Here is a 144,179-nt window from a genome sequence, read left to right as displayed (position 1 = left end):
TTGGAGCTGCCCATTCTGAAAACTGCACTGGTTGTATCACTCCCAGTTTCTCTAATCTGTCCAGCTCAGCATCTACTTATCCCGCATTGTATAAGGTGCTGGGCTGACCTTCATGAACCTTGGTGTTACCTCTGGATCTACGTGAATTTTTGCTTGTAGCCCCTCAATTTTCCCAAGTTCGTACTTGAAAACTGAGACATATTTTGGTAGTAGCTCTGACAGCCCATTAGTTCTCAGAAGATTTTGATCCATTCCAACTTAATTTCTTTCAGCCAGTTTCACCCATGGAGACTAGGTCCCTCACCTGCTACCATCATCAAGGGTAATTTCACTGTTTGACCTCCATCATGTACTGTGACTTTACATATGCCCTGACTTGTATGCCTTCTCCTGTTCAAGTTTTCAATTTGGCACCAGTTTCTTCTAAATTCAGCTTACGTTCCCTATGATTCAGGTATTATAAAGCTTGCTTAACAATCACCATAATGGCTGCACCGGTATCCATCTCCATTCTGATAAGGTCCTCATTCACTCGGATGGTTACATAGATAGGTTTCGTTCTTCCTACCTTTATATTATATCACAAATAAGTATCAGAATCTATTACTTTGAGCTTTTCAATGCTGTTGATCCCATTGGATTTTTTCTTTTGTCTGAAAGTCTACCTGATTCTATCTTTACAATGTCTCATGAGGTGTCCATCTCAATGACAGAAGAACATTCTATCTTTTTAAACATTGGGCTGGTGAGCAGGGGGCGGGGCCCGCTTGCCGACACACAAAATGATGCGGGATGATGTCGGGGGAAACCGACCTATTTAAATCCCGCCCTATTTAAATCTTCGGGAAGGCGGGGGCACAGCCAAATCAGCTGTCCGCCCGTTGACCTGTCAATGGCCAATTGAGGCCATTGACAGGATCATTAAAACAAGGCTGGCGGGCAGGCCAGGAGCACTGGCAGGCGATAGAAAAAATATGAAACCTTATCCACTGGCGGGATGAGGTTTCATGTAGGGTTTAAAAAACTTTAATAAAGTTTTAGTGAAATTTATTAACATATCCCATCTCATGTGACATTGTCACAGGAGGGGGCCATGTTAAGGATTTTTTTTCTATTTTTAATGTTTTTAAAACTGTCAGCGATCTCCCTGCGGCAGCACTTAGCCTCAGGGAGATGTGCGTTCTATCGCGCGAATGCGCAGAAGAGCGCACTCTCGCATTTGGGGAATCCCCCCGACCCGCACAGGGAGTGCAAAGCGCTTCCCGCTGGCCGTCACACTGGGCGGGCCTTAATTGGCCAGCCCACTTAAAATGGCGGTGGGGCCCGCTTCTCTGGCAGGGATCGGCTCCCCGCCCACTGGAGATTGGATCAGGCCCACCCACCCGACAGGCAGAAAATTCTGCCCTGTGATTCATTACAAAGTTGTCTGCCTCCAACTCTGTTACCATTATGCCATGTTTTTGCTGCTAATTTATCTGCTTTCATTTGTCTGCTAGTGGTGGCTGCTTCCTGCTTCTGAGTAAAGCTTTGCACTTCCACGTTCTTTTTGACTGAGGCTCCCCACCCAAAGTGGAGGAAGGCACCATTTTGCGCTCCCTGATTGGCTTTTGAGTCTTGCACTGCACCTTCCATAGTCAGAGCAATTTCCAATGCCTTCCGAAAATCCAAGTTTGTTTCAGACAGTAATCTCTTCTGAATCACATCTTCATCTATACCGCACACAAAACAATCTCTAAGCATATCACTGTTAGATGTACCAATCTTGCAATTTTTTTTCAATTCATTCATGGGCTTTGTGGCCCATCCCTAGTTGCCCTTGAGAAAGTGGTGGTGAGTTGCCTTCTTAAACCGCTACAGTCCATGTGGTGTAGGTACACCCACAGTGCTGTTAGGAAGGGAGATCCAGGATTTTGACCCAGCGACAGTGAAGGAACCGTGAAATATTTCCAAGTCAGGATGGTGGGTGACTTGGAGGGGAACATCCAGGTGGTGGTGTTCCCATCTATCTGCTGCCCTTGTCCTTCTAGTTGGTAGTGGTCATGGGTTTGGAAGGTACTGTCTAAGGAGCCTTGGTGAATTCCTGCAGTGCATCTTGTAGATGGTACACACTGCTGCTGCTGTGCGTCGGTGGTGCATGGAGTGAATGTTTGTGGATCTGGTGCCAATCAAGTGGACTGCTTTGTCCTGGATGGTGTCCAGCTTCTTCAGTATTGTAGGAACTGCACTCATCCAGGCAAATGGGGAGTATTCCATCACACTCCTGAGTTCTGTCATATAGATGGTGGACAGGATTTGGGGAGTCAGGAGATGAATTACTCATTGCAACATTCCTAGGCCCTGACCTGCCCTTGTAGCCATAGTATTTATATGGCTAATCCAGATCAGTTTCTGGTCAATGACAGCCCCCAGGATGTTGATAGTGAGGGATTGAGTGATTGTAATGCCATTGACTGTCAAGGGGCGATGGTTGGATTCTCTCTTCTTGGAGATGGCCATTGCCTGGCACTTGTGTGGCACGAATGTTACTTGCCACTTGTCAAACCAAGCCTAGATATGGTCCAGGTCTTGCTACATTTGGACAATGGCTGCTTTAGTGCCTGAGGAGTCGCAAACGGTGCTGAACATTGTGCAATCATCAGCAAACACCCCCAATTCTGACCTTATGATGGAAGGAAGGTCATTGATGAAGCAGCTGAAGATGGTTGGGCCTAGGACACTACTCTGAGGAACTCCTGCAGTGATGTCCTGGAGCTGAGATGACTGACCTCCAACAACCACAACCATCTTCCTTTGTGCTAGGTGTGACTCCAACCAGTGGAGAATTTTCCCCTTGATTCCCATTGACTCCAGTTTTGTTAGGGCTCCTTGATGCCACACTCGGTCAAATGCTGCCTTGATGCCAAGGGCAGTCACTCTCACCTCACCTCGGGAGTTCAGCTCTTTTGTCCATGTTTGAACGAAGGCTGAAATGAGTCAGGAGCTGAGTGACCCTGGAGGAACACAAACTGAGCATCAGTGAGCAGGTTATTGCTGAGCAAGTGCTGCTTGATAGCACTGTTGATGATCCCTTCCATTACTTCCCTGATGATCAAGAATAGACTGATGGGCCGATAATTGGCTGGGTTGGATTTGTCCTACTTTTTGTGTATAGGACATACCTGGGCAATTTTCCACATAGCCGGGTAGATGCCAATGTTGGAACTGTACTGGAACAGCTTGGCTGGGGGCACGGCAAGTTCTGGAGCACAAGTCTTTAGTACTATTGCCAGAATGTTGTCAGGGCCAATAGCCTTTGCAGTATCCAGTGCCTTCAGCTATTTCTTGATATCACGTGGAGTGAATCGAATTGGCTGAAGACTGGCATCTGTGTTGCTGGGGACCTCCAGAGGAGGCTGAGATGGATCATCCACTCGGCACTTCTGGCTGAAGATTGTTGTGAATTCTTCAGACTTAGCTTTTGCACTGCTGTTTTGGGCTCCTCCATCATTGAGGATGGGGATATTTGTGGAGCCACCTCCTCCAGTGAATTATTTAATTGTCCACCACCATTCACAACTGAATGTGGCAGAACTGCAGAGCTTAGATCTGATCCATTGGTTATGGGATCGCTTATCTCTGTCTATCACTTGCTACTTATCTTGTTTAGCATGCATGTAGTCCTGTGTTATAGCTTCACCAGGTTGACACCTCATTTTTGTGCTGCTCCTGGCATCCCCTCCTGCACTTTTCATTGAACCAGGGTTGATCCATTGGCTTGATGGTAATGGTAGAGTGGGGGATGTGCCTGGCCATGAGGTTACAGTTTGTGTTCGAGTACAATTCTGCTGCTGCTGATGGCCCACAGTGCCTCGTGGATGTCCAGTCTTGAGTTGCTAGATCTGCTCGAAATCTATTCCATTTGGCATGGTGGTAGTTCCACACAACACAATGGACAGTGTCTTCAATGTGAAGGCGGGATTTTGTCTCCACAATGACTGTGTGGTGGTCACTCCCACCATGGACAGATGCATCTGTGGCAGGCAGGTTGGTGACGATGAGGTCAAGTATAAAACAAAAACAAAAATACCTGGAAAATCTCAGCAGGTCTGGCAGCATCTGCGGAGAGGAGCACAGTTAACGTTTTGAGTCCGACTGACCCTTCAACAGAACTAAGTAAAAATAGAAGAGAGGTGAAATATAAGCTGGTTTAAGGGGGGGTGGAGGGTGGGACAAGTAAAGCTGGATAGAGGGCCAGCGATAGGTGGAGATAATCAAAAGATGTCACAGACAAAAGGACAAAGAGGTGTTGAAGGTGGTGATATTATCTAAGGAATGTGCTAATTAAGGGTAGAAAGCAGGACAAGCAAGGTACAGATAGCCCTAGTGGGGGTGGGGTGGGGAAAGGGATCGAAATAGGCTAAAAGGTAGAGATAAAACAATGGATGGAAATACATTTAAAAATAATGGAAATAAGTGGGAAAAGAAAAATCTATATAAATTATTGGAAAAAAAGGGGGGATTGGAAAGGGGGTGGGGATGGAGGAGAGAGATCATGATCTAAAATTGTTGAACTCAATATTCAGTCCGGATGGCTGTAAAGTACCTAGTCGGAAGATGAGGTGCTGTTCCTCCAGTTTGCGTTGAGCTTCACTGGAACATTGCAGCAGGCCAAGGATGGACATGTGGGCAAAAGAGCAGGGTGGAGTGTTGAAATGGCAAGTGACAGGGAGGTCTGGGTAATGCTTGCAGACAGACCGAAGGTGTTCTGCAAAGTGGTCACCCAGTCTGCGTTTGGTCTCTCCAAATGTAGAGGAAACCGCATTAGGAGCAACGAATACAGTGGACTAAATTGAGGTCAAGTATGTTGGTTCCCTTACCATCTGCCGCAGACCCAGTCTAGCAGCTATGTCATTTAGGACTCAGGCCAGCTGTGGTGCTACCAAGCCACTCTTGGTGATGGACATTGAAGTCCCCCACCCAGAGAACATTCTGTACCCTTGCCACACTCAGTGCTTCCTCCAAGTGATGTTCAACATGGAGGAGCACTGATTCATCAGCTGAGGTAATCAGCAGGAGGTTTCCTTGCCTATGTTTGGCCTGATGCCATGAGACTACATGGGGTCCAGAGTTGATGTTGAGGCCTCTCAGGGCAGCTCTCTGCCGACTGTATACCACTGTGCTGCCACCTCTGCCCTGCCAGTGGGACAAGACATATCCGGGGATGGTGATGGCGGAGTCTGGGTCATTATCTGTAGTGATAATCCCCGTGTGGATGATGATGTCAGACTGTTGCTTGACCAGTCTGTGATGCAGCTCTCTCAATATTGGCACTAGCCCCCAGATGTTAGTAAGGAGGACTTTGCAGGCAGGGTCAACAGGGCTGCGATCGCTGGGGTCATTTCCGGTGCCTGGGTTGATGCCGGGTGGTCCGCCGGTCTCATTCCTTTTTTGTGGCTTTGTAGTGGTTTGTTACAGGTGGAAGGCTTACTAGGCTATTTCAGAGGGCATTTAAGAGTCTGGAGTCACATGTAGGGCAGACCATGTAAGGACGACAGATTTCACCCCCTAAAGGGCATTAGTGAGCCAGATAGGTTTTTACAACAATCAGCAATGGTTTCATTGTCATCACTGGACTTTTATTGAACTCAAATTCCACCATCTGTCATAGTGGGATTCAAAACCGGATCTCCAAAGCATCACTCTGGGTCTCTGGATTATTAGTCCAGTGACAATACCACCACCCCATCACCTATATATTCAGTTATTTTATTATATCATATTCAGTTAATTGTTTCAGACTTGCCATATAACTAGCAACTGTCCCCTCCGCAGCTCTATTTCTTGAGTTAAATCTGGACCGTTGCAACATCACCGAAGGCTTGGACTGGTCATGATTCTTTACGAAGTTCACTAATTCATCAAAACGTTTCGAGTCTGGGGCACTGGGGGCCAGCAGATTCCGAATTAATCCATATGTTGTATTCCCACATGTGGATCAGAGCGTCGCGTGCTTCTTCTCTTCCCCAGCAATGTCGTTCGCCTGGAAGAAGAATGTGAGGCATTCAACATAGCGAGACCAGTCATCTGAGGTTGCTTCGAAAGGCTCCACTCTTCCAAATTGCGGAATGGTCTGAGGAGATTGCTTTGACGATTAGGGCGAACATTTTTCTTTACTTACGACTACCATGCGAGGTAAGGCCCAATTTCGGTGCTTTTGAATTCCTTTGTTCTTGCTTGCTTTTTACCTCGTTCATTTGTGTCTTTTCTTGCTTTCTACTCTCGTTACCAGTTTGTTGGATCCAGTACCCTTGGTTTGTGGGTCTAAAGGGTTCGGGCTGCACGCTTGTTTCGGGGTGACAGAGTTGGTACCAAGACAGAGAACATCAGTAGATCGTTAATATAAAAGCAAAATACTGCGGATGCTGTAAATCTGAAACAAAAACAAAAATTGCTGGAAAAACTGCGCAGGTCTGACAGCATCTGTGGAGAGAAAGACAGAGCTAACGTTTCGAATCCGTATGACCCATCTTCAGATCTAAAGGGAATTAAAAATGTGGTGGAACATTGCAGCAGGCCAGGGACGGACATGTCGGCATGAGGAGGGTGGAGTGTTGAAATGGCAAATGACAGGGAGGTCTGGGTCATGCTTGTGGACAGACTGAAGGTGTTCCGCAAAGCGGTCACGCAGTCTGTGTTTGGTCTCTCCAATGTAGAGGAGACCACATTGGGAGCAACGAATGCAGTAGATTAAATTGAGAGAAGTGCAAGTGAAGTGCTGCTTTACTTGAAAGGAGTGTTTGGGCCCTTGGACGGTGAAGAGGGGGGAAGTAAAGGGGTAGGTGTTGCACCTTCTGAGATTGCATGGGAAGGTGCCGTGGGGTTGAGGTGTAGGGTGAGATGGAGGAGTGGACCAGGGTGTCCCAGAGGGAATAATCCCTGCGAAATGCCACCGGGTGGGTGAAGGGAAGATGTGTTTGGTGGTGGCATCATGCTGGAGTTGGCGGAAATGGCAGAGGATGATCCGTTGACTGCGGAGGCTGGTGGGGTGATAAGTGAGGACAAGGGAGACTCTATCATGGTTCTAGGAGGGAGGAGAAGGTGTGAGGGCAGAGGCGCGGGAGATAGACCGCACACGGTTGAGGGCCCTGTCAACCACCGTGGGTGGAAAACCTTGGTTAAGGAAGAAGGAAGACATGTAAGAAGCACTGTTTTGGAAAGTGGCATCATCGGAACAGGTGCGACGGAGGCGAAGGAACTGAGAGAATGGGATGGAGTCTTTACAGGAAGCAGGGTGTGACGAGCTGTAGTCGAGGTAGCTGTGGGAGTCGGTGGGCTTGGAATGAATATTGGTGGAGAGACTATCACCAGAAATTGAGACTGAGAGGTCAAGGAAGGGAAGGAAAGTATTGGAGATGGACCATGTGAAAATGATGGAGGGGTGGAAATTGGAAGCAAAATTAATACATTTTTCCAGGTCCAGACGAGAGCATGAAGCGGCACCGAAACAGTCATTGATGAAACGGAGAAGGAGATGTGGCAGGGGGCCTGAGTAGGACTGGAACAAGGAATGTTCCACATACGTCATAAAGAGACAGGCATAACTGGGGCCCATGCCACACCTTTTATTTGGAGGAAGTGAGACAAGTTTAAGGAGAAATTGTTCAGTGCGAGAACAAGATCAGCCAGACGGAGGAGAGCGGTGGTGGATGGGGATTGTTCGGGCCTCTGTTCAAGGAAGAAGCAGAGAGCCCTCAGACCATCCTGGTGGGAGATGGAAGTGTAGAGGGATTGGACGTCCATGGTGAAGAGGAGGCAGTTGGGGCCAGGGAACTGGAAATTGTTGATATGATGTAGGGCATCAGAGGAATCGCAGATTTAAGTGGGGAGAGAGAACAGAGTCAAGATAGGAAGGAATTAGTTCCACAGGGCAGGAACAGGCCGACATGATCGGTCTACCGGGACAGTCCTGTTTGTGGATTTTTGGGTGGAGGTAGAAGTGGGCTGTCCAAGGTTGGGAGACTATGAGGTTGGAAGCTGTGGAGGGAAGATCTCCAGAGGAGATGAGGTCAGTGACAGTCCTGGAAACAATGGCTTGATGTTTGGTGCCAGGGTCATGGTCCAGGGAGAGGTAGGTAGAAATGTTTGCGAGTTAGTGCTCAGCCTCTGCAGGGTAAAGGTCAGTACGCCAGACAACAACAGCATGACCCTTGTTGGCAGGTTTGATAACAAAGTCAGAGTTGGACCTAAGAGAACGGAGTGCAGCAAGCTCAGAAGGAGACAGGTGAGAGTGGCTGAGAGTAGCAGAGAAATTGAGACAGCCGATGTCACGCTGACAGTTCCCAATGAAAAGATCAAGAGAAGGTAAGAATCCAGAGGGAGGGGTCCAGGTGGAGGAAGAATATTGGAGGCGGGTGAAAGGATCCGTTGAATGGGGAGAGGACTCCTGCCCAAAGAAGTGAGCATGGAGACGAAGGCAGCAGAAGAAGAGTTCAGCATCATGCTGAGCCCGAAATTCATTGAGATGAGGGTGCAAGGGTATGAAACTGTGTCCTTTGCTGAGAACTGAACATCCAGCATCAGAGAGGGGAAGGTCAGGGGATGTGTGAATACATGGCAAGGGCTGGGATTGGAAGATGGGATGAGGTCAGAGGGATGGGAAGGGGTGGAGGGTCCTGGATGGGTGTTGGTATCGATGAGTTGTTGGAGCTTGCGTTCCTTTGCACCTGAAAGAAAGAGACAAAGTTTCTTGTTTATGCGTCAGATGAGATGAAAAATCAAATGAAACTAGGGGCATGGACAGCTTAGAGATAAGGTGAGTCGGTGCTGCTGGAGGGAGAGATCGAGTGTGTTCATATGGCGGCTCATGGCACTGAGTGTGGATCTCAGGATGTGACGATAACAGCAGTCCGAGGAGTGTTGTATGTCCCGGAGATACCTGTAATCCTGGGTGGGTTCGAAACATAAGGGATGGAACTTCAGTTGGAATCCATGTGGGGTAAGTCAGAGACAGAGACAATCACTGAGGAAGGAAATATGGCTGTGAAAGTGAGTTTTATTAACCACCTTGCCAAGCACCAGAAGGGAAATAGAAAGCAATGAAGATGAACAGGGCAAAAGAGACAAGTGGAAATCCTGTCAGAAAGCAGAGCAATACTTCTTCAAGGTAGGCATTCCTGGAAGAGAAGTGGCAGTCAATTAAACACTAAGATAAAAGCAAAATACTGCAGCTGCTGGAAATCTGAAATAAAAATAAAAATTGCTGGAAATCTCAGCAGGTCTGACAGCATCTGTGGAGAGAAAGCCAGAGTTAACTTTTTGAGTTTGTATGACTCTTCTTCAGAACTAAAGAGAGTTAAAAATATGGTGAAATATATACTGTTTAATGGGGGTGGGACAAATGAAGCTGGATAGAAGGCCAGTGATAGGTGGAGGCAAAGGAGAGATTGCAAAAGAGGTCATAAACAAAAGGTCGAAGGGGTGTTGATGGTGGTGATACTGGCTAAAGGAGGTGCTAATGGTGACATTAAGAACAGGACGAGCAAATGACAGATGGCCCTAGTGGGCGTGTGGCGAGGGGACTGTGTGGGGAAAAAGATCGAAATAGACTAAAAGATGGGGGTAAAATAATAAATGGAAATAAATTTAAAGAAAAAAATAATAATAATAGAAATAGGTGGGAAAAATACATATATATACAAAAATCAAAAAATAAATATTTGAGAAAAGGGGATCAGTAGATCGTTGTTAGAATAAACACATGCTGTTTATTTACAGAAGGAACTCAGCAGCTGCACTTGTGTGCTTACAAAGCTCTGTCTTTACTCTTTAGACTCTAACTCAAGACTACTGACTTCAGAGGTAGCCTGGGCTACTCTGTTATTGGGTACCCAGATCATGTGATCTTACATTACATTTGTCTTAAAGGTATTTTATACATCAGTTTACTACCATTCTCTACCTATTTCAGGTGTTAGTTGTCCAGGTATCATCTTGTTTAATCTGTGACTCAGGTGGTCATATCTCCAACTTCTTCTGGGCGATGGGTAAAAGGCTGCAAGCAAATCATGAATCAACCCCCACTCCCCATTCCCAAATGAGAGGGAGGACTCATTCTGCCAGTTCTCAGACATACTGGTCAGTCCCAAAGAGTTGTGTCTTCAGCCTTAACCCATAGCTTTTGAATGGAAGTTAAGACTTTCCTCCTGACCCTCTTATGCAGCCTGCTATTCATACAGCCTTAGAAGAGATTTAAAGAATCATGGAATTATAGAAAGGTTACAGCACAGAAGAAGACCATTCAGCAAGTCGTGTCTGTACCAGTTGTCTGTAAGACTTATTCAGTTGGTCCCACTCACCTGCCTTTCCCCCATAGCACTGCAATTCTTTTCTCTTCAGATCATTATCTAATTTCCAGTTGAAGTTCCTGTTTGATCCTGCCTCAACTATACTGTCAGGGCAATGCATTACAGCTCCTAACCACTTGCTGCGTGAAAAAGATTTTCCTCATGTCGCCATTGCTCCTTTTGCCAATCACCTTAAGTCTGAATTTCAACCCTTCTGCCAATGAGAACAGTTTCTCTCAATCTATTCTGTCCAGATTCTTCATGATTTTGAACACCTCTATCAAATCTCCTCTCAATCTTCTCCATCAACCCCAACTTCTGCAATCTATCCTCGTAGCTGAAGTCGCTCAATCCCAGGCCCATTCTCATAAATCTTTTCTGCATTTAGTAGCGAACCAGAAGTACACCATACCATTCTAACTCTGGTATCAGCTCTGTTTGTCTGTCAGGACCCTATCAGGTGCAGCAGCCTTCTCCCCAGCATGGTGTAATAGGAAGCTCCAAGTAAGATTCACCCCAACTAGATATAGAGCCTGATATGAGAAGGTGATCTATAGATTAGACCCGCTTCTCTAAGAGATAATGACAACAGGTAAGTATCACCTTGCCCACCTTGGCCAATCTACCTCAAGAGCCCTGCACTATTTTACAAGATTCACTATAAGCCCCCCTACCCATAGAACTACACTCACCAGCAGCCCCTTTCAGAGTCACCTACACACTGGGGGCCATCCTTACCTCTCATCAGCACTGTGCTGATGGAGTGCTGCCCTGCCGGAGGTGTTATCTTTTGGCTGAGATGTTAAACCAAGACCCTGACTGTCTTATTAGGCAGATGTGAAAGATCCCATGGCACTGCTATACTTGAAGAAGTACGGGGTGGCAGAAGATCCGCCCCCGGTGACCTAGCCAATATTTAGTCCTCAACCAACATCACTAATAAATAATGTTCATGGCAACTTGAGCACAAATTCAACCTTACAAGAGTGACAACAATTCAAGAGAGCTACGGATGTCCTGAGATCATGAAAGGCACTAAATAGTTGCAAGCCGTTATTTTAATCATTCTCGCCAACGATGAAACAGAAAGATTGAAAGTTACCGGGGAATGTAACCCAGGCTAAGTGTTAAAAGAGAAAGAAGGACAAAGAATGTGGATTTAGACCTTAAATACCAGAACCAAAGTACATCAAGGTCAGTTTGAAATCATTTATTGCATATCCTGCATGCCCTTCATAACTTTCACACCTACACATGAGAAAACAGTTGCAAAGTCTTCAGCCAGAATAACAACTTCTGGTTATGGCCAACGTTTCTTCTAAGCTCTGTGGTCACATGGCAATGTGAAAGTTCCCTCAGAGGTCATACACAAGTCAACCCCTTTACGTTGCTGCACATGCACAGCCACACAAGAAAATGGAAAGTGTTCGCACACTGAAACAAATTGCCCATGTACACAAAGAAATTAGACGGTGCTTTAGTCATGGTCTGACATCCAGCCATTTTGGACAGTATGCCATGAGCTCACTAGAAACATGACTGGCCTCACATTCCCAATAGAACTAGTTTTGTGTCAACTCCATCTGCCCACTGGACGTATAGAAGCCACCTACAAGGAGCTGGCTAGCATTACTCTTGTTATGAGTGTTAGGAGATGCAACTCTTCTGTGGAGAAGTATAGCAAAGACTGCCCTATGGTTGAGGTGACATTGTGGGGTAGGGGGAGCAAAGGCTGTCCTGCATTTGAAGGTTGCACACAAGCGTGTGCTGGATGGGGGGAAGGGGGGTTGGGTCTGGATGGGCAAGGAAGCAGTCATGCATTAGAGACACCCTGTACAAAGTGACCATTCCTCTGCAGCTGAGACAGTTCAGGCACAGCCACATTGATATGATTGGAGTCGGGCCTCTAGCTTATCTGCCCACTCAAGCAACGCAGAGCATCAAAGTGCCACCAAGTGCTCCAGAGTTTTTCACCCCTTGAGCACAGACTGCAAACTAATGAGCATTTTAGTGGACTGCAGGACAGTTGGATGACTGTGCACATTGTACAATCTCCTTATTAAAGCTGGCCATGGAGCAGTCACTAGTGGAGGGTCTCACAGCCCCTTGAAATGTCAGCATCCCGGTTTGGACCAGTCTCCCCATGGTTCAAGCTAATAGTGCAGCCTTGCAGTGTGGGTTAGGAGAATGCCTGTGCCTGAGCTGAGTCCAGTGGGCAAAGCTGCAGCCAATTGGACAGGTGAAGTGAGGAGGAGGAAGATGGGGTTTTGGGCAACCATGCAGTGCATTGAACTCTGGGCATCCAATCAATTTTAATAGTGTGACTACCAACACCAATTTTTTTCCATTCAAGACTATGTGGGTTCCAACATAAAATTACATTTGCTTTTGTTTTATTGGCTAAGTATGCTTCATTTACTTTGTAGGTGCAGGGTACGCCAGTATGTAATGCTGGATGTAGTTGGCTTGAAACTTTATGGCACAAGCACTAAGTGTATCTTGGGGACCAAGGAAAGGGTCATTTCTGTGATCCAGGATGGAGGCGGCAGACCTAGCATGAGTTGGTGGTTCTTATTGGCAGCCTAGCTGAAGGGGCGTTGGATCAAGGCATCCCTGGTATCCCTGTCTCCCTGGAGGTTACAGAGATCTGCCTCCACACCCTCAATGTTCTCCTCACTGGGCTCCTTTTCTGACTCATTACTGGATTCATCCTCTGTGGCCTGTGCAGCTGCCTCAAGATCCTCTTCCTCCAGTGGATCCCCCCTCGCCAGTGCCAGATTGTGTAGAGTGCAGCATGCAACAACTATCAGTGACACCCACCCTGGGGAGTATTGTAGTGCTCCTCCTAAACGGTCTAGGCATTGGAAGTGCATCTTGAGAAGACCTATGGTTTTCTCTACCACCTCCCTTGTGGAGATGTGGCTCCTATTGTAACGCTGCTCGGCCTCTGTTCTTGGATGGTGGAGAGGCGTCATGAGCCACCTCTTCAATGGATAGCCCTTGTTACCCAGCAGTCATCCATCTAGCTGGGCTGGAGCACTGAAGAGCCTCAGCACCTGGGAGTGTCTGAGGATGTAGGTGTCTTGGGAGCTACCAGGGTATCTTGCACAGACTTGTAGAATCAGCATCCTGTGATCACACCTCTCAAGGGAGACAGTGACCTCCATTTGTCAGATGATTGGGCCTGAGATCAGCTCCATCTGTGTGGGTGGACACCCCATGCCAGTGGCTCTGAAGGTCACAGTGACCCTCAACTTCTATGTCTCCGGCTCTTTCCAGGGGCCAGTGGGGGATCTGTGTGGAGTGCACATCCATGGAGTGGAAGCCCTTCCTGCTAACGAAGGCACCCGGCTCACCTGCTGGCTCCTTGATGGCCACATGTGTACAATCTATTGCACCCTGGATGCAGGGGATCCCAGAAATCACTATGAAGCCTCTAGCTCGCTCAGCCTGGCTGACCTCGTCCATACGGAAATGAAGTAAAGTCAATACCCGCCTGAACAAATCTCCTGTCACCAGCTTGATGCAACTGTGAACAGCTTATTCGGACACTCCACGCAGATCCCCCACTGGCCCCTGGAAAGAGCCAGAAACATAGAAGTTGAGGGTCACTGTGACCTTCAGAGCCACTGGCATGGGGTGTCCACTCACACAGATGGAGCTGATCTCAGGCCCAATCATCTAACAAATGGAGGTCACTGTCGGCATTGCACCTCGGACACACTGAGTTAGCTGCAACCCTGCCTGGAAACCCTGGCAGCAGGATAATTGCATCTTTTGTGGCCCTTTCTGCCTTGGACGGCCTGGGGCCCTGTGCCCCTTGTGCCTGCGCCTCTCCTCCCACGGGTCGCTCCCCTGAAAGCTGCATTGGGACACTTGGCCTCCTCTCCCTTCTGCCCCTCTCTTCCTCCTCAGAGGAGGTGCCTCCAGCTGAGACCACAATCCCCATTACCAGGGTAAGGGAAGGCTGTCTGATACCCACAAGGGTCCACACAGCCTGAATCCTCTGGGGACCTTGGAGACACCAATGAGTCCAGAAATGAAGCCTGGAAATCCCAAGAAGGAAGCCACAATCAGAGATTAAACTGACAAGTGCCAATAAGCCACCAGCAGCAAGTGGTCTCAAAAACTCCTCATTACTCACTTTGACAATGCTGCTGACCCTTCTTCTCCTGCCAATGGACGAGGTTATGCAAATTGCAGCTTACCCACCTGCCTGTTTTTCCCGTGTGACGAGTGATAAATCACACGGGCAACGTTAAATTGCTGTTAGCTGGGTTGTCAAGGGCCTTAACTGGCCAGTTAATGAATGGCGGGCATGGCTCTGACTCCCACCCAAGCGTGCTGAGCGAAATATTGCACAATGACATCGAGATGCTCGCCTGATGTCATCACGCCTCGTTTTATGCTCAAGCGGGTCGGGCACGCACTCGCCCGCTCAATGAAAAATTCTGCCCTGTGTGTGGCACTGTGGCCTGAAATTTCAGCTCGGTGGGCGGGCGGGTGCAATCGGCGCCACCAGGAGCAGTGGGAAACAGACCACCCGCTGACCGTGATCGGCTCCCGACCGCAATTCCACGCTGGATGGCCAATTAACGGCCAGCCAGTGTAAAACGTGTGCTGAAAAACTCAGCGCTGCTGGGGTGGGGGTGGGAGGAGGGTGAGCGATGATGTCAATGTGGGCGCGGGCAAGCGCTGACAGGAAGCTCCCTGAAGGCAGAGAGCTGCCTCAGGCAGCTGAAGACCCAAAACCCAGGAAATAATGTTTACAAAATCGGAAAAAATGTGCAAGCATTGCAACAGGCACTTGAACATATAGATTCCAAAATACTGCTGTCCACAGATTTCTATTTTTATTTTATATAATAATGGAAATGTCATCCTGCCCTTGGATGAGGTTTCATGAAAAATGTAAAGGCCGCCTGGCCGATCCACCCGTCCGCCAACCGTAAGGTTGGACAGGCTACCTAAAATGACAGACTGTTGCACCGTTATGGGCCTTACTGTGTCTCACTGTGTGTGTTACTGTGTAATATTATGTCACTGTGTGTTACTGTGCGTCACTGTGTGCGTTACTGTGTGATTTTGTGTATAACTATATTACTGTGTCTCACTGTGTGTGTTACTATGTGTCACTGTGTGCGTTACTGTGTGATTTTGTGTATAACTGTATTACTGTGTCTCACTGTGTGATATTATGTGTGTTACTGTGTGATATTATGTCACTGTGTACGTTACTGTGTGATATTATGTCACTGTGTACGTTACTGTGTGATATTATGTGCGTTACTGTGTGATATTATCTCACTGTGTACGTTACTGTGTGATATTGTGTGTGTTACTGTGTGATATTGTGTGTCATTGTGTGCGTTACTGTGTGATACTGTCTGTGTTACTGTGTGATATTGTGTCACTGTATGCGTTACTGTGTGATTTTGTGTATAACTGTGTCTCACTGTGTGCGTTACTGTGTGATATTGTGTGTGTTACTGTGTCTCACCGTGTGCGTTACTGTGTAATTTTGTGTATAACTGTGTGTTACTGTGTGTCACTGTGTGTGTTACTGTGTGATTTTGTGTATAACCGTGTGTTACAGTGTCTCACTATGTGTGTTACTGTGTGATATAGTGTGTGTTATTGTGTGATATTGTGTGTCACTATATGCGTTACTGTGTGATTTTGTGTATAACTGTGTGTCACTGTGTATGGCACTGTTTTGCACTCTGTGTTACTGTGTCTCCACCTTCTCACCACCCTCTCCCCCCAACTCCCCAACTCAGCCAGCTGGTGACCAATGGTGGCACACCGGGATATTCTTGTGCCATTCTCCTGGTCCTACGAAATGGAAGAAAAAATGTGGGCACCCTTAATGATCACTGATTAGTCTGCCCCCTAAATGGGCTGACTCTGAGTCACTCTCCACCCAATGATACTTCAAAATTGCAGTAAGGTACTGCACCGGCTTAAGACTCCAACCTGCCTCTTTAAACAAACTCTCAACTGATTTGCAAAGGTCTGCTTTTCACCCTTTTGCATGTCTGCCTGAAAATGGCATTAAGCAGGCATTGGGTATCCAATCTTAGGTACTCCCTCCATGTCCCAAAATCTCTCATTTTTCAGGTGAGAAATGGGCAGCAGTCAGTGCCCTCTGGAGCGTGGTCAGTCTCCATGACTTTATACATGGCTGAACATAATCATAAGTTTCAGTCTCATGCCCCTGTAGCACCGCACAAAAAAATGTTATGACAGAGGTTCTCACCCAATAAGCTAAACTAGTTCAGGGGAAAAAAATTAGGAAAACAGTTGAACAGTTTTTACATCAGCTACAAGAATTGTCCTAAGTTAATAAAATTTATCCTAAATGCTGATAAACCATAGGGACTGGATATGTGTCAAGGGTCTCTTGTGGCTTAGAATGAGTTATAGCATGGCTATGTTTAGTATTTGGACTTAGCTATCTGGAATTAGCCTGATTCAATGGAATGGGATGATTAATATTTGTTGACGTGACTATTATATGAGCGCCAACCGCTTATGTAGGTTGGATGTCAGAGTTAACTCTTTTATCTCTCTGTGTCTGGGAGTAGCACTAAATAGACCACAATCAGAGACATGCATCAGTACAGGAAACCCTGGTAGACGGTAGAAACAGGACTCTGTGGCAGACATTCCCTCCCTGGCTGGATCAGTGTAACTAGCTGTTTGATTTCTATCGACCTTCCTGTGCAGGTTCAACTAAATAAGGATTGATTTCATTTCATGTTTCTGCAGTTTAATGTCTATCAGTTTGTAGTAGGCTGTCTAGTTGTATCTACACCTTCCTTTCCAGCTTCTAGCTAATGCCATTAATCTGTCATCCACTGTTATCATGTTTTTTCAAACACTGAACATATTCCTAAGTTTTTCAATATACAATACAGAGACCAGGTCAGACTGCATTGTCTTAGGAAATGTTTTGTTGACTGATATGTTACCATTTGATGTGACAGATTAATTTATAGCCATAGACATTTGAAAACACCATTAACAATAGTTGGATTCCATTAGATTAGGATTGTGACTAAACTCCAATGAACCATAGAAGCATAAATGTTTACAGCACAAAATGAGGCCATTTGGCCCATTGGGTAGAACTTTCTCTAAGCAGACTCGCTCGCAGTAGGGAGGTCGGTAGTGGGCGTGGAACCTGTTTGTCAGAGAAATGGACTTTGCCGACACTCCTTAAATCAGCCCCAACACTAGCATCCCACATCCAGGCTTCCTGGCCAATCACAGAGTGAGGGCTTGATGACAACCTATGCCTGTCAAAGGAAGGATTTTTAGTTAAAGGGAGCCTGGTAATGGTCGAAGCGACTGAACCGTATGTTGATTCCTGGACATGTGCAGGAATAGAAAGGAGATCTTGGAAAGCTGCCCACCAGCTGCCCACCCCCACCCGCCCCCACCCCCAACCACCCACACGCCCAACCCACCCTCCGCCCATCCCCCAAACGACACACATCCTCAGCTCGCTAACTCTTCTCCAGAGATTCTGCTGCAGGCTGTGAGAGATTGGAATGAAATGCGGTTTCCTATGTTTGTGCATTTATCAGAATTTCCAAAGGCAGTGACCGTCCTTGGATAGAGGTTCGAGGAGTCCAACTCTAGCCACAATATCTCTGAGCCTCACAAGGACAAATTCTGACAAATGCAGATACATGGGAAACCGTATTTCATTTCAGTCTCTCACAGGCTGCAGCAGAATCTCTAGGGAAGAGTTAGAGAGCTGAGGATGAGTAGGGTTTGGGGGGTGGGTGGAGGGTGGGTTGGGGGTGCTGGGTGGGGGGGCGGTTGGTGGGCAGTAATGGGTTGGGCAATAAATGCTAATTTAGCCAACATCTCATGAATGAATTTTTTTTTAAATCATGCACGCAGACGTCCACCTCCACGGAAAGGGTGCAAACGTGCAAAAAAGAATCCAAGGCAGCGAAGCAATCAAGTGAAAGTGGCCCACACTATTGCCCTGTTCACGCAATCTGCCACTTCATACAGGATTGAGGAATACCTCACTTTGGCATTCAGTGCCCCACTGAAGTGCAGCATGGTGCTCAGCAGCTTTTGGCTAATAGAGGAGTGCAGGTGGAACATAAGACGGAAAACGGAAAAAGGGAAAATAGCATTGGCAGGTGGAGCAGTCTTTGACAGGGCCCTCACAGGCTTCAAAACGTAGAGACTGTCCACCACAGACAGCTCGGTTGCCAGAGCAGGGGAACGAACAGCCAGTTTCGAGCTCTGTCCAAGCCACAGAAGCAACACATTGTAGGAGTACTAAGAAGCAGATAAGGTGGACTTTTTAGTTGCACAAAGGGATTTACTTGCATATGTATAATAATGTTAATGGTATTATGTATATATTAATTTCAATGTATCGAGCATTTTATTTGAAATCTTCATTCTCCCGCCATCTGTTTCTCTGCATCCTGAATTCCAAATGAACTGTAGTTTTCAGGTGAATGGTACGACCAGGTTGAAAGATAAGGAAACTGTGAGAATGTAATGGTTAGATTATTGACTGTGGGAATGATTTGTATTGGTGGGATGCACGCAGGAGGTAGACCGCCCACTGGCTGTAGAACCAGTGGCAACCCCACCACAGCCATTTCTGGGATGCCTGATGGGATTAAGTGCCAATCAGGCAGCATGCTGCTTGCCATCAGCATTCCAGGGTCCTGTAAGGTAAGTGTACCACCTCCAAGAACTGCTGGCCAATCAGATGTCAGCAACTCGGTAGTGCCAGAGGTACCACCTGAAGCAGTGGCCACTTCCAGTACTGCATAGGCCCCAAAAGGGTATCTCTTATTTTTATTAGCTTGACTGCTCTTTCAATACCTCTCACTGTGTCATACATGAGCTTTAACTTTGATTACCAACTCAACTTAATTGTGACGACTGTGACATTGATTGATTTGTCTTAATGGCTGATTTACTTTGCTCTACCAGTGGAATCTATGACACTAAAAAAAAGTTCAGTTTCATTATGACTGCCACTTTCTTTCTAACCTTCACTTTGGGCTTTACGAGGTACTTGGACTATAGGAGACCCTCCTTTTATCAGATTTCCTTTTTCAAGCGAATGACATAGCCTCCCTTCAACCTTCACTAGATATGTGAATGTTTCTAGTCTCTGTCCAACAACTGCAAACACATATTTCTCCTTATCACCTCAGCAGCTTTTCACCATGGCCCAGTTCTGATTGACACTGAACTCTCTAAGTCTTATGCCTCAGTATTATGACTCATTTTCACTTAGTCTTGCTTTTTCTCTTACTTTGCTATTGATGTCTGGCTTAAGCAAACTGAACCTTGTCCTAGGAGAATGTTAAAACATAGCCGTAAGATGAGCAACCTGTTGTAGACTGTAGGGTCATTCAGTAACAGAACAGAAAATTGTCTAGTCTGGGTCAAAAAAAAACATGGAAATTACTGCCTAGCTTGTCACCAAGCAAATATTTCTTCACTTCTTCCTGCAGCACCATTCAATGCTGGGTGGTATGGTATTAGCATGTGTTCCACTCCATTTTCACTCAAAAATATTTCAAACTCTTCTGACATAAACTGTGCACTATTAAATGACATCAATATCTCTGGCAACCCGTTGTCAGGAAGATATAATAATTTGCATAATGTTACTGGAATTTATTGTAAAATTGTGGTATCTGTGTCTGTATGTGTATGTGTGTTTGTGTGTGTGTGTGTGTGTGTGTTTGTGTGTGTGACTTAATTGGATTAAAGGCAGCTGGTCTGAAGGCTTTGATGTAAACATAGTAAACATGGGGGAGGTTTAGAGTGTAAAGCGTAAAAGTACATTTGCATTTTTAAATAAACCAGACTAGATTGTTATCAAAGGAGGGGGCGAAATGTGTCACCAAGCCAGGTGAAGTTTACAAACTGTGTTTATTTTTCTCAAAGATTACTGGTAAAACTTAGAGCTATGAGAGATTTTTATTGTCAGAAAGATGAAGTCCAAAGACATAGTAAAACAATGTGAATTTGCATTTAAAGGGGAAAATATGTGAAAAGGAATGAAGACTGTGTGTAGGAGTAGGCAGTTTTAAGATCTAAGAAGCGTGAAAAGCCTTCAGCATCTATGCCTCAAGCTGCTGTTTTCAGAGAACTGAAGTTAAGAAAACTCACTTTGAATTTGACTGGTCCAAGATATTGTGTGTCACATTGCCTGGGCCTTTTAAAATTGATGTGTCTTACTGTTACATGAACGAAAGTGTGACTGGGAGTCAGATTAAGTAAGGGATTTAGAAGTTATCCTAATAGCAATTTGTAGAAATATGCATGTGTTTAAATTCATTTCTCTTATTAATAAATGCTAATATAGATTTGTAAAAACCTATAAGACTTGGTGGCCTTATTACTACTGAATTCAAGGCACGCATCTCAAAATTTATACAAATTGCAAAACAAGTTGTGGCAGTTTGGGGGGAGATGATGGCTGTATTGTTGTTGGACTAGTAATCCAGAAACCCAGGGTAATACTCTGAGGACCTGAGTTTGAATCCCGCCATGGCAAATGGTGGAATTTGAAGTCAATAAAAATCCATTGTCGATTGTTGTAAAAACCCACCTGGTTCATTAATGTCCTTTAAGGAAGGAAATCTGTCATTCCTACCTGGTCTTACTTACACGTGACTCCAGACCCACAGCAATGTTGTTGACTCTGAAATTGCCGAGCAAGCCACTCAGTTGTATCAAAGTCACAAAAAAGGGATGAAACTGAACAGATCACCTGGCATCGACCTAGGAAATGACAACGGCAATCTCAGCAAAGTCCTCCTTACTAACATCTGGGGGCTTGTGCCAAAATTGGGAGAGCTGTCTCACAGACTAATCATCCTCATGGAATCATACCTTACAAATAATATCCCAGACACCACAATCACCATCCCTGGGTGTGTCCTGTCCCACCAGCAGGACAGGCTCAGGAGAGGTGGTGGCACAGTGGTATACAGTCAGAAGGGAGTTGCCCTGGGAGTCCTCAACATCAATTCTGGACCACAAGCAGTCTCATGGTATCAGGTCAAACATGGACAAGAAAACCTCCTGCTGGTTACCACGTACTTCCCTCCCTCAGCAATATGTAGAGGGTCCAACAAGGGACAGTGCATTGCTGGACCTAATTCTGGGGAATGAAGTCGGACAGGTGGCTGAGGTGGTGGTGGGCGAGCATTTTAGCGATAGCGACCACAACATGGTACAGTTTAAGTTTGTTATGGACAAAGAAATCGACAAGTTGCAAAAGAATGTATTGGATTGGGGGATAGTGGATTTTAGTAAGATAAGGCAGGATCTGGGCAAGGTAGACTGGGAACAGCTACTTGTGGGGAAATCTACAGAGGAGCAGTGGGGGGCATTCAAAAAGGATATGGGGAGGGTACAGGCTCAACATGTTCCCTCTAGGGTGATAGGAAGGAGTAACAAGCCCAGAGAACCAGGGATGACCAGAGATATTCAGGATACGATGAGAAGGAAAAGAGAGGCTTTTAGTAGGTACAAGGAGAGCAAATCAGCAGAGGCATTAGTGGAGTACAGAAAGTGAAGTTGGAGTTTAAGAATGCAATTAGGAGAGCAAAGAGGGGATATGAGAAAACTCTGAAGAAAAAAATAAATTTTTTTTTAAAAGTGGTAGGGAAACTATTGGAGAAAATTCTGAAGGAGGGAATCTATCTCCACTTGGAGAGGCAAGGTTTGATCAGGGATAGTCAGCATGGCTTTGTCAGAGGGAGGTCATACCTAACAAATTTGATTGAATTTTTTGAAGAGGTGACCAGGTGTGTAGATGAGGGTAGTACACTTGATGTAGTCAATATGGATTTCAGCAAAGTCTTTGACAAGGTCCCACATGGGAGACTTATAAAGAAGGAAAATGCACATGGGATACAGGGTAATTTGATAAAGTGGATTCAAAATTGGCTTAGTTGTAAGAGACAGAGGGTGATGACAGAAGGATGCTTTAGTGACTGGAAGCCAGTGTCCAGTGGCGTACCACAGGGATCTGTGCTGGGTCCCCTATTATTTGCTATTAATATAAACAACATAGATGACCATGTGGGGGGTAGGATTAGTAAGTTTGCTTTGACACAAAGATTGGCCGGGTGATTAATAGTGAGGTTGAGTGTCTTGGGCTACAGTAAGATATAGACGGGATGGTCACATGAGCAGATAAATGGCAGATGGAACTTAACCCTGAAAAGTGTGAGGTGATACACTTTGGAAGGAGTAATTTGACTAGGAAGTATTCAATGAACGGCATGACACAAGGAAGTTCTGAGAAACAAAGGGACCTTGGCGTGTGTGTCCATAGATCTCTGAAGGTAGAGAGGCATGTTAGTGGGGTGGTGAAAAAGACATGTGAGACACTTGCCTTTATCAATCGATGCTTAGATTACAAAAGTAGGGAGGTCATGTTGGAGTTGTATAGAACCTTGGTGAGGCCACAGCTGGAGTACTGTGTGCAGTTCTGGTCGCCACATTATAGAAAGGATGTGATTGCACTGTAGGGGTTGCAGAGTAGAGTCACCAGAATGTTGCTCGGGATGAAACATTTAAGCTATGAAGAGAGGTTGGATAGACTTGGGTTGTTTTCATTGGAGCAGAGAAGACTGAAGGGTGACCTAATCGAGGTGTACAAGATTATGAGGGACATGGTCAGGGCGGATAGGGAACAGCTGTTCCCTTAGTTGAAGGGTCAGTCACGAGGAGACATAAGTTCAAGGTGAGGAGCAGGAGGTTTAGGGGGGATGTGAGGAAAAACTTTTTTACCCAGAGGGTGGTGACGGTCTGGAATACACTGCCTGGGAGGGTGGTGGAGGCAGGTTGCCTCACATGCTTTAAAAAGTACCTGGATGAGCACTTGGCACATCATAACATTCAAGGGCTTCAGGCCAAGTGCCGGAAAATGGGATTAGGTAGATAGGTCAGGTGTTTCTCACGTGTTGGTGCAGACTCGATGGGCTGAAGGGCCTCTTCTGCGCTGTGATTCTGTGATGGATAAAAGAGCTGAACTACCAAGGTGAGGTGAGAGTGACTGCCCTTGACATCAAGGCCGCATTTGACCGAGTGTGGCATCAAGGAGCCCTAGCAAAATTGGAGTCAATGGGAATCTGTAGGAAAACTCTCCGCTGGTTGGAGTCATACCTAGCATAGAGGAAGATGATTGTGGTTGTTGGAGGTGAATCATCTCAGCTCCAGGACATCATTGCAGGAGTTCCTCAGGGTTGTGTACTAGGCCAAACCATCTTCAACTGCTTAATCAATGACCCTCCTTCTATCATAAGGTCAGAAGTGGGGATGTTTGCTAATGGTTACACAATTTTTAGCACCAATTGTGACTCCTCAGATACTGAAGCAGTCCATGTCCAAATGCAGCAAGACTTGGACAATATCCTGGCTTGGGCTGACAAGTGGCAAGTAACATTCACGCTGTGCAAGTGTCAGGCAATGACCATTTCCAACAAGAGATAATCCAACCATCACCCCTTGATGTTCAATGGCATTACCATCACTGAATCCCCCACTATCAACATCCTGGAGGTTACCATTGACCAGAAATTGAACTGGACTAACCATATAAATACTGTGGCTACAAGAGCAGGTCAAAGGCTAGGAATCCTGTAATGAGAAACTCAACCTCCTGACTCCCCAAAGCTTGTCCACCATCTACACGGCACAAGTCAGGAGTGATGGAATATTTCCCACTTGCCTGGATGAGTGCTGCTCCCACAACACCCAAGAAGCTTGACACTGTCCAGGACAAAGCCGCCCGCTTGATTGGCACCACATCCACAAACATTTACTCCCTCCACCATCGACACACAGTAGCAGCAGTGTGTACCATCTGCAAGATGCACTGCAGGAATTCACCGAGGCTCCTTAGACAGCACCTTCCAAGCCCATGACCACTATCATCTAGTAGGACAAGGGCAGCAGATGGATGGGAACACCACCACCTGGAAGTTCCCCTCCAAGTCACTCACCATCCTGACTTGGAAATATATCGCTGTTCACTGTCGCTGGGTCAAAATCCTGGAACTCCCTTCCTAACAACACCGCAGATGTACCTACACCACATGAACTGCAGCGGTTCAAGAAGGCAGCTCACACCACCTTCTCAAAGGCAATTAGGAATGGGCTGTGCCAGCCCTCAAAGCCCACACCCCATGAATGATTTTTTTAAAAAGTTTCAAGTTTCCCTTTGGGATTTGAACAACTGAGAACTTACCACTGGCTGTGCCATAACACCCATAAATTGCAAACCAGCTTCTCAAGATCCTAAAAGTTTTGGCACTTATGGTGTTGGGCGTAGGCTCAACATTTATCCACTTGCTATAGCCATCGACCAAAACAAGGCTGTCTTTCCCTTCCACTTGAAAGAAATCAACATATACTCATTCTGACAGTTTTCTTGTGTTTGCCCATGGATTGAAAGGAACCTTGGATCAATTCTCATCTGAGACACATTTCACAACTTTTCACCAACTCTTCAATATCTCTATCAACTTTTGGATACCAAAAATTGCTTCTTGCTACTCTGTTCATTTGGGCTATTCCTAAGTACTCTTGGTGAAGCATCTCTAACAATCTCTTAAAGTCTCTTAAACCCCATCGGAGACAGCCTTGAGTCACACTCAGTTTGTTTCTATGTGTAAAACACTCCTGCAATTTCTCATCATCATACTCTTCAGGTAGGCCATTCATGACATAATTGAGCACTTTACTGAATACCACATCCTTTTGTGTTTCTTCACTAGTTCTCTGGTGTACACTGGCATGTCATTTGTGTATGTAAAGTAATTCACAGCTAACACAGTGGCTAGAAGTAGATCAGTCTTCATGGAAAATCTCAAAAAATGTCTGCATTTGCATGATCTGCTGACATATGATATTTAATCTCATACTGATTTGCCAACAAAATCAATCTCCATTTCTGGGCTCCATTAGGGATAGTACTTCCTTCTTTGACCCAATTTTGATAAGAGATTGGTGGCCTGTTAACAAAGCAAACTTCCTACTGTACAAGAATTTGTGGGACTTGGTAGCACCATATAAGATCGCTAATGCTTTTTTCTCAACTTGTGAGTAATTTTGCTCTGACTTCATTAAGATACTTGAAGAATACATTAGAGGCTTCTTTGGACCATATCCTTTATGTGAGATAACATCACACTTAACCCCTTTGGTGAGGCATTATAGGCTAAAACCAATTGCCTCTTGGTACCATAGTGAGTCAAAACAGCATCTTTAGTTGGTACCAACTTCACTTCTTCAAATGCCTTCTGGCACTCCACAGACTGCTCGCAAGCTATTTCATCCTGGAGAAGTTGATACAGTGAGACGAATGTGTTAGTTAAATCAGAGATGGACTTGGAATGATACACAACAGCTCCTGTGAATGTTCTATGTTCTTTTTACTCCAGTCTCTTTGTTTTCAAAATCCCTCAACATTTTCCTGTGTTGGGTTTAGATCTACCATATAGCTGTAACCAGGAGCTTTACCATAACCTGGAACATTACTGTTTGCTTCACTGCGGCATGCCGTCTGGATATAACCGATGTTCCCATAGGCAAGGCATTTTGGCTGGAAATGGGGGCATATAAATGCTTGATGGCTACTATGGCAACAGTAGCATCTAAATTTCTGACCCTGAGACTGTGAACTTGGTAGCTGTGGCCTGGATTCTGCTGAAATTCAGTGGACCTCCCCACCAGCTCAGGGAAAGACTTGCCTTACAACTTACAACTATCTTTTTCTGCCATTTCCATGGCTGTAGCCTCATCGCAGGCCTCTTTCCACATCAGCTTAGTGCCATTGCTCAAAAGTTTGGTCTAAATTTTATTTTCTTTAGGCCTGCGACGAACTTGTCTCTAAGGTCCATTTGTAAGTTTGTACCATAACCACAGTGACAAGAGTGTTTCTTTAATTTGAGGATGTAATCTGCAACAGCCTCACCTGCCAGCTGCTCCTTTTCATAGAATGCAATTCTCAGTGTGATCTCATTCTTAGTCACACCAGAATGTGAGTCCAGGGCCTCATGAATTTCAGAACAGCCCGTATTACCGGGGTCTTGGAAACAACATTTGTTAGACAACACCTCAAACACATCGAGCCACATCATGGTGAGGGAAATGTTCACTTTTTCCTCATCTCCTATTTTATTCACTTGGAGCCAAATGTGCAACTTTTGTTTATAATTACACCTCTTTGTTAGAGTTAAATTCCGCCATTGTCCCCAGGTATGTCTTCAGCGCCATTTTTTCAATTATGCAACATGCTGACTCACTGTGTACCTGAACACGATGTGTACATGAAACAATCTTTCAAACCACTCAAACTTCCTCAAAATCAACTTTAGCAGTTCCAGAAATGTGACGCAATATTCTTCAATCCTTAATTTCTCAATTGAAGCGTAAAAGAAAATTCCATCCCATCCTTGTCAGCATCTTTCTGTTGAGTATAAGACTAACTCATGCTCAACTGCAGGCAGCCATTATTTAACTTAACTTTATTCACACCTCCCACATAAGAATGGGCAGCAGTGAGGGCAATATAACATAATGATCAGATCTTGCAACATACACCGAGTAGGTAAGCGATCAGTGCCAATTATTTCTATACTGGGTGACAGCTGTCTCCCTTATGGAGGTTGAGAAATGGACAAGGGATAACTAATTTTCTGTTGATTGTGTTTTAGTCAGAGTTGGCATTGCAGCATCAAGTTCTAGTTCTGATGCTCATGTCCTTTTTGAAATCTGTTCTTATTATTCAATGCATTTTAAAATAAATGTTTCAAATTTGATGAGCTGCATCTGTTTTTTTTTCATTTCATTTGTGCAATGTCATGCAGGTCCAATGACAAAGCACAACCTTACATATACGTCATTGTATTTGGAACTAACATACCTTTTTCATCAGCTTATGGGCTAAAGTATCTCCAAGAAATAACTTGTACCAAGAAATCTGCAAATTACTATAAAGTTTCAAAACATGCTCCGGATGAATTGCAAACCAAATATAATTTTGCTACAGGACTTTATAGCATTCAGTTGAAATGTCAAACTTCAATATGATTTGCTTTGGCAGAGGGAGAACCATAATTGCCAATTGTTGCATGTTTGGAGTTCCTGTCACTCATCACTTCCACATAACTCACTGTCACAATCGCACTCGTGCGTCATTCTAGATTAAAAATGGGGATGGGGTGTTGGTGGTGGAGGTAAAATGAACTGACATTGTGCTGACCTAGTTTATCATAATCATTTACAAGGTCACACAGAGTAACGTGGTTTCGGTAGAAGAGGCTTTTATTTTCTGCATTTAATGTGTCTCGTGTATGTAGCTGAAATAAAGAGGAAGTACCGAACATAACAATTACCCTGATAGGTGGCCCAATAGCTATAGTGTAAGACTGGTAGACTCTCGAGTTAATTCACTGAAGCGACTTGAATCAGTGCTTACTGATGTTGGGACATAGAAACACAGGAGCAGGAGTGGGCCATTCAGCCCAAAGGCCTCTAGCAATTAGATCATATTGGATCTGTATCTCAACTCTATTTATTCACCTTTGCTCCATATCCCTTGATACCATTGACTTACAATAATCTATAAATCTCAGTCTTTAAAATTTGATTTGACCCAGCAACCACAGCCTTTGGAAAGTGAATTTCCAATTTCCACTACACCTCATGAGAAAAAGTGCCTGCTACTTTCATTTCTAAGTGGCCTAACTAAAATTTTAAGATTACATCCCCAAATTCTGGGTTTCCCCCACCAGGGAAAGTACTTTCTCTGCTTCTGCCCATTGAATCCCTTTAACACTTTAAAGACTTTGATTAGAGATTAGCCAGAAGGCTGAGGGTTAAAGTTTCAATCCAGGGATTTAGGCACAAAAATCTAGCAAGGCACTCCAATGCAGTACTGAAGGAGTGCTGCACTGTCAGAGGTGGGTGCCTTTTGGATGAGGTGTTAAATGGAAGCCCTATCTGCTCTCTCTGGCTGAATTTAAAATATTCCGTGGCAGTCATTTGAAGAAGAGTTCTCCGCAGTGTCCTGGCCAATAATTAACAAACATGTGAAAACAGAGTACCCTCTCAGTATCTCATTTGTATTTGTGGGATCTTGTTGTGCACATGTGTACTATATCGCATCAGTGATTACACTTTAAAAGTACTTCACTGGTAGCAAAGTCCTTTGGGATGTCCTAAGGCTGTGAAAGGTGCTATGTCAATGTAAGCCTTTATTTCCATGCCAAATTCCTCAAGTCAAGGGAATTGTAACCAATCTCCCTAAAGTAATCCTTTAAGCTTGATAACATTCTGGTGAATCTGCACCCATCAACTCCCCCCCCACCCAACCCCCCCCCCCCCCCCACCCCCCCCCCCCCCCCCCCCCCCCCCCCCCCACCCACCCCCCCACCCCCCCCCCCCCGACCCCCACCCCACAACCACCAGGCCAATATATCTTTCCTGGCGTTTAGTGCTGAAAAATAACCACAGTAGATTTGATTAAATCTGACTGAGCATCTGCACCAGTGAAACATCAAATTCATCTTCAGGGGCAGTGAGTCAGCCCTTACATCCTTTTGAAGATAGGGGGCTGGGAAATTAGCAGAGCCTGGGGAGTCTGGGTAATTTACAGGTAGGGGGAGCTGGGCTGGGGGATGAGGCAAACCCAGGATAGAGCTGAGTTTGGATTTGATTTTCAGTGACGATGGAGTTAATGCTGCTCCTGACCCCATAAAAATCATTTACAAATCTTTGCTTCCTCCAATTTTCTGTGCAGCCTGTAGCATTCCCTTTGGGGACCATTAAGTAAGGCTGATCACTGACCGAGCTGGCTGAGTCCTAAAGGACATAGTTGCTACACTGGGTCTGCAGCAGGTGGAGGGAACCAACAAGAGGGAAAAACATACTTGATCTCATCCTCACCAATCTACATGTCGCAGATACATCTGTCCATGACAGCATCGGTAGGGGTGACCACTGCACAGCCGTTGTGGAGATGATGTCCCACCTTCACATTGAGGATACCCTCCATCGTATTGTGTGGCACTACCACCGTGCTAAATGGGATAGATTTCAAACAGATCAAGCAACTCAAGACTGGGCAACCATGAGGTGCTGTGGGCCATCAGCAGCAGCAGAATTGTACTTGAACACAATCTGTAGCCCCATGGCCTGGCATATCCCCCACTCCACCACTACCATCAAGCCTGAGGATCAACACTTGAAGAGTGCAGGAGGGCATGCCAGGAGCAGCACCAGGCATATCTAAAAATGAGGTGTCAACCTGGTGAAGCTATAACACAGGACTACTTGCATTCCAAACAGCATAAGCAGCAAGTGATAGACAGAGCTAAGCAATCTCACAACCAACGGATCAGATCAAAGCTCTTCAGTCCTACCACATCCAGTCGTGAATGGTGGTGGACAATTAAACAGCTCACTGGAGGAGGAGGCTCCATAAATATCCCCATCCTCAATGATGGAGAAGCCCAGCACATCAGTGCAAAAGATAAGGCTGAAGCATTTGCTACCATCTTCATCCAGAAGTGCTGAGTAGATGATCCATCTTGGCCTCCCCAGGGGTCCCCAGCATCACAGATGTCAGTCTTCAGTCAATTCGATTCACTCCACGTGATATCAAGAAATGGCTGAAGGCACTGGATAGTGCAAAGGCTGTGGGCCCTGACAATATTCCAGCAATAGTACTAAAGGCTTGTGCTCCAGAACTTGTCACAACCCTAGCCAAGCTGTTCCAGTACAGCTACAACACTAGCATCTGCCCGGCTATGTGGAAAATTGCCCAGGTATGTCCTGTACAGAAAAAGCAGGACAAATCTGACTCGACAAAGTACCGCCCCATCAGTCTACTCTTGATCATCAGAAAGGTAATGGAAGGGGTCATCAACAGTGCTATCAAGCAGCACTTGCTTAGCAATAACCTGTCGGTGATGCCCAGTTTGGGTTCCATCAGGGCCACTCAGCTCCTGACCTCATTACAGCCTTGGTTCAAACATGGACAAAAGAAGAGAAATCCCGAGGTGAGGTGAGAGTGATTGCCCTTGACATCAAGGCAGCATTTGACAGAGTGTGGCATCAAGGAGGCTAGCAAAATTGGAGTGAGTGAGAATGAGGGGGAGAACTCTCTGCTGGTTGGAGTCATACCTAGCACAAAGGAAGATGGTTGTCATTGTTAGAGGCTAGTCATCTCAGCTCCAGGACATCAGTGCAGGAGTTCCTCAGGGAAGTGTCCTCGACCCAATCATCTTCAGCTGCTTCATCAGTGAAGTGGGGATGTTGACTGATGATTGCACAATGTTCAGCATTATTCCCAACTCCTCAGGTACTGAAGCAGCCCATGTCCAAATGCAGCAAGATCTGGATATTATCCAAGCTTGGGCTGACAAGTGGCAAGTAACATTCGTGCCACACAAGTATCAGGCAATGACCACCTCCAACAAGAGAGAATCCAACCATCGCCCTTTGATGTTCATTGGCATTACGATCGCTGAATCCCCCACTATCAACATTCTGGAGACTATCATTGATCAGAAACTAAAGTGGACTAACCATATAAATAGAGTGGCTACAAGAACAGGTCTGAGGCTAGGTATAGTGCGATGAGTAACCCAACTCCTGACTCCCCAAATCCTGTCCACCATCTACAAGGCACAAGTTGGGAGTGTGATGGAATACTCCCCACTTGCCTGGATGAGTGCAGCTTCCACAACACTCAAGAAGCTTAACACCATCCAGGACAAAGCAGCCTGCTTGATTGGCACCACATCCACAAATATTCACTCCCTCCACCATCAATGCACAGTAGCAGCAGTGTTTACCATCTACAAGATGCACCGCAGGAACTCACCAAGGCTCCTTTGACAGCACCTTCCAAACCCATGACCATTGCCATCTAGAAGGACATGGGCAGCAGATAGATGGGAACACCACCATCTGGAAGTTCCCCTCCAAGTCACTCACCATCCTGACTTGGAAATATATCGCCGTTCCTTCACTATCGCTGGGTCAAAATCCTGAAACTCCCTCCCTAATAGCACTGTACCTATACCACAGGGACTACAACAATTCAAGAAGGCAGCTCAGCACCACCTTCTCAAGGGCAACTAGGGATGGGCAATAAATGCTGGTCCAGCCAGTGAAGCCCAAATCACATGAATGAATAAAAAAAAGCATACCAGAGGTTGGCAGGAATGGACTGACAAGGGCTGCTCAGTTGTATTAAATATTCTGTGGCCTATATAATCTCAGTCCAGTACAGTGGTCGAAATCAGCTCTGTCAAATCAAATGCTTACACTAATCAAATTAAAGTCCAGTAATTTAACATTGTTTATGAAAATTATTGGACAGCAGTGACTTTTTTATTTCTTTCCCCACCCTGAGGATTTTAAGGAGTCAACAATAGTTATTTGCTTTCAGAGTGTTCCAGTGAAAGTGTGAAAACACATTAACCATTGACACTGGCCAGGGAACAAGTCAAACGCTGACAAAAGGAAACATCACTGTCTGCAGAAAAACATCCATCTGAAAACACAAAACACTTTTAATTGATTATTTCACTATTTCATTTTTATTGTAATTTTCCAGTGATTGCAGCAATAGACTAACAGCTTGCAATTGAAGGGTGGAATTGTAACTGCTTTGATGTAGAGATTTTAATTATTATGTGCTATTAATGGCATTAGCCTTCAATGCTAGAATACAAATATGTTTGTTTAATAACAGGGTAGCATTTTCAGAAATCGCCTTGAGACCTCAATAGCTTGAGCTTAAACTCAACCAGGCCGCCTGGTTCCCAATGGACATTACATCACAATACGCCATTATCCAAAAGGTTGGACAAATTGACACTGATTTAGCAGTTGTCACTCTAGAACAGAGATGATTCCACATGGAACATATGAACATAAAAATTAGAAACAGGTATAGGTCACTGGGTCCCTCGAGCCTGTTCCGCCATTCAATAAAATCATGGTTGATCTGATTGGCACCTCAACTTCACATTCCTGGCTACCCCAATAATCTTTCACCCCCTTGCTTATCAAGAATCTATCTAGCTCCGCCTTAAAAATGTTCAAAGACTCTGCTTCCATTGCCTTTTGAGGAAGAGAGTTCCAAAGACTCACAGCCCTCTGAGAGAAAAAATTCTCCTCATCTCTGTCATGTTGGCTGTGCATGACTGCCTTGAATTTTTCCAAGTGCCCTGCTATGACTTCTTTAATAATAGCTTCTAACATTTTCCCTATGATAGATGTTAGGCTAACTGGCCTGTAGTTCCCTGCTTTCTGTCTTCCATCCTTTTTGAATAAAGGAGTTACATTTGCTACTTTCCAATCTAATGGAACCTTCCTTGAATCTATGGAATTTTGGAAAATTAAAACCAATGCATCAACTATCTCCCTAGCCACTTCTTTTAAGACCCTAGGATGAAGCTTATCAGGGCTTCAGGACTTGTCAACCCACAGCGACAACAATTTGCTCACTACCAGTTCCCCGCTGATTCTAATCTTCTTGAGTTCCTCCCTCCCTTCCATTTCCTGGGGCAGGATTTTCCCTTCATCGGGCGGGTGCAGCGGGCAGACCCGGGAGTGGCCGCAAAACCCCACGGTCAAGCCCCGACCGTGATATCATGCTGGCTGGCCAATTAATAGCCAGCCAGCGTAAAATGCGTGCTGAGGAGCTCAGTGCTGCTTGACTGGGGATGGGAGGAGGGTGAGCGCTAAAGTCTGCACATGTGTGGGGGAGCATGCCCTGAAAGCTCCCTGAAGGCACAGAGCTGCCTCAGTGAGCTGAAGAATTTGACAATCAAACATATTGATTTTAAAAATGAGGGAAACATGTCCCTACATGTGACTCAGTCACATGAACAGGGACGTATTGAAAATTATGTTTGAAAGTGTTTATTTTTTAAAAAATTACTGTTGGAAACCTCATCCCACTCCTCCCCACTTACCTCCCTTACCCATCCCACCCAACTATCCATTCACTCACTCATCCATTCACCGATTCACTCATCAATTCACTAACCTTCACATTGGACACTTAAACTTACCATACGACAGCTAGTGCCAGTAAAAGGTGGCATGTCCCATCTTCCCCCAACTCTGGTCTGCTCCGACCGAGTTCGCTGATGGACGCTGTGCTTAGCATTTGTTTAACAACCAGTGTCAGAAGACCCTGGGAGAAATACACTGCAGCGTCGAGTCAGGGGAATTTACCAGCGAGGTAGCAATCCAATGATAATTGCCACTGCTCAGAAGATCCAGGCCTTCATATATCTCAGCATTAAATTTTATCGGCCTATTGTTCGTTCGTTCCACCAACCCGTCAATGTCCATTTGAGGTTTAACACTATCCTCCTCTCAGTCCATAATACTCCCGAGCTTTGTGTCATCCACAAATTTTGAAATCGTGTCCTGTACACCCATGGAAGTCTAGATGATTTAGACATATCAGAGAGAACAGCGGTCTTAACACCGACTCCTGTATGGGAAGAAACCTTCCTATAGTCTGAAAGACAATCGTTCACCACTGATCTCTGTTTCCTGTCACCCAGTCAATTTCATATCCATGTCGCTACTGTCCTTTTATCCATTGCTCTAAATTTGCTCGTAAGATGTTATGTGGTATTTTATCAAATGTCTTTTGAAAGTTCATGTACAGCACATCAATTGCATTACTCTCATCAACTCTTTCTGTTACTCATCAAAAAACTCAAATTAGTTAGTTAACCATGTTATGCTTGAACAAACTTCCTTAACTAATCTTCAAATGTTCCCGAGCGACTCCTAATTTTGTCTTGAATTATCATTTCTATAAGCTGCCCCACCACTGAGTTTAAACTGACGGGTCTGTGCAGAGGTGTGGGAGAAAGATTGGAAAACCTATAGTGGTCAGGGATTCAATGGTTAAGGGAACAGGCATTACTGTGGCTGCAGACTTGAATCCAGAATGGAATGCTGTCTCTCTCAGGCCAGGGCCAAGGATGCCACTGAGTGACTGTACAGCATGCTGAGAGGGGAGGATGAACAGCCAATGTTTGTGATCCATATTGGTACCAATGACATAGATGGAAAGAGTCTTAAGAGTTTGAATCTGAAGAGTACTGGAACTTGAACACAGCCTGGAGAGCCTTTTTATACTTTTTACATAGATAGTGCAGGTCTCAGCTATGACTGACTGTGAGATTGAGACTCTCAGAGTATTTTTGAGTTATTGAGGGGCAGGTATGAGATTCCCACAGGGAGTTTCTTTCTCTGCCATTATAGTGGAGGAGGAGGAATAGAAGATGGAAAAAGGGATGAAGTTGTAAATGAGGTGAATATGGACTTCAGGATGCATCCCAGCTCCTTTGTAGACCTTAGTCCGAAGGTTGTGGGTTCACTTAATCTTAATCACTTAATCTTGGCTGAGCCTCCAGTGCAGTTCTGAGGGAGTGCTACTTTGTCAAAAGTATCATCTCTCAAAATAAAAATTAAATTACCTGTCTGTCTGTCCCTCCCAGGTGGGCATTAAAAATACTGTGGCATTATTTAGAAGAGAAGCGTTTTCCCCATTGTACTTCCCAGTATTTATCCCTCAATCAATATCACTAAAAACGATTATCACATTGCAGTTTGTGGGAGTTTGCTATTTGCAATTGTCTGCCCCATTTCCTATATTACAACAGTGAGTACACCTCAACTGTGCTTCATTGGCTGTCAAGTGTTGTAATATGCCTTTAAGGGATTGCAGCATGACATCACTGGAAAGAAAGTGTGTCATGCGATCCAGTTTTAGCTTCATTTTTGCTTTCAGCAGAGCACCCACACACACAGCTCTACAGCTCTAATGTCTTCAAGTTTTCTGTCCAAGTATATCTGTTCACATGTGCCTAGAATGAATAAGTGAATCCTCAACATATTTACCCAATCCCTAATGAGTAACTGGTGTTTTTATATCAGTATAGAAAGATGACATGGTATGCAGCAATGGTTCCTTCTAAGAGACATGATGCTCAGCCTGATAGCAAAGTGGCAGGTACAACATGGTGAGCAGTCTCAGATCATGCCACATGGCATGAGGCAACCCTTGGCGTACTGGTCAGACTGTAACGAAGCCACAGCATCGGAAAGTGTGGAAGCCACAGCATGGTGACTGCACAGAAAAGCTTGGAAGTTGCAGCGCTGGGACAGAGCTCAAGTAAAAAGCTGATAAGCAGATGGATCCCTCATGGTGAGATTGCTGCGCACGGCCTGTCAGTTCCATATGTGGGACAGCGCGTCAAGAGGACCAGCACTGGGTTAGCTCAGTCAGGAAAGACAAGTGACCAGGGTGTGGACCGGACTGATAACAAGCGAGGGAGAGTCAAACAAAAAAGCATCATTAAAATCGGGCCAGAGAAGGTTATGATTATAATGGGCAGACCTTTGGAAAAGCGTGTGAAAGTGGTTACAACCACATTCATCCCAGGTAATATGGGAGAAGGAAGTTCAAAGGGATATTGTCAGAATGTTCACAAAATTCCTCAGGTTGAACTGGGATGCAGTTACCATCTGAATTCAAAATGCTTAAAGAGCGTATAGAGATATGGTTTCTTGATTCAGGTCTGTCTGATTCGGAAAAACAAGCCATTTAAATTCGCCTAGCAATTAGGAACGAAGGTCTACACGTGCTGAACATGTCAGGGTTAACAGAAGAAGAGCTAAAGGATCTCCAACAGATATGGCGTAAGTACGAAAAACTGGTTCAGAATCAAGTTAAACTTTTTATTGACTAGAGTTCATGTCATTTCGACAACAGCCTGCAGAAGCCATAGACCACTTCATCAGCAGATGCAGAGAGAAGGATACGTACTGTGATCTTTCAAATGCAGAGCTAACAGACAGAATTATTGAGATGGTGATCGCGTCCACTCCCATGGAAGAATTCCAGCAAGGTCTGCTAGGCAAGCCCAAAACATATAGCACTGAAGACCTACTTTAGGATGGATTAAGTACGAAATGATCCTCACAGGTTGACGAAGCTTGCAGGTCTTAAGTACAACATCAGTTGTAGACGCACTTATTAAAACACCTAAACCCAGCAAGCTACGTGGAAGGTGTCACCTTCTATATGCATCAAGGAAACGCCCAGCTTTTCACCAATTCTGCAAGGCATGTGGCAGAAAGGGCCATTGGCAGCAGCAGTGCACTAGAGCAAAGGCTGATGCAGCTCCAAAGTGCCTTGCACTGATCCAAACAGACCGTACACCACGGGTACCTTCAAGCAATAACAATGACCATCCGGTATCAGAAACATATACATGAGGCAATTGACAAACTATTGGAAATGACGATGACGTGCACGATGAGACGAAGAGCGGTTGAACACATGTTTCACACTATCAATCTCATGGAAAATATAGATGTTGTAACACTGCCTGAAATGTTTGCCAAGGTTGAAATTACATGTCCTAAGGGAGTTATTTGTTATTGTCCAAGATTGACATGGGGCAAGTGCCAACACATTACCCTTGTGGATTCCAAAAGACATGTATCCACAGACATGGAAGTCCATGACAAAACCTACTACTGCACCACCTTTGATATACAACAGTTCACTAGCTCCATGTGCAGGTTCCATTGTCCTGGAGCACTGGTACAATCAACCCTCCTGGGTATCACAGATGTTCTACATCATGGAGACTAAAGGTCCAGCAATCACAGGTATACTGGAATGCTGTGACCTCATACTAGTGACAATCCATGGAATCACTCAGACCTCATGCAGAAGATCATGACCTCAGTTCATGACCTAACATCAAAATATCCAGAATGTTTCGACAAAATTGGTGGTTTCAAGGGAGCTGCAATGTTACGTTTGCAGGAAAATTCACGTCTTTCAACTGATCTGGTACATTTTGTGCAACACAAATGCTAGCAGCTACAAGAAGAAACAGCGAAAGATTCTAAACTACAGGAACTGTGGAAAACTATAATTGAAGGATGGTCTGATTAATTCAGCACGTCCACAAACATGTGAGACTATCTTAGCCTTATTTGGGTGAGCTGGGCATCTCCCAGGGAGTCATTTTTAAAGGCAGGCAGGTCATCATGCCAGAATCTTTTCGACCTGATATTCTTCAACAACTTCATCACTCACACATGGGCATAGATCAGACGCGAAGACTCACCAGAGAAACAGTCTATTGGCAGGGTATGAATAATGAAATTGAAGTCATCAGCAAGAAGTACGAAGCATGTCAAGAGCATAAGTCAAGTCAACACAAAGAATGAATGATTCCATATGAAATTCCTATCCATCCGTGGTCCAAAATCGCATTCGGCCTCTTTCATGTCCATGATATTGATTTCATTGTCATCGTTGACTACTTTACCAAGTACCTTTTAATTTGACAATTGCACAATACATCAAGCACAACTGTCATGACAAATTTTCAGTTTATTTGGTGCACCTGGAGAGATCATTACAGATAACAGCTTGCAATTTATTGGTAAGCCATTTCAAGATGTGTGTGAGAAGTGGAATATTGACCTCACTACTTCTCCTCATTCCCCTAAATCTAAAGGCCTAGCTAAATGAATGATCCACACAGTTAAATCCCTAATTCTCAAATGTAAACAGACCAAGCAAAATCTACACATTGCAATATTAGGCTGTATCTTCCGGTCGGTGAGCGGGGGCGGGGCCCACTAGCTGAGGCGTGAAGTGACGTGGGGTGACATCGGGTATTCGTCCCGATGTCATGGCACATCATTCAGACTGTCAGTTCAGAGGGCGCACACCCAAGTCGGCTGCGCACCCGCCGACCTGTCAACAGCCTATTAAGGCCATTAACAAAGTAGTTGAAGTAATTAGTGGACCTGCCTGTCCAACCTTAAGGTTGGTGGGCAGGCCGAGAGCCCTAGCGGGCTTCTGAAAAAGCATGAGACCTCATTCATGGGCAGGATGAGGTTTCATGAGGATTTAAAAATCTCAACATTTTAAAATAAAAGTTATGGGCATGTCCCAACTCATGTGACAGTGTCGCATGAGGGGCCATGGCAGGGAAATTTTTTTCTCAACTTTATTTAAAGTTTAAAATGTGAGCCAATCTCCCCGAGGCATCACTTAGCCTCAGGGAGATCTGTGCACTCTTCTGTGCGTATACGTGAAAGAGCGCACTCCCGGCTGAGGGAATCCCCTCCTGCCTGCACAGGGAGCGCATAATGCCTTAATTGGCCCGCCCATTTAAAATGGCAGCACACCCCTGACCAGGGGTGCCGATTAGAAGCCTGCCCACCTGCTCCCGCACTTCCCCCCTGACCAGGGGAAAATGTTGCCCATTACATCAGAGAACAACACCTTTAATACAACTATTCCATCACTGACAGAGCTCATGTTAGGCAGACCAGCGCATACCAATCTTCCTACTTTTACCACTCGACTCACTCAGAAACTAGAAAGCAACTTTTAAAACTGCAAGAGAAGATGGTCAATGTGCACGATAAAAATGCAGGTACAGAATTGCCAAGTTTACAGCTGGGACAACAAGTTCACATCCAGGATCCCACAGACGTCTTGTGGCAGCCAGTCGAGGTGACAAGGATTTATTCAGAACCAAGGTCCTACGAAGTCATTACACACAAAGGCACAATGGTGAGGCATACCAGAGGACAAACCAGATCCACTCCAGATCCTCAACGATTGTACAGTCCAACTGCATCTAGGACAAGGTTTAAAATGCAACCAGGAACAACATTCAAGAATGAAATCTCAAAGATCACTGGGATCAATTAAAGAAACCTCCAAACAATGTCACCATCACAAGATATGAGCGTACTTGAAGATCACCTCTATATTTTAAAGGCACATAGATTCATCAGTCCTATACACTTATGTAATGATAACTAAACATGAACATGTACTGTAAATAGTCAAACTTCATTGGAAGGGGGGAAATATCTTTAAAAAGAAAGGGGGTGTTGTAATATGCTTTTAAGAGATCACAGCATGGCGTCACTGGAAAGGAAGTATGTCATGTGATCCAGTTTTAGAGCCACTTTCAGCAGAGCTCACACGCAGCTCTGATGTTTTCAAGCTTTCATGCATATCCATGTATATCTGTTCTCATGTGGCTAGTCTTAATAAATTAACCCACAACATGTTTATCCCATTCCTTATCAGTGATTGCTGCTTTTATATCATTATAGAAACATGACATAAAGCACTTTGGGTCATCTTGAGGTTGTGAATGGTACTATGTAACTATGAATCTTTCTTCTTCCTTTAGTGAGTAGCTCCGTGCTAGACTGGTATGCTTCATCAAAGATGAAACAGGAGAGTTGAGCCAACTGTAACATGAGGACCTGTAGCCAATGTTTTCTATTCAGACAGCTCATCCTGTGGCTACAAACACTCAGGCTCAATTTCAAGTTACCAATTTATTTCAGGTAGCCATGGGGGATCTCAGTCAGGGTTCCAATGCAGGCATGGTTTAGTTGAGTGGCTGACAGTTTTCAGAAGAGATTGACATCACTGCAGGCCATGCTGAGGCTGGTTCACCCAGTGCTAAGGGGCAGAATTTAACGCTCACAGCAGTGAGCCCATTTACTGGCTGGAGAGCTGGTTGAAACATCAGCCGTGACCATACCACGGCTTTCAATCTGATTTTGTGCCAATCAGGTAGTTACCTGGTTGGTGACGGGGTCCTCATCTTGTTCAGAGCAGATTTCACACTTCTAATCAGAGGTTGGCAGCTCTCCAGAACCGGCAGTGCCACTGGGATTAGTGGCCAATGGCAGTACTGCAGGAGGCCCGAACTGAAGGATCATCGTTGGAGCCTAGAATGAAGGTAAGTGGGCTGGCTAGGTTCGGTTGGGAAGGCCCCAGCAAGCTACGGGGTTGTAGGGGTGGGGGGGTGGTGGGGGCGGTGGTGGTGGAGCATGCTTGTTAAGGGTGTGGGTAGTGGGATTGATTCTAAGGGCAGCAGGGGTCTTCACACAGACAGCCCAACCTCCAGCGGAGCTCTCCATTGGGCATGTGCTGCCCAATTTTGAGGAACCTCTCCTTCTCCTCCCAACTAGGCCCACATGGTGTGCCCTCTGCCACCACCAGCAGTGGTAGCATGCAGTCCTTAAGTGGTTGCTTAAGGACCTCAATTTCTTTCCAGGTGGGAAGATCGTCCTCCAGCCTTCTGACTCAGTACGTGATCAGAGGGATGATGGAGTCTCCAACTCACATGCACCCACCCAATTACATTTGGTAAGGAGCATCAGAACATAACATAGTAATGAAGTCTTCTCATCTGTACATTTGTCACCATTCCCATAACTCCCTCTCCCCTACTTTCAAATAATGAATGAATCATTCCACTTAGTACCACATAATACAACATAATGACACATCAAACTTCTTCTGATCTTACATAAGAACATAAGAAATAGGAGAAGGAGTAGACCACACAGCACCTATTGCTCTGCCATTCAATACAATAATGGCTGATCTTCCACCTTAACTGCACTTTCCTGCCTGTCCCCGAGACCAAAACTTGCCTGTTTCAGCCTTAAATATAGTCAACAATGGAGCATCCAACATCCTCTGGGGTAGAGAATTCCAAAGGTTCCCAACCCTGTGAGCAAAGGTATTTCTCATCATATCCTAAGCCTGTATCACTGTGTTCTAGATTCCCCAGCCAGGGGGAAACAACCTTTCAGTGACTCCCCTGTCTAACCCATTCAGAGCCTCATGTGTTTCAATGAGATTGCTTCTCATTTTTCTAAACTCCAGAGAATACAGACCCAATTTACTCAGCATCTCATCTCCCATGCAGGTTACAATAACCTGATTTAGTAAGTCAGTACAAAATAATCGCACTCTTTCCTGCTTCACTATAATCTCCACAAATGATCTGAGAATGTACTCCTTTATTACAATCAACTCAAAAATGATTATACACCATCCTAATTTCTCCTCACATCGTGCTTATCCTGGGTGTCACTCTTATGTATACTCTTTAGGTTTCAGTCTCTGCACTGGTAGGGGGAGATGGTGGGGTAGTGGTAGTATCTTTTGGCTAGTAATTCAGAGGCCCCTGGGGAATGTGGGTACAAATCCCACCACAGCAGCTGGAGAATTTAAATTCAATTAATAAAACCTGGAATTCAAAGCTAGTCTCAGAAATGGTGACTATAACTGATTGTCATAAAAACCCATCTGGTTCACTAATGCCCTTTAGGGAAGGAAATCTGCTAGCCTACATGTGACTCCAGGCCCACAGTAATATGATTGACTTGTAACTGCCCTTTGAAATGGCCTAGCAAGCCACTCTGTCCATGGGCAATTAGGAATGGGAAACAAGTGCTGACCTTGCCAGTGATGCCCACATCCTATAAAAAAAAACACGAGACTGTGATGATTGTGGCAGAGGAATACAGGCCATAAATCTACCTCTTCTGGCCACCGGTTCAGATCCTGTCAGGGGTTTCCTCCCATCCCCTCTGATTAAATTACAGATCAAGTCCCAGTGACATTGGTGGATTTAAGGAAGGATGCCCTTTCCTTCCTGTGGGTGTCCATCTTGCCTATTCAGGACATGGTGAGAAGGCAGCAGGGTCAGATGGTGTAAGTGACCTTACTTTGCTTCTCTCTTGCCCGTTTCTATCAGGCTGGGGCAGTTAAAATCAGGGCCATGAACACACCTGTTCACTGCACAGTTGCTGCCTGATCCACCGAGTGTTTCCAGCCTTTTCTGTTTCTGTGTCAGATTTCCAACATCTGCACTCTGTGGTTTTATGTAAACCTGAGCCCTCTTTCATCTTTGTTGTGTATTTAATAGCACAGTATACCAACTTGTTCACAAATTATCCACCCACTCCTCAGCCGTGACTGATGGGCCCCTTGCAGGGCAGCTGTGAATCTTGGATTCATTCTGAATTTCACATTATCACAGTTTCTGACTGAGGTGATCATATCTAAGGTCCAAAACACTTCTCCCATCTCCAGCTACCAGTTTTAAAGGCTCTTGTATTATCCCACCAGTCATCTGGAACATGTGTACATCTACAACTGACATCTGCCACATCTGTATTTTAATTTCAAGTCATCAACTTTCTCAAGTGACATTATATACATGCATAAAATTCACGGCTGTCTTTTCTATATTGCCACAGTTACTACACTTCAAAGCTAATTCTACACTTAAAAATTACTTCATTGGTTATAAAACTCTTTGAAAAATCCTGAGATTGTGAAAAATGCTGTATAAATACAAATCTTTCTTTTTTACTAACAATGGGATCCAGTAACTGTGTGACTGTAGCCTGTGGGTCAGATTTTTGTCTCCCATGGAGGCAGGGATGGAGTCGGGAAAGTGAAAGAAGTAGATTTTTTGACTGCAAATTGCATTTTGCAGTGCCTTCCTGACACTGTGCTATTTTTGTCTGGTCTTTTTGTGGGTTGGAAAGACCTTGAGGGCGACTCATGTACCTCTACTGTGGTCGGGGTCACTGTTGTGAAGCCCATAGGAAACTTGAAGTTCCTTCACCATGCTATTTTCCTGAGGGTTTTGGAAGCCTTAAAAATTTCTACCAGGTTTGAGGACTCTGGGGAAGCCGCTGAGATGTCTGGATCATTCTGCCAGGCAAGTATTAAATGTCACTATTAGACACTGTATTGTAATATAAATGTACTTTCAATGCAGTGATTGATTATAGGGCTCTATCCTGCGAAGGTAAATTGACCATTACATTGACATAAACAAAAACAAAAATACCTGGAAAAACTCAGCAGGTCTGACAGCATCTGCGGACAGGAATGCAGTTAAAGTTTTGAGTCCAAATGACTCTTCATCAGAATTAAGACATATAGAAATGAGATAAAATATAAGCTGGTAGAGGGGGGGTGGGTGGGACAAGTAGAGCTCGATAGGGGGCCAGTGATAGGTGGAGGCCAAGAAGAGACTGCCAAAGTTGTCATAGACAAAAGGACAAAGGGGTGTTGACGGTGGTGATACTAGCTGAGGAATGTGCTAATGATGGCATTAAGGGTAGAAAGCAGGATGAGCAAGATAGCACTAGTGGGAGTGGGTTGGGGGGAAGGGATCGAAATAGGCTAAAAGGTAGAGATAAAACAATGGATGGAAATACATTTAAAAATAATGGAAATAGGTGGGAAAAGAAAAATATATATTAAAAAAAAATGATAAATTATTGGAAAAAGGGGGATCCCACAGGGGATGGGGATGGAGGAGAGAGTTCATGATCTAAAGTTGTTGAACTCAATATTAAGTCCGGAAGGCTGTAAAGTGCCTAGTCGGAAGATGAGGAGCTGTTCCTCCAGTTTGCGTTGAGCTTCACTGGAACATTGCAGCAAGCCAAGGACATGTGGGCATGAGAGCAGGGTGGAGTGTTGAAATGGCAAGCGACAGGGAGGTCTGGGTCATGCTTGAGGACAGACCGAAGGTGTTCCGCAAAGTGGTCACCCAGTCTGCGTTTGGTCTCTCCAATGTAGAGGAGACCACATTGGGAGCAGCGAATGCAGTAGACTAAATTGAGGAAAGTGCAAGTGAAGTGCTGCTTCACTCGAAAGGAGTGTTTGGGCCCTGCGATGGTGAAGAAGGGGGAAGTAAAGAGGAAGTTGTTGCACCTTCTGCGGTTGCATGGGAAGGTGCCGTGGGAGGGAGTTGAGGTGTAGGGGGTGATGGAGGAGTAGACCAGGGTGTTCCGAAGGGAATAATCCCTGCGGAATGCCGCCGGGGTGGGGTGAAGAGAAGATGTGTTTGGTGGTGGCATCATACTGGAGTTGGCGGAAATGGCAGAGGATGATCCTTTGAATGCGGAGGCTGGTGGGGTGGTAAGTGAAGACAAGGGGGACTCTATCATGGTTCTGGGAGGGAGAAGAAGATGTGAGGGCGAATGCGAGGGAGATAGGCCGGTCACGGTTGAGGACCCTGTCAACCACCATGGGTGGAAAACCTCGGTTAAAGAAAAAGGAACACATGTCAGAGGAACTGTTTTTGAAAGTGGCATCATCAGAACAGATGCGACGGAGGCGAAGAAACTGAGAGAATGGGATGGAGTCCTTACAGGAAGCGGGTGTGAGGAGCTGTAGTCGAGGTAGCTGTGGGAGTCGGTAGGCTTGTAATGGATATTGGTGGACAGTCTATCACCAGAAATTGAGACAGAGAGGTCAAGGAAGGGAAGGGAAGTGTCAGAGATGGACCATGTGAAAATGATTGAGGGGTGGAAATTGGAAGCAAAATTATTAAATTTTTCGATGTCCATACAAGAGCATGAAGCAGCCCTGAAGTAATCATCGATGTACTGGAGAAAGAGCTGTGGGTCGGGGCCTGAGTAGAACTGGAACAAGGAATGTTCCATATACCCCATAAAGAGACAGGCATATCTGGGGCCCATGCGGGTACCTATAGCCACACCTTTTATTTGGAGGAAGTGAGACGAGTTTAAGGAGAAATTGTTCAGTGGGAGAACAAGTTCAGCCAGACGAAGGAGAGTAGTGGTGGATAGGGATTGTTTGGGCCTCTGTCCAAGGAAGAAGCGGAGAGCCCTCAGACCATCCTGATGGGTGATGGAGGTGTAGAGGGATTGGACATCCATGGTTAAGAGGAGGCAGCTGGGGCCAGGGAACTGGAAATTGTTGATATGATGTAGGGTGTCAGAGGAATCATGGATGTAGTTGGGAAGAGACTAGACATTGACCAACATTGTGTAAGTGTCAACATGCATTACAGCACTTTCCTTAATGAAAGAAATGCCATAATACATTCAAACTACAAACTGATGTGCTGAGAAACTCTCCTGTCATGTTTTAGACTGAGGCTTAGGTATCCAATAATCTTTAACTTTGAAAAAGAAATTGGTTATGCTGCTGAACTTAAAAAAATCTAAGGAACCTGCTTTAGTCAATTGATTAACATGAAATCTGCTTTGAAATGGAGACGAACAACATCTGCAGCTTAATAAAGGCCACCTGGTGTTTCAGTTTCAATGGACTACATTGTTGACATTTCCCAGAGTTTGTTTTGATAGCTGGGGATGTTATGAATACTTGGCTGAATTTCAAATGATTAGAATCTCTTATCTCAGCAGGGTGGTAGTGTTCCCATTTTGATTTACAGTTTTATGAGGGTACTAAAGGGTTATCAGTCTTTGAAGTTGTAAGTTCATAAGTATTTGTTTTACAACAGATTGACCACTTGAGGGGATTTACAAATTTTTTGGATGGATAATGGAGGAGAAGTTTTCTTCAGTATGTAATTTCTTCGAATTTGGCAGTTCTATTAAATTGTTAAAAAGTTAGATTTTTTAATATCTATTTCAAAGATATCCTGAGGTCTGCCCATAGTAGGTACTGGGTGATTCGCTATGGAGGATACAGGGAAATCATAGAGGGGCATTGGGGTATGAGGAGGCAGAGGGTGGCATGGAGGGTTTGAAGTGGCATGGAAGGGGCATGTGTATTATGAGGGTGTTATGAGGGGCATAAAGTGACATGGATGATATGAGAGGACTTAGAGGGGGCATGGATTTTTCCCAGGATTAAAGATTTGGCCAAGGTCTTCTATTTGGCCAGAGCTGCTTTTCCTCTTCCGATAAGATCAACAGTCACTACAGAGTTGTTGCTCATTGGGGAGGAGAAGGACAAACTGTTGTCTCAACTAGTAGACCAAACTGGATTGCTGAAAGTAGTGGTGGACCAATGGCATGGGAGATATATGAGGTGGCATGGGGGTGTTTAGGGGGATGAAGGGGGTGAGGGTTGGGGACATAAGAATGATGTTGGCGAGGTGGGCTGATGTCCCAGTGAACCGACACAGGCCTTCAAACCAGCCCATCCCGGCACTTGCACTCCTCCAATGCTACCTCAGGAGTCGGAAAACCCAAACCCCGCCCGTCCATGTCCACTGGGGATAAAAATATGGCAAATGCGGGCAGAGGTGATGGGCGCGGGACCTGAACTTGTGAAGTGACTTGACTCGCAACTCCCCAGTACAACACAAAAACCCTGCCTGCGTGTTCGGAATCCTACTTTGCCAACATTTTATGGCACTGTGGCATAAATCAATTGAACCTGCATATTTGAACTACACTGAGAGTAGTGGAGCAGTCCGACCCCTCTCCATCTTCTCCTCCCCCTCTCCCACCATCACCACCCAAAGGCATATGTTACCAAAGGAAAGCACGAGATCGATGGAAATGTTAATTTTCTTGCTATTTGTTGTTGTATGATTTAATTAGAAGTGAAGTTAACTTGCTGGTTATTTCAATCAGCTCTTTCATTTACTCAGCCATTGTTCCACTTCCATCATTTAAAATGTAGGGTATCCTTAGCTTTAATGCTGAACCTTAGCTAACCAGCAATGCAAGTTATTCCATTCAAATCAAAAATGGTGGATTGAGGTCAGGTGGAATATTAAAATTTCTCAAACCTGAATTTAACCCACATCCAACCTGCCCACTTCTGATTTTAACAAAGGAGAGACAACGGAGATAGAACAGGCAGCCTCAAATTCACAACAGGATTTTGCGTCTTGGGTTGGGACCCTGACACTGGGATTAAATGCAGGTCCTGATCCCGCACTCCGTCAGGAACGTAATTGTGCCTGAATTGGCCAAATAGTGACAATAAGCTATGGATGGTGGGCAGGCTCTTAAAGCTGGAGGGCCTATAGGAGGGAAGGAGCTGCAGCCTGCAGTTGCAGGTAAGGGCGAGAGAGGGTGCCTCCGTCTTGGGGAACGTTCCCAGCATGGAAAATGGCCTCAGCTGCTGGGCCACCATTGTTCCCCTCCACAGGAAAGTCTGCAGTGGGGGGGGGGGGGGTGGTACCTGAAAGGCACTGTGGAGTGCAAGCTCCCCGATCTCCCACTGAGAAGTCATCTCCTGGCATCTGCTACACACTTGCACCATGGGGGTCTTGTGAACTGACTGAAAAATTCCAGCCAGCCTCTGATCATTGGTCTAAATTGGTCTTCAAATTATTTCAAAAGTTACACACCTCGTGCCTGCAGGTAGCCTGTTTACTCCAGAATCAGCCTGCAGCAAAGAGTTCACATTGAAAAGTCTATAACAGAGAAGTATTGTGATGTGTGAACCCTCCATTATTTCATTCCTTCATTTCGAGCTGTTTACGTCTCCAGGAGTTGCTCGTTGGTCTTCGAAGCATCCTGTAAGTTTTCAGTATTCAGCCTGAGTGATGTTATGAACATTCTCTCGTCCTCAAAGAGCCAGGCATGAATTAAGATCGCACTCTTTTCTTGACACACCACAATCAGGCTGTTTGGAAGGATTAATTTTTTCTGATTTTAGGACCTTAATGTTGAAGGATAGTGGGTGGAATATTATTTGGGAAGCCTGGATATCTGGGAAAGGACCTGATCTTGGTTGGGTTCAAACCCAGTGAGGGGGGAGAGTTGATCCCCAATCCTGGGGAAGGGTTGGCCCCAGGGCTGATTCTGGCAAACTGCCATGTTGGCAGTCAGCATAAAACTTTACACCCATCCTCTTCCGTTCTCACCCCAATATTAGGGCAAAAAATTCTACCCTTAATCTGCCTTCCAGTTTTAACCCTAGCCAACCAGGTTTCCTGGATCTTGGGAAGCCCAGCAGCTAAAGGGAGTTGAGGACTGCTACCTGGAAAAACATAAGTGCCTTTACAGCGCTGCTTGTGGGCCAGGAGGATCAGCAGTCCTTCTATCCAGCTCACTAAGCTTACCTTCTTCCCTGGACACCTATAGACCCCCCCACCACTGACCAGCAGACCCACCACCAACTCACATCCCAAGACCCCACACCCTACAATCGGGCACACAACATGGGCTCCGGGATCAGGAATTGGACCCCTCCTCAGTATTAGACTTCCCTTTAATTGGGGTCAAGTGCTCTGCCCCCCCAGGGATTCGGAATCAGACCCCCAGCCCTGGGGCCAACCCTTCCCCAGGATTGGGTATCAACTCTCCCCCTTCACTGGGTTTAAACCCAACCAAGATCAGGTCCCTTCCCAGATATCCAGGCTTCCCAAATAATATTCCACCCACTATCCTTCAACATTAAGGTCTTAAAATCAGAAAAATTAATCCTTCAAAACAGCCTGATGGTGGTGTATCAAGAAAAGAGTGCGATCCTAATTCATGCCAGGCTCTTTGAGGACCAGAGAATGCTCATAACATCACCCAGGCTCAATACTGAAAACTTACAGGATGCCTCGAAGACCAACGAGCAACTCCTGGAGATGTAAACAGCTCGGAATGAAGGAATGAAATAATGGAGGGTTCACACATCACAATACTTCTCTGTTACAGACTTTGCAATGTGTTCATCAAGGAGGAAACATAAATTAAATGATGCAAATTAAATCAGGCAACAGCAACAAAAAATAACAAACAGAGGATAAATCAGTAATCAGCAGGGTCCCAGGGTACTCTTGAATAATGCTGTGGTTGGATGAGAATGCAGACAGAGGTAGGAGAAAGTCTGCACCCAACTCCTATCATTAATTTGATGGAGCCTTTATTAAAATGGAGATGAGAAATGATCACCTCAGCCTGACTCTCAGATCAATATGTTCAATGTTGAAACTGTGCAGCATGTAAGAATCAGTACTGATATCCTGTCTGCCTTTGCTCAGTGTTAGGATTGTATAGCTAGATCCTGATGCAGATTGAGTCATGATACTAATGGCTAAGCCACATGTAGGTGCTGAGTCTCAGTGTCTTGATAAATGTGGCCCTGCTCTAAATACAGTTGCAACTGCTGTCCCTACAAGCTGCTAGAATAGGTGTAGGGTTTTTCAAATGTTGAGCAAAGTGGGTAGTGTTATTCAGAATAAGCTGCCAAACCGGCCCACGCCAGTATTTATGCTCCATTCATTCCTCCTCTAAATCTACCATTCTAACCCTCTGTACCCTTCTCCCTCATTTGCTTGTCTAGTTTCTCCTTAATATTGGTAATGGAAACATAGGGCTGAATTTTCCATTCGTCAGGCAGGCGGAGCTGACCCAATCGCGGGCTGCGCAGCCATTTTGCGCGGGCGGGCCAATTAAGGCCTGCCCAGCGCATTTCACACTCCCGTGGAGAGAGGGACTTTTAAAATTGCGGCGGGCATGTACAGACCACCGGTTCCAATGGGGAACCAGCAGTCTGTTTAAAGAAAGCCTCCTTTAGGCTGATCACCATGGCCAGCTCCAGGTGCAGGGGGCCTGCACAGCAGGCTCTGGTAGAGCGAAGGCCAGAGGAGGAGGGCAGGCTGCAGGGTAGGACAGCGGGGGGGGCATATGTGCCCCTCACTTCTCTGATGCCTGCCTTGCTGCCCCTGTTGAGGAGATGTTTCCCCATGTTACGAAGTGGGCCTGGCAGGAGGTAACGGAGGTGTTCAGCTCCATGGATGCTGTGCCACAAGCGCTTCAATGATTTGTTGCACTCTGGAAGGATGAGTACCATGTTGGTCTTGGCCATTTAACCCAGCAGGTAGCCTTAGCCTTTGAAGCCCTCCTCCCCCCACGTCTTAGTGTCGTTACTGCATTGGGCATTTGGCGCACGCTGAGTGGGCAAACAGATAGTGACCATGCTTACATCAGCCTTAGTGGTTGAGGAGAAGATGGGTTCTCCCTGCAGTACATGTTGGTGTTTGTTGCATTTGAGTAGTCTGGGGGCAACCTGCAGGGGAGGCAGCTAGACACATACTCAGAACTCCAACACATGTCTTATTGACGGTGATGAGATGGTGGAAGGGGAGCTTCAAGGTCTCGTGGCCAAGAGCCATCTGCTGGCCTCGGCGCTGGACCTAATTGCACCTCCTTGCCATGGGCGCTAATACCCGTGTGTTATTCAAAGTGATGGACACCGCATGTGTCCAAGGTGGCCATTGGGCGAGGGGTTGGGAGCAGCCGTGCTATCTTCTGGGCACTGATCACCAGTAGTGTGGACAGGAGCCACTGGAGGCCTCAGATGGGCCACTGTGGTTAGGGTGAGGTGTGCGCATTCAGACTACATGATTGAACAGACCCAATAAAAGGTGTTCTCTGTTCTGCAGGCAAAAACTGCACACAACACCCCAGAGCGTATGCGCACTGGTGGTGGCCAGGCCATGCTGTACATGCTGAGCCACTTCGAAGAACAGGCCATGGAGCTGGGGAGGAGGTAGGCTGCCAGGGTGGCTGGGGGCGGTGAGGCTGGGGTGTAACGGCCAGGTAGTTGAGGCCCACAGTCCCATCCACTCTGTCTTCCCACCATCCAAAGCACTGATGGTTGCTGCAATCATTAATGCAGCAACACTGCTCATTCACAGACTGAAACAGTCAGACGTGTGGGTCATACACAAAGGTCCCTCGTCCCCTTGAGGATGCGCATCTCTAGCACCTTTCAAAGTCGCCTTATCCCATTTCTAACCACTATCCCCAGGGCCTAACATGCCATGGCATCACTGCCGCACATCCAAAGATGTTTTGCACCTTAGGAGGGTTTGTACCTCCACCACCCTTTCAGCCAGTGCGTCCCACATTACTCTGTCCAAAAGGTGCTCAGCACCTCACCTGTCAACCTCATGGCACTCAACGTAAATAAATGCCACCACGTTAGTCATCCCTGAGCCAAGGGGAAATGTTGCCTTCTGTCCACCTGTTCTATGCCCCTCATAATGGTATGAAGGTCAATAATGTGACCTGTCAATCACCTGTGCTCCATGGCAAATGTCGCAAGTGTTTGCAATGTTTCCTCATAACTCCAACTCTCCAGGCCAGCATACATCCAGGTCAGGAACTTCTGCACTCTCCCCACTCCAACGCCATCCCTCCCATGAAGCACAGGAGTGTAGCTGTGGCCACAACAGCGTTTTCTGCATTTGCAACATGACCTCCCTTTTCCTACATTCTATTCCTCAGCTAATAAAGACACATCTGGCTTTTACCTTGTTAAACACCTTATGTTCCTGTTCTGCTACCTTAACGGTTTTGCCCAGCAAGGTCCCTGTAATCGTCCTTACATCCCACGGTCCTACCATTTCTCCTGTATTCCCATACCTTGTTTGTCTTGCCCAAGTGCATAACCTCACACTTACCCACATAACATTCCATGTGGCATTCCTTAGGCCATCTGACCAGCCTGTCTGTATGCGTGTGTAATGTTTGGGCCTCCTCTTGACTATTTTCCACCCCACCAATGTTCATCTCCTTAAGTTCTTGAAGGTTGAGCGCATTATGAGCCTGAGGGGGAAGGGATGAATGGTGCTACTGACTGAACGCTAACTGATCCACTGTCCTTGTTGTTAATTTCAGCATCACCATAGCATGGCCACCAGGTGGATGTCAAGAAACCCCTTCCACACCTGAGGGGTGTCAATTGGCACAAGCATCACATCATTTCAGTAAGCCAGGCACCAGTGCAGCAACTACCACATCGGTGGGGAATGCAACATCGGCTAGTGTCCCAGGGCACAGTGGAGAAGGCACTTCACAATCGCTGGAGGAGATGGGACAGACAGAGAGTGCCAATGGCGCCAGCAGGGGTCGGGCAGTGATGATGTGCCTCTGGCAATGTCCACCATGCAGCAGCTGCAGGACAAAAGGCAGGATGCGCGGGAGCATTTAGCAGGGCTGCATGAGGGTATGCTTCACTTGGTCTCTGTGGTGGAGCAATCCAGGCAGAGTGTCAGTGATGGCATGAATCTCATGTCAGAGCGTCAGGCTTCCTCCATGGAGCGATTGGCGACTCTCATGGAGAGGGGCTTCCAACAGATTGATCAGCTTGATGGGGTTATGCTCTGACCTGCAAGCCCTAACAACGGTAATGGCCACGGGTGGTCATTGGCAATGTGGGGGATGTTCTGGGCACCAAGTGTCACCACTTGGTGCCCATCTATCTGCGGTGAGCAGGGAGGTCCAAAGTGACCTCACATCGGCGCAGCAGCTGCCTGTCATCTTTACGAGCTCCTCTCAGGGCGCTCCAGATGAGGGCAGCAGCTCCTCTGCCCCTCTGCCAGTGACAGTTGCATCCATTGAGGATGCGACAACTGGGGAGGTGCCAGTTCAGGAACTGGCCGCTCCGTCCCAGGTGGGGCCATCACAGGCTCCACAGGCCAGAGGACATCCGCAAAGGTCATCGATGCCAACAGGACAGCAGAGTCAGCAAGCTGTCTCACAAGCCACTCCGAGCGATGGGGCGACACCTAGATGTAGCACCCGCAGGCGTAATAATAGGGTATATTAGGCACACCACGGGTATATCACTGGTGATTTTCTGTTGGCCCTAGATTAGGGAATTTCTATTTGTCAACTTTGGAGCAATGCTTTGGTTTCTTTTTTGTGACACCATCTGATGGATGGGAATAAAGTCCACATTTGTTAACATGGCTGAGGGTGTTTCCTTTGTGCTGCATTTATATGTTTCACAGACATCTCACGAGTGTTTGAGTGGACATTGATGTTTCTGTACTAAGCCCTTAGTTGCAGCTGATGAGGTGAAAGATGTAGCACCGAAGTGCCACGTGTGGAAGTGCCAGGCAATGCTGGTCCTGCTGATCGATGTGTGTGGAGCTAGCTGAAGGTTCGTTGGATTAAAGTGTCCTGGGTGTCCCTGCCTCCTTGGTGTAGTAGCGGGTCAGCGTGCTGCCCCTCGTCATCATCCTGTGCTTCCTCATCCTCTGAAACACTGCTGGATTCATCATGTGCAGCCTCATCCACTGCGTCAAGGTCTTCATCGTCCACTGCGTACCCCCTTTCCAGCGCAAGATTGTGCAGAGCGCAGCATGCTCTCACTATCACAGAGACGCGATCTGGGGGGTACTGGAGGGTGCCCCCTGAGCGGTCCAGGCAACGGAAGCGCATCTTGAGAAGACCAATGGCTCTCTCCACCACAGCCCTTGTGGAGGTGTGGCTCCTATTGTACCGCTGCTCAGCTTCTGTTCTTGGATGGCAGAGAGGCATCATGAGCCACCTTCTGAGGGGATAGCCCTTGTCAGCCAGCAGCCATCCATCAAGCTGGGCTGGAGCACTGAAGAGCCCCGGCACCTGGGAGTGTCTGAGGATGTAGGCGTCGTGGGAGCTGCCTGGGAACCTTGCACAGACTTGTAGAATCTGCATCCTGTGATCATACACTATCTGCACGTTCATGGAGTGGAATCCCTTCCTGTTGACGAAGGCACCGGGCTCACCTGCTGGCACCTTGATGGCCACATGTGTACAGTCTATTGTATCCTGGACACGGGGGAAGCCAGCAATGGCTGCAAAGCCTCTGGCTCGCTGTGCCTGACTTGCCTGGTCGCAGGGGAAGTGGATGAAGGTGGATACCCGTCTAAACAGAGCGTCTGTAACCTGCTCGACACAAGTGTGGACAGCTGATTGGGAGACACTGCAAAGGTCACCCACCGAGCCCTGGGAGGAGCCAGTGCATAGAAGTTGAGGGCAATTGTGACCTTCAGAACCGCTGGCATGGGGTGTCTGCCCACTCAGTTAGGGGAGATCTCAGGGCCAATCATCTGGCAGATATAGTTGACTGTTTCCCTTGAGAGATGGAGCCTCCTTTGGCACTGCACCTCAATCATATTGAGTTAGCTGCTTCACCGCCTGTTTACCCTGGCAGCAGGATAGTGGCGGCTTCTGCGGCCCCTTCCACCTTGGACAACCTCTTGGTCCTGTGCCCCTTGTGCCAGCGCCTGTCCTCCCAAAGGTGGCTCCCCTGGAGGCTGATTGTCCAATCCTGGCCTCCTCCTTATTCTAGCCCTCCCTTCCTCCTCAGAGGAGCTGCCTCCAGTGGAGATGTCAGAACCCATACCCAGGCTAAATGGAGGCCTCTGGAAAGCTGCAGGCCCAATAAAGATTCCTGACTGCAGACTGCTGAGCTGAAACTTCAAAGTACATAGAAAGCTGCTAGAATTCATTCTGACTGCTACAGATCACACAGGCAAGTTTAAAATACTTGCTGCAATAAATACTTCACATAAAACATTGACAAGCCCACAGAGCCCACATGTCCCGCCCGTGGATGAGTTTTGTTAAAAAGTCCCTTACCCGCCTGCCTGTGGCGCTTGTGCACCAAGCCGAAGATTGCACGGGCACCTCAAAATCTGCATCGATTGCCGAGTTAAGGGCCTTAACAAGCCCTTTAATTAATGGTAAACATGCATCGCACTTCATCACGCGCCCACCCAGCTAAATATCGCGATGCACACTGCAGGTACAACAACATCTATTGAAAGAATAGATGAGTTTGTGTTTTGCACTCAGTAGGGTGTTGGTGCTGCAAATTCCTAGCACAGGGTTATTCACACAGCAGACAACTCAATAGTAAACTTATGGATTTTCTAGGGCTGGAGCCTGGAAAGATTTGCTCTTATTACAACGCCAACAAATTTACATTTGGCATGCTACCAGCTACATGGGGAGCTTCCCACTAAAAAAAGCAAAAAGATCAGGGTAAAATAAAGAAACGTCAAGCAAGACTTGGAACTAGAAATAAAAACAGAAAAACTCAGCAGGTCTTGCAGCGCCCATGGAGTGAGAAACAGAGTTAAGGTTTCGAGTCCATATGACTCTTCTCCCCTCTACGCTCTACTTTAGAAGAGCAAAAGTCAACCTAATTGAAACCTTTAAGATCCTGAGGGGTCTTGACAGGGTGGATGTGGAGAGAATGTTTCCTCTTGTGGGAGAATCTAGAACTAGGGCTCACTGTTTAAAAATAAGGGGCTGCTCATTTAAAACAGAGAAGAGGAGAAATGTTTTCTCTGAGGGTCGTGAGTCTTTGGAACTCTCTTCCTGAAAAGGCAGTGAAAGCTGAGCCTTTGATTATTTTTAGGGCAAAGCTAGATAGAATCTTGATTAACAAGGAGATAAAAGGTTATCGGGGGTAGGCAGGAATGTGGGGCTGAGGTTACAGTCAGATCAGCCATGATCTTATTGAATAGCGGAGCAGGTTTGAGGGGCCGAGTGGCCTACTCCTGTTCCTAATTCATACATTTGCATGCACACCTTGAATATGTTAATTTAATGAGAAGAATTTTCCCATCCCTCCTGGAGCAGGTTTCGAGGCTGGCCAAGCAGACAATCCAATGGGAGCCAAAAAGTCGGAAACCCACTGACATGAAAACAGTTCGGGATTCTTCCGATGATGGGTTAATGGCGGGTCAGTTATCCTGCCAACCAGTGGCGTCTATGCCATTAGCGTTCATTAACACCTCATGAATGACCATTAAAACAGCTGCTCGCCAGAATTTCCTCATGCCTTCCAAAGCGGGAAGTTCTGTCAGGAAACCCGTTTGAAAATGAGTGACGTGTACAAGACTGGACTTAGCTTCAGGGCCTTGCTCAGCTTGTGGACATCTAACGAGGGGAAGATGATGGAAGCCTACAGCTACCGGACCCTGGAGGAACACGTGCATCATGTGGTGGGGGGACCCTCATCTATATAGCGTCTCTAGGGAGCAGCTTTCGGAAGGTGGGAGGTCTCCACACTGCAGCATCAATTTCGCTGAGGCTTCAGACCATCTTCCAGGGACTTCGGCATGGGGGATGGGGGATGGGAGCCTCAGGCTCCATGATGGAAAGCAGCAGGAGCTACTGATGAGCAGTGAAGGAAGGGGATGGGGGGAATATGTAGGTCTGAAGCATTGCGGGGCTGGATGTCTAGGCGAATATGTCCAGGGGAGGGGTCGGTGGAGTCAGCTTCTGTCTCCTGGGGTGCGAACTCAGGATGAGTGTCATAGGAGGGGATGGTTAAGGTTACAGGGAGCAGTCGGTAGGGTGGGAAGCTGAGGGTTCGATGGTGTTGGATGAAAGGGTGGCAGGGGTTGTTAGTTAGGACAAGGAGATAGACACGGACATGGCAGTGGGTGGGAAGGAGGGCGACATGGAGGTCAATGTGAACGGGGGTGGGATGCTCTGGAAAGAAGTCGGTTCACCTGGACATCCTGCAAGGAGAAGGGTTTGGGCTGGAGGGTGAGGGTAGGGAGGTCGAAGGCTATGCCTAGGGTGGAGGAGTGGGGGGTTTGGGGGGGTGGGGGTGGGTGGGGGGTGGTCAATGGTGTTGGAGGAGAGGACATGGATGAATGGGGGGAGAGGGCGATGGTGGGGAAGATCATGAAGAAAGTCACTACAAACATAGCTCTCAATTCGAAAGTGAGTAAAGCCTCGTGTTGGAGGGGCACAGGTGCTGCATGGGAGTTGTGTCGGTGCATGGGCAGAGATGCAGAGATGCAGGTCATCTCAGCTGGACGACAGAAAGGGAACCACAGCTGGCATTATTGAATATGCTAGGGACCAGTAAGATAAGGTGAGCAATGTGATGGTTGTTAGAATCATACCTCTCAAGACTGAATTTTTCTTTTATGAAATGGAAGGAATTGACATGATCTGGATGCTAACCTGGGATTTTTTAAAAAAGATCAGTTCACCTTGGAGCAGTCAGCAAGCAGGTCCTTTCCAAGAAATCACCTGACCTTTATGGTGCCTGAGGAAGACCTGGCTGTTTGTTTTGAACTGCAACCACTTTAATTGATGCGGGAAAAAACTGAAAAAGACAAAGATTTGTAACTTACTGGAAATCGCATGGGAGAGAGAAAAAAACTTAAACCTTGAACCAGCTGGTTTTGAAGGCAGTCTTGTTGGGGAATAATTGAAGAAGGAAGGCAACCCTAACTGGATCTCTCTCTCCCTCTATCCTGCCTGAAATTGTGTGTGGCTATCAGTCTGTAGCCAGAGAACCCACATCTGAGTGTAACTAGTCTGCATTTGGACCTGCAAAGCTGAGACCAGTTGCTGAGAATGTCCACGGGGACCAGTCTTCAAACGAGAGAACTCCAGGTCAACAGCATTGAGACCCTGCAAACTTTATTCTTTATTTTATAATGCACATCTTCCAAAGCCCATCTCTGCAGAGAGACTGTACCTGTTTGTCCTTTGCCTATGTGTGTGTGTGTGTATGTGTGTGTGTGTGCGCGTGCGTGTGTGTGTCTATGTGTGTGTGTATGTGTTTGTGTATGTGCTGGGGAAATTCTTTAGGAAGAGATATATAGTATACTTCCCGATTACAACTGGTGTTAACCAGTACTTGCAACTTGTTCTGTTTTATAATAAATAATCGTTCTGGGTTTATTGAAAGAAGCCTGGCTGAAGATTCTTTTATTCCGGGCACCAATGGGGGAAATAGACTATTGGCTATTTTGATGTGAAAATTGAATTTTTTAATTAATGGTACGGCCTGCGGAGTAGTGGAGCTGGATCATATGCGCACTCCTCCCATCTCAGTCGTAATACGGTTCTTCAGCATCTTCCTCCTCGTGTTGTGGTCTGGGGTCTAGAAGTTCTGGTGGTGTCCTTTGTGGGCCTCGATCTACAGGTGCTTATAGATGGAGACGGAGTTTTAGTAGATGAGCATGAGGAATTTAAGACTGCATGTCTTTCCCTGTGATTGTCAGGATGTGATAAACTCACGGAGGAGTGATCCGTACTGGGTTACTGAGACAATCTGATCTCCTCTTCCCCACAGGAGCAATCCCTGTCCTCTCCAGTGATCTGGGCTGCAGCCTCCTCGAACTCTGTGGGGTCAATGATGTCATGCATGCACCTCTCCGTCAGGAACTTTCCCACCTGTTGTGGGCAAGCTTGGCTGGATGAAGACACGGGAAAGGCACGTGATGAGAAGGGATAGAGCATAGGTTGGCAAAGGTTCATGCCCCGTGTGTAGTGAGCTGTCCCCAGCAGGCCTGACGATAGAGAGTGCACAGCATGATAGATGGGATAGTGGTGATGTCAAAGGTTTCTTTTGTCTATCAGTGCTGACAGGTGTCCCTTGGTAATGGTTGTGTGAGATCCCTGAAGAGAGTAACCATCTGAGTGCATAATGCCATGATGACAGTTCAATATTGGAGTGAGTTGAAGGATGACATACCCTGATGGAGCGGATGAGATCATTCATCCTCTTCCTGCACTGCATCTTGTTCTGAGCATGGCTGGAAGCTGTGCTGACCTTATTGGTGATGGGCTCCCAGGCCCGGGAGGTGAGACTGGTTTACTTTCTGGAGCTGTCCCTGGGATAGAGCACATCTGTATGTGCCCACACTCCTCTGATCAAGGCCCGGAGGGCGTCCTGTCTGAAGCCAGGTGCAGCCTTCTTCTTGTGCGTAGAAGATATCTGGAACAGTCTCCTGGAGACAGGGTTAGGGTCAGAGTGTCATTGTGTGATCGACTGGCCTTTAAATATGGCGCCTGCACCTTTGACCCTGCCAGCTGATGGCGGGGCAGATGAATCAGCTCCTGACCCGCCAGGCGATTTGGTCCAGTACTCACCTGTGCATAATTAATAAGCTTCCAAGCACGGAATCAGGCGCAAGTTCCCACTGTTCTGAGTGGCAGGGCGGGCATTGCCGAAATCACCCACCACCACACATAGTCTCAGAAATGGAGAATTCTGCACAGTGTTTGTTTAAAGGTACAACCTGGGGGACTAATTCTTTGGGAAAAAGGATGAAAGATTTATTTTTCATGATCAGGGCTGTCAGTGCTGAATAATCCAGTGACAAAGTTAAGCTTTCCTGCTCAGATATAGTATAGGCTAAATTCAGTGTTTTACTATCTCAATAATAGGCCATGATCACCAGAAATGGACAATATTCTGTAACTTTTCCTTTATTTTTTCTACAATCCATCCTTAGGTGATCTCTGATGGAGACTTCCAGTGTAGTGCCATTGACAAATGCTGACATGGATCAATTCAGAGATTAGGAGCCCAATTTTAACTCTTGCATAGGTGAATGAGCTTTGAATGAGTTGAAATCTCTCTCTCGGTCACGCCCAGCCCAAATGTTTGAGCCAGTCTGGGGAGACATCTGTTCAAACAAGTATCATTGTATCCCATTGTACCATCCATTCGGGCCAAAACTTGGAATTATAAAACAAATGGGACTTGAATTGGTTCAAAAGTATCAAGAGTAAATTGAAGTTGGGTAAGGTGGTAGAATCTGCTGTTATGTAGAGTATTATTCACACTGTCCCCAGGCTGTGTGCGGACACTTGGGGTGAATGCTGGGGAGGGAATAGAGACGGGTGGGGGTCAAAAATACCAGCGCTAGCCGGTGTGCTGGTTTCCTGTCACTGTTTCCAGCACTGGGTTTCACCAAGACAGGAGGAAGATTACCACGAGATCCTGTCCGATCCATTATGTCAGACAACTAAGATCGCTAAGAGCTCACTGAGAGCTTGTTAAAGGGCATACAGGGTGACAATATCAAATAAAGGGTACAACTTTAAAGCAGGTGCAGGAGCAGAGGGACCTGGGTGTATATGTGCGTAAGTCATTGAAGGAGGCAGGGCAGGTTGATGAAATGGTTCAGAAAGCATGCAGCATCCTAAGCTTTAGGAATAGGGGTAAAGAGTGCAAGAGCAAGGAGGTTATGATAAACCTGTACGAAACACTGGTTCAGCTCCAACCTGAGTATTGTGAAGGTGTTAGAGAGAGCACAGAAATGATTCCAGTCTTGAGGAACTTCAATTATGTAGATGGGTTGGAGAAATTGGGACTGTTTTTCTTGGAGAAGATTAAGAGGAAATTTGACAGAGGTATTCAAAATCATGATGGCTCTGGACAGAGTAGATAGAGAAAAATTGTTCCCATTGGTAGCAGGATTGAGAATCAGAGGGTACAGACTCAAGATAATTGGCAAAAGAAGCTATGGCAACATGAGGAAAAACATCTTCAAGCAGCGAGTGGTTAGGATCTAGAATGCACTGCCTAAGAGTGTGATGGAGGCAACTTCATTTGAGGCATTTAAGAGATTATTATCTGAAAAAGAAGAATGTGCAGGGTTATGGGGAGAAGGCCGAGGATTGGGCGTTGGTTGCTTGCTCCTTTGGAGAGCCAGCACCAACATGATGGACCGAATGACCACTTTTGTGCTGTAATCACTCAGTGATATTCTGCTTATCCTAGGTTTCCAGTCTGCAAAGGCTGTCTGGGGCAGACCAGCTCAATGAAGGAGGACAAAGAGTAGGGAGAGCCTCATGGGCACCCCAGGCCCCATGAAAACGTGGAGGATGCAAAGGGGGACTTAGTCATCAGGAGACAGGTGCCATCAGCTCATCCCAGGCTGTGGGGAGAGTGGGCAGTGAGTGCTTGGAGAGTGAAGGGGGTTGTCATTGTCCTGGCATCAGGCATTCATAAAATGAGGGGGCAAGGCTGCCATACACAATTGTGGGGGGTGGGTTACCTGGGTGCAAGGGGGGAGCAGCTGGCGATGGGGACAGGACTCTCAGATTTTAGGCACAGTGCTAATGAGAAACAACACCCTTTTTAGGAAGTGCAGAGCCCGGGGCATCAGGAGGGCAGAGGAGAGTGACGAGGGGCAACTAGGACATGGATGAGCCCCTTGGCATTGTTGTGATCTTTAAGGAATGTATCTTAAACTGCTGCCTATTATTATCCACTGTGAGACAGGATGTGATGTATAATCACATGCACTCTGTAGACAAAGCAGAGCAGCAGGCCTACAGACCAGATGTGTCTACATGGCCTCCCATTACCATAGTCTATATATAGTCTTACCTTCAAATAAAGAACCCACCTTATTGTTTTACCAATCCTTGTTAAATGATTGGGACATTTGCGCTAAAGAGAAAAACTCAACAAGCAGAGGAGCTACCTGGAGATGACAGGGAGCCAGTGCCACAGGATACTGTGACTCTTCAGACAGATGGTCACAGATGCCTGTGCCCTCAAGATTTCACACCTTGCAGCATTGGTCACAATGCTCAGCCCCTAGCCATCAAAATCCCTAAGGTCTTAAACTTCTTCAATTCTGGCTCCCTTCAAAGATCAGCTGCAGATCTTGGTGGCATCTCACAAATGGCTGCACGTCACTGCATCTCGCAGGTCACTGATCAGCGGTCACTCAGGCCCTCGCCAGCATTGGACAGATAGACGCAGCCTCAGGGGTGAAAGACAATGGGATTCACCTCCATTGCTGGATTCCTGTGGGATTCCCCCAGGCATAGAGCATCATTGACTGAACCCATGTGGCCATCAAGGCACCCAGTGACCCGACAGTGGGATCTATCAACTGAAAGGGCTTCCATACTCTCAATGTTCAGGTCAGCAACCACAACACCAACTTCCTCCATGTGTACACTCACTTTCATGGCAGCTGCCATTGCTCCTCATCCTCTGCCAATTCAATCTCCGAAGTCGGTGATCCTAGGGGACAGGGGTATCTCTTGACGAGATGGCTGTTCACCCCTCTACAAGAATTCGAGACAGAGGCACAGAAGCAATACACCAGGGGTCTTCCATTCACTAGGAACACCATTGATCCGGCCATTGGGCTTCTGAAGATGCAGGTCCCAGTGCCTGGCCAGGTCAGGTGCTATCCTGTAACACCCTCCTGCAAGGGTCTCACTCACTGTGGTGGTTTCCTGCACTCTTCATAACATGGCCCTCCAGAGCATCTGGACTCTGAAGAGGGTGAGGCCCTGGAAGGACACAGCAGAGGAAGAGGAGATGCAAGACGTTAACAGGACCCCCGTCAGTTGGTGAAGTCGAAACCAAGATGAAGAGCTTTTCTTTATAGAGAAAGTGTATTGACTTGTTCAGTCTCACAGCTCTCCTCCCAAACTAGTATCACTCTTTTAAAGCAATTGGAATCTAAAATAAACTAATAAGCATGGAAAACAGCCCCTTAAAGGCACACTGTTACAAAAGAATCAAGGTTTGAAGGAAACTTAATAAAGTAAATCACAATGTCGTTTTGGGAGCTAATTTTATTTTAAATTCATTCACAGGATGTAGGTGTCACTGGTTAGCCCAGCATTTATTGCCTATCCCTAGTTGCCCTTGAGAAGGTGGTAGTGAGCTGCCTTCTTGAACTGCTGCTGTCCATGTGGTGTTGGTACACCCACAGTGCTGTTAGGAAGGGATTTCCAGGATTTTGACCCAGTGACAGTGAAGGAACGGCGATATAATTCCAAGTCTAGATGGTGAGTGACTTGAAGGGCAACTTCCAGGTGATGGTGTTCCCATCTATCTGCTGCCCTTGGCCTTCCAAATGGTAGTGGTTGTGGGTTTGGAAGGTGCTGTCAAAGAAGCCTTGGTGAGTTCCTGCATTGCATTTTGTAGATGGTACACACTGCTGCTACTGTGCGTTGATGGCGGAGGGAGTGAATATTTGTGGATTTGGTGGGTTATTGAGGAATGCACCTTTCCATGAAAACACAGAAGCTGTATCACCTGCCTTTTTACCTTCTCTCCCCTCACCGTCTAAAGCCCAAGTGCTCCTTCCAGGTGATGCAGTGTGATGCATGTACTTCTTTCAACCTCATCCATTATATTCGCTGCTCGCAATGTGGTCTCCTCTATATTGAGGAGACTAAAACACAGATCGGGTGATTGCTTTCTCTGTTCAGTCCGCAAGCATAGCCCTGAGTTTCCGGTGGCTTGTCATTTTAATTCTTCACCCTGCTCCCACGCTGACATCTCTATCCTTGGCCTGCTGTACTGTTCCACTGAAGCTCAACATAAGCTTGAGAAACAGCACCTCATCTTTTGATTGGGCACTTTACAGCCTTCCGGACTCAACATTGAACTCAACAATTTCAAACTGTAAACTGTCCCCATTTTGTTTCCTTTTCTTTGCATTTTTTGGTTTTTCTCTTATTTTGCTTTCAGCCAGTGACACATCTGCTCTAGGCACATCTTTTTGTTTCTTTTTTTGCCCCTCACCATTGTCTTTGGCCCCGGAAGAATCACTCTTCTGTCATTCCATCTCTCCTGTCTTCCATCTTTCAGACCTTCCTTTGTCTTTGTCCCATCCACCCCTTGCTCAAAACCTATTACAGCTTCAAATTATCCTAGTTCTGATGAAAGATCATTGACCTGAAACAATAACTCTGTTTCTCTATTTACAAATGCTTCCTGACCTGTTAAAAATTTCCAGAATTTTCCATTTATATTTAAGAGCTCCAGTGCTGAGGCTTCCCAATGCAGCTCAGTCTTCCTTATGCTGTAGGATGAGGCAGAGTGCAAGGGTTCACCTTAATGAGTGCTTTGCCCTCTCTAATCACCATGAGGACACATCTCACCATGGCCAACTTCCTCATGATTCACAATCCTCACTTTTCCAATGGCTCCCTTCTGCTTGACTGTGATCACTGAAACTATAGCAACCCCCTCCTCCCTGGGCCCACTCCCGGGCATGATAAACCCATTTCTCCTGCAAAGCCAAAAAGGGACAAGGCAAGGCACTGCTGTCCTCAATGTCAGCTGCTCCAACTCATTGGAGGAATTGTGTATCAGTGCTGCTGATCCTCAGCAGCACTACGGCTCTGAGCCATTCTGTGGGGTCAGTATGTACCCTGGGCACACACCCCTCCCATATTCCGGAGCACCATGCACCCTGAGGCTCCTCAGCGGCTGAGTCTGCTGGAGGGTGAATTCCCAGTGGCCTATCCTGAGGATTCGAGGTTGCACTCAGCTAGCCGGAGTGTATCAGGTTATTGAACCTCTTCCGGCACTGGATCCAACTTCTGTGGATCACTCTTCTTCTGCTGACAGTGTCAGTGATATCCATCCGTGCCGTCTTAACAGTCTGTTGGGTGATCTCCTCCTGCTACCCTTGTGAAAGTGAACCACACGCTCCTGTCCCTTATGGCCTCGAGGAGAACCTCCAGGTTCACATCAGGGAATCGAGGGGCTGACCTGCCCCAGGTCTCAGGTCTCTTGAACTGCCTGCGACATTCCTGAATTCAAAGCTGCTGTGCGCTCCAATCAGGTGTTACAGCACTAAAATGGCGGCCACAGTAAGAGTGCCATGCCCTGTTTAAATTGGGCTAGTGCTTGAGTTGTCCCACCTCAGTTCCTGCCCACATGGCCTCAAATTGTCCACCACACCCATTTCCATGTCGATTAAGGGGGTGCCTCCATGATGCTCAGGGTTGATGACTGCTTCCCCCCTGGGGCGATCCCAGTTTGCGAAATGGCCCCATCTTTCTTTTCCTGGCCCCACAGTAAAAATCCAGCCTTTGGGTGGCCCTGTATTTTATCTTATTCCAGCCTACCATTTTTCTGTACACGGGAAGTTTAAAGTGGAGATCACTATCAAAAATATAAACATTTATCAGCAAATTTTCATTAATTTCTGGCAAACTTAGGGGACTATTAGAAGACTATATATTTCTACACAAGGGGCTGTCTGTAGTAATATTTTATGAGAAATTCTGTCTCGTATATTATTTTCTAGCATTTTGAATTAAAACAAGCACACAAGTGGGTGAGACGGCAAAAAAATAGTGAAAGCTGCTCTGTTGAGCTGTGTAAGTATAAACTTACTGAAGTGTGTTACAAGAATTCCACAGAATAAATATTTTGTTGGCCTTCTGTAAAGCAACTAAAATCCACTGTGAGATTTCAATTACAGAATAAATAATTTCATAGAATGCAATGAAAAATATGGCATAGATCAGTACAAAATACCAAATGGAGTGCAGATTCTTATAGTATCTGTTAAATGTGAATGTTATTGAGTAGATCGTTTGCATTGTCAGAATAGTCATTTCCTGAAAAACTAGCAAGGACATTCTCCTTGTTGTGCTGTGTACAACACAATCAGAGACAATTTCTCCTTAAACTTGTCTAATTTCCTCCAAATAAAAGATATAGCCATGGGTATCCGCATGGGCCCCAGTTATGCCTGTCTCTTTATGGGGTATGTGGTACTCAGAGCCCCTCCCACAACTTTTTCTCTGGTACATCGATGATTGCTCCGGTGCCGCTTCATGCTCTCGTCTGGATCTGGAAAAACTTAGTAACTTTGCTTCCAATTTCCACCCCTCCATCATTTTCACATAGTCCATCACTGACATTTCCCTTCCCTTCCTTGACCTCCCAGTCCCAATTTCTGGTGATAGACTGTCCATCAATATTCATTCCAAGCCCACCGACTCCCACAGTTACCTCGACTACAACTCCTCACACCCCGCTTCCTGTAAGGACTCCATCCCATTCTCTCAGTTCCTTCGCCTCCGTCGCATCTGTTCCAATGATGCCACTTTCCAAACCAATTCCTCTGACATGTCTTCCTTCTTCTGTAACCGAGGTTTTCCACACACAGTGGTTGACAGGGCCCTCAACCATGTCCGGCCCATTTCCCATGCATCCACCCTCACACCTTCCTCTCCCTCTCAGAACCATGATAGGGTCCCCTTTGTCCTCACGTATCACCCCACCAGCCTCTGCATTTATAGCATCATCCTCCACCATTTCCGCCAACTCCAGCATGAAGCCAAAACCAAACACATCTTCCCTTCAGCCCCCCTCGGCAGCATTCCATAAGGACCATTCCCTCCGGGACACCCTGGTCCACTCCTCCATCACCGCCTATACCTCAACCCCCTCCCACGGCACCTTCCCATGCAACCGCAGAAGGTGCAACACCTGCCCTTTTACTGCCCCCCTCCTCACCGACCAAGGGCCCAAACACTCCTTTCAAGTGAAGCAGCACTTCACTTGCACTTCCCTCAATTTGGTCTACTGCATTCGCTGCTCCCAATGTGGTTTCCTCTACATTGGAGAGACCAAACGCAGACTGGATGACCGCTTTGCAGAACACCTTTGGTCTGTCCTCAAGCATGACCCAGACCTCCCTGTCGTTTGCTATTTCAACACACCATCCTGCTCTCATGCCCACATGTCCATCCTTGGCCTGCTGCAATGTTCCAGTGAAGCTCAACGCAAACTGGAGGAGCAGCACCTCATCTTCCAACTAGGTACTTTACAGCCTTCCGGACTGAATATTGAGTTCAACAACTTCAGATCATGAACTCTCCTCTCCATCCCTACTTCCTTTCAGATCCCCTTTTTTCTAGTAATTATTATATTTTTTTAATATTCTTTTCTTTTCCCGTCTATTTCTATTATTATTTTTAAATTTATTTCCATCCATTGTTTTATCTCCAACTTTTAGCCTATTTCAATCCCTTCCCCCTACCCCACCTGCACTAGGGCCACCTGTTACTTGCTCACCCTGCTTTAGCTATTATCACCACTGTCAACACCCCTTTGACCTTTTGTCTATGATATCTTTGGCAATCTCTCCTTTGCCTCCACCTATCACTGGCCCTCTATCCAGCTCCACCTGTCCCACCCCCCTTAAACAGCTTAAATTTCACCTCATTTCTATTTCTCTTTAGTTCTGATGAAGAAACATACAGATTCAAAACATTAACTCTGTCTTCCTTTCCACAGATGCTGTCAGACCTGCTGAGTTTTTCCAGCTATTTTTGTCTTTGTTACAGTCAGAGACATGTTCTTTTATCTGGTTTCATCCAGGAAGGGTTATTTAGAATAACCAACACAGGTTATTTCAATGTTAATTATGTTTTGAAGTTAGTTTATGGGATGGAAAAGTTTGTGCCAGCACTTTCCTGTCTCTCTTCTTCCTTCTGTTCCTGAAAACGTGGACCTCATCTTGGGTAAAGTCCCAATACCTCAGACAAGTGACCACTCTTAACCTGTTAGTCTTTGTTGGCTGTAGCAGTTGTCCCATTCTCATTTGGATGATCCACTCATATGAGTGTAGAAACTGATAGAGGAGCAAGGATGATAATTAGATCCTAAGCCAGATGGTGAAGTATGGAATGAGACAAAGATCCTTGTCTTGATAGTTGACTTATATACAGAATGCAGCATTATATGTTCCTGCCTCCTACTTACTAACCAGTGCCTCAGCAGTTTTTCTTTATATGTGCTCAAGGTACATGATCAATCAATGCCCTTCACCTGTGTATCCTTAAGCTTGATAATACAATTAACATACCATTTCATTAACAAAAGATCCCCGGTCATCTAGTTCACCTTCCATCATCCTGGTAGTTGTACGGTAGCAGTTCGTCATTTAATCTACATCAGACTTAGACATAGGCTAAAGGCAAAATACTGCGGATGCTGGAAATCTGAAACAAAAACAAAAAATGCTGGAAAAACTCAGCAGGTCTAACAGTATCTATGGAGAGAAAGACAGAGTTAATATTTCGAGTCTGTATGATTTCTTCTTCAGAAGAAGTGGAGAGCTCGCTCCACAGGATTGCTGCCCAGGCATCATAGGCAAAAACCTCTCCCAAAAATGCTCCAGCATGGATGTCATAATCCTGACATGAGCTTACAAGATAGTCAGAAAAATTCTGGTCTAGCAACTCTCCAGAGGAGCCAGCAAGCTGTGTCTATTGATTCTACGACAAATTCCTTCACATTTCTGCATCCTTTGAGACTTTTCTTAATGTCAGTGTCCTGTGCCTGCTGCTTTCATCCTGGGGAAAGAAAATGGGGTTAGAATTTCACTACTAAAAAAAAAAATGGGGTCGTAATTATGTTGAAAAAGGTGATTGACGTAACAGCTGCTTTTACTTTGTGTTTTCAATTTTTGCTCCAGATCCCATGACTTAATCTATCATCAGGATCTAAAAGAAGTAGTCAAAATCAGAGGATTGCAGACCCGGCTGATCATTCTTAATGTGAGCAACTGGGTGGCTAAAATAGGATTATAGTTCTGCTCATTCCATGGTGTTTTATGAGGGATCAAATACCTCTTAAACTTTTCTCCCTAACCGCACAGTTTCGAAGGAAAATGACTTCATTTGCAGTTCTGAACAGAATTTTTTTTTAAAAGTGACTTAGTTTCTTCCAGTGGTTCCAATAAGATTACATAACACGTGCTAAAGCTTGGAATTAGCATGCAGGATCACATGCCTCTGCCGGGGGATTCATGGTCACAGCATTTTTAATTTGAAGCCTTTGCAACGCATTACACAAAGTTGTTACGCAAACAAAGGGAAAGTCTAGGCGATCGTGGTTTATGTCTAAACTAAGCTCATCATCTGTAATCATTTCTTGTATTTCCTGATAGTGCTGTTGCTTGTTGAATGGATTTAGAGTTAACCCTATTATTGTAGAGGCCCCCTCCCAATAAATGAAAAGAGAAAACCTCTGTGTAGATCTGCTAGAATACAGCTACTGCACGTACTGTGATTGTGACAATTCTGAAATCCCTTTGCTGATGAAGGTCATTGTACATCACATATCCAATTATATAATCCTAGGGACTCAACTCAAACTAGTTAAATATGTATCTTTACATTATTTTCAGATGAATAAGGATTAAAATATTTTCTCTAACATTTTTACTGTTTGAATACAAATTTACACATGAGCAGCAAACATCTACTGCGTGAAATGTGTTTTATTTCTGTGAAGACTGCACTGTTCAACTGCAGAGTAAAGTAGACTCGGAGAGGGTTTTTACCCCCTGCAGTCTCCCCCTTTCTCACATTGGTCTGGAACTGGTTTGCGAAGAATCCTGCTTTGGACACCAGGAAATGGGCTTTGTAGTCTTGAATATATTAACAGCAAGTCTTTATGAACAATTCATAACTATATACATATATACAGTGGAGGGTACAGGTATGGAGCTGAGTCCATCCTAGGTCTTTACACATCTCTAGACTGACCCTAGGTCTGGGTCATGTGCCTTCTTACATCACTGTGTGGGTGGTACTGTACTCAGTCCCACATTAACCAGACCCTACCACGACAGCTTATGGAGCAATGGTATCTAGATTATGTTATTTGAATTGAAAGGCAACAACTCTTCTATTATTTTGATAACTGTAACATGCTTACTATGTTCCCAAAGTTTTTCCTGTGGATCTCTGACAATGCAATTCTTATATTAATATTCAAGTGACTCCCCAGCAGTTTCATTGGTTTTTATGCTTGCATAGTGACAAATACCTGCTGTAAGAAACTGGCAATTTGCATCAAATGTACATGCGTGAATAATAGGTCACATGCAGATGTTCAGCTAAGACAGAGCATGCTTTGTTCCTTGCGTTAAATTCTGGGAGTGAGGCCAGTATGTCTGAAACTCCTTGTAACGTGTGGTGCTGGACAGCTATTGGCTTGGAGCATTGTGATGATGAGGATGCTGTGGTCAGCGAACAGCCCATGTCACCCAGTAGCCACTCTTTGGTTTCTCATGGTGGCTCAAATGCAAATGGTACAGTGGACTGCTGTGGAAACAGAGCATCATGACTGCTGCTAAGCCAGCAAGTACTGACCTGCATGATACATTTTTTTAGTTGCACACCAGCTGGATGCTGAGCAAGTGGAAGCCCTTCTGATGCAGAACATATCAAAATTTACATGTGGCACCCTCAAAGTAGGTTCCATGCAGCGGAGGGCACCCTGCACCATGGAGAAGCCGGCCCTCACAAAGCTGTGTATTTGCTCCCCTTGTTTTTCTCTAGCAAGAGGGAATGAAATCTATTCAGCTCTCTTGAAATTCAGTGACGTCCCTTAAGCAACAGTGGAAACGCTTCAGGGATGTCATCAAAGCAAACCCAAAGAGGACAAACATTCCCAGCGACTCTTGGGAGTCCCCAGCTTGTGACCGACCAAATGGGGAAGGTACATTCTGGAAGGCACGGGACACATCAAGAAACTTTGTCAGGAAAATGCAGGGGTGAAGTCAAGGGCTCAGAGACAGCACAAAAACAACTCATCTACCCAACCCTCCAAGCACTACCTTCACTGCAGGTGGCAGCATCTACAGATCATACATTGGACTTATCAGCCACCTCAGAACTCCTCGAATCGGAGTGGAAACAAGTCAACAGCCTAAGAAGAAGACAACAGTGGACGGTGAGCTGAAAGATGTTGCAAATATCACCTACTCTAGCCAGGAATTGGGAGCCTGATGCATAAAATTTTATTGCCATTGCAGCCAACACCAGAAGCGTACACACATGCCACAGACATCATTTTGGAGACAAAATGACAGCTATAGAGGCGAGAAAGTGGGCAGTTTCTTTACCGTGGGAGACTTCTCCATGCAATCCGGAAGACTGACCAGCCATCTTGTGAATGAACATCCTGCTGCAATGTGCTGAACATTAACACATTAAATCGCTTTAATAGTGGTTTGATTATACTAGTATAATACTGACAGTATTAAACACCTCACTGCATTCCCCACTGCTTCAGAAAATGATTTGTAGTCCTGTTGCCAACTGTTTCTCAATTAATTACACTATCAAGTGAACATTCATCCTTTTAAATCAGCCCAAACAGAAGGAATTCAGCAAATGGACTGGATGATTGTAGAATTGGAGATGGCTTTTAAATTATTGGCATGGTCAGTGTTCACTATTCTTGTTAAAGGAAAGCTGAACATTGATCGCACTAGATGCAGGTAAAGAGCAAGTCATATTGTTGACAGTTATATGTTGATCCATTGAATTAAACATTTTGCGTATGGCTGGTATCATTTAAAGACATTGAAGGATCAAGAGGTAACAAATTGCATCTATGAAGAGGCTCTGTGATAAAGGCAAAATACTGCAGATGCTGGAAATCTGAAACAAAAACAGAAAATGCTGGAAAAACTCAGCAGGCCTGACAGCATCTGTGGAGAGAGAAACAGAGTTGATGTTTCGAGCCCATCATAAGGACTCAAAACGTCAACTCTGATTCTCTCTCCACAGATACAATCAAACCTGTTCATAAGGGCTAGAAGGCTGGGAACAGATGAAGCTCGTGGAGAATATAAAGAAAGTAGGTAGAAACTTAAGCAAGGAGTCAGGAGGGCTAAAAGAGGTTATGAAATTGGCAACCAGGATTAAAGAAAATCCCAAGGCCTTTTATACATATGTAAAAAGCAAAAGGGTAGCCAGGGAAAGGGTAGGCCCACTCAGGGACAGAAGTGGGAATCTGTGTGTGGAGCTAGAAGAAATGGGAGAGATACTAAATGAGTACTTCTCATCAGTATTCAACAAAGAGGACTTAGCCATCGATTTGTCTAGGGAAGAGAGCGTAGATAGCCTGGTTCATGTTAAGATCAAAAAAGAGGAGGTGTTAGGCGTCTTGAAGATTATTAAGGTGGATAAGTCCCAGGGCCAGATGAGATCTACCCCAGAGTACTGAGGGAGGCAAGGGAGGAGATTGCTGGGGCCTTGACAGAAATCTTTATATCCTCACTGGCTACAGGTGAGGTCCCAGAGGACTGGAGAATGGCCAATGTTGTTCCATTGTTTAAGAAGGGTAGCAAGGATAATCCAGGAAATTACAGGCCGGTGAGCCTTATGTCAGTGGTAGAGAAATTATTGGAGAAGATTCTTGGTGACAGGATTTACTACCATTTGGAAGCAAATGGGCATATTAGTGAGAGGCAGCATGGTTTTGTGAAGGGGAGGTTGTGTCTCACTAATTTAATCGAGTTTTTCGAGCAAGTGACAAAGATGATCGACGATGGAAGGGCAGTGGATGTTACCTACATGGATTTCAGTAAGGCGTTTGACAAGGTCCCTCATGGCAGACTGGTACAGAAGGTAAAGTCGCACAGGATCAGAGGTGAGCTGGCAAGATGGATACAGAATTGGTTTGCTCATAGAAGACAGAGGGTAGCAGTGGAATGGTGCTTTTCTGAATGGAGAGCTGTGACTAGTGGTGTTCCGCAGGGATCAGTGCTGGGACCTTTGCTGTTTGTAGTATACTTAAATGATTTGGAGGAAAATGTAACTGGGCTAATTAGTAAGGTTGCAGATGATACTAAGGTTGGAGGAGTGCAGATAGTGAAGAGGAGTGTCAAAGGATACAATGGGATATGGATCGTTTGGAGACTTGGGTGGAGAAATGGCAGATGGAGTTTAATCCAGACAAATACAAGGTAATGCATTTTGGAAGGTCTAATACAGGTAGGAATTATACAGTAAATGGCAGTGCAACCACAGGCAGAGGGATCTGGGTGTACAGGTCCATAGGTCACTGAAAGTGGCAATGCAGGTGGATAAGGTAGTCAGGAAGGCATATGGCATGCTTGCCTTCATTGGCAGGGGTATTGAGTATAAAAGCTGGAAAGTCATGCTGCAGCTGCATAGAACCTTGGTTAGGCCACACTTGGAATATTGCGTGCAATTCTGTTCGCCACATTACCAGAAGGATATGGAGGCATTGGAAAGGGTGCAGAGGAGGTTTACCAGGATGCTGCCTGGTCTGGAGGTTATTAGCTATGAGGAGAAGTTGGAGAAACTCGGATTGTTCTCACTAGAACAATGGAAATTGAGGGGCGAATTGATAGAAGTTTACAAAATTATGAATGGCATGGACAGAGTAGCGGGGCAAGTATTTTATGCAGAGGATAGTGAGTGTCTGGAATTCACTGCCAGAGGAGTGGTGGGAGCAGTTATGATAGTAGTGTTTAAGAGGCAGTTTGACAAATACATGAATAGGATGGGAATAGTGGGATATGGACCCCAGAAGTGCAAAATGTTTTAGTTCGACAGGCAACATGATCGGCGCAGGCTTGGAGGGCCAAAGGGCCTGTTCCTGTGCTGTACTTTTCTTTGTTCTTTGTTCTTTGTTGATTTTTTCCAGCATTTTCAGTTTTGGTTCTAAACATACTGTCTACTGTGTCCATAATCGCTGCTTATACAGAACGATTTGTCTATAGCCCAGATGCAATTGTTCCTTTTGTAGTTAAGTGAATCTGAGAGTGTTGAATGATTACTAGCAAACAATATCAAAATGAGAAGAAAAATTTGAATTAAATTTACACAACAATAATTTGTCTTTTGAGTTCTTGTACAATTAGATATAAACTGACTGTCACATTTCAGCATTTTTTAAAACACAGAAAGGCTTTAGAAAAAGAGTTATGAGTAAGGATTGTGCTCACATTTTAGTTTTAAAAGCCTGAAGCATAAACTTATGGTTAAAATGGTCATTTGATGAAGAGGGATGGGCGGAAGATTCTACTGCTTCTGCTTTGGTTTTGTTGGCATCACAGACTAACATCTGTATTGCACCAATGTTTATATGGGTAGTGCTAGTTAACCAGGCATGAGCTGCTGAGATCATAACTCTGATAATGAAAAACGTATAAAAGAATAGCGCTTCCCATTGGGCGACACGCTGGGCGGGCCTTAATTGGTCTGCCCACTTAAAATGGCGGCAGGGTCCGTTTCGGTGGCAGCAATTGGCTGCCCGCCCGCCGCTGACTCGGTCAGGCCCACCCGCCCATCAAGGGCAAAATTTTGTCCTTTGTGTTGGTGTTCACAGAAGAGAGGACGACATAGGTATGGAAGTCAGGCAAAAGCACGGTCATATCATTAAAGAAATTAGCATAGAAAGAGAGGAGGTTCTAAGTGGTCTGGCAGATTTAAAAGTAGATAAAACTCCGGGCCTGGATGAAATGTATCCCAGGCTGTTGAGTGAGGCAAGGGAGGAGATAGCAGGGACACTGGCAATAATTTTCAATACCTCTCTAGCCACAGGAGAGGTGCCAGAAGATTGGAGGGCAGCCAATGTGGTACCGTTATTCAAGAAGGGAGGAAGGGATAAATCAGGGAACTACAGGCCAGTCAGTCTAAACTCAGTGATGGGAAACTATTGGAAATAATTCTGAAGAACAGAATTAATCTACATTTGGAGAGGTAGGGATTAATCAAGGACAGTCAGCATGGTTTTGTTAAGGGGAGGGTCATGTCTGACCAATTTGATTGAATTTTTCCAAGAGGTGACCAGGTGTAGATGAGGGCAATGCATTTGACATAGTCTGCTTGGACTTCAGCAAGGCTTTTGATGAGGTCCCACATGGGAGACTGATAATGAAGGTAAAAGCCCCTGGGATCCAAGGCAATTTGGCAAATTGGATCCAGAATTGGCTGAGTGGCAGGAAGCTGAGGTTGATGGTCGAGGGGTGTTTTTATGACTGGATCCCACAGGGATCAGTGTTGGGTCCCTTGCTGTTTGTGGTATATATAAATGATTCAGACTTGAATGTAGGAGGGTTGATCATTAACTTTGCGGATGACACGAAAACTGGTGGGTTAGTAAATAGTAAGGAGGATAGCCTTAGATTACAGAAGGATATAAACGGTCTGGTCAGATGGGCTGATCAGTGGTAAATGGAATTTAATCTGGATAAGTATGAGGCGATGCACTTGGGCAGACAAACAAGGCACAGGAATACATGATGAACGGTAGGACGCTGGGAAGCACCAGACTTCAGTGGGACCTTGGCATGCATGTCCACCGTTCCTTAAGGTAGCGGGACAGATAGATAAGGTGGTTAAGAAGGCATATGGAATACTTGCCTTTATTAGCTGAGGCATAGAATATAAGAGCAGGGAGGTTATGCTGGAACAGTATAAAATGCTGGTTAGGCCACAGCTAGAGTATTGCGTGCAGTTCTGGAATCCACATTATTGGAAGGATGTGATTGCACTAGAGAGAGTGCAGAGGAGATTTACCAGGATGTTGCCTAGGCTGGAGGGTTTTAGTTATGAGAAGAAGTTGGATAGACTAGGGTTATCTTCCCTGGAGCAGAGGAGATTGAGGAGGGACATGATAGAGGTGTATAAAATTATGAGGGGCATAGATAGGGTAGAGACAGGAAGGAACTTTTCCCTTTGGTGGAGGGATCAATAACCAGGGGGCATAGATTTAAGGTAAGGGGCAGGAGGTTTAGAGGGCATGTGAGGAATGAATTTTTTCACCCAGAGGGTGGTGGGAATCTGGAGCTCACTGCCTGAAAGGATGGTAGAGGCAGAAACCCTCATAACATTTAAGAAGTACTTGGATATGCACTAGGATTAGAATAGTTGGGTACTTGTTTGACAAATGCAGTTTCAATGGGCCGAAGGGCCTTTTTCTGTGCTGTAGACTTCTATGACTCTATAACTTCACTTCCTTCATCCCCACTGGGAGGTGAAGAGCCATTCCCTCAATCCACAACTCGTCCTACCACTTGACAAGACATCGGCTGCCTTTGGCATATCTGTAATCATTACCTGAGTGAAAAAATAAGTAGCAAATAAATTCTCTATGACTGTAACCACCATGAAAAGTAAAGCATAATATGAGTACGAAGCCTATCTTAATAGAATAATATGCACACCTTTCGTATTGAATCAAGAGAAAAAGTGTAAAATTCTGCAGAGGTGAGTGGCAGGTCAGAAGATCAGACAGAATATATAGAACAACAAAGAATGATTAAAATATTAATAAGGAGGGAGAAATTAGAATACAAGAGAAATCTAGAGAGTGAGAATTGGGAATTATTAATGGAAAAGAAGGAAGTGGTGGATGAAGAGTTGAACAGATATTCTGTGCCCGTCTTCACTGTAGAGGTAACAAATAACCTACCAGAAATAATTGTGAATCAGGAGGTGAAAGGGAGGGAGGAACTTAAAACAATTACAATCACCAGGGAAAGGTGAAATTAGAACTAAAAGCTGTCAAGTCCCCAGGTCCTGATTCACTTCATCCTAGAGTTGTAAAAGAAGTGGCTGCTGAGATAATGGATGCATTGGTTTTAATGTTGCAAAATTCCCTAGATTCTGGAAAGATCCCATCAGATTGGCAAGTGGCTAGAATGTCTCCTCTATGCAAGAAAGGAGGGAGACAGAAGGCAGTAAACTACAGGCCAGTTAGTTTAACACATGCCGTAGGAAATTTTAAAAAAAATTGTTCATGGGATGTGGTTATCGCTAGCTAGGCCGGCATTAATTGCCCATCCTTAATTGTTCTTATTCAGAGGGCAGTTAAGAGTCAACCACATTGCTGTGGGTCTAGAGTCACATGTAGGCCAGACCAACAAGGAAAACTGGTTATAGCGGGGCACTTAGAAAATCTCAGTGCAATGAGACAGAGTCAATATGGTTTCGAGAAAGGGAAATCATGTTTGACTAATTTATTAGAGTTCTTTGAGGGAGTAGCAAGCAACATGGATAAAGGGGAACCTTTAGATGTGGTGTACTTAGATTTTCAGAAGGCATTTGTCAAGGTGCCGTATCAAAGGCTACTGTGCAAAATAAGAGCTCATCAAGTCTGAGGGTACGTATTAGCATGGGTAGAGGATTGGTTAGCTGACAGGAAACAGAGAGTAGACATAAATGGATCATTTTCAAGTTGCCAAGATGTGACAAGTGGAGTGCCACAGGGCTCAGTGTTGGGGCCTCAACTATTTACAATCTATATCAATGACTTGGATAAAGGGGCCGAATGTATGGTTGCTGAATTTGCTGATGACCCAAATACAGGTAAGAAAGTAAGTTGTGAAGAGGACAAAAGGAGTCTGCAAAGGGATGTGGATAGATTAAGTGAGTGGGCAAAAATTTGGCAGATGGAGTATAATGTGGAGAAATATGAACTTTTCCACTTTGCCAGGAAGAATAAAAAAGCAGCATATTATTTAAATGGAGAGAGATTGCAGAACTCTGAGGTACAGAGGGATCTGGGTGTCCTTGTACAAAAAGTTAGTATGCAGGTGCAGCAAGTGATTAGGAAGGCAAATGCAATGTTGATGTTTACTGCAAGGGGAATGGAATATAAAAGTAGGGATGTTTTGCTACAGTTGTACAGGGCATTGGTAAGACCAAAGGCCAGGGTTTCATGCCCCCCACCCCCCCGCCCCCCCAACCTGCAGTGTGTCTTCCCCCAGTAGATGCGGTGAGCCATTTAAATCTCCATATATTTTGGAACCATAACATCCCGTTGGGCAGGAGGGACTGTAAAATCCAGGCCCATATGAAGAGTACTGTGTGCAGTTTTGGGCTCCTTATTTAAGAAAGGATATAAAAGCATTAGAAGTAGTTCAGAGAAAGTTCAGTGGGCTGATAGCTGGGATGCGGGATGGTGGGGTGTTATCTTATGAGGAAAGGTTGGACAGGCTGGACCTGTATCCAATGGAGTTTAGAAGATTATGAGGTGACCTTATTGAAATATAAGATCCTGAGGGGACTTGACTTGAAGGGATGCTGAGAGGATGTTTCCCCTTGTTGGAGAGACTAGAACTAGGGACACAGTTTAAAAATAAAGGATCTCCCATTTAAGATAGAGATGAAAATAATTTTTTTTCTCTCAGAGGATTGAGAATGTTTGGAACTCGCTTCTCCAGAATGGTAGGGGCAGGGTCAATGAATATTTTAAGGCACAGGTACATGGGGGTAGGCAGCATACGGTGTTGGGGCCACAATCAGATCAGCCATGAATGGCGGAGCAGGCTTGAGGGGCTGAATGGCCCCTCATGTGTTTGTATGTTCACACAATTATGCTACTCTTTCCTGATACAGGTCTGTGCTTCCCCTGTGTCCCTACCCTTGCCTTTCCACTGCCAATTCTACTGAGCCTTCTAAATGCCATCTCCTGTTCAATGAGATCATGGCTGATCTGTATCCTAACTCCATTAAGCTGCCTTGGCTCCATATATCTCAAAAACCTTGGCCAGCAAAAAAATAATCATCTCAGAATGAAAACTGTTAGTTGAGTTAGGATCTACTGCTTTTTATTGGCAAATGTTCCACACTTCCTCCATCCTTTGGGTGAAAAATTGTTAATGAGTTTCTCTCCTGAATGGCCGGGCTCTAATTTGAAGGTTATGTCCTCTTGTTCTAGTCTCCCCCGCCAGTGGAAAATGTTTCTCTCTATCTACCCTATCAATTCCTTTCAATATCATAAAATCTTTAATCAGATTTCTCTTTAGCTCTCTATTCCAACACACTCCTGGCTGGTCTCCATCATTCTGCCCACCATGTATCTCAACTCATCCACTCTGTTGCCTGTGTCATAACACACCAAGTCCTGTTTGCCTTTCATCCCTGAGCTCATTGGCCTTCATTGGTCAAGGGGCACCTCAATTTTAAAACCCTCAACTTTGTTTTCAAATTCCTCCATGGTCTCTCCTCTCCCTATCAATTTAATCTCCTCCAGCCTCATATTACCCTTCAAACTCTCTGCACCCATCTAATTCTGGCCTCTTGAGCATTCCCAGCTTTAATTGCCTTGGTGGCAGTGCCTTTAGCTGCCTAGGCCCTAAGCTCTGGAATTCTCCCCTTACACCTCTCTGCTTCTCCGCCCTGCTTTTCTCCTTTAAGTCACTCCTCTTTGACAAAGCTTTTGGTCATCTAACCTAACTTCTCCCTATGCCTCGTTGTCATACTTTATTTTATAATGCACTTGTGAGGCACCTAGGGATGTTTAATTATTTTAAAGTGGCTATATAAATATAAGTTGTTGCTGTAAACTTTCCATATTCCAAGGAATGAAAGTTTAGTTTATGTAACCTCTCCTCATAATCTAAACCTCTAAACCTTGGAAACATGCTAGTGAATCTGTGCTACACTCCTTCCAAAGTCATAGCCTTTCTAAGTGTGTGGTGCCCAGTACTGTACACAGTCCTCCAGATGTGGTCTAACCAGGGCTTTGTATTGCTGTAGCAAAACTTCGTACTCTCTATATTCTGACCATCTAGTTGTAAAGGCTAACAATCCATTAACCTTTTTGCTTATGTTTTGACCCTGACCATTTCATTGTAGTGATCGATGGGATACAGACATAGGGGCTGTTAGAATCTCATTGGCTGATTGAAGCAAGGTGATCTGCAATTCTCTTGTGATCTTGCAACACAGTCTGTCAGTGCTCCAATATCCATGTCACTGTGCCAATCGTCCATTCCCAGCCAGGTTAAACACAGGGGAAGAAATAACCTGTTTACCATGTTTTGGATTCTGCGAGAAGTGGTCAACAGAGAAAACTGCCGCACCACCCCTCTCCAGTCTGCCCGCTGTCCCAGCCCGCTGACTGAGAGCATTATCTACCTCTGCACTTCTGACAATTTTTCTCATGTAACGTATGGACTGTAAGAATTCATAAATCTCACACCCGAGTGCACTAAGTAGAGCACTGGGATCACAGCTCAGTTTTCCTACATAGGAAGACAAATGCAATGTAGAGCTATGCCTGTTTCTAATGAAATAGTAGGAATGTGGTATCTTTAACAGGGAATCAAGTGGGTGAGAATTGGAACTGACAGAAGGATCAGTAATGTTTCCCTCTGGCAGGCCAAATCTCAAGTATCTATTGGAGTAGACAAGCACCACGGAATTCTAACCACACAAGCAGTGATTTTAGTTGGTTGCAAAACTGCAATTGTACAAGCCGCCTACCAGCTTTACACTTTCTGTGGGATCTGTTGTACATAACCCTGTAACCAAACCCTCATCCCTACCCTGTGAGTAGAATGATTTCAGTTGCAATGTATTTATCTGGTTTAATGATTAGCATCAGCAGTCTAAATATAAAGCCAATTTGCCTTTTGGAATGTTTATGATGACTTTTCCTTTCCAGGCTTCTGTTTTAAAAGTTATGGGCAAACCATTGCTGCAAATTCTAAATAACCTAGCAACTAATGACAATGTTTATTGATAGCACTAAAGTCATTATTACATTATCCTACAACATACAGTTCCATTATGGACAATGACTGGACTAAATAGACAGAAAGATAAAAGCAAAACACTGCGGATGCTGGAAATCTGAAACAAATAAATACAGAAATTAGATATCACTTAAGACTGCCTGTTTCCAGCTTCGTAACTCCAGTTCAACCATCAGCCGTGTTCGCTGATATACTGACTCCCAGTTAGGCAATGCTTCCATTTTAAAATTCTCAGCCTTGTTTTTAAATACCTCAATGGCCTTGTCCCTCCCCCTCCCCCATCTTTATAATCTCCTCTAGCCCTACAGCCCACACAATATCTGCACTCTGCCAATATTGGCCTCTTGTGCATCCTGATTTTAATCGCTTTTACCCATTGGCAGCTGTGCTGTCAGCTGTGAAATTCCCACCCTCCACCAAACCTCTCTGCCAATCCTTCCTCCTTTAAGACATTCTTTAAAATCTACTTCTCAGACTAAGCTTTTGGTCATCTGATCTAGTACCTCCTGATGTGATTCAGAGTCAACTTTTGTTCCATAGGCGCTCCCTGTATGGATGGGGGTGGGGGGTGGGGATTCCCTGAGCTGAGAGTGCGCTCTTTCACACATGCATGCAAAAGAGCGCATTGTTCTCCCTGAGGCTAGGCGCTGCCTCAGGGCGATCGGCTCCTGTGTGAAAAAAATTTAAAAACAGAAGTTGGGACATGTTCATCATTTTCATTGACAATTTTATTAAAAATTTTGAAAATTACATGAACCCTTATCCCGCCGGTGGATGAGGTTTCATGCTTTCTCTTTCACCCACCAGGGCTCCCTGCCTGCCTCCCAACCTTAAGGTTGGACGGGCAGGTCCGTTAATTACTTTAACGACTTCGTCAATGTCCTCAGTTGGCCATTGACAGGTCAGCGGGCGCACAGCTGATTCTGCTGATCCCCCGTCGACCTGAAAATTGAAGTGAGGCGGGGTGATGTCGGAAGTTCCGCCTGACATCATCCCACGTCATTTTACACATCGGCGAGCGGGTCCCACCCCCCCCACTCGCCGACCAGGAAATCCTGGCCATAATGTTCCTCTAAAGCACTTTGGCATTTTATTATGTTAAAGGTGCTATCTAAATGCTGGCTGTTGTTGTAAGCGTTGTTGTAAGAGACAGGAATAGAAGAGTGTGTTGATAGATGAGAAGAAATAGAGGAAGCTCATGTGGAGCATTGACACTGGCATAGAACTGTTGGGCTGAGTGGCCTGTTTCTGTGTGACAATAGGCCATGGGCTGAAGCCTGTTTTCTTGTGCAGATATTCAATTCTGTTGTGGGAACATTGATTTTTGTGATAAGTCTCTAAACTAATAATGGTGCAAATTTGAAGCACTTCCATGGAGGGGATTATGGAGAAGTATTTTTTTGAGACTCACCCCACAATCTATCAATACAATGTAATACTATTTAAGACCAACACTGCTGTCACAAAATTGTAATTGGGAGGCCCTTTATTACAGCACATTGAAAATCACAAAAAGAGAAGTTTATGAAGCCACTCCAATCTCAAGAATCTTTTAAAGTTTTGTAATAGATTAGTAAAGCCATTGGGAACGATTTTTCTCACAAAAGAAGCATCTTTCTGGGCTGTAACTTCTGGGTTCCCCAGTGTCAGACTGGGGGGGCGTGCCCTAAAGATGCGCTGTGGAACCCCTCTCAGAACTTCAGAGGTAAAGGTTTGCACAGCAATTGCCCAGAAACACAAACTTCCTCTGGGCAATTGCCCTGCACTGACAACCATCTGGAAACGTGGTTTAAATTGCAAACTTCAGATGGTTCTAGATGTATTACACAAATGGTTACCCAGGAAAAGTTGGAAGAATTAAACCCCCCCACCACAAACCCGATGTAAGACCCACCCCACAACCCTCTGATGCCATCACCCCTGCACACCCCTGATGTCTTAAGTGGTATAAAGTCAGGAGGGAGTTGCCCTGGGAGTCCTCAACAACGACTCCAAACCCCATGAAGTCTCATGGCACTAGGTCAAATATGGGCAAGGAAACCTCCTGCTGATTACCACATGCCACCCTCCCTCAGCTGATGAATCAGTGCTCCTCCATGTTGAACACCACTTGGAGGAAGCACTGAGGGTGGCAAGGGCACAGAATTTTTCTCTGGGTGGGGTCTTCAATGTCCATCACCAAGAGTGGCTCGATAGCACCACTACTGACCGAGCTGGCTGAGTCCTAAAGGACATACCTGCTACACTGGGTCTGCGGCAGGTGGTGAGGGAACCAACAAGAGAGAAAAACATTCTTGACCTCACCCTCACCAACCTGCCTGCCGCAGATGCATCTGTCCATGACAGTATCGGTAGAAGTGACCACCGCACAGTGGTTGTGGAGACGAAGTCCCGCCTTCACATTGAGGATACCCTTCATCATGTTGTGGAGCACTACCACCCTGCTAAATGGGATAGGTTTTGAACAGGTCTAGCAACTCAAGACTGGGCATCCATGAGGCGTTGTGGGCCATTAGTAGCAGCAGAATTGTACTCGAACACAATCTGTAACCTCACGGCCCAGCATATCCCCCAGTCTACCATTACCATCAAGCCAGAGGATCAACCCTGGTTCAATGAAGAGTGCAGGAGGGGATGCCAGGAGCAGCACCAGGCATAGCTAAAAATGAGGTGTCAAGCTGGTGAAGCTACAACACAGGGCTATTGCATGCCAAACACGTAAGTGATTGACAGAGCTAGGTGATCCCACAACCAACGGATCAGATCTAAGTTCTGCAGTCCTGCCACATTCAGTTATGAATGGTGGTGAGCAATTAAACAACTCACTGGAGGTGGAGGCTTCACAAATATCCCCATCCTCAATGATGGGGGAGCCCAGCACATCAGTGCAAGGTGTAAGGCTGAAGAATTTGCTACAACCTTCAGCTAGAATTGCTGAGTAGATGATCCATCTCAGCCTCCTCTGGAGGTCCCCAGCATCAGAGATGCCAGTCTCCAGCCAGTTCGATTCACTCCATGTGATACCAAGAAACGCTGAAGGCTCTGGACACCGCAAAGGCTATGGGACCTGACAATATTCCGGCAACAGTAGACTTGTGTTCCAGAACTTGTCACACCCCTAGCCAAGCTGTTCCAGTACAGCTACAACACTGGCATCTACCCAGCTATGTGGAAAATTGCCCAGGTACACAAAAAGCAGGACAAATCCAACCCGGCCAATTACCGCCCATCAGTTACCAACCTCTATCATTAGTAAAGTGATAGAAGGGGTTATCAACAGTGCTATCAAGTGGCTCTTGCTTAGCAATTACCTGCTCATTGATGCCCATTTGTGTTCCTCTAGGGCCACTCAGCTCCAGACCTCATTATAGCCTTGGTTCAAACATGGACAAAGGAGCTGAACACCAGAGGTGAGGTGAAACAAAAACAAAAATAGCTGGAAAAACTCAGCAGGTCCAACAGCATCTGCGGAGAGGAATACAGTTAACTTTTCGAGTCATATGGACTCGAAACGTTATCTGTATTCTTCTCCGCAGATGCTGTTGAACCTGCTGAGTTTTTCCATCTATTTTTGTTTTTGTTTCAGATTTCCAGCATCCGCAATATTTTGCTTTTACCAGAGGTGAAGTGAAAGTGGCTGCCCTTGACATCAAGGCAGCATCTACCCTCACGCTTTCCTCTCCGTCCCAGAACCATGATAGGGTCCTCCTTGTCCTCACTTATCCCCCACCAGCCTCCACATTCCAAGGATCATCCTCCTCCATTTCAGCCAATTCCAGCATGATGCCACCACCAAACACATCTTCCCTTCACCCCCCTGGTGGCATTCCGCAGGGATCATTCCCTCCGGGACACCTGGTCCACTCGTCCATCACCCCCTACACCTCAACACCCTCCATGGCACCTTCCCATGCAACCGCAGAAGTGCAACACCTGCTCCTTTACTTCCCCTCTCCTCACCCTCCAAGGGCCCAAACACTCCTTTCAACTGAAGCATTATTTCACTTGCACTCCCCTCAATTTAGTCTACTGCATTCGCTGCTCCCAATGCGGTTTCCTCTACATTGGAGAAACCAAACACAGACTGGGTGATCGCTTTGCAGAACACCTTCGTTCTGTCAGCAAGCATGACCCAGACCTCCCTGTCACTTGCCATTTCAACACTCCACCCTGCTCTCATGCCCACATGTCTGTCCTTGGCCTGCTGCAATGTTCCAGTGAAGCTCAACGCAAACTGGAGGAACAGCACCTCATCTTCCGACTACGCAGTTTACAACCTTCCAGACTGAATATTGAGTTCAACAACTTTAGATCATGAACTCTTTCCTCCAACCCCACCACCTTTCTGATCCCCCTTTTTTCCAATAACTTATATAGATTTTTCTTTTCCCACCTATTTCCAAAATTTTTAAATGTATTTCCATCCATTGTCTTATCTCTACCTTTTAGCCTATTTTGATCCCTTCCCCCCACCCCCACTAGGGCTATCTGTACCTTGCTTGTCCTGCTTTCTACCCTTAATGTCACCTATTAGCATATTTCTTAGCTAATATCACCACCGTCAACATCTCTTTGTCCTTTTGTCTGTGACATCTTTTGGCTATCTCCACCTATCACTGGCCCTCTATCCAATTCTACCTGTCGCACCACCACCCTCCCATCCCCAAACCAGCTTTTATTTCACCTCTCTTCTATTTTTCCTTAGTTCTGTTGAAAAGTCATTCGGACTGGAACTGTATTCCTCTCCGCAGATGCTGTCAGACCTGCTGAGTTTTTCCAGGTATTTTTATTTTTGTTTTTGTTTTGGATTTCCAGCATCCGCAGTTTTTTCTTTTAGCATTTGATCGAGTGTGGCATCAAGGAGCCTATGCAAAACTGGAGTCAATGGGAATCAGGGGGAAAACTCTCCACTGGTTGGAGGCATACCTAGCACAAAGGAAGATGTTTGTGCTAGGACATCACTGCAGGGCTTCCTCAGGATAGTGTCCTCAGCCCAACCATCTTCAGCTGCTTCATCAATTCCTTCATCATTCCTTCCATCATAAGGTCAGACATGGGGATGTTCGCTGATAATTGCACAATGTTCAGCACAATTCACGACTTCTCAGATGCTGAAGCAGTCCTTGTCCAAATGCAGCAAGACCTGGACAATATTCAGGCTTGGGCTGGCAAGTGACAAGTAACATTTGTGCCACACGAGTGCCAGGCAGTGACCATCTCCAATACAAGAGTCTCTATCCATTGCCCCTTGACATTCAATGGCGATACCATCACTGAATCCCACACTGTCAATATCCTGGGGGTTACCATTGACCAGAAACTGAACTCGACTAGCCATATAAATACTGTGGCTACAAGAGCAGGTCAGAGGTTAAGAACCCTGTGATGAGTAACTCACCTCCCGACTCCCTGAAGCCTGGCCACCATCTACAAGGCAGAAGTCAAGGGTGTGATGGAACACTCTCCACTTGCCTGGATGAATGCAGCTCCCACAGCACTCAAGAAGCTTGACACCTTCCAGGACAAAGCAGCCCGTTTGATTGGCACCACATCCACAAATATTCATTCCCTCCACCACTGACGCACAGTAGCAGCAGTGTGTACTATATAAGATGCACGGCAGGAATTCACCAAGGCTCCTTTGACAGCACCTTCCAAACCCATGGTCACTACCATCTAGAAGGACAAGGGCAACAGATAGATGGGAACACCACCACCTGGAAGTTCCCCTCAAAGCCAGTCATCATCCTGACTTAGAAATATATCATCATTCTTTCACTGTCGCTGGGTCAAAATCCTGGAACTCCCTCCCTAACAGCACTGTGGGTGTACCTACATGATATGGACTGCAGCGGTTCAGGAAGGCAGCTCACCACCACCTTCTCAAGGGCAACTAGGGGTGAACAGTAAATGCTGGCCCAGCCAGTGAAGCCCGCATCCCATGAATGAATTTTAAAAAATCATGCATTCCTGGGAAACACACTGTGTCGATGGCGGGCAGGCTCTCATTTACCCACCACATCTTCACCTCGTCGCTTCCTCACGCCAGGTGCCATATTTAAAGTGCAGCCGCGTGCACACCTTTCAGGGCTTCCAACCCAGGACTGCTGCACAGAAGACATGGCCTGAAAGGCAAGAAGACTGCAGCCCCCAGATTCAGTGAAGCTTCCCTGGAACACCTTCTGGACGCCATAGATGCCGACCGTGATGTCCTCTACCCCTGCTCTGGCCACAGGAGGGGCAGCAATCTTACTACTCTGGCTTGGTAGGCGATGGCACAGAAGAGGTTGGCCATCCAATGCAGAAAGAGAATAATTGATCTTATCCATGCTGCCAGAGTAGGGCAACCCTCTCATCACTCTAAACTCCCACTCAAGCCCATCACACATCCACTGGCATCTCACTCACTGCCAGCTCAAGGGACATCAGCACTCACTCTCTCATACAGACCCTCACATGTCCACCTGGCCTCATCTCCTCTGGAGACTGCCTCCTCAGCCCTCACCATTTTGGGGCCAGTTGCACAGGTCAACTTGTGTCCCCACACACACCCTGGAATATCCCCCTCCCCCTGCAGCCATTGAAAAGCCACCCCCAACTTATGTCTGGTCTGGTAGTTAGAGACCTGCCTGTAAGTCCCCCCTAATAGCGATGTGTTTGTGAAATCTGGCATTGATGACAGTGAGTGCTGCCCGAAGCAAGGTAGGCAAACAAACCTCAAAGTCCCGTGCAAGATGCAGCTCGCCAGGTGCACATCGCTTATGTACAGTTGTGAAATACGTCAGTGTGCAGTCACAGCTACGTGCCTGGGTGATTCAGCGTGGGCGTTGATTCTGGCTCGCTGGGCTTATAATGATATGCAGATGTATTACAATGAAGTTCCCGACGTTCGACAGCCTCTATTTTAAAATTCTCATTCATGTGTCCAGCCCCACCACAGCTCACCCCTATCTTGCTAACCTTCTCTGCCCCAACAACCCTCTGAGGTTTCTGTGCTTCTCCAATTCTGGCCTCTTGTGCATCCTTGATTTCTCTTGCCACACTGTTGGCAGCTGTGTCTTCAGCTGCCTAGGTCTAAGCTCTGAAATTCCTAATTTAAACCTCTCTGCCTCACTCCATCTCCCCCTTTAAGTTGTTCTTTTAAACCTACTGCTTTGACCAAACTTTTCAACACTTGCCCTAACATCTTTTTCTGTGCCTCAGTGTCAAATTCTGTCTGATTACGCTCCTGTGAAGTGTCTTGGGACATTTTTACAACATTAAAAGCATTGCATACATGCCAGTTGTTGTTTTGATGAAGTTGATGGAGTTTTCAAACGGGCCTTTATAGCTACATGATGGCATCAATAGCATCCTGCAGCTGTGGGAATACGGCCAACCAGAAGAAGTCAATGGCTTGCTCTCTCTGCTTTTCGGAATCCATGTGGAAGTGACTGAATTCAGAGGTGTGCCTTGAAAGAGTCTCCATGAACTCCAATGTGGAGATGGGCTCCTGACTGATTGATGTCATTAATGTAACAAGAGGCTCCCTGAAATCACTGGGTTGCAGAGAGTTCATTGCTGTTGTCAAGTGCACAGTCACAGACCAGTCAACGTGCCGGTAGAAAGAGATCACAAATCAGGTGGCATGTCTCTGTCAGTGGCAAAGGCAGCTTTCTCAGGCATAATCCCTCAGTCCTCTCTGGTCTCTGGACCCTGCACATTTGGCACGGACAGGCTGGCTTTTGCATGTGTGCAGGATGCTGCAGTCTCCTAAACTTCTATTCTTCCCAATGGACAATCTATTCCCATGCATTTTATCCCTCCCCCTCCTATCTTCCACCCCCACCCCAGCTGAAGTTCAGCTGAGAGAAATCTTGGGGTGGGGAGGGTGGGGAGAAGGGGTCGGAGGGGGAGGGGGCAGTGGTTCTACATGAGTACGCCTCTACTTCATTCAAAAATAGCAGGAAGGTCTTGTATATAGCTCAGGATGAGAGCCAGATCACAAAATAAATCGCAATGGCCATTTTAAGTAGGCAAAGCTTCAACAGGTGGCCTCTCCCCAGTCCCCCCTCCCCCCTCCCCCATTTTACTGGCCAGACCAACTGAAGACAATACCCAAGTCTGATAGTGGGTGTTGATAGGCTGTTTAATTGGAGAATTGACATAGGCCTCATCTTCTGAGCAACCAAACCCACCTGCAGACAGATTGTCCAGCAGGGATCATTAGCCGGAAATGAGGAGTGGACACCCTGGTTGATATTTTTCCCTTCGTAGACTCTCCACATTGGAACTAATTGAAGTACTTTACTAATATTCTAACTTTAGAAGAACAATTGACACTGTAGAATCATAGAATCATAGAATGCTTATAGCACAGATGAGACCATTCAACCCATCCTTTCTGTGCCAGCTCCTTTCAAGACCAATTCACCTAGCATAGCCTCACAGTAAAGGGAAGACATTTTAGAACAGAGATGAGGAGAAACTTCTTTAGCCAGAGAGTGGTGAATCTATGGAATTCATTGCCACAGAAGGCTGTGGAGTCCAGGTCATTGAGCGTATTTAAGACCGAGATAGTTAGGTTCTTGATTGGTAAGGGGATCAAAGATTATGGGGAGAAGGCGGGAGAATGTAGATGAGAAACTTATCAGCCATGATTGAATGGCGGAGCAGACTTGATGTGCTGATTGGCCTAATTTCTGCTCCTATGTCTTATGGTCTTATGGTCCTACTCCCCTGACTTTACCCCTTAGCCCTGAATTTTTTTTCTTTTTGTATATTAATCCAATTCCCTTTTGAATGCCTCTACTGAACCTGTTTGCACCACAGTCTCAGGCAGTGCATTCCAGATCCTAAACACCCACTGCGTGAAAAAGTTTCTCCTCATGTTGTCATTGCTTCTTTTCCTAATCACCTTAAATCAGTGCTCCCTGGCTCTTTATCATTCCACCAATGGTAACAGTTTCTCCCTATCTATCCTATCCAGACCCCTCATGATTTTGAACGCCTCTATCAAATCTCCACCCAGCCATCTCTTCTCTAAGACGAACATTCCCTGAACTTGAGACCCTCTTTGCCAGTATGATTCAATATTACATCATGTCACGCTGTTACCCTCTATTGTAATAAATCTATAGCAGAAAATTTCACGAACAGTGGGAAGTCATTAACCGCTGTGTATTTTTGTGCAGTATTTACACAGTATTTAATGGCCTGAGTCAAACTTCTAGGGTTAGAAACTCTGACACTGACTTTAACACTTCAAAGATGGACTCTGACACCTAAAGCAGTCTTGGACGCCACCATATATTACAGAGTTAATCCGGACCTTTAGGACTTTTAATGCTTGCACAATTTTCGAATGTTTGATCATCAAAATATGCAATTTGCATAATTTAATTATGAAGAATGTAATTAGGACAAAATTAGGCGTGAAGTCTGTCATCTATAAGCTATTATTAAAACAGCATTTATAAAGAATGTTTGACAAAAGTTACCATGATGTGTCAGAAGACTAAGTTTCAGAGTTACGTATGGAGAGCTGTAATCTAATATGCCTGGAAAATCCACTTCTGTGCCACTGGCTACACAAAACAAATCACTGTTCTGTAAAATCAACAAGTTAAGAGGTATGATAAAGGGGCTTCAGATAAAGCCCCGTACAGTTTCTAATAAATTTATCAAATGAGACATCTGCAGCAGTGGAAAACAAAAACGCAGCATTTGTTGGCAGCTCTCCCTTTTTATCATATCGTGGGAAATACTTCAGGACTGTAAATCTTCCATAAGGCTCCACACAGGGTTTTTTATGGACTGGGGAGGCACACTAGCAGGTACTGAGATTCATTTGTGTTGGAGAGGCAGCAAACTTCTTGACATGCTCAAAGGACTGAATCACTGAAATGAAAGCAGACTCATTCTACCTTGTAGACAGCTTGGGCCATCCTTGAACATCTGAAGAGTCGCGACTGCTTCCACCTCGGTTTCAGTGTTGGAATCAGGCACTGCGGTTCAAAATAATTAACCTTCGTCAGACAAAACAATTCCCCCTTCAGGATGTCCTCAAATTACTGGAACACGCAAAGATAACTGCTCAGAACAAATGGACATCCTCAGCCGGCCTTCCACACTCATGCTTTACAGAGGGCACAGGAAGGGGGTGATGTCTCTGCACCCCTTCTCCTTCAGCAACACACCTGACCCCACACCCTTAACTCCAACCCCCCACAACCCCACTCCACTCCCAGCCTGTTCTAACCACACAAAGCACACTTGGTGTACTCCATCCACCACCCCAGCTGAGATCCGATAACACAGGCCTGGGATTGAACATTCAGGCCTTGTGGTCCTACTGGCTCAGTGCCCTGTTGGCAGTGCATTTTCCAACCAGACCATTGTCATATTTCCTTTTATCACCAGCAATAAAAACACAATCATGGCTGTTTAAAGCACCTCGTTCTCACCGAGATATTGTTTCAGAGAAGCAAGTGACTATGGGGAGCTTATGAATGCGAAGTTGAATTAGGTCTTTTCATTCATTTAAGGAAATATAAACTCCCTGACCCAGATATTCTGATGCAAGTCAAATTATTGTTTAATAGCTTATAACGAAAACTGTGCCACAAATTAAGAGAAAATGGTTGAACGGGGTTTTGTGAACTTTATCACACTAATTTAAGAGCCAACATTCATGTAAGGCCGTAAAATGCAGTCACTGTACAGGCTGATACTGCCCTGGATTGCTTTCCAATGATCTCATTTCGTTTTTGTGTCAAGTTCATAAGTGAAGTAACAATGCATCAGTTACCACTGTGTGAAGAGATTGCCATGCTCTCTCCCTAAGATTCATGGGTCTGGCATGAAATTCAAGGTTTCTGACGCAGTATAACCCACTCACACACGACAGTAAAAACAGAGGTCTCGCACACTTCAATGCTTGAGAACCTGGGGACTTTGCTGTGTTTTGTGTTGGACTTCAAAACTGGGAGCACTGGTTTATGCTGTGCTGCACTGAGAATTAGCTGGACCAGAATCAGAGTATAAGTTCTGCCAAAGTATTATAAGTAAGGTATGCCTGCTCTCAATTGTCTCACTCATCCTTCCAACAGAATATGTCATGATGAAGTGAGGCATTGTTTGCAATTCTTTTATTCTTATTCACTGCCTACAATCTGGTGACATTAGAAGGCTCTCTGTAAACTCATGTTGAACGAGAGATGTTAAGTGCTGTCCTCTATCTTTAGATAAAAACAAAATAGCAAAGTAAAAGACAAGCTTTGGATATATTCCGGCTGTGAAATTTTCCATTAATCAGCAGCAAACCCTTTATTGATAAGAAGAAGAATTTGCCTTTATAATTGTGCCTTTCAAGACCTCAGGAAGCCAATAAGCACCTTACAGCCAATGAGCTACTTTTCAAAATGTACTCACTGTAGTAATGAAGGAAATGTGGAAGTGAATCTTACGCACAGCAAGTCCCACAAACAGTAATGTATTGATGACCAATCAATTTGTTTTTTTTGGTAATATGAAGGATTGGACACAGGAGAATTCTCCTACTCTTCGCTGAAATAGAGCCATGGGTTTTTATTTACATCCATGTGAGAGTGCAGACTCATCTGAAAGGTAGCCCTTCTTACAGTTCAGCACTCCCTCGGTTCTGCCTAGATCTTCTGTTCAGGTGTCTGATGTTGAGTGAATCTTTTGGTTCCGAGGTCAGAGTGTTAGCATGAGCCACCACTGATATCAAATACACAGAGGGGAGGCAGAAGGGAGGGACTAATACTTTCAGCCACCACCACCCCACAAACTCCTCACCCCCCCAACCCCACTCCACTGCACCCCAGTCACTCTGCTACGAATGATCTACAGATAAAAATGACTTTCGAGACTGGACAGTACAAGGAGCACACAAACAGCTGTGAGTACAAACCCAAACCTGTCAATGGGATGGATGGAGTGGATGGGGTCACCAGCAGAGGGAGCTGTGAGTGGTTGCACACCCTTGGATTGTCGTGAGAGGAGGTCCCCGGGGTGTCCAGCTGATGCTCCTCCCTGTGGGTGTCTGAGGGCCCTGCCCTGACTCCTGCAGGAGATGGTGCACCCGGAGGGAGGTCAAGATGCCTCATCGCCATGTCGCCTACATCTTGATGGTGCCCACCAGGGTGTGTGGCCATGGAGTGAGGGCCGAGCACAAATCCAGCAAAACCTGTTGGATCAAGGTCTCCACGGTGATTGCCAGCCTTCCCATGGTGACTTTGAGGTGCTCACATGTCGAAGCCATGGCATCAGACAGAACATGGACAGACTTCTCCATTGTTGGCTCCAATCTGCTGAGTGACTGCCGAATCTCTGCCTGTTGTTCCATCGCCTGTTGTTGCATTTCCAGCACTGGGTGGCAGCTGCTTCCAGAGGCTCATCATCTGACTCGGGCTGAGCAGGTGGCTGGTCTCCAGCAGCCCCCCGAGTGTCGGAGACCTGGACTGTCCCTGCCTCTGACTGCTGTGGCAATGTGTCAGTGAGGTATTCCCCAGAAAATGAGCCCGAGCCTAACCTACAGCTGTGCCCCACCGACACGTGTGTCTCTGAGCTGTTGGAGGGTGTGTGTGAGTGCCGGGATGGTTCTTCCGGAGCTTTCTCTTTGGGTGTGTCTGGGGGCTCGGACAGGTACTGGATGGGCTTGAGGGCGTCGATCTGCTGTTGCCTAGAAAATAGAAAATAGAGTTTTAGCTAATGAGCATGAGCCAGATAAGACTTCATGTGACTCATTGTGAATGTCAGGATTTGATGAAGTGTTGGAGCTGAGATCCACACTGGGGGTTGGTGGGAGAGGCCGATCTCCCCTTCCCCACAGGAACGATCTCTGTCCTCCCCAGCCATCTCGGCTGCAGCCTCCTCAAACTCAGTGAGGGCGATGATATCGGCTGTCCCTCCCCTGGTCTGCGCTCTCTTGCTCCTGTTGTGCACCAGTTTGGCCTGTTTGAAGAAGAAAGAAAGGCGTGTGATGAGAAGGGATGGAGCTGACGTTGGGTGAGGTGCATGTCCCTGTGTGTGGAGATCCCACCCCAGAAGGGCCAGAGGATGGAGTGTGGGTACCATGATGTGTAGGATCAACATGATAGGTGGCTCTGAAGAAGAGTCATACAGACTTGAAACGTTAATTCTGTTTCTCTCCACAGATGTGCCAGACCTGCTGAGTATTTCTAGCATTTTCCGTTTTTATTTTGGATTTCCAGCATCTGCAGTATTTTGTTCTAATATTACGGTAGATGGGAAGGTGGTGATGTGAAAGTCTTGGTGAGAGAATGAGTGTTGATATGTGTCCCCCGCTAATGGTTGCGTGAGATCTTTGAGGAGAGTCATCGTTTGAGTGCATGATGCCGTGATGAGAGTTTGATATTGGAGGGAGTTGAAGGATGACTTACCCTGGCAGAGCGGATGTGATCATTCATCCTCCTCCTGCACCGGATGGCGTTTCAGGTGCGGTTGCCAGTTGTGCTGACCTGCTCCCTGACAGCCTCTCAGGCTGGAGGGGTGAGGCGTCTATGCTTCTTGTAGCCAACCCTGGGATTGAGCACCTGCCTTTGTGTCTGCACCCTTCTGATCAATGCCTGGAGGGCCTGGTGCATGAAGCGGAGTGCTGCCTTCTTCTTTAGGCTCTCGGCCTTCCTCTTTTGGCTGCCAGACATCTCTGGTGGGCTGGAGAGAGTGAGACTTTGTGTTGGCCTGGCCTTTAACTATGGTGCCCAGACCTTCGAACCCACCAGCTGACGGCAGCCACACGAATCAACCCTTGACCCTGCCAGGTGATTCGAACCAATACCCACCTTTGCATAATTAATGAGGCTTCAAGCACAGAATTGGGTACACGTACCCACCCTTCCGGCCAGCAGGGTGGGCGCTGCCAAAACCGCCCACCACTGCATTTAGTCTCGTTTATGGAAAATTCCACCCATCGTGTCTGAGCCAAGCCAAAAACAGAGCTATCCAGTCCAATCCCACATCTCAACCATAGCCCTGTAGGTTATGGTGCTTCAAGTGCATATCCAAATGTTTTGGGAGTGTAGCGGGCGGTGGTGTGTGTCAATTTCACCTCTGACTTCTGAGCGGTCTGAATCGTTCCCACTCCCTGGGTTCTAGACCTTGGACTTCTTTGGAGGTTGTGACAAAGTGCAGCAGACAACTGGTTTTGGTGCAAGAAAAAAACTGAGTTTATTGAAGTCCCAAATGAACTTATAACATTAGGATTACACTGAGATTATACAGACTTACAAAGTACACTTAGTTAAGAATGGAGAACACTTGGCATAACGAGGGAAAATCACGCCACTAATCCCCTTACCCTTGTCCCACTCCCAAAACCTAACTAAGTTGAAATAGGAGAGGTCAGGGATCATGCTCACCAACCAGGGTTCCTTGACAGTTCAAAATCCAGCCAGGTAAGCCGGTTGCAGTTTTGGGGTACACTCTTTGTGTCCTCTGGGGCCTGCCATCCCCACGTGGTCCTGGTCTGTGGAATCTGTGAAGGCTCTTCAGTTGGGTGGAGGACGCGGTTGTGGGTGGTCGACCTTCGTGGAGGGCTGTGGTTGCAGCCTTGTTGTCTTCGGTTGAGCCTGCCACCCCGTGCCCCTCGCCATGATGTTACCTGCAGGCCTGCAAACCTCCAGATCTCCTTCCTCCGCTTGGCTCAGCTCCCTGCTTAAACTCTGTATAAACTCTGCTTCAACCACTCCAAAAACTGCTCACCCTCCTGTGTCAGCTTTTCCTTTGTAACTGGTGGTCCAGTTATACTGTTTTTCAAATTTCTTATCTCAATCCAAATCAAGGTTAGTTCTTTGCCTGATTTTGGTGGGCCTCTTCAGGTGATTGTTGTCTCATTGTTTTTAATGGGCTCGCATGATGTTTATGGTTGTCTTCCTGTCCCTGTGACTAGTTTTGAACTGAAAGCCACTGTATATGTGGAGTATTGATGGGTTCGCTTGGTTGCATTGATTGCGGCCTTCCTGCCTTAGTAGTTAGTAGCAATTATTTATGCAAAATTTTGATGGGCTTTAGTTTCATGTAAGATGAAGTCTTTCTTAGGGTTGATTGTTTTAAAGGGAAGAATGCGTATTCTGTCTCCTTGCATCTTAGCCTCCTGTCTGCAGGGTTCTACACTTAACTCAGCAGTTGGGTCCCCTGCCATAAAAGTCCAAAAGAAATATCCTTGTTGATGATATGAAAAATGTGGGAATTTTGAGAACCCTTCAGCACCCCCCCCCACCCCTTAAACCTTGCTTCAAGTATCATACGGGGAAAAAAACAAAATTCCCAACCCTCCATAGCCAATCTTCCCCTGTAATTACCTATCTAAGATCTCATGACACATACATTCCCCAATCTTTAAAATGTGGTGTAGGTAAACATGCATAGGCAAAATACAGTTATTTACATACATTCAAACATTTAGGGGGTCCAACACCCCACTTGGTGCACATACAACTCTAGGATTTTGCCTTTTCCCTTGCACTGAGAGCACAAGTACCACACTATTCCCAGCTGGCAAACCACGAGGATGTGGGAAGCCATTCTGACCCATGAAGGGACCTCTATGTTTTCGAAAATGTCCCACCAGGGTGGGACTGTGATACCTTGAATTTCTCCGACTATCTTGTGTATTTTCTGTTCCAAAGTATAGAAATACTTTTGGAGCACAGTTTAAAATAAAAATAAAGGGGTACCCTAATTAAGACAGAGATTAGAAGGAATTTCTTCTCTCAGAGGATCATTAGCCTGTGGAATTTTCTTCCACAAAGAGCAATGGAGGCTGCGTCATATATTTAAGCTGGAATTAGACAGATTTTTGACCCACAAGTGAGTTGAGGGTTATGGCAGAGGGCAGGCTAGAAGGTGGAGTTAAGGCCACAGCCAGATCAGCCATTGATTGGCAGAGCAGACTCGAATGGCTAAATGGCCAAATTCTGCTCATATTTCTTGTGATCTTATTTAAATGCAAACAAGGGTTTCCGTCTCTACTTCAGGCAGTGAATTCCAGACCCCCATCATCCTCTGGGCGAAAAGGTTTTACCTCAACCACTGTAATCCTTCAACCAATTATTTTAAACCTAGGCCCATTGATTAGTGACCTTTTTATTTAATGGAAGTAAACAGAATGGGCGACTCAATTGTGGCAGAACAGAGCACCTCGCAATCAAACATTGGAACTTTAATGCAAGTGTGGTGCTTGGGTAAGTAAAAGCCAATAGCTAGTGTGTAGTGTCTAACTGAAATTTATTTTTAGTTTTTAGCTTAACTTTTTGAATTTAATTTGGAACTTTAAAAACTATAAAAGTAATGAGGTAACCAACGATGAACAAAAACTGCCTCTCGGTTGTGATTAAATGTCAATCAGCTGTAGGTGATCACCAGAATCAGGCCTCAGCATCCCCAGGCTGCGTTGTTTGGGAAGCCGTGGAACAGCCCCAAGACTCCCACCGGGCCGGTGGGGGAGAGGCCCATCCGGCAGTCAGGCCCGAATTGTTGTGGGGGAATCCAGAGTTCAGGGTCTTGGGGCTTCTGGCGGGCAGGCCTGAGTCAAGGGGAGAGGGACCCGGAGTCCAGGTTCCTGACGGTGGCAGGCCCAAGGTGGAGGTGTCCAGCAGGTCTGTCAGGAGGTGGGGCGTCCGACAGGACTGAGGGGAGGGGGCGTCCAGCAGGATAGAAGTGGAGGTGGTGTCCGGCAGCCCTGTCGGGAGGGGGCTGTAGCAGTTCCAGGGGTGGGTATGAGAGAGAGAGAGGGTCTGATGATTTAGTAGGGGCATGGGTTTGGTTCTCACCAACATCCTCCCCCCATGTCTACGGTCCTGTCAACACTCTGTCATGTTACTGTAATATATAATGCCCTGGTCTTATTTACTGTACAAGACACAAGGCACCAGTCACTAATAAGGGATTGGGTAATCACGTTGTGCGTTCATTTATTGAGACTAGGCACATGAGAACAATTATACAACAGATATAAAGCTTGAAGACGTCTGAGCTGTGTGTGTGTGTGTGTGTGTGCTCTGCTCAAAGCAAAAGTGAAACTAAGACTGGATCACATGACACATTCCCCTTCTAATGATGTCATGCTGATATGTCTTAAAGCCATGTTACAACATCTCTCTTTCTTTTTAAAGATATTTCCCCCATTCCAAAGAAGTATAACTTTTTACAGTACATATTTATGTTTAGTTACCATTACTTAAGTGCATAGAACTGATGATTCTGAGTCTCTAAAGTGTAGAGATAATCTGCTGGTACATGCAGATCTTATGGCAGTAATCTTGTCTGGAGGTTTCTTTAATTGATCCCAGTAATCTGTGGGATTGTTATTCTTGGATGTTGTTCCTGGTTGCATTTTGAATCTTGTCCCAAATGCAGTTGGACTGTATGATGATTGAGGATCTGGAGTGGATCTGGTTTGTCCTCCGGTATGCCTCACCATTGTGCCTTTGTGTGTAATGACTTCATAGGACCTTGGTTCTGAACAAATCCTTGTCACCTCGACTGGCTGCCACGTGACTTCTGTGGGATCCTTGATGTGAACTTGTTGTCTCAGCTGTAAACTTGGAAATTCTGTACCTGCATTTTTATTGTGCACATTGGTCATCTTCTCTTGCAGTTTTCAAAATTGCTCTCTAGTTTCTGAGAGTGTAGAATGGGTGAGAGTTGGTAAATTGGTATGCACTGCTCTTCCAAACATGAGCTCTGCCAAGATGGAATAGTTGCACTTAAAGGTGTCGCCCTCAGGTGTAAAATAGCAAGGTGTAGATTTTGTCTACATTTGAGAATTAGGGATTTCACTGTGCAAATCATTCATTCAGCTGTGCCATTAGCTCTAGGGTAATGAGGAGAAGAAGTAGTAGGACCAATATTCCACTTCTCACATATATCCTGAAATGGCTTATCAATTAATTGTGGACTGTTATCTGTAATGATCTTGCTAGGCACACCAATTATACTGAAAATAGAATTAGAATAGCGCACAACAGTTGCGCTTGACACATCGTGCAATTGTCAAGTAGTGGGGTACTTGGGAAAGTAGTCAGTGATGATGATGTAACCAGTGCCATGGATATGAAAGAGGTTGGATGCAATTTTGGACCCAGAATGGGCAGGAACTTCATATGGAATCAGTGGTTCTTTGTACTGACTTGGCATATGCTCTTGACATGCCTCACATTCCTTGATGGTGATTTCAATGTCATTGTTCAGACCTGGCCAACAGATTGTCTCTCTTACGGGTCTTCTCATCCGATCTATGCCGTGTGAGAGATGAAGTTGTTGAAGAACATCAGGTCATAAAGATTCCAGTATGATGACCTGCCTGCCTTTAAAAATGACTCCCTGGGAGATGCCTAACTCACCCCAAAAAGGCCAAGATAGTCTCACATTTTCGTGGATGTGCTGAATTAATCAGGCCATCCTTCAATGATAGTTTTCCACAGTTCCTGTAGTTTAGAATCTTTTGCAGTTTCTTCTTGTAGCTGCTAGCATTTGTGTTGCACAAAATGTACCAGAACACTTTGGAGAACATCTTCAGGTATGACATCAATGAAATCAACTTGCAGATAGATTGATATATTTTCTATTTTTGTTGAGTTAGGAAATCTGCTAAGTGTTTCCAGTGTGATCATTGAGTTATCAGGCATATACCTAATCTCACAGTCGCAACCTTGAATCTTTATCAAGAGACATTGCAATCTTGATGGTGCACTGGTCAATGGCTTTCGCCAAATCATCTCCAGTGGCCTGTGGTCGGTCTCTACCACAAATCTTTTGTCAAAGGGGCACATATGAAAACACATGAATCCAAACACTAAAGTTAATGTCTCCTGCTCAATGTTGGAGTAGTTGGATTGTGTTACAGACAGAGCTTTTGAAGAAAATGAAAACAGTTTCTCTTTTTGTAGTTATCCCAGACCTTTCGGTGAGGCATTTATCTCTAGGGTCATTGTCTCCCTAGGATTGTAAAATTGCAATGTCAGTGCTTCTGATAATGACTGTTTCAGTGTTCCGAAGAGGTATTTGTGTCCTTGTGCCACAGGAAAGGCACATCCTTTCCCAACAATTCCCTTTAGTGGTGGAATTTTTGAATGAAATTGGGATGTATGGCAACAAGAAATTAAAGAGACCTAGGCATCTTCGAAGATCATCCTTATCTTAAGGAGTTGGCGTGGCCTTAATATCCTCTATTTTACTTGGGTTGGGACATATGCCAGCACTCAAATAAATAGAACTGAAGGAATTGAAGTGCTACACATTGATGTCATATTTCCGACAGGTGAACACTTATCCTTCATTACATGCTGCTTGAATCAATAAATGCAGATTATGGTCATGCTCTTGCCATGTTCTTCCCACAGCAGCTATGTCATCGGCAATGCAGATGCATCCTGGCACAGTGCATTAATGCGAGCTTGAACGAGATCCTGGCTAACAGAAAGCCTGAAAGAAAGTCATTGAAAACAGTAACGTCCAAATGGGGTACGAAATGCAGTAGGCTCTTGAGACTTCTCCAGGAGATGTACTGATCAGCAACCATGCTTGGCATCAAGTTTCGACAAGAATTTTGCATCTGCAAATCACAGACTTAACTCTTCTAATGTGAGTATTTTGTAAGAACAATGGTCTCATTTGTTCTGCCAGGGTAAGTCACTCTTCTCATCGCTCTCAACTCACACACTCACAAACCCATCACACATCCACAGGGATCTCACACCTCAAGGGACAACACCACTAACTCACACACACCCTCAAATCTCCATCAGGCTTATATTCTCTGGAGCTCGTATCTTCATCCCATCCATGGTTCCACTCACCACACATTCTACGCAGTGTCATGTGTCCTGCTCACAATCTTTCCATCTGTTTTCATATTTTCTATTTCACATTATATTAAACTTTTATTCAAAATATATATATAAATGATTTTGGGTCAACAGAGCATTCTAATCGTTTTGCAGGATCTAAACTGAGCTATCATTTTAAGCCAAACTTTTATTCCTTCTCTATGTAGATTTATCTCATGTCGGTTCAGACACAGTCATTTGCAGACACAACAGCTTAACATGAATCTTAACCAGATTTTGCTTTCCAGTTAAAAGCAAAATACAGATGTTTGGCTTATCAAGATGGAAATAGACATCTGGCTTGTTAACAGTGAGGATCACATCTATGAGTGGAAGAGTCAAAGATTACCTCTCAGCTAGTATCCCAGTCTCTGCCAAAAGACAGGGATAGAGTGCATTAAACAAAAATACTGTAATTACTTCAGCAATGATGGTAAACACTGTCATTATTTTCAAAATACAGCTGTTTCTTTATGCAGTGAATGAATATCATTCTCATTTTCCAACACAATTTATTTATTTTTAGAAGGAGTTGAATTATTAACATTAATATCCGAATGGCTCTTTAGTCTTGAATTTTACACATTGAGCTCATATATGTTGTGGAATACAATAATATTGCAATATGTGCATTGCAACACTTGGAAATTAACAGCAATAATTAACTATTGAGTCATTTGGTAAAAGCAATGTGTAAGTGAGCCAGACATAGAGACTTAGGCCTGAATTTTGAGCTCCTCGGGCGTGCGCGATCGGCGGGCCTGAGAGCGGATGGGGAACTATCCCCCGACCGCGATTGGCCCCCAATCGCAATTTCACGCCGGTTAGCCAATTAAAGGCCAGCGAGTACGAAAGGCGCCCTGAGAAAGGCTCAGCACTGCTGATGGGGGCAGGAAGAGGGCAGGCACCGAAATCACCACGGGTGCTGGTGAGCGCTTCCACTGAGCTCCCTGAAGGAAGACAGCTGCCTCAGGGAGATGCAGACCTGTAAATAATAAGCACAAAAACGCTGCAAAAATGTCCAGGCAGCACAATCAAGCACCTGAAAGCATACCTCATAAAAATGCTGTCCCCAGATATTTCTTTTTATTTTATATCCTAACCGAGATTTCATCCCGCCCTTGGATGAGGTTTCATCAAAAATGTAAAGCCCGCCTGGTCAATTGGCCCGTCCGCCAACTGGAATGTTGGGCAGGCCACGCAAAACACTTACACGTGGGCCGTTAATGAGCTTAATTGCCCACTTAATTGTCGGCAGGTGCTCTCCAGACTTTTGCGCGCACCAGCCGAGCGAAATATGCGTGATATCATTGCAGCACTCGTCCGACGTCATCTCGTGTGATTTTACACCTGTTCGGATCAGGCATGCACTTGCCCGCGGGACATAAAATTCTGGCCTTGGAGATAGGCCAGCTTTAAGTCAGCTGTGTTGAAGTTGTGGCCTTCAGATTAGCTGAGAGCAGGTGATATATAATTGACTTGTACTGGGGTGGAAAATCCACCATGGTTTCCCTCTTATGATTACTGTGACCACCCTCCTCTCCACAACCCCCTGCCCAGAAAAGTATGCATACTGACAGCCATACGCCTTTGAGGAAACTGAGAGCATTCACTGAATATTTGGCCCTGGACATTCTGGGATTCCTGATACAGTGGCAAAGTGGGTTAATTCCTGGCAAAGTCAGAGGAAGCTGGCCCCACCCAAAATCATGGGATTAGCTAATTTAAATAATGCCGTTCTCCTTGGGCCTTTCCACTCTTGGATGTGGCATTCAAGGCACCTGAAGCAAAATCTCACATTAAGACTCTCACATTCTGTAATTCATGCTGGCCCACTGAAGTCTCCCACTTAGATGCTTGATCTCTTGCACCCACCATTGTAACCATCCTCACTGATTGATGCAACTGCCAGTTAACACAATGCATTCCTCATTCAGGAAAGCATAGTGCTAGGGAGTGCCAGGCAACTGATGGAAGCCATATCAACATTTAACAGCGCATGAAGATGAAGCCATGGCAATAAATGGCTCCAGATTTGGCCAGGCAGTTGCAGTACTCAGGGAAAGTTGCACTGACAAAGTAGGCCCTGTCTTTCAGGTGAGACATTAAACCAAGGCCCCATCTTCCTGCTGCTATATATGTAAAAGATGGCATGGCACTATTATGAAGAACAGCAGGGGAACTAATCCGAAATCTTGGTCAATATGTATCCCTCAATTCACTTCAGGAAACTAGATTATCTGATTTTCATCACATTGGGCAGAATTTTGCCCTTGGCTGGTGGGCGGGCCCCACTGGCTCGGCAGCGGGTGGGCAGCCGAACCCCGCCGCCGAAACGGGGCCCCCCGCCATTTTGAGCTGGCGAGCCAATTAAGGCTCGTCCAGCGGTCTGCCCGACGGGAAGCACTATGCACTTCCTGTGTGGGGGGGAGGGAATCCCCAACTGTCAAAGTGCGCTCTGCTCCCTGAGGCAAAGTCCTGTCTCAGGGAGTTTGGTGAAAGGTAAGTAAAGTAAAAAAAAAGAGACATTTTAAAATTATTAATATGTCCCCCTCATGTGACCATGTCACACGAGATGGGACATATTGATAACAAACCCATAAAATTTATTAAATTTTTACAAAACGGTAAAGAAACTTCATTCCGCCAGTAGATGAAGTTTCATTAATAATCTAGAGGCCGCTGGGGTTCCTGGCCTGTCCGCCAGCCTTAAGGTTGGCCGGGCAGGGCATTTAACTATCTTAATGAGCCTGTCAATGGTCGTAATTGGCCATTGACAGGTCGGCGGGCGGACAGCTGATTTCGCTTTCCGCCTGCCTTCCTTCAGAGTTAAATGGCCCGGGATGATGTCGGGGATTCCTCCCAACCTCATCCCGCGTCACTTTCCCCTTGGCGAGCGGGCCCCACCCCCAGATTGCTGAGGGGAAAATTCTGGCCATTGCTGTTTGTGGGAGCTTGCTGTGTGCAAATTGGCTGCTGCAGTTCTTACATTACAACAGTAAATACATTTCATTGTACTTCATTGGTTGTAAGGACCTTTGAGACGTCCGCCGGTTGTGAAAACTCTCTAAAATGCAAGTCTTTCTTTTTCTTTATGTGCATATCAGAAGAACAAGTTCAAGAATAGGGCTTTCCTTTGAAAAATGATCATTGACTCTCTCTCCTCCAATTTGATTTCCTTCTTAAATTTTTCTATGACCTTCTTATGATGAAAGATAGCTTTGGACAAGAAAGTAAGAAGCATTGCGTATGCCTGAAGGGCCCATTGTCATGGTAACATGTAGGCATGTATAGATGTGCTTCACCTGTCACCACAGTTATGCCCATAAAGGCTCTTACTCAATTGCTCTAAGGTGCAAACTTTCTGATAAAGCAACACAAAGTGTTCTTGGGAAATCACAGATTAAACGGGCAGCTTATCCACAACCTGTGATCAGCACTGGTCCAGGAAATTGGGTTTCAGGTTGTGATGATGCCAGGAACGCTCTGTGAATGACAAATTTGTCTGGCAATGTTTCTCTCAGATTCAACACTTACCCTCCGGGGATTAGGAAATTGCCTCTGTGGAGAGCTTTATTGGAATACAATTGGAGCAGAGATCCAGTCTTACAGGTGCCCACTCAGACTGGAGAGCTAGAGACAAAGAAGATTGGCTTGAGTTTATCATTAAGGCACAAAGCAGCCCAGATTTGCACTAAGTGCAGTAGCGGGCAGGAAAAAGAATGTTTTACCCATCGGCCGCAATGGCAGCTTTTCACGCTGTATCATCCCAATCCCGCCTCATTACCTATGCATTCCCAGGAAACACGGATTTTCAGTGGTGAGCGGGCTCTCATTCACCCACCACGGTGTCACATCACCGCTTCCTCACGCCAGATACCATATTTACAGTGCAGCCGCACACACACATCTCAGTGCTTCCAGCGTAGGTCTGCTGCACGGAAGACAGGATGGCCCGGAAAGGCAAGAAGACTGCAGTCCCCCAATTCAGTGACACGTCCCTGGTACACCTTTGGGACGCTGTAGAAGCCCACCATCATGTCCTCTAACCCCGCTCTGGCCACAGGAGAGGCAGCAACATTACCAATCCAGCATGGGAGGCAGTGGCAGTGGTGGTCAGTGCCAATGCTCTGCAAAAGAGGTCAACCATCCAGTGCCAAAAGAGGATGAATGAATCCTCCGTTCTGCCGGAGTAAGTCACTCTTTTCATCACTCTCAACTCACACACTCACAAACCCATCACACATCCATAGAGCCCTCGCTCACTGCCAATTCAATCAACATTCACTCTCTTCATGTCAGGTGTATGCCATATAAATGCTGTTGTGAGACAACTTGGCATGCATCACACCAATGTGCCTGGATGATCCAGCATAGGGGGATGATTCCGGCAAGCTGGGTTTATAATAATATGCAGATGTATTACAAAGAAGTTCCCGATATCTGATGATGGGAAACATGACCCGCCACTGTTGGGCAGAGTGGACAGTTGCAAATGTGTTACACAATGGCGTGAAACCGATTGTTGGCCTTCCCGCCATTTTGTCTGCTCATGCCCACCATGATGCCAGATGCCAACGGGCATGGAAAGTTCCACCCAATAATTTTATTGGGGAATAAACTGAGACCTATAGCTGATTGCTCATTGCTTTACCTATGCCTGATGCGAACTCTATCATTTTCATTAACAGGAAGGGATTCCATTCCCTCCATGTGCAGATGATGTGTGATCACAGATGGCACATCATGCAGGTGAATGTCCATTATCCTGCAATAGCCAAGATTCCTTCATTCTGTGATAGGACCAGCTGCATTTGACCCACCATCGCAAGACAAAGGCTAGCTGCTGGGCGACAAGAATTGTCCGTTGATACCACTCCGCAACTCACACAGGGCGCATATCAGGCATGCAGTGAAAGCCATGCTGCAAGAAGAAACATTATAGAGCTCACCATCAGCATCATCAAACAACAAATCTTCCATCTGGACCACTCTGGGTGAGCCCTGCTGTATTCAGCTGAGCGGCAATAGCCGTCCATCTACCTATTAAACAAGAAGCTGAGGAGTAAGAGCACAAGGAAGAAGAGAATGAAGAGGGGAAGTAGAGAAAGGGGAAGTAGAGGAGGGCAAAGTGCAACCAGAAGCGGAGGACCAGGAGGAGGAAGAGTGGTAGACAGGAAGAGATCAGTCCATGTCCAAATGCAACAAGACCTGGGCAATATCCAGGCTTGGCTGACAAGTGGCAAGTAATATTCATGCCACACAAGTGGCAGGCAATCACCATCTCCAACAAGAGAGATCTGAAAATTGTCCCCTGATGTTCAAAGGCATTACCATCGCTGAATCCCACACGATGGTGGTTACCATTGACCAGAAACTGAATTGGACTAGCCATATAAATACTGTGGCTACAAGACCAGATCAGAGGCTAGGAATCTTGTGAAGAGTAACTCACTCCCCAAAGCCTGTCCACCATATATAAGGCATAAGTCAGGAGTGTGATGGAATATTCCCCACTTGCCTGGATGAGGGCAGCTCCAACAACACTCAAGAAGCTTGACACTGTCCAGGACAAAGCAGCCCACTTGATTGGCACCACATCTGCAAACATTCACTCCCTCCACACCAACGCACAGTAGCAGCAGTGTGTACCATCTACTAGATATACTGCAGGAACTCACCAAGGTTTCTTAGGCAGCACCTTCCAAACCCATGATCACTATCATCTAGGACAAGGGCAGCAGATAGATGGGAACACCTCCACCAGGAAGTTCCCCTCCAAGTCACTCACCATTCTGACTTGGAAATATATCGCCGTTCCTTCATTGTCACTGGGTCAAAACCCTGGAACTCCTTCCCTCACAGCACTGTGGGTGTACCTACACCACAAGAAGGCGACTCAGCACCATCCTGTCAAGGGATTAGGGATGGGCAACAAATGCTGGCCTAGCCAGTAATGCCCACGTGTCGTGAAGGAATAAAATAAAACCCCATTCTGCTGGCTTTACAAATGAAATAACGAATGATTGGATATCAGTAACCTCAACCACGCCTCCCCATTCACAACACTCCTATAACCCTTAACTTTCCTCTCTATGATGGACCATTACATCCTCCTCTTTCTGACAACACAAAAATAAAAACCATCAGAAAATGTTCATTCTAATCCAATTTTATAAACTCAGATACAAAAATAAATCAATCATGTGCATTCCCTTCGTACCTTGTCTTCCAGATGCCTTTGCCTCTCTTAGTGTTCCTTCAACGTATTTATAAGAACATAAGAAATAGAGGCAGGAGAAGACCATTGGGACCTTTATGATTAGTTATCATACCATTCGCTCAAAGAAACATTCCTGGATGTAGAAATGGGCTCTAATTCACCTCGTTAGCTCAGTATTTTACATTGAAAGTTCTCACCCCAGCACTAAGAGAAAGCATTGTGCCTGAGAACAATCTCATCAGATATGCATTTGGCTGACATTCCGCCAGACTATCTGAGTGGGATTATTGGTGCAGTTCATAGTTTAATTGCAAGGCCTTGAGTCTAGAACCTACTGAAATTAATTTCTGCAGTCATTCCATGGAAGGAATAATGTGCAATATTATTTTAAAAACTGAAAATTTTTAGCACTCAAAGTTTTAAATGTGCAACAGAAAATGCTCATTAAAACAATTCCATGTGAAAAAAATTGTAATCGAATAACACAAATTCCATATCTATGTTCTCCTTGCATGATGTGGTTTAGGAAATTACAAATCTCATAAATATATAGCAGAAGTGGCTATATGCTCTAATATTTATTGTAGACATGACTGGAAGGTCACGCACTTGATGGTTTGTTTGGAATCAATTTTGCACATTCTATGAGTTGCTGCCAAGTTACTGTAAGTTTCTTTAATAAAAGCAATGTGGAAAAGTGTAAGAGTATCCCAGCAGCATAGAAATATTGCTTCATTAGAGGACTAGTGTTTATACAGTGTGGTTTGGGTATTTCAGCTGTCTCTTGTTTAATGGCTGGAGGATTGTGGCAGCGTGTGTGCATACAAATGATTCAAGTTACAGGAGCTTGCTTTATGCAGAGATGTTCCGTGCTTGTGTAATGTCCTCTGAGAATAAAAAAAACCTTCCAGAAATGTTTTGTTTTCTTGAAGTTTAAATGACTGAAGTCTGAATCATTGCGAAGCATATTTATTGTCTTTCACCATTGCATCTGATTCCTCAGAGTATATTGGGGAGTTTATACCGTGCGTCAATTATTTTTCTTACATTCTTCCTCCTGGCTTTTGGGATTTTATTTTTACATTAAAGCACAATATCGATGACTGTCATTCTTAATAGAAATTATATCACAATTATAGTGACAATAAGACCTATTTCACAGACACATCACTGCAATTAATGCTTAGTCTACATGTTAATTGCAAAGATGCCATTTAATTCATACTCGAATTTGAATTATTTTCTAACAATTCCATATTCTTATATTTTTATAATTCTGATGAATGTAATATGACAAGGAGCCATGGAAAAATAATCCATATAGTTCATGAGTTTTCATGTAAACCCATTTATTGATTATAAATTATATCTTGCAACTTCTCAATCTATATGTCCATTGAGTAGATTCATGCCCAGAGAAGTTTTGTGCAATAGGCCAGTTTGTGGCCCCTCATAGTAAAGGCACGACTCACAAGCCAGCTCAAAGGAACAACATTGGAGTCCGGGCCTTTGGATTCAGTTTCATTAATACAGGAATTATCACCTCACATTTGTATGCCTATCTCATTGCTATGGAACTGTGGCCCTTAAAATACTCATGAATGGCATAAAGAGATAGGACTGAATCTTAACTCCCAAAAAGCCTTGGTTTAGGCTCAAGCCAGAGTTTAATTTCAAAAACTCTCAAGTAGGAACGCAAGTCTCCTCAATCCTGCCCACTTCCAGTTTAAACAGAGGTCGGCCAAAGGGAGGACAGCCAATCCGCTCCTAGGAAGCGGTTTGGTAATCAAAATATATAATGGGGCTGTCTGTCCTCATTTTAGCTGCAATTCTAATTTTACCTCATGTTGAACAGATTTCCTAGGCCTCAGGAAACCTGTCAGTTGAAAGAAGGTGGGAGGGGCTGAATCGATGAGGTAAATGCCTTTACAGCACTGCTTGTGGGTCAAAGAGAACAGAGCTGCTTCCTTAAGTCCCAACTATCTACCCACTAAGCACACACCTCCAGTGGTGATCCATCTGCTCCCCCTGACCTTTAAAACTAGTCCACCACCCCTGGATTGCACCCCCCACCCCCACCAACCACAATGAGAAACTTTCCCCACTGAAAATCACCTGCTCCCTCCAACATCCACTAATCACCCATACCCATGATCAGGAACTCCCATGAACAGAAAGTCCTCCCATCCCCCCCTCAGTTGGAACTTCCCTTTCCACAACCAGGAATCCCCCCATGCCGCCACCCCACCACCGCCGCGCGCGCGCCCCCCCCCCCCCACCACGCTCACTAACATCCATGCACTAGACCTATCTGTTCTCCTTGACTGTGGCTTTCTAAATCAGGCTTCCTTGCACAGCTGGCCTCAAGTTTGTCAACCAGGCTGCCCATGGGCAGGAAACCAACAGAAAAAATTGAAAGGAGCCCTGCAGGTAAAGACTGCAGGATCTTTGGGAAACTCAGAAAAATGGTTTCTTCAACCTCAAAACAGCCCTCATACACAGGATACACTTCTAGGCTAAAATGAAGGCTGTAGGAAAAGGAATGGGCCATTCAACCCCAGTGCCTGTTTCAGTATTCAATTAGATCATGGTTGAGCTGTAGCTCAGTTCTATTTAGCAGCCTTTGTTTCATGTCTCTTGATATCCATATCTATAGGGTTGCCAACTGTGATTAAATGTATTCCTGGATGTCCCACCACATGACCTCCGCGCTCCAGCCATTAGTCAGCCAACACATCCATCCTCATGATGCATTGCCTTCTTATGCCAATTGGAAAGCTAAAAGTTTGATTACCCATTTGGGATGATGCTTGACTATTAGCCAAACAGCATTTTTTCCCCCATTTTCACTACTTTTATGCCTGGTAAAGGGAAATGATCAAAGTAAATGACAAAAGAAAACAATGCCTCAATGATTTTTCCCCAGGGATGCACACAGCAGTGTCCTGGAGACTGATTCTCAATTGCTGGAGACGCTAGGTCAATCCTGGAGGGTTGGCAACCCCACTTACCCAACAAAAACATAACAATCCTGGTGTTGAAAATTACAATTGGCCACAGCCTTCAGGGGAAACAAGTTCCATATTTCCATTACTGTTTTCTCGTCGTATTAAATCGAATCCTTCACATTGCTCATTTTTATGTATCTCTACCATGGGTATTTTGTCTTCTTCTTTAACGGAGAAAATTTGTTGTCAATTAATAAGTCTGCCAATTCTCATAGTCCCGAGTGACTCCAATAAAAATGGCTGCCTGCATGATTCCAAGTTTAGCTCTGTAAAAAATAAGCTGTCTCAAACTCCCAATAAGGGCATTTGACATCCATAACATAAATTCCTTTAGTGTGGGAGAACTCGAAGTCTTAGGGGCTCAATTTTCAAAACTTTTATGATTCACTATGACTATTTGTGGAATAGATTTCCCACAAGTAACTTATTGGCATTATTGTGGTTGTGTAATACTTTCAGCCCAACCGCTTGCAAGTTCTATGGGTATCATGTGCAATTCCCTTTGCAAATGGTATTTATGACCAACCACCCTCATGCCATGCCCCCCACCCCTGCCTCAACAACCCACAGCACCCCACCATCCATCCACGTTTTAGTCATCCAACAGTTTCCTTCTGGTAGTTTCTTGCTGTTAGAATAACTTCTTTTTAGAAGTTCAACAGGCACATTGACTTATTCTGTCGATTTTTAAAACTGGAAAGATGTACATCGCTAAATTCTAATGGCCCAGCATTTCAGACAGAACTTCAACTAGCAAATCTGAATTAATATGCAATATAGGTTTGTAAACTTCATTTAGGTTATGCGTTTTCTGCAAATCAGAACCTTGAAGGAAAATAATGAAATACTTTCTAGACTAAATATTCCTTTTCTAAGTATCTCTTTCTCTCTTCAGGTACCATGCTCTGTGGTGACCATGGACCTCCATGTTAATCTTGCTCTGGAGGCATGGATCATCTTTGTTGGTGGTACATTCATCCAGTTTGTGAGGCTCTTTAGGAAGATCATTCATTGTCTATCTCGATCTCTTTTCCCATCGATCTTTCCCATACGCATCAAACGTTCTAAATCATGACTTCTTATTATATGCCTCTTCCTGATCTTTGTCAGTGGAGTTTCTAAGAATATATCTTTGAAATGATATATCAAATTTAAGATAACTCATTCATTTCGCTGGAGACCTGCCACTTCAGGTCTGCACACTTGCCAGGAAGTTCCTCGGCTAACAGCCTTGTTACTGAGGAGATCCATAGAGACCAGCGCTGCTCAGTGTCCTTTCTGCTCCAAGATTCAGCAGTAGCCAAGTACACAGCAGCACATTCGTCAGCCTGCAGTAGAGATGAACTCATGATGGCAACCTCCATTTAAAGGTTAACATATCCCTTGTAATTCGTGTGGAATTACATTGCAGTTTGGTGTGCCTGATGGATTCGGCACTGACTTCAAGCTACTTGTATTAACTTAATAATCTGATGACAAATCTGTTACAGTATGCCATCAAATATGGAACCAATACCAAATTTCTCAAATGTTGAATTATGCACTTATTTATTCCTGGATCATTCTGACATCCAATAGTTATTGCACAGCCTGTGCTCGTAGGTGGAGACAGTCCTCATGGGGACACCCCACCCCCTATCACCTTTGCTGGCCTGGAGATGGGTTTGGTGGCCAATGAGTGGCTGGGGAAATGTTCAAGTGCCAGCCCAGTTTAAACACTACTGTGGCTGCTGTTTCACTGCTTTACCTTCAGTTTGGACAATCAAAGAATCGGAGAATTGTAGGGTTATAGAAAGTCTCAGGAGATCCCGAGGCCCAGGACCCAGGGCTCGGCAGGTGTTTGATTTGCAGATGCAAACCTGGAAGTCCTCATTGAAGCCATAAGGGAGAGGGTCCTCTTCCCCACGGGTGTCAGGAGGTGGCCACCTAGACCATGCAGCGCTGGATGGGCATCGCTGCCACACAGTCAGCAAATGGTGTGCGATGCACAGAAACTGGATCCAGTGTCGGAAGAGATTCAATGACATGATAGGCTTGGGTATGTAAGCGCCATCCCCAGGCCAGTCCTCTGGGCATTCACTCTCCAGCAGGCACACCAGCGGAGGAGCCTCAGGTTGCCTGCTGCTCCTGAATATGGGAGGACTGTGTGTCCAGTGTACAATCTGACCCCATAGATGGCTTGGAGTCATGCTGCTACTGGGGACTTGCCAGCACTGAAACATGAATAGGAGTAGCTACCTTGGCCAACAGAGGATGGCAGTGCTTTATTTTCTTTTCTTTGGCCTTGCAGGAGAAACAGGCTCATAATGCCTGGGGGAAGGCCCAGACTGAAGGACAGGTTCTATGCCTTGGACGAAGAAGCCATAGCCATTTCCAGGGTCATGGACAAAAAGCAAGTCTGCCTTGGCGAGATGAACACTCATGGTGAAAATGGTGATGAGAGAGGGGACAGAGCACTCATTAAAGGGGCGCATTGCATCCCACCCTGTCTCTGAACACTAGACTGCACTGGGAAATGTCAGCATTGTAGAAGCTTCAGCTCTCTTAGACAATCTCTCCTGATCTCTTCTTGTGTCTCTTGCGGATACAGGCACTGAGACCAATTCCCTCACCATCAACGGGCTAAGAGTCTACTCTTAAAAGGCATCATCTTACCTTATAATGTCAACCTCCACCAGCACAGGTACCCCCTGGCAGGTCCTCACACACACCTTTAGGTCAGGTGGCACTGGGTGATGTGCATAGCACTAGTGTGCAGGAGGGTGCCAGAGGCAACTCTGGGCATTCCCCCTCAGAGGATGGAGGACAGACAAGGCCCAGCTCATCAGGGCACAGATACAGAAGCTCAGGAGTCATTGGAAAAATCTACCTAGACCAGCAAGGGCAGATATGCTCCCACATATCAAAGACCCCTAGGGCAGTGAGGGGTCATGAGCTTAGAATGGAGGACCCCATCCGGCTCATGTGTGCCCCAAGGCTCAGGGCTTTGAGCACACGAGTTCCTCCATTGAGAGAGTGGCCAACTTCATGGAGGATCATTTGCAGTAGCAATTGAAGAGCGTGCAATAACTGCACACTGACATTCACAGGGATGCATGTCACACCATGTAGCCTTGAGCAGTCAGCAGTACTGATAGTGCAGAGCTGTTTGTAGGGGTTGCCCGTTACACCTCAGTTGTTACTTCACCCCAACCATCCAGACTGCCAGCCAAGGGCTGAGGCAGTTGCTGAGGAGGGCTAGGGTGTCACCCTTCAAGTGGGGGAGGGGAGGGGTAATGGCAGGGTCCATCGTTGTCACTGATCTCCTTCATCCCTCTGACAGAGGGGGCATCTGTGCTGCATGTTTAATTGAGGGAGGCTGTCCTGACGTAATTCAGGTGAAGCAGGCTCTGGAGATGCTCCCGCAGGCACCTCCATGATGAGGATGACCACCATGTACATCTCAGCTGAAGACAGAGAGTAGAGGGCAAGTTGTCTTGACCTCCTCCAAAGCCACAAGGGGAGAGCCACAAAGGAATAGCCAACAATGAGAGTCATTGTGTCAGGTCACGGGGTGTCTCTCACCCATAACTGCATGTTTTCCTTTATGTGCACGATATAAATATTGACACTTGAAGCCAGGCATGTGATCCTCCTTTTATTAATGGCTGGGGCTGGGGGCTAGGTAGTTCAAATCCCACCATGACAGCTGGTGGAATTTAAATTCAGTTACTAAATTCAATTAATAAACTCAATTAAATAATCAAAAAAATTGAATATAAAACTAGTCTCAGTCATGGTTACAATGAAACTATCATCAATCATTGTAAAAGCCCATCTGGTTCACTAATGCCCTTTCGGGAAGGAAATCTGCCATCCTTACTTGGTCTGGCCTACGTGTGACTCTAGGTCCATAGCAATGTAGTTGACTTAACTGCCATCAAAGGGCAATTAGGTATGGGTGACAAATGCTGGCATTGACAGTGACACCCACATCCAAGAAAGAATCTTTTAAAACTTAATAATAGGAACAAGAAGAAGTATGAAGTGGTGACGGAGAGCAAGGATCTGCCTAAGGTGACTGTGAAATCTATGGGCAGATGCGCATTCTTCATTGGTGTTAAGAGTCTACATGTCCTAGGCTGCACCTTCAAAGGAAGTCTTAGCACAGGCTGTTCAGAGAGGATTCCAGACCCCGCCATTGCTCCTTGGTCACAGAGGTTCAGTTTAAACATACATGGATCAGATGATCCCTGACATTGATGGCAATCTGACAAGATCTTGGGGACCTGCACCAGGCCTAACCATTTCCACGTGAAGCTGGGGCAACTCAGTGTTCCGCATCTTCCCCTTCCTCCTCCTTCTCTCCCACATCCTGCACCTCCTCTTCTTCCGATGAGCTGTGTCTTTCCAGGGCCTTGCCTTCTTCAAGGTCCACTCGTGACTGGGAGGCCACATTGCAGAGGGTATATAAGACCGCCACAATGAGCGAGATGCTTGGAGGTCTAATACAGAGTGCCACCCAACTGGCCTGGGCACCAGAACCATGTCTTCAGAATCTGATGGCCTACTGAATGGGATGATTTTGATTGGATCATGTCTGTGCCTGCCTGTCAGGTTGTGATGAGGAGTGAGAAGCCATCTCTTAAAGGAATAGCTCTTGACCCCTGGAATCCATCCATAGAGTTTGGAGGGCAGGGATAGAATGAAAGGCTATGGAAGACTGGACTGGTGGACAATGACGGAGTCATGGCCGCTGCCATGGAGGAAGATCTTGTTATGGTCACAGACCCGCTAAACATTGAGGGAGTGGAGCTCTTCCTGTTAATGAATTTCACTGTTGGATCACTGGGTGACTTGATGGCCACATGGGTGCAGTCAATGAGGCCCTACGCCAGTGATAGAGGTGAAACCCACTGACCTCTGTACCTGCGAGGTAGTGTCTGCCTTGGAGAGAATTAAATGTCCAGCTTGGTGACCTGCAGATGCAGTGGTGTGCAGCTATTAGTGACAGGCCACCAAAGTCCACAGCTGAAGCATGGAAGGAGCCAGAAGTGAAGCTGTTCAAGGCCACAACAACTTTGGCAGCTACTTGCAGGGCATGGCAAGTGATGCTGTGAGGCATTAGGACTTCAGCTGTGAGGGCACAAATCCCTGTACCACCTTCCTCGACAGTTGTAGTCGCCTGCAGTACTGGGTCTGTCATCTGTAGAGGCAGAATTTTGCCCTTGGCATGCAGGATCGGCAGGGGTGGGCGGGGGCACTCGGGAAGCTGCGATTAAGGCCCACCCAGCGTGATACATGAGCGGTAGCACTGAGCGCTGCCCATGAATGCGGGGGGGAGGAGGGCGAGCTGTCCGAGTGTAAACTTCGCGCATGAGCGTGAGTGAGCGCTGAATAATCTCTTTGAGGCACAGAGCTGCCTCAGGGAAATGAAGAAGGTATTGAAACAATTAATAAAGCACAGAAAAATGTAATGAAACACATCTCCTCAAGTGACTCTGTCACACGAGCAGGGACATGTTTTTAATTAAAAAATAAAGTTTTTATTTCATTTGTATTTGCTTTTGGAAACCTCATCCTCCCCATGGTAAGGTTTCCAAAAAATGCAAAGGCCGCTTGGCCTCTTTCACCTGCTCGCCAGCCGTTGAAAGGTTGAACGGGCAGTGAAAAATTAACGACAGTTGATAACTTAATGGCCTTAACAGGCCTCTTAATTGTCGGCGGATGCGCTGCCGGCTCTGGCGCGCGCCCACCGACCGAACTATTGTGCAACTGCGCAATGATGTCGGCACGCTCGGTCGACATCATTGTGCGTCATTTCATGCTCGGTCCAGTCGGGCGTGCACCCACCCACCGAGCTAAAAATTCTGGCCCAGGTATCAGAAGTGAGGATATGCTGAGGATATAGTCTCTGGTTCTTCCTACCCCTCGTCCTGCCTCTGCCATCCTGATGCGTGGGGCTCTGCCCTTCCTGCAGAGGGTGTTGCTTCTCATTATTCCTGGGCCCAAAATCTGAGAATCGTGTCCCCACTGACAGCCTTCCGTATGTTCTGGTGCCTCCACTGCCCCATGTTTGGCAGCCTTGGCCCTGTGTTGCCAGGGGGTCGAAATCCTCTTTAGTGTCCAAGTGCTGACTGGCGATCTCCCTCCGACCTGATGGCACCAGACCAAGACCCTTTGTGCCATTCACCCTGTCATGAGGTCCAGCTGATTCCTTGGGGTGGTTATAATTGGGCCCCAGCTGTGTGTCTGCTTCCATTCAACTGGTTGGCACCAGAGAGCGTATGCAGCCAATGTTCTCTGGAAAAATCTGAACATGCCCCTCGATGAGCTCTCAAGGAATTTTTTAGCAATGTTAATTGGTGGATCAATGGATAGGGTGGAATATTGGGACCGCCCCCACCCTCATCCTGTTAAAGCCAGGAGCACCAGGAACGTCATAGGGAAACTGACTTGCCAGTTGGCGGTGGTATTTTCATCCCTCACCCACCTCCGTTCCTGCCCCGAGCAGCACCATTGAGTCAGATGGTCAAAAGTTTGATCAAAGAGGGTGGTTTTAAGGAAGGAGGAAAGAGGAATGGAAAGATGTAAGGAGGGAATTCAGAGCTGAGGACCAAGGGAATCAAAAGCACAGCCACCAATGGTGGAGTAGTAGAAAATCAGATGAGGTGAAAAAGCGGCTGCTGATTCGCTATGACCTCTGCTAGAAGCACTGAGTGGATGATTCATGTCGGCCTTCTCCGGAGATCCCCAGCATCACAGATGCCAGTCTTCAGCCAATTCGATTCACTATGTGTGAAAGCAGGGAAAATCCAACCCAGCCAATTACTGCCACATCTGTCTACTCTCGATCATCAGTAAAGTGATGGAAGGGATCATCAACAGTGCTATCAAGCGGAACTTGCTTAGCAATAGCCTGCTTACTCACGCTCAGTTTGGGTTCTGCCAGTGTGGTAAAGTGGAGTACTGTGTACCTTTAAGAGAATGCAAGTGGACTAACCATGTGACAGTACTGACCAATCACTGTACAGTGTAGGCTACTGGTTAACTGTAAGTCTAGAGCTGGAGGCGGTTGTGGGAGCATACAAGGATTTAGCATTCTGCCTTCTGTTGCAATAAACAATCAGTTTGTTCTTATGTTGGTCTCTCTCCATTATTGATAGCGAGCATCAATTAACAAGTGTATATGAAGGCGTGCAATTTGCGTTCACTTGACTAGTAAACGCATAGACTCAAGACATAAAACTGGCAACAAGGATTAGCATAGCAAAATCGCAAGTCCCCTGAGCGAGAATCCACAAACTGATGAGAAAAACATTAGAAAGGGAATCTGTACTCTCACCCACTCTAACCTATCTCTTTCTGAACTTGCTGCACTCTGTTCTCTCAGGTCCAACCCTGACATTGTCATCAAACCCACTGACAAGGGTGATGCTGTTGTTGTCTGGTGCACTGACCTCTACTTCGCAGAGGCTGAGTGTCAACTCGTAGACACTTCCTCCTACCTCTCCCTGGACCATGACCCCACCACTGAACATCAAGCCATTGTTTCCAGGACCGTTACTGACCTCATCTCCTCTGGAGATCTTCCTTCCACAACTTCCAACCTCATAGTCTCCCAACCTCGGATGGCCCGCTTCTACCTCCTACCCAAAATCCACAAACAGGACTGTCACTGCAGACCGATCGTGTCAGCCTGTTCCTGCCCCATGGAACTCAGTTCTTGCTATCTTGACTCCATTCTCTCTCCCCTTGTCCAGTCCCTTCCCACCTACATCCATGATTCCTCTGACACCCTACATCATATCAACAATTTCCAGTTCCCTGGCCCCAACCGCCTCCTCTTCACCATGGATGTCCAATCCCTCTACACCTCCATCCCCCACCAGGATGGTCTGATGGCCCTTAGCTTCTTCCTCGAACAGAGGCCCGAACAATTCCCATCCACCACTACTCTCCTCCGTCTGGCTGAACTCGTTCTCACACTGAACAATTTTTCCTTAAACTCGTCTCACTTCCTCCAAATAAAAGATGTGGCTATGGGTACCTGCATGGGCCCCAGCTGTGCCTGTCTCTTTATGGGGTATGTGGAACATACCTTGTTCCAGTCCAACTCCAGCCCACTTCCACAACTCTTTCTCCGGTACATCGATGATTACTTCGGTTCTGCTTCATGCTCTTGTCTGGACCCAGAAAAATTTATTAATTTTGCTTCCAATTTCCACCCCTCCATCATTTTCACATGGTCCATCTCTGACACTTCCCTTCCCTTCCTTGACCTCTCTGTCTCAATTTCTGGTAATAGACTGTCCACCAATATCCATTATAAGCCTACCGACTCCCATAGCTACCTCGACTACAGCTCCCCACACCCCGCTTCCTGTAAGGACTCCATCCCATTCTCTCAGTTTCTTCACCTCCGTCGCATCTGTTCTGATGATGCCACTTTCAAAAACAGTTCCTCTGACATGTCCTCCTTCTTTCTTAACTGAGGTTTTCCACCTACAGTGGTTGACAGGGCCCTCAACCGTGTCTGGCCCATCTCCCGCGCATCCGCCCTCATACTTTCTTCTCCCTCCCAGAAACATGATAGGGTCCCCCTTGTCCTCACTTATCACCCCACCAGCCTCCGCATTCAAAGGATCATCCTCCGCCATTTCCGCCAACTTCAGCATGATGCCACCTCCAAACACATTTTCCCTTCACCCCCCCCCAACGGCATTCCTCAGGGATCGTTCCCTCTGGGACATCTGGTCCACTCCTCCATCACCCCCTACACCTCAACCCCCTCCCTTGGCACCTTCCCATGCAACTGCAGAAGGTGCAACACCTGCCCCTTTACTTCCCCTCTCCTCACTCCTTTGGCCCAAACACTCCTTTCAAGTGAAGCAGCATTTCAGTTGCACTTCCCTCAATTTAGTCCACTGCATTCGCTGCTCCCAATGCGGTTTCCTCTACATTGGAGAGACCAAATGCAGACTGGGTGACCGCTTTGCAGAACACCTTCGGTCTGTCCGCAAACATTACCCAGACCTCCCTGTCGCTGGTCATTTCAACACTCCACCCTGCTCTCATGCCCACATGTCTGTCCTTGGCCTGCTGTATTGTTCCAGTGAAGCTCAACGCAAACTGAAGGAACAGCACCTCATCTTCCAACTAGGCACTTCACAGTCTTCCGGACTGAATATTGAGTTGAACAATTTTAGATCACGAACTCTCTCCTCCATCCCCAACCCCTTTCTGATTTCACCCCCCTTTTTTTCCAATAATTTATATAGATTTTTCTTTTACCACCTATTTCCATTATTTTTAAATGTATTTCCATCCATTGTTTTATCTCTACCTTTTAGCCTTTTTTGATTCCTTCAGCCCACCCCACCCCCACTAGGGCTATCTGTACCTTGCTTGTCCTGCTTTCTACCCTTAATTAGCACATTCCTTAGATAATATCACCACCTTCAACACCTCTTTGTCCTTTTGTCTGTGACATCTTTTGGTTATCTCCACCTATCATTGGCCTTCTATCTAGCTCTACTTGTCCCACCACCACCCCCCCCCCCCCCCACCCTTTAAACCAGCTTATATTTCACCTCTCTTCTATTTTAACTTAGTTCTGTTGAAGGGTCATTCGGACTCGAATCGTTAACTGTGCTCCTCTCCGCAGATGCTGCCAGAACCTGCTGAGTTTTTCCAGGTATTTTTGTTTTTGTTGTGTGTGATGGAATACTCTCCACTTGCCTGAGTGTGTGCAGCTCAAACAACACTCAAAAAGCTTGACACCATCCAGGCCAAAGCAGCCCCCTTGATTGGCACCCCATCCACAAACATTCACTCCCTCCACCACCAACGCACAGTGGCAGCAGTGTGTACTATCTACAAGATGCACTGCAGGAACTCACCAAGCCTCCTTGGGGCAGCACCTTCCAAATCCACAACCACTACCATCTAGAAGGACAAAGGCAGCAGATAGGTGGGAACACCACCAGCTGAAAGTTCCCCTCCTATCCACTCAGCATTCTGACTTGGAAATATATCACCGTTCATTCACTGTCGTTAGGTCAAAATCCTGGAACTCCCTCCCTAACAGCACTGTGGGTGTACCTGCACCACATGGACTGCAGCGGTTCAAGAAGGCAGCTCACCACCACCTTCTCAAGGCAATTAGGGATGGACAATAAATGCTGGCCCAGCCAGCGATGCCCACATCCCATGAATTAATTTTAAAAAGCCTTCCCCAAAATCCACTATTTCTTCATCCTAATGAAAGCCCTTAAATGTGTCAATGTTATCTGTTTCTACCACTCCATAAGAAAAGAGATTCTTTTTACCTGATAAAAAGGGATAAAATCCTGTTTTGATTTTTGTTGGGCTTTCTATTTAACAGATAGAATTTTATTTCTGAAACCCATTTGTAAATAACCATGGAATAAAAAATGATTACTGTTTCTTTTTACCAAAGGGTAATGTTAGCTGTTATAAGAATGGGCTGGAATCCAAATACTTTTCTTTTCAGAAACAAAAGGCCCATAATGGGTCATGTTTTTATTTAGTTTATGGGACATACAGTTTGCTGGTGTTTTGATCATCCCATGGTGGGAATGAATTCTGTGCCAAAGTCTAACAATGGTGTCCACAATCATCAGGAATAATTGCAATATTCAGAGACTCTGTGGGGGGGCAGGGGTAGGGGGATGTATATGCATCTTTTTGTGTTTAATTGTTGTGCCTCTTTAAAACACAAGAAACTGCACAATTGGAGAAAATGCTGGAAAAACTCGGTTTTTCCAGCATTTTCTGTTTTTGTTTCAGATTTCCAGCATCCACAGTATTTTACTTTTATAAAACTGCAATTAGTGTGGCGAGAAGCAATGGGAAATTATGTATTGTATATTATCAGTGAAGGTCTAGTCACAACTTACCAATTTACAGCAGATTCAAGTAATGATGAGTAATGCCAATCCTAACCTTGCTGTTTACAAGTGCCAAGTCATGATTCTCCACCAGTGATGCAGCTATCTGTCTGCAGGATGTGTTATAGAAGTACCAGCTAAGGGAAATAAGTTATAGTTAAGTTTGGCAAAAGATACAGAACACTTAGACATGTAATGCACAAGGTATAGTATTCTAGCAATGAACTATAGGGTCGTCATGGTTTCTGGAAGACAAGCCGCCCATAACCAGATTTATCTGCATTTCTGATAATAACACAGGATTAAAGCACACGGAATGCACAAAAGTTCCTGCACAATGATCCTTTATTCCAACAGCATCAAATCTCTAAGGAATCCTTAGATCTTCACATCAACAAAATTGGAACAAGCTTTTTGTTGTTCTTGATGACAAGGGGCGCACCAGTATTTGTTGTCCATCTACTTGCCCTATTAGGATTAAGGCCCAGATTTTCCTGGAGTTGGACCAAGTCAAGGGCCTTTAAGAATAGCTGATGGGACCCAATTCCGGGATTCCGGCCTCCATTCCCTTTTCCAGCAATTTTTGCTGACACAGGTTAAGGGTGTTGGTAGTGGGCCTGCAAGCAGCACTCCACTCTTGCTGGCTCCATTACTGGGGTGGGAGTGTCAACGCTGCCACCCACGCCCTCCCCCCCCCATCCCCCAACTATTTTGATGGAGCCAAGCCGGTTTTGTTAGTAGATGTGGTTCATGGCATCTCAGAGGAGTCATGAACCATGGCAGAACCCTAGTTTCAAGTTGAGAACCAAAGGAAACACCTCAATATTCCATTTGAAAAACATTGCCCCTCCTCTCCCCCTTACCTTCTCACAAAGCTGTCAAGCAATCATAGGTAGTGGAAGTTCCTCAGGGGGGACTTTCAATCCAATTCACACCTCTTAATCTTGTCCAAATAAACACATGGCATTGGTAAAGCTCTTCCAAGGAAGGTCAGGCTATTACAAGGTAGGTAGGATGTCAATCAAGCAAAGCTAGCACTCCCCTGAAAACTGTGTCGACATTGCCTACAGAACTGAGTCCATTGGCCATTCTTGGAGCATTCCAAACATTTTTGAAAGGCAAGCATTAATAATGGAAAACAGATGTCTGGCCATCTGTTCAAACTGCTTCTTTTTTTTATTATTCATTCATGGGATATGGGCATCGTTGGCTAGGCCAGTATTTATTGCCCATCCCTAATTGCCCTTGAGAAGATGATGGTGAGCTGCCTTCTTAAATCACTGCAGTCTGTAGGCACTGTAGGCACAACCACAGTACTGTTAGAAGGGGAGTTCCAGGATTTTGACCCAGTGACAGTGAATGAACAGCATTATATTTACAAGTCAGGATAGTGAGTGGCTTGGAGGGGAACTTCCAGGTGGTGGTGTTCCCTTATGTCTGCTGCGCTATCCTTCAAGACAGTAGTGGCCATGGGTTTGGAAGGTGCTGTCCAAGGAGCCTGTTATGTTGATAAAGTTGCTAGATGACCTTATTATGAATGCTTGTATGAGCTCCAAGAATGGATAATGGACTCATCCTCGTAGACAATGTTGACACAGCTTACTAAGGCTGGCAAGCTTTGTTTTATTGACATCTTTCTTACTTTGTAATAACCTCATATTTCTTTGAAGAGTTTTTCAATGTCTGTGTGTTTATTTACACAAGGTTAAGAAATGTGAAGTAGATTAAAGGTTTTGTCATTGATACTATGAATAACTGTGGTTGATCAACACTTTTATGAGGTTGTAAGATGAATAGTTTTGGCAAAGGTGATTTCTAAAGCATGTTTTCTTATGTTGTCAGTTTTAGGATCATTTCAAAGGTTTACCAGGTTTTGCAATGGTTCATTGGTTCTGTGCATAGGGGATGCTGGAAGAGTGGGTATGAAGGATGCATTGGGGGCATGGAATGAGTATAGGAGGGTCATGGGGTGGTGAAGGGAGAATGAGGATATGAATGGGTTATGAAGAATCATGGAATGAGAGTGGGGGATATGGGGGCTATGGAGGGAATGGGGGACATTGAGGGGTTATGGGGAGAACAGGGAGTGTTGCATGGACATGGGGGTCATGGGGTGTGTGAGAGGGTGAGGGGATGAGGACTAGAGTGCCTGACAGTCAGGATTACAACTTGGCTGATGCCTCAGTAAATGGATAGACCTTCTAGCCTGCTGGCCTCTCTATCTGTTGCCAAGGGCCTGCCTTTGGGGGTGGTGGGTACATCTATAGCTTGTTCCTGGCACCCCAACATGAAAATAGGGCAAGCAGGCTCTTACAGGGTAAAGAAGGGATCGCTGGGTTGAGAAAATTCCTGACTCCTGATACACATCTCCTTAATGAAAATCCATCCGTAAGAGTCAAAGACAGAAAACGTCGCTTTTATATTGTGCTTTCACGGCCACCAGCTGTCTCAAAGTGCTTTACAGCCAATGAAGTGTAGGCACAGTTTTAATGTAGGAAATGTGGCAGCCAAATTACTCAACTCCCACAAACAGTAATATGAGAATAACCAGAGGATTACGTTGACTGAGGGATAAATACTGGATAGGACACCGGGGATAACTCCCCTGTTCTTCTTCAAAGTAATGTCATGGAATGTTTTACATTTAAAATTGATTTGATGATCATCTGCTACCTGAGAGGAGTCCACACGTGACACATTAGTGATACTATCTAGACACACTAATGAGAACTGCTCATGTTTGGGTGAGTAACATCAATGAAACTGCCCTTTAGCAAGGAGCATACCTTCAGGAGAGGAGGGTAGTGTTTTGAGTTCAAAGGCAGCAGTGCTTTCTCAGTGTTTTCTCAGTGTTTTCTCAGTGAAAGGCCTTTATTGAACTGAATGTAAAATGGCAGCTTATAGACATTCCCTCATGGCAGAGGTCACATGAGGGCCTCAGTTTAACATCCTAACTGCTGGACGGCACCTCAAGGGTACAGTATTCCCTTAAAATTTTAACTGGCAGACTGCAAAGACAGCCACCCTCAGCCAGCAGGGTCCTTCCTCAAACAGATAGGGCTTTCAATAAGATGATGCAATATTAACCTGGGGAACAGTGATGGCTTCCCCATCAGGTCAAACCTTTCAGAAAGAGGAGCAAGGGTCAGAAGAGACCAAGTAAGGGAGATTTTTTAGAAAATAAATGCTTGTGTAAAAGGACAAGCAGAAATCTTACTCCTCCCTACCTGTTTGGATCTTCTGATCATTATGAAAAGGGGTTTTGAAATTCAACAGTGCAATATGTCCTACCTGGCTTTCTGGAGTCATGTGATCTCTGCCATGAGGGAAGGTCTGTAAGCTGCCATCTTACATTTAGTTCAATAAAGGCCTTTCACTGAGAAAACACTCAGAAAGCACTGCTGCCTTTAAACTCAAACCACTATCCTCCTCTCCTGAAGGTATGCTCCTTGCTTAAGGGCAGTTTCATTGATGCTGCTCACCCAAACATGAGCAGTTTTCATTAGAGTGTGTCTAGACAGTATCAGTACATGTGTCACGTGTGGACTCCTCTCAGGTAACAGACAATCATCAACTCAATTATAAAGATTTTGCAAGTTGTCATTAGGTTGTTAGTGAGATTGGCTACCGTCCATATGTCATTGCGAGTAGCAGCTGGAAAGATAGCTCCGTTAATACAATTATTTATGAAGCCAATCCCTAAGTAATACGAGGACTCTTTGGAACTCCAGAAAGCCTCAAAGGTCAAACCTGAAATTGTCAGTTACTCAATTGCTCCTGTTTGCCCCTCACATCTAGTCAACATTGAACTCGTCTTATCTTAAAAGATAGAGGTTCTGAACTAAGGTTCAAAGATTGAGACAAATACATATATTTCTCAGTAAAAGTGCTTCACAATAGTGATACAGTTCATCTGACAAGGATTTGACAGCTGGGTAACTTTGACAGTGATAGATTTCAGTTTGCAGAAAATCTCCATGAGCTACTGGAGTATACAAGTCAAGAGGGTTTGGTGTTGGGGAGAAGGAATTCCTCAGCATTCAGCTCCTGGTTGTTTTTTCTTGGATTGCTTCAGTATGTTTCAAGTGCATGGACCAATTTATTACAATTAAATGATCTTCTGTCTCCTGTTGTGAGGCCGTCATGTGAAGAAGCATTTTCTGTCAACAATAACTGCATTGCCACCCCCTCATGCTCGATGGCATTCTGATAAACCCGATTCCTTTTTATTATCTTGTCACCCGCTCAGTTGCTTAAATGATAGGGTCAGGTGTTTTGACCAAGGGCCAAAGTTTTTGCACACTGCTTTGCATGTTCCAGAAAGTTTCACAACATGATCAGATTGAGGGAATATAAAAACATATCCTTCAATTGCTCCCTTCCCTTTCACAGTAACTGGGATCACTCTGAGTGACATTCATTTCACATGTCCATTTCTTCTGTTTTCCAAAGTAACACCAGTCATATTGCAATACATCCCAAGGTTGAAACTGTGTTCACCAGAAATTGATACTTAAACACACAATACGGTTAAACAAACAAACAAGACTGACACGCCCTGTCATGCCAATGATTTGCTCCTTTTACAGGTTCTCAAGACAGACGTTTTGACGTATTTGGCTCCTGTGACACAGTTCTGAAGATTTGTAGGGTGCAATAGATTAATCAGAGCAGATATCTTGAGTGCAGGGTGTTGGGAGTGAGGGTGGATAGGGGAGTGCATGGGCCACTTGACTTCCCAGCCTCATTAACATTTGAAGGACGTACTGCTCTCACAATCGTCAGCAGCATTGGGCAGCCTGCCAACACATCCTATGCAAAATCGTGTGACTCTACCTCAGGTGAGATTGCACATCTCATTGCAAAATTCTACTCCTTTGCTTGATCTTACAGATCTTTCAGCACTTGCCCAACCTCCTCCAAGGTGCCTCTTTTCCATCTCTCACTAGGCCCATGATACATACTCATCCCATGCACTCCCCTTCTCAATACACACTGATTGGCCGGTATTTAATGGAAGGGATGGGAGTCTCTCCTGTTGGCTGGAGAGCCAGTGAAAACCCCACGTCACCTCTTTTTGGGAAGGCTCACTGGATTAATTGTCAATCAGGCACTTAACAGGGCAACAGCAGGCCTTCCCTGGGGTTAAGGAAGTCCTGCCCACCGGCCAGAGGTACCACCAGGAAGGGGGTTGCTAGTAATGCACCCACCTGAGGCCTACCATCAAGGAGGCACCAGGCAAGGTGAGTGATAGTGGAAGAAGGTTACCGGGGGGGGAGAGGGGGTTGGTAGCAAGGGCAGGGATGTGGCCTTCAGTGGGCCCCCTCCCTTACGCTGGGTCTCTTGAAATGGCACTAAGTGCCTGACAATGAAGGACCAAACCCTTCCCCCACAAAATGACCCACGACCGGGAGTCCACAAGCATCTTTGACGGAGTTTGCTTTCCGGGCTTCCTGCATGGTGAATACTAGAAGCAAAGGGATAAGATCCTTAAGTCGGCATTAGTTGCCCACTTAAGGGCCTCAATTGGCATTTGAGTGGGAAGGCCATCCAAGGGTCTTCGTGTCATGGACTTAATCTGAGCAGTGACAGGAAAGCAGCAGGGTCCCCACCCACCACCCTCCCACCTGACTTAATGCCCCCTGCCATCACACTCACCCAAGAGAAGGACATTAAATTCTGCCCATTAACTCCTACCCTCTATTTCTACAAACTCAGAACTGTACATTTTGCCTCAAGTGACACAGTTTGAGTGTAGAAGTTCCCGGAATCATTACCCACACATAAAAATCACTGGAGATTATTGGCTGAGGAAGGGTCATTGGCAACAGGGATGGAGATGCTCTTGGTATACCCAATCAGGGTGTTTGCATGTTACTTCATCCCTTTCATTCAACTCAACACAGATCCTGCAAGCTTATCAACTTCAAACTACATTCTCCTCTGTTATCTGATCATGTGCAGCTTCTCTAACTCTGCTGTCCTTACCTGGTCTGGCCTACATGTGACTCCAGACCCACAGCAATGTGGTTGACTCTTAACTACCCACTGAAATGGCCTAGGGCATTTCAAGGGCAATTAGGAATGGGCAACAAATGCTGGCCTTGCCAGTGATGCCCACATCCCATGAAAGAATAAAGAAAAAAACGAGGCAGGGACAGCTGAGTGGAGACCTTGCCGAAGTGAAAAGCCTACTCCCAACTCTGCTGAATGCAACAGGAATGAGGACTTCTGGAGTCCAGTCATGCAAAGACTGCTAGTGACTCACAGACAGCTGAGACATATTGGAAGGCATGCTAAGGAGATTTTCCTGAGATTGTGAAGGAGTCCATGTTTAGCCTCTGTGCACAGTGACATCGCCACCCTACGGTGTACCTAGAGAGTGTGGCAACCTCCAGGAAAGTGGCAACTGGGCTCTCTTAGCGGCAGTCAATACTAGTACAATTGGCAGCTTTGGTAGAATCTCAAAGAACAGCCATGTTGACTCAGGGCTTTGCAATATAGTCAATGGTGAACTGAATGGATTTGGGTTCAGTCATCTTCTCTAGTCTGCTCTTCCTCAGATCAGTGCAAACAGGGGAGTGCAATAGGAGCTATACCTGCAACCTTTCTCAGTGGGCTGGTAAGTCTCTGGGTCCCGATGGACTACATCCAAGGGTCTTAAAAGAGGTTAATGAGGTAGTTGATGCGCTGGTGTTAATCTTCCAAAATTCGCTAGATTCTGGAAAGGTTTCATCAGATTGAAAAGCAGTAAATATAACCCCTCTATTCAAGAAGGGAGGGAGGCAGAAAACAGGAAACGACAGGACAGTTAGATTGACATCTGTTATGGGGGTGTTGTTAGAATCAAACATGAAGGAGGTTATAGCTGGGCACTTAGAAGGACTCAAGGCAATAGGAAAGAGTCAGCATGGTTTTGTGAAAGGAAAGTCATGTTTAACCAATTTATTGGAGTTTTTGAAGGAGTAACATGTGCAGTGGATAAAGGGGAGCCTATAGATGTACTATACTTGGGTTTCCAGAAGGCATTTAATAAGATGCCACATCAAAGGTTATATTACGGAAAATAAAAGTGCATGGTGAAGGTGGTAACATGTTAGCATGGATAGAAGATTGGCTGACTGGCAGAAAGTAGAGAATTTGCATAAATGGGTCTTTATCTGATTGGCAGGATGTGACGAATGGAGTCCCACTGGGGCATGTAGTGGGGTCTCAACTTTTTACGATTTACATCAATGACTTAGATGAGGGGAGCGAAGACATGGTAGCTAAATTTGAAGATGACACAAAGATAGGTAGGAAAGTATGTTGTGAAGAGCACATGAGGAGCTTGCAGATGGATGTAGATAGGCTGAGTGAGTGCGCAAAGATCTGGCAAATGGAGTTTAATGTGGGGAAATGTGAAGTTGTTCACTTTGGCAGGAAGAACAAAAAAGCAGAGTGTTACTTAAATGGAGAACAGCTGCATAATTCTGAAGTGCAGAGGGATCCAGGGGTTCTAGTACATGAGTCACAAAAAGTTAGTATGCAGGTACAGCAAGTAATTAAGAAGGCTAATGGAACATTATCCTTTATTATGAGAGGGATTGAACATAAAAGTAAGGATGTTATGCTTCAGTTATGCAGGGCATTGGTGAGACTGCATCTCGAATGTGTGCAGTTTTGGTCTCCTTATTTAAGGAAGGATATAAAAGCATTGGAGGCGGATCAAAGGAGGTTTACTAGATTGATATCTTGAATGAGTGGGTTGTCTTATAAGGAAAGATTGGACAGACTGGGCTTGTTTCCACGGGAGTTTAGAAGAGTGAGGGGTGATTTGATTGAAGTATACAAGATCCTGAACGACCTTGACAAGGTGGATTTCGAAAGGATGTTTCCTCTTGTGGGTGATTCCAGAACTAGGGGGCACTGTTTTAAAATTAGGTGTCGCCCTTTTAGAGACAGAAGAAATTTTTTCTCTCAGAAGGTTGTGCAACTTTGGAACTCTCTGTCTCAGAAGGTGGTGGAAGTGGAGTCATTGAATATTTTTAAGGCAGAGTTAGATAGATTCTTGTTAGGCAAGGGAATCAAAGGTTATCAGGGTTAGGTGGGAATGTGGAAATCGAAACACAAGAAGATCAGCCATGATCTTATTGAATGGCGGAGCAGGCTCGAGGGGCCGATTGGTCTACTCCTGTTCCTATTTCTTATGTTCTTTTGTCTGCACAGTCCCCGCCTCCATTGGTACACATCACGAGCTGGGAATGGCTGCTCCAACGATAGTCGAACCCTCACAGCTTCGAGTGCCCAGAAGTCACAGGCCATGAGCATCTAAATGGTTATCCACGTGAGGATTGGGCTCTGCTCAGGCCACCAGAGTAGCATCTCATATGAGTATTAAAGATAGGAAACTTCTTTTAAAGAAAAGCACTGTGGGTTTGTCACTGGGGTGAGAAATTAATGGGAAGCTTTTATTAATTTATAATTTGCTATCAAAATAGCAGCGAGGCTAATGGTGCTCACAAATTTCACAGCAACTTCAGATGAGTGGCAAATGTGCGTTTAAATGCAAAAATCCATAATTTGCTGTCCAAGATATTGTTTAGCTCTGTGGAATTCAGTCTCTTGCTATTTGGTTCACTACTGCCATGCGTTGAATGCTGAAGTTGCTGTATTTCCTTGGTGATGATGATGGATTTCCCCATAACTTCAATGGATGAGTGTTCAGCAAGAGAAAAAAACACTTTACAGTCCTGATTGATGTAATCTCGTGTGTGACATTAGGCCAAGTTTTAATTTCCGTAACCAATTTTGAATGCTGCATATGAAGTCAGTGTTGGAAGGATGGATGGAAGCACTGACTTTGTGCTCTGCACGCTTGGCCCAAAGGCACTTAACTCTGTTCACCTCAAATGTCAAAATCGTTTGATAACAGAGACTTCCCAATTTCAGTCTGTCCATGGTTGTCTTTTCCCATGTACTAGGATCCAGCTTGCGAGCTCTGAGGTTGGCTTTCACTTTGTCTTTATATCTAAGTTTGGGATGTCCTGTCGTGAGGGTTCCCATGCTCAGCTGGCTGTAATGTACTGCCTTTGGTATACAGGAATCTAGTGCCAGGGAGAGAAATCATGGGCCCTGCTGCTTCTCCTGTTTCTAGGCCCCTTATTCGCCCACCAGCACCTCCCACCCCTGTCACTGCCTTAACCCTCCTCCTCGGTCATGCACGATATTTTTTCCCCTTTCAAGACTCACCAATCAATGTACCAAACAATCACAGAAAGGTCTTAGTAACATCCATTATTAGCATCTGGTTATAAATATCGTTTGATATATCTGCAGCATGGGTCATTAATATTAAGAGCAGCAACAATATAATGCAGTGTTAGTATACCCTAGAGGTGATCCCACCATGGCTAATGAACAAACCAGATTGTATAAATTTTACTTTAACAGCATCATGCAACACTGTTAATTTGAAGGAAAATATCCTATTAGTTATTTATAACACTGTGCAGATGATAACACTGATTTCGGTGATTACCTCAGCCCTCATTAACATGTTCTACACATTGCAACATATGGACATGGGGACAGTAAGTTAATATTTGAGGGAAAATTTTGAGACATACGATCTAGATAAACTGCACAAGATCTTTTCCAGTCTGTAGAAGAACTAGAAGACGTTCTCCTGCCTGGGTCCATGATATTACTCAATATAATTATTCCATTGAAGGGGTGCAATTGAATTCTATTTTATCAATAAGCCCACAGGTAGAAGGATCAAATGACTCTAGAGCAACAAAGTGGAATGATTAAAGAACATAGGTCTTCACTGTCAGTGAGAAACATTGGAGCCCTCAGGTGTCTCTGCGCAATACAACATTTAAGAGGTCAAGGGTAAAGATTGAATCGTTCACAATTGTATGTTTTCTTTACCAGCAAGTCTAAAGACTGCTGATTGCTGCTTCTCACTATAATATACTTTCAATATTTTCTATGCAATACAACTTTATCTCAATATTTCATTCCTCAAAATATTCATAAAAGCACCAAGATAGAGTGGGATAATAGGTAAGTAGACAAAAGGACAAGATTGAAGTCAATGGAAAAGACTGAGAATCATGTGCAGTATAAAACAGATTACTGATTCACTATGAGCCCATTACTCCACCCACCACCCCCCCCCCCCCCACCCCCTCCATAGTCGCCTTAACCGCAGGGCAGTCTTTGCCCACCTCCCCCTACCATTGGGGGTGTGGTGAGTGGTGATTCCGATGAGCAGGACTTAGACTGAGATACTAAAGTATTGAAATTAGGTTGCTGATGTGCAGTGGTGGGAGATTGTAGCCTGTCATTGACGGGTGGAACAGATGATCACAAACTGGTTTTACAATGATGTGGATTCATGGCCTTCTCATCATGTTGTCCACTCACACTGCCAAACATGCCTAACGCCAATAGGGCCAGAGAATTCCAGCCACAGTCTCAACATAAAGGGCCGATCACTTAGGGCCAAGATGAGCAGAAGCTTTTCACTCAACAGATTGTGAATCTTTGGAATTCTCTATTCCAGAAGTTGGTGGATGACCTACTGTTAAGTATATTAAAAGCTGAGATAAATATATTTTTGGTTTCTCAGGGAGTGAAGGGATACAGGGACAGGCGGCAAAGTGAAATTGAGATAGCAGATCAGCCATGATCGTTTTGAATGGTGGAGCAGCCCCGAGGGTCCAGATGGTTTAATTCTGCTCCTATTTCTTAAGTTCTTATATTCAGAGACCAGGTGCTAGTGGTGGTGCTTTCTGAAGATGATGCTCCTCCTCCAAGTCTTCTTCCATCTAGAAGAAAGAAGCAAGAATGACTCCCATAATAAGCAGTATCTGAATAAAGGGTTATAAAGCATTGAAAGTGTAGAGGTCAATGATCTTGAAGCCAGAATCTCTCTTAACAATCCAGACAGTAAAAGAATGTGTGTCCCAATGAGCCGGTGAGCCGGAGCTGAGAGTCTCCTTCTTATACTACAGGGGCTCTCAGACATCAATACCTCGGTGTCGTGGGTGGGTCGAAGAGTGTTTGGAGCATCCATGAATTTGAGCGGGGTGGATATGATGTAATCGGAGTATGACATTGATCTCTTAAGTAGGCACCCGCTTGCCCATAGCAGGCACCCTGGCACGCCGTATAAACAGATCAGTTAAAATTGGAGGGCGTGTGTGCACAGGAACAGTGCTAGAGATGTACAGGGCAACCACAGATGTGATTTTAACTCCCACATTTTTTGCTGAGTGGGGCTGTGGGGTGAGGCAGCACTCATGGTCATCAGCACCAGGCTTCACAGGCAGCACCACATCACTTTCAAGGGGAGCTTAGGGGCAGGTCTCTACCAGACCAGCCATTAGGCGGGGGTGGCTTTTCAATGGCTGCAGGCCTAGGACTTGCTTGGGGATGTCCCTTGTCCTGGCAGTGAGTGAGACGCAGGGAATGTGTGATGGGCTTGTGAGAGGGTGGTGAAATTAAAATCAGCTCTGACCCATTTTAAACAAGAAAAGTTTCTGTAATATTTTACCTATATATGATGTTAGGGACTCGGGGTGATCACAAAGTTCAGAAGCAGTTTCAGAGACCTATACATGAATATAGATTCCTTTTGACTCTGGGGTGTAGCCAATACATAACAGTGCAAAATGTATTCTTTACCTTGAATACTGTCCATTTGCTATTTGAAAAGTAAATGCTTTTATCTGTAGTTTACAGCTGGGGTCTCGGACTGTATATTCTTTCATTACCTGAAGCCAAAGAGATCATCCTGTGATATAAAGAATTTTCTGTCCTTGGGTTTGAGACGGTAAAAACAGGACGTCATAATAGCAGTCTATGAAGCTGAACCCAAGAAAATATCTGGCATAAAAATGTTATGGAACATTGGTCCCTCCATACTATTTGTGGACTATTAATTCACTCCTTTTGCGCCAAAAATCTGGGGCTAATTTTCAGACTTTGCGTTGCTAGTTTGGAGCCTTTCCTGTTGGCAACATAGTTGAGAAATTCCAGACATGCACTGGCTACAATTCCAACCATCTGTTGGAAATCTGTGATCAGTATATGCCAAAACTTTTCATTTACACTGTTAGTGACCACCAGCTATATATATATGTGTGTGTTAAGAATAACCACTCGCATATCATCATGAAGCAGATAAAGGATGGTAACAAATTTTGGAGAATTTCTATACTTCAGCAGAATCTTCCAGGGTGCCTCATGACTTACAGAGTCAAAGGCCTTTGTCAAGTCAAAGAACATTATGTAGAGAGGTTGATCTTGTTCACGACATTTTTCTTGAAGTTGCCGAGCTGTAAGAATCATGTCGGCTGTACCTCTTGATGGCCTAAACCCACAGTGAGATAGGGGAGTAGCCCTTCAGCAAGTCAAACAAGTCAATTCAAAACATGTGAACATACAAACAAGGAGCCATTTGGCCCCTCAAGCCTGATCCACCATTCAATAAGATCATGGCTGATGTGATAGTAACCACAAATCTGCGTCCCACCTTCCCCCGATAACCTATCACCTCCTTGCTTACCAAGAATCTATCCACCTCTGCTTTAAAAATATTCAAAGACTCTGGTTTCTCACACCGTATTGTCCCAGACCTGCCATATTAATTATACTTTCCTGGGGAACACGCCATTTCTATGGTGGGTGGGCACTCATGCACCCGCCACGCCATCACCTCACCATTTCATCACGCCAGGTGCCATATTTAAAGTGCAGCTGCACTCACACCTCTCAGTGCTTCCAGCTCAGGACTGCTGCCATGGAAAACATGGCCCTGAAAGGTAAAGCAAACTGCAGCCCCCTACCCGGTTTAGTGAAGCGTCCCTCAAGCGCCGTTTGGATACTGTGGTGGCCCACTGTGATGTCCTCTACCCCAGCTCTGGCCACAGGTTGGGCAGCAGCATCAACAAACCAGCATGGGAGGTGGTGGCAGCGGTGGTCAGTGCAATGTCCTGCAAAAGAGGACAGCCACTCAGTGCTGCTACAGGATGATTGGTCTCACCCTTTCCACCAGGATAACTTACTCTTCTCATCACTCTCAGCTCACACGCTCATAAACCCATCACACACCCACAGGGATCTCACACCTCAAGGGACAACACTACTAACTCTCACACATACCCTCACATCTCCATCAGGCTCATATCCTCTGGAGCTCATGTCCTCATCCCGTCCATGGTTCCGCTCACCACACAAACATTCCACTCAGTGCCATGTGTCCTGCTCACACTCTCTCCATCTGTTTCCATGCAGGAGAAGCTGCAGGGAGAGGTCCCAGGCCAGGGGTGGAGTGGCCCACATTAGGCCCCTCACTCACTTTGAGGAGTGTGCAATCGTGCTGACTGCTGAGGACGTGGACCGTGCCTGCAGCGATGGCAAAGTCAGCGGCAATCGCCATTGTGAGGATCCTGCACCCCATCATCCCCCTCTCAACACAACTGTGAGTGCTCTCTCTCTCTGTCCTGCTTTTGGCTCTGCTGCCATGCACTAACTATCTCTCTTTGGTTCACAGGGAGCTCTGCCAAGTGACCGACACCCTCAGCCAGCCAGTCCCTCAGCTCCATCCAGGTCCTCACCTCCAGCCAAGAAGACACTTCCTCCATTGAAGAGCTGGAAATAAGCAGCCAGGAAAACCCGTCACAGCACTTACACACACCGTCCACCAGCACAGAGACACACACCTCTGTGGGACCTAGATCTAGAGCAGGCTCGGGTTCACTATCTGGTGGTCACTGCACGGACACACGTCTGCAGCAGGAGGAGGCAGGTTCAACCCAGCTCCTTGGCACTCGGAGGACTGCTGGGGAAGAGGGATCTGTGAGGTCCAAGTCAGATAATGAGCCTCTGGATTTGGCCTCCCAACTCATCCTGGAGAGTCAGCAGAAGGTGGGGGAAAATCATGCAGAGCTGTTGGAAGCCCTCAGCAGAATGGCTCGCGAGTTGAAGAAGTGTGTCCGCTTGCTCTCTGATGAAGCGGTGCCCACAAGTGTGTGTATGGAGGTCTCCATGGGGAGGATAGTGGATGACATAGAGAGCCTGGTCTAGCAGAACGCAGTGATGTGTGCAGACCTGCACTCCATCATGGGAGCCATGGGCGAGTTCCTACAGTGGCAATGCAATAGGGAAATGGGGCACTTCAATGTCCCTCCAGATGCTCCTCCCCCTCAAGGAGTGGGGCCGGGGCCCCAGGGCACCTGAAGGGAGGAGGAACAGCAGCTGGGCACCCCTGGGTCATCCACTCAGGAATCTCAGAGTTTGTCCTCTCCCTCCTAGTCCTCTTTGCTGTGAGCCCCTCAGCCTCTTCCTCTGTCACTGAAGAGGGAGCAGCTGACCAACGAGTAATCCTGGAGGGTCAAGTGTGTGTGTGTGACAGTGCCTTTCAGAGCCTTGTGAAAGCACTCTCCCACACACGCGCACCCTTTACATATCACACTCAGCTCAGTGTCCTGATTATTTTGAATGCTGCCTGCTGGGGCTTCCCTTTCAGTTGTCCATCTGCGCTGACCTGCATCTCCACCCACCCACTGATCACACTCCCATGCAGCACCCTATCTCGCTCACTGCAACTCTCGTTTCACTTTCGATTTAGCCAGCATGACAGTGCTACAGTTTTCCTTTTACGCCCCCATCCTTTCCCCTCCCCCAGTCATCCATTTCCTTTTCCCCATCACTGTTGACCCCACTGCTGGCATCACCTCCCGCTTCCCCTCCGTATCCTACTAGCTACAACCCTTTACTTTCGGGCATGTCCAGGTGAACGTGCACATCCCCTTCCTTCCCAAAAATGCTGACCTCCTCCTTCCCACCCTCAGGGTCCGAGTCTGCCCCTGAGTCCCCACCAACCACCCTCGCCATCCCTTCTACCACTACCGTCGAACTCTCGCCCTCCCACCTTACCACCACACTCTGCTCTCGATCATTCTCAACATTGCCTCGTACCAAGGTTAGGAAGTTAGGAAAAGATGGAGGACTGGCTCTGTTAATTAATTAGCATATTAAAGAGGGATGACCTAAGATCAGGAAACCAGGATGTCGAAGCGGTTTGGGTTGAGGTGAGGAATGACAAAGGCAAGAAGTCACTTGTGGGAGTGGTATACTGGCAGACAATCGCAAACTGGTTTCCTAACATCGTGAAACTGATTTCTGGCCTTCTCGCCATATTGTCTGGTCACGCCGCCCAACGTGCCTGATGCCAGCGGGCACGGAAAGTTCTGTCCATTGTCACTAAAAACAGGGCACTTGGTTATTGATCATATTGCTGTTTGCTGGATCTTGCTGTGCACAAATTGGTGGCTGTGTCCCCTTCCTTCCTTCTTCTTAGGCAGTTCCTCAGGAGTGAGGATGACTTGCTTGATGTAGAATCTGTGTGGGTAGAGTTGAGGAATCGCAAAGGTAAAAAATCCATAATGGGAGTTATGTACAGGCCTCCGAACAGTAGTCAGGATGTGGGGCACAAGATACACCAGGAGATAGAAAAGGTGTGTAAGAAAGGCAAGGTTACAGTGATCATGGGGGATTTCAATATGCAGGTAGACTGGGAAAATCAGGTTGGTAGTGGATCCCAAGAAAAGGAATTTGTGGAATGTCTACGAGATGGCTTTTTGGAGCAGCTTGTGGTGGAGCTCACTAGGGAACAGGCAATTCTAGATTTACTGATGTGTAATGAGGCAGATTTGATAAGGGAGCTTAAGGTGAAGGAACCCTTAGGAGGAAGTGACCATAATATGATAGAATTTACCCTGCAATTTGAGAGGAAAAAGCTGGAATCAGATGTAATGGTATTACAGCTGAATAAAGGCAACTATAGAGGTATGAGGGAGGAGCTGGCCAGAATTGACTGGGAGATAAGCCTAGCAGGAAAGACAGTAGAACAGCAATGGCAGGAGTTTCTGGGAGTAATTTGGGAGACACAGCAAAAAATTCATCCCCAGGGAGAAGAAGCATACTAAAGGGAGGACAAGGCAACCACGGCTGACAAGGGATTTCAGGGACAGCATAAAAGCTAAAGAGAAAGCATACATTGCGGTGAAGAGCAGTGGGAAACCCGGGGATTGGAAAGCCCACAAAGACCAACAGAGGACAACTAAAAAAAGAGATAAGGAGGGAGAAGATTAAATATGAAGGTAAACTAGCCAGTAATATAAAAAAAATTGCAAGAGAGTTTTTAGATATATAAAGGGTAAGAGAGAGGCAAAAGTGGACATTGGGCCGCTGGAAAATGACGCTGGAGAAGTAGTAGTGGGGAACAAGGAAATGGCGGAGGAACTGAATAGGCACTTTGAGTCAGTCTTCACGGTGGAAGACACGAGTAACATCCCTAAAGTTCAAGAGAGTCGGGGGGCAGAGGTGAGTATAGTGACCATTATCAAGGAGAAGGTGCTAGGAAAACTGAAAGGTCTGAAGGTGGATAAATCACCTGGACCAGATGGATTACACCCCAGATTTCTGAAGGAGATAGCTGAAGAGATAGCAGAGGCATTAGTGGTGATCTTTCAGGAATCATTGGAGTCAGGGAGGGTCCCAGAGGACTGGAAAATCGCTAATGTAACCCCCCTGTTTAAGAAGGGAGTGAGGCAAAAGACGGGAAATTACAGGCCGATTAGCCTGACCTCGGTCGTTGGTAAGATTTTAGAGTCCATTATTAAGGATGAGATTTCAGAATACTTGGAAGTGCATGGTAAAATAGGGCAAAGTCAGCATGGTTTCATCAAGGGGAGGTCATGCCTGACAAATCTGTTAGAATTCTTTGAGGAGGTAACGAGTAGGTTAGACAAAGGAGAGCCAATGGATGTTATCTACTTGGACTTCCAGAAGGCCTTTGACAAGGTGCCACACAGGAGGCTGCTCAGTAAGATAAGAGTCCATGGTGTTAGAGGCAAGGTACTAGCATGGATAGAAGACTGGCTGTCTGCCAGGAGGCAGAGAGTGGGGATAAGGGGGTCCTTCTCAGGATGGCGGCCAATGACTAGTGGAGTTCCGCAGGGATCAGTGTTGGGACCACAACTTTTCACTTTATACATTAATGATCTAGATGAAGGAACTGAGGGCATCCTGGCTAAGTTTGCAGATGATACAAAGATAGTTGGAGGGACAGGTAGTATTGAGGAGGCGGGGAGGCTACAGAAGGATTTGGACAGGTTAGGAGAATGGGCAAAGTAGCGGCAGATGGAATACAACGTGGGGAAGTGTGACGTCATGCACTTTGGTAGGAAGAATAGAGGCATAGAGTACTTTCTAAATGGGGGGAGAATTCAGAAATCTGGAGTGCAAAGGGACTTGGGAGTCCTAGTCCAGGCTTCTCTTAAGGTTAACTTACAGGTTGAGTTGGTAGTTAGGAAGGCAAATGCAATGTTGGCATTTATTTCGAGAGGACTAGAATATAAAAGCAGGGATGTGCTGCTGAGGCTTTATAAGGCTCTGGTCAGACCACATTTAGAATATTGTGAGCAATTTTGGTCCTCGTATCTCAGGAAGGATGTTTTGGCCCTGGAGAGGGTCCAGAGGAGGCTCACGAGAACGATCCCAGGAATGAAAGGCTTAACATATGAGCAACATTTGAGGACTCTGGGTCTATACTCGATGGAGTTTAGAAGGATGAGGAGGGATCTGATTGAAACTTACAGAATACTGAAAGGCCTGGATAGAGTGGACGTGGGGAAGATGTTTCCATTAGTAGGAGAGACTAGGACTCAAGGGCACAGCCTCAGAGAAAAGGGAAGACCTTTTAGAACAGAGATGAGGAGAAACTTCTTTAGCCAGAGAGTGGTGAATCTATGGAATTCACTGCCACAGAAGGCTGTGGAGGCCAGGTCATTGAGTGTATTTAAGACCGAGATAGATAGGTTCTTGATTGATAAGGGGATCAAAGGTTACAGGGAAAAGACGGGAGAATGGGGTTGAGAAACTTATCAGCCATGATTGAATGGCGGAGCAGACTCGATGGGCCGAATGGCCTAATTTCTGCTCCTATGTCTTTTGGATCTTATGGATCTTCCAGTCCCATTCACTTTGTTCTGAGATGGCTGGTAAGTCCACTGCACAATCTATAAGCTATGTCACATAGTGAGGGTGGGGGGTGTGCAGTAGTTGTGCTTGAAGAGTCAGGTAGATGGATTGTTTGGAGGCTTGTGCACTCTCTACAATGCCTCAACTTCACCTCTGTGCATTCCCAATGAAGTTTCTTGATGTGCTCAGTGCTTTCCCAAATGAGCCTTCTCCATTTTGGGCGGTCACAAGCCAGGGGCTCCCATGAGTTAACAGGATGTTTGGATCTCTTCAGGGACACTTTGAGGTCATCCCTAAAGTGTTTCCCTGTCCTCCTGGGGGTCTCTAGCTGCTATAAAATGCATTTAAGGGACAGTAGCATGCCATCACTTTAAGGGAAGTGTTTCATGTGATCCAGCCTCAGTTTCACTTCAGCTTTGAGCAGAACACAGCAAACACAGCTCTGATGTCTTCAAGCTTTCTATCCACATATATCTGCTCACACATGCATAGAATTAATAAATGAACCCACAATGTGTTTGCACAATCTCTTATGAGTGATTGATGCCTTTATATCATTGTAACACAAACGACACCTGCTGCAACTGAGTTCCAGGTCCACTGCACTACATTTTTGACTACACTTCAAAACTACAGGCACTGCATTAACTGTGAAGAGGTTTGGGACATGCTGAGGTTGTGATAGGCATTATGTAAAGACAAATACTTTGTTTCAGAATACAGATTCACTTTTGCTGATTAAGTTGCTGTGTTTTAGAATGAAATTTCCCTAAAGGTACACTCACCTGTGATTTCGGATGCAAGTTGTCCAACTCATATTGAATTACAGCATTCTCCCTTTAATCGATTAGTTCTGATTTAAGGGATTCGCTTTTGCCTGATCTTTTCTTCTGTTTATAGTGTTTTTCCATTTCTCAGCCTTATTTAAGTTTCAGTCTGTCTGAGCAATTCACTTATCTAATTTATAGTCAAGAAGTTGGGATTGTATTGTCACTGCATCTTTGATAAAGGTGGAATCTGCATAAACATTTCTATAAAGACTGGAAAAAAATCAAAATGTGTTTTTAATTTTAGTAGGGCAAAGATCAGGTTGAATCTTAACTCCCAAAAAACAGATGGGTAGGGGTCAAGCCGGAGGTCAAAATTTAAAAATTCTGAAACAGAAACCAAATCCACCTCAAACCTGCACACTTGTAGTTTTAAAGGACAAGAGACAAGCAACCGAGCCATTTGCAATACTTTGATAATGTAATGTCCACCTTCCTTTTAACATTCAATCCATTTGAACTCATGTTGGCTAGGTTTTCCAGGTCTCTGAATCCCAGCAGGTGAAAAGAAGGAAGAAAGGTTGGATCCGTGAGGCAAATGCCTTTACAGCATTGCTTGTGGGCCAGGCGGAGCAGGAATGTTTCCTCCAGGCCCAATAAACCACATCCATGCCCCCACCATAACATACCACGCTCCCCTGACCATCATTAGACCCCGCCCAGTCACCATTGAAACTCTTGCAATCGTATAGCACATCTGCTCCCCTCGACAACCATCGGACCCATTCCACTTCCCTGTTTTGGAATCCTCTCCCTAATTGGGCCCCTGTAACTAGTCCCCTGCCCCTGTGATTGTGACTCCTGACATAGTCCCTATCCACTGGGTTTTGGTAGTTAGGATTCAGCCTGATATCCCAATATAAATTAAATGTCTGGTTTACTTCTGCCATAAAAAAAATCAATGTGTTTACATCAAAGTCTGAATATATGATTGATATCCATTTTAAAGACTTTGTCCTACTAAAATTATACTTTTTGATTTTTCTCTACAACTTGTGTAAATGTTTATTCAGATTCCATCTTTATCAAGGATGCAGTGACAATATAATCCCAACCAATGGATCATAAATTAGGTCAATGAATTGCCCAGGCAAATTGAAACTCAAAAGAGGTTGAGAAAGGGAAAAGCACAATAATTTAAAAAGAAAAAAAGATCAGACCAACTGAATTCCTTAAATCGGCTGAAGGCTTTGGATTTTTGACTTTGATATTCAATTACCTTTATCATAGCAATATCCGAGGTCCAGAGCTGAGTAAAATTGATCATCTTTCCTCCATATCCTCAACAACAGCCTCAATCTTAGCTGAGTAGGTCATGGTTGATCAATACTTCAACTCCATTTCCTGTCTTTGATCCTATCTCTTAATACTCTTTACCCAGCAACCAATCTATTGCCCTCAGGCATGACAATCTCAAGTTAATGACCTCATATTTTTCCACAATGAGCTCCATCTATCACCTTTTATCCATTCACTCCACTAGTCTATGATCCTTTTCGATTCCATCTACAAAGCTTACCATACCTTCTGACTTAGTGTCATCTGCAAACTTGGATATGCAACTCTCTATTCTTCCGCTCAAGTCATTAACGTGCATGGTAAGAAGCTGAGGCTTGGGATTAGATTCCAGTTACTGACTAATCAGAATACAATCTATTTATCCATACGTTGTGTCCTACCTCCAACCAATTACTAACCCATGTCACAGGGTCACCTCAGATGGTTGGTAGATAGGTGGACAGATAGTCAGATAGATATATAAATGGATAGCAGGGTACCTGTTCTATTTTAAGGGCCAGACCTCACTAATATTCGGCCAGTAGGTGCATGAAGGTGCAATCTTAGTTGGATATAGTCCCATGTGCGGCCTTGGACCTGGATGGTTTTATAGAGCCTGGAGAAGGACTCACCCTACTTTACAACATTGCTTCATTGGCTATAAAGCACTTTGGGCCATGCTGAAATTGTGAAAGGTGCTATAGAAATGCAAGTTCTTTCTTTTATTCTAACAGCTTTGAAGACACTATCATAACTCAGGTAATTTCACCTGTCATCCAGCACCACCACCTGTCATCTTGAAAGACAATATACTCATTTTGGTTCAAATTGCTTTGTGAGTAAATTGGTGCTAAAATGTTTCCATAATTAGAAACATCACATGTTGGAATTACTGTTATTGTCAATTGTCTGAGTTACAAAACAACTTTATTCTTCAAAGCACTGAAATCATTTGCTGAGTATGCTTCAAGTATCCTTTTAAATGTTTCTATTTATAGATTAGAAAGGAGTGTCGCTGATATTTAGATATACCGTACTTCTAAACAGAGAAAAGAGGACTTCAGCACTTACAACTTGGAGGACGCCGAATAATAATGTCACTTCAGTGGGGCTTAAGGGTGCAACAGCTTTGAGCTGTTTGGTATCTGATTGTGGCTGTTTGTCATTCCTGTTACGTTCTGTTTTTTGTGAATTATGTCAGTGACTGAAATTCCCTGCGGTTTTCCCATGTGAATGTAGTAAGAAAGCTTCCAAGCCAACATCAGGCTCGGGAGGAGAATACTAATGCACTGGATTGTGAATGATTCCATAAACTAATGAGCAGAATGTACCCGTGCCCGGGGTTAATACATAGTTCATTTTTATTAACAGATGACACTATTGTAACTTTTATTTTCACAACATTGAATGTAGCAGTTATAAATTCATACAGATTTTATATGGATATGAATTTTAGAGCGTGTAATTGGACATTAAGTTATACTGTCACTTTTGCAGCACTGTCAAGGGGCAGGTGAACAGAGCTCTGCACATGTGTAATTAAATACCTTGCAAAAGTTTGCTCACTGAGAGGTATTAGAAATGTAAAGGGACAACTTTGGTTCTTAAGTTGAACACGTGGCTTTACACTCATCGCAGTCAGCAGTGTGAGATCATCTCCCATGGTCTCATATCCAGTATCAAATTCCAAAGTGGCCAAGGGTGTTTTAATGCACACATCTTTCACAATCTTGGGTCTGTGTTTAGTGGATTCAGCCCAAGATGCCCCACCCAAAAAAGAGACCTAATGCAGATGTACAAGTGCTAAATAATCATGATTGCTTTATTATCAATGCAGTGTGTAAACATTCTGGAGGCCTATTTCTTTAGACATTCTGCCACACACTTGTGTTTTAAGAGGATCAGGGGGTGGGAGGTGTTCTGTGAGAGGTTCCGGGGGTTTATATATTCTTGGTGCATATGCAGAGCCCCAGAATTCTCCTTCAACAGTTCAACTGCAGTTATATTGCTTGTTTTGTGCTTAGTGACTCCAAGTCTGATTTGGGCTGACTCAACATTTAAGATATGACTTCAGGGTAATTTTTTTAGCTGTATAATAAATACCATTTTGCCCCTTCTGAAGAGACACTGCAAAAGTGGCAGTTGAGTTTTATTAAATTCAATAGCAAATGCATGTAGTCTTATTGTCCCTCATTCCTGAGTTCTTTTTATGATGACAATAATGATGATGTTATGGTTAAGAGATATTGGGGTAGAAATTAGTATGCTTTCTGCCAATACCGGCAGTTTTCCAAGCATTAAGTGCCAAAAGGCACATCAGTTTCACACTGGGACAGCCTGTAGACTATCTGCACAGGTGCTGATCCAACTATTAAATTCTTATGACCAAGTTTAGGCCTCCGAACAGTTGCTTGAAGCAGGTATTAGGTCCCCTGTATGTGCTAATAAGGGGCCTAAACCCTATTGAAGGATCTCTCCACAAAAATCAAATGCTTAATGTTTAATTCTTTCATCATTCTTCAGTGACATCTGTGGTCATCAACTACAGGTAATACTTTATTTAAAAGAAACCTTTCTGTAGAGCCAGGAACAACAAGGGTCTTCCCCTGACTCCACAGCCCTGAGCCTCTCAGTTTCACTGCAAGCTGCTCATACAGTACTAAGTCTGGGCCCGATAACAAGCATTAATTTCTACCACTTTGTGCCAAGTCTAATTTTCGTGCATTACAAACGAAGACTCAGGGCATATATAGAGATTCTACGTCAAATATTAAGGTTTACTTGTTTTCAGAATTCATATTACAGAACTCAGAAAATTGACGTTTAACGTGAAGAGGTTTTAAATAAACCTATTTAGAAAACTCAATCATTATTGTTGCGATAATTAGCCTGAGCTCCTATGTTGCTTTTGTCTGACAGTAATTGAAGTGCACTGAGTCTTTTTGTATCTGTTGTCACTGTTTCTTTTCCAAACATTTGAACCTTAATTCCCACCAGTTAGATGGCATTTTACAATATGACTGACGGGCTAATACAGTGGGAATTAGTACTGAAATAGCCCCTGTAAACTCAGCACACATACGCACCTCTCGTCCTCTTCCACTTTGATACAAATAACAATGAAAGGTCATTGCCGTGAATGCAGATCAGTTTGTTATTCAGGGATTGGTCTACACAGATAAGCCAGCCTCAAAGTATGAATTCTTAGGCTGGGAAGGAACAGATCATTGCGACAGGAAATCATCACTGGAAATCTCCTTTCATTCTTGTCACCAAGGCCCATTCACATGCACGGTTAGTGGTGAAGGTTACCATGGAAGGCTGTATTGGCTCAGTTTGAATTAATGGGACTTGTTCTCACTGGAACTTTGTCTACCCTTTCATAATAAAGAGGAGTTGCATACTGCCAACGGAGACGTCAAGGAGACAATTGCCCCATGTTATCTGACAGCTGAACAAAGCGAGCAGATACATGACGTGATGTTGTTTGACCAATATAGAGAATTCGTGCCACCGGTCACTCCAGGGTATGATTTATTGAAGTAAATTTGAAATTGCCCAGACGTTACAATTTTCATAATAAAGGTTTGGGAAGAAAGAAAATGCCATTCTTTGTTGCATTATATAGTACCCAAAAAAATGTAGAAGTAAAAATTAACATTACAGTTCAGTGAACTGGGTTATTTTGGGCTTATTTGCAAGTTCCTCGACATTGATTCCTTCAAGTTTAGATACAGCAAAGCAAATTTATTTTAATGGTTTCACATATACACAGACAAATGCCCATGTATATTCGTGGATTAGCAGAGTTTATATCATACAAAAAGCTTATTTTGTTTACGATTGGATTTGTTGTTCAATGTACAATTGCCAGAACAATGGCTTTGAGCCCAATTCTTTGAATATATATAGAATCATAGGTTGGTGGTAGGTTTGTGTCTCTGCACTTTGGTGGTCTTGTCAGCCTTGGATATCTGAGACAGGCAGGTCAGCAATATTCAACAACAACTTGCTTAATGTAGCACCTATAACATAGGGAGCATAATTAGACAAATGTTGACGTGGATCCAAAGGAGGAGCCATTAAGACAGGTGAATAAAGATTGGCGAAAGAGGTAGATTATCAGAAGGGTCAATGGAGGAGGGAAAAGTGGAGAGGCCAAGAGGCTTAGAGAGTGAATTTGAGTCCTTAACTTTGGATGGATGAGGTGAAAAGTGCAGAGATGCACAAGTCTAAATTTGAAGAACAAAATGTTCTTGGATTAGCATAGGGCTGGACTAGTTTACAGATATAGGCAAGAGCCCAGGCCTTGGAAAGACTTGAACATGAGGATATTGATGTTGAAGAATTGCTACACTGGGAGCCAACGTAGGGTAGAAAGCACAAGAGGTAATAGGGCCAGCAACCTGTAGCTGGTTAGGATAAAAACAGCAGAGTTTTGGATGAGTTCAAGTTTATG

This window comes from Carcharodon carcharias, chromosome 15 (assembly GCF_017639515.1).
Source record: "Carcharodon carcharias isolate sCarCar2 chromosome 15, sCarCar2.pri, whole genome shotgun sequence".
Taxonomy (NCBI): Eukaryota; Metazoa; Chordata; class Chondrichthyes; order Lamniformes; family Lamnidae; genus Carcharodon; species Carcharodon carcharias.
The sequence above is the reverse complement of the archived record's forward strand: the minus strand, read 5'-3'. Positions refer to the sequence as shown.